Raw genomic sequence first — 138,351 nt, 5'->3', positions numbered from 1 at the left:
CTGCGGCCCGTGTAACAACACCCCACAAACTTAGTGGCTTAAAACAATACACATTTATTATCCTACACTCCGGGGGGTCAGGGGTCCACAGGGGTCTCCCGAGGCTGTGGTTGACGTGTCAGCAGTGCTGCGTCCTTCCAGAGGCTCCAGAGGGGGAGAACCCGCTGCCTGCCTTTCATGCCTTCTGGAGAGCTCCTGCATTCCTTGGCTCATGGCCCCTCCCTCCGTCCACAGCGAGCGATGGCCTCTGTCACGCTGAGTCACCGACACTGGCTCTCCTGTCCCCCCTCCACCGCGAGGCTTCCCTCTGACCACACTGGAGCCGCCCGGATAATCCAGGATCGCCTCCCATCTCAGCCACTGGGTCCACCGCCCACCGTAACTCCTATTGCCCTGCGACCCCAGCGTCTCAGGTTTGGGAGAGTAGGACGTGGGCCTCCAGCGTGGGGCTGCCCTGCCTGCCACGTGGAGCTGGGGCTTCTGTGGGGAAGCCTCCGCGAAAGGGTGAGAACGAGGTGGTGCTGGCAGCAGAAGCCAAAGCATCAGTTCCTCAGCAGCCGCGCCCACCCACGTGTCCTGGGGAGGACAGGGGCCACTGATCCAGGGTGGAGCTTGGGAGCCTTCCCCAAGGACCCCACTGTGACCCCACCGTGACCCCAAGTCCACTTCTATCGATTGTTTTCTGGAGCCAAGCCGGGGGGAAGGGCACTGCATCTCATCTGGGCGGCCGAGGGCCTGCCCTCTGCCCAGCCCTGTGCTGGAGGCAGGGCCCACTTAATCAGATGTGCTGGCCTGCCCTGGCCGAGACCTGCCAGGCAGAGAGACACGCCCACGTACTGGTTAAAACATCGTGAGATGAAACAGGGACAGGGTCACTCGAAAGAGAGAGTGTTCTCTCCCTCTTAGGAGGGGGAGAGGTCTGAGAAAAGAGTAGCTGGGTTTTGAAGTGTGAATAGGGGTTCACCAGGTAAATGGGAATGTGGAACTCCAGCCAGAGGGAGCAACTCACAAAGCATGAAAGAGGTGGAGACACATTGTGTGTGTTGGTGGAGGGTGGAGAATGTAAGAAATTTGCTATTGCTGAGAGGTGAGGCGTGGGGAGCAGAGGTGGGAGACGCGGCCCCGGAGAGGGGCAGGGATGGGATGAAGGAGTCTGGCCTTCTGCTGCGGGCGAGAGGGATTTTAGGCTGTGAAAGGACATGGGCAGGTGCCCATTTTAGAACAGCCGTGGACATGAGAAAAGCGGGATCTCTTGATGAAATGGGGTCCCCACCCTGGGGGGGTGCCCTGGAAGCGTGGCTGCGGGTACGGGTCCCCACCCTGAAAGGGGAGTGTCCACACCGGCACACGGGTCCCCGGGCAGGAGAGGGGCCAGGCGGGTCATCCCCACGCCCCAGCTGAGAGCCTCCTGGGGACAGGGGCGAGGCCACCCGCCCCAGGGCAGCCAGTCCCCCAAGCCCTGCTCTCTCATCTGTCTCCCAGACGGAAATTCCAGCATTTGAGGGTCACTCCTTTGACTAGCCACCTTGGCTCACTGGCCTGCTGTGGAAGGTAACTCGTGGAGAGGCCAGCTTGGCGGGGAGGGACACAGAGCTGGGCGCAGCAGAAGCAGCCTGGGGGCGGCCACTCCTGCCGCCCTCCGGCCGTTCGCCCGGGAAGAGGGCGCTCTCGGTTCCGCTTCAGCAAAGGGGGCGACGTGCGTCTAGTTTGGCTTCCGCCCACCTCACTGAGCGCTCCCGCGGCTCAGCCCCCTGAGCCTAACGTTGCTGCCTGGTGGGAGCCTCACCCCGGGGAGAGGGGCTCAGAGGCTGGGTGGCCTGTCAAGGCCCTCGCTGCCCCCTTCACCTCGGGCGACTCCAGAGCCCACAGGCCCCTCAGAGAGCTTTGCACGCGGCCCCCCGGGTGAGATTCTGCCCCGCTCACCCGCTGCGGGCTCAGCGTGAAGACCCCACCGCCCCCCTCCACCTCTGAGAGGAAGACGACTGTGTCCTTCTGTAGAGGGGGAGCTGGGTGTCCCGTGTGAGGACCGGTGACAGGACTCAGAGGAGCCAGGATGCACCGGGGCCCTCAGGCCGCTTTCCTCTCACCGACTCGGGACGGGGTCTCTCCTGGGCCTCCCCCTGCCCCTCGCTGGGGAGAGGGGGGCACGGCCTCCCTTCCTTCCTGAGCGCACAAGCGCATGTCCTGTGGGGGCTCAGTCGTGTCCGACTCTGTGACGCCCTGGACCATACCCGCCAGACTCCTCTGTCCGTGGGACTCTCCAGGCAGGAATACTGGAGAGGGTTGCTGTGCCCTCCCCCAGGGGATCATCCCGACCCAGGGATTGAACCCACGTCTCTTGAGTACCCTGCGTTGGCAGCATGTGAAAGAAAGTGAAGTCGCTCAGTCATATCCGACTCTTTGCGACCCCATGGACTGTAACCCAGCAGGCTCCCCTGTCCATGGGATTTTCCAGGCAAGAGCACTGGAGTGGGCTGCCATTTCCTTCTCCAGGGGATCTCCCTGACTCAGGGATCGAACCTGGGTCTCCTGCATTGCAGACGACGCTTTACCATCTGAGCCACCAGGGAAGCCGAATACATGTGCACACACAAATACACACATACACACCAGCCATATACAAATACCTATGTGCAAATAACCGCACATACACACCAAGACACATACAAATACAGGAGCACATGCCCACACACTCCACGGGCACCAGGCCCCAGGCCACTGCTGACTTCAGCTCCTGCAGTACCCCAAGGACGGAGATAAGAAGTACACTAACCAGTCACCAGACTAACCCGTCACTTATCTGGCCAAGACATCACGAAGTGCCGAGTCCGAGAAGCCTGGCCTGCCCCTGGAAGCTGAGCTGTAGTGGGGTGTAGCCGGGGGCACCCATGAGCACATCTGGGGTGCAGAGCGCGCAGTTGGGCCAGGCATGGGCGGGGCTTGGGGTGGAGGTGTGAAGGGGGGCGCCTCCAGATCCTCTGGGGGTCTGGGGGTCTCTGCACCCTCTCTGCCAGTCAGGAGGGAGCCGCAGGGCATGAGGAATCGTGGAACAGAGCCTGGAGGCAGCAGGGCTGGTCAGGGAAGCCCCTGGGGGAGAGGACGCCCTGGCTGGGGCTGAAACGCCAGGGGAGGAAGCTGGGCAGAAAAAAGCTCCAAGAGGCAGAAGGACTGAGGCAAGTGTCCCGGGGCTGCATGGAGCCAGCAGCCCTCTCTTGCCCTGCCTGTCGGCCTTGGGCCGACGAAACTGCTCTCTGCCTGACGGGCCGGTTTGGGGTGTCCTTGGGACAGCCCCACTCCCCAGCAAACCCCCACCACTGTGAGCCCCACATGGTGATGGGGGCCCTGTGCTCAGCACCCGCCTTCAGCGCAACGGGGTTTTGAGAGCTCAGGAATCAGGACCATGGGGTTACCCACCCCCGCCCGCCCCATCCCTGGAGAAAGCAGTGGGGACGGACTTTAGGGAGAAGAGGAGATGCTCAGGGCATCCTCAGTGCAGCCCCCCAGATCTCAGGAGCATCCATGAGTGTCAGCCTCACAGACTGAGCCCCCGAAGCGGGGCTGGGAGGGACCCCCGCAAGCCGCGGGGTCCACACAGGCTAGCAGCCCGTCATGATGGCAGGTCCCTGCTGGGCCCCGGCCTGGACGAGCTCTGCCCAGTTACCTGGGTCTCGGGGTGAGCTCTGGGTGCCCGTGGGTGCCAGGCTTGGCGCAGGTGTGATCCAGGCCAGGGCGGCCCTGCTCTCTGGGTCTGTCTGTATCGGAATCTGGAGGGAGAGGTGGCGTCTTGGAGGAAAGGAGGGAGCCGGAGATCGCAGGGGGCCTGGGGCAGGAGGGAGGCCATTCCAGAAAGTTCCGCTGGTTGGGATGGAGGTGGGAGGTGGGGAGAGCTGGGGCTCCCCCGGGCACAGGGGTGAGGCGGCAGACACCCCCGGCTCTGGGCAGCACTGGCCACACCCAGCTGGGCTGAGCTTTGGCTTTTCTGAACCCGAACCACTCTCCTATTTTTGTGTGAGCGTTGGAGGTGGCAACAGATTGGGGCTCTTCTAAGAACCAAGGGGGTGCTGGACACCACACTTTGGGGTCCAAAAAATCTCCTTCCTCCAACACCTCACTGCACAGAGAACGGGCAAATTCTGTCTGTGCTGCCCCCCTTCCAGGCATCCTCAGGAGCCCCCCACCACAGCACAAAGGGGGGGGTGGATGGGGGAGGGGCAGTGGGCAGAGGAGGGGCGGGGGATGGGGGAGGGGGCACCCGACGGGGGAGGGGCAGTCCCAGACCCTCAGCCCCTCCCCTCCCCCACTGGCTGCTCCCCGTGTTTCCGGGTGTTAAGGGGATGCCAAGGCTGGGTGACTGCCTCCCCACCCTCCAGTCCAACACCCTGGAGGACCCCATGCCCGGCTGTCCAGGCTCCCACCAGCATTGGCAGATGGAAGCTGGTTTTCTGCTGACCCCACCTGGCCCCTGTTTGCCCTTGACTTTTGGCCCCACGCCCTCCTTCTCCTGCGTGAGACCCACTCTCCCTGGCTTGAGCCGTCAGCCTGCCGCCGGCCAAGCACCTAGCCATCCCTGCCGGCCCATGGATTCAGGAGGAATAAGAAGTGGTTGTGTTTTAAGGCAACTGTACTCCAATAAAAATTAATTTAAAAACAAAAGGAGTGGTTGTGTTTTCAGCTCCCAAACTTGGGGGAGTTTTGTTTCACAGCAATAGCTTACTGATACAAGCACCATATGGACTGTCTCTGAATGTCACATAGAAATGGGAGCCAGGAGCAGATCTCAGAGAAACAGGGTCTCACTGCAACTCCAGTCAGCCCCGAATGTGGTCATGGCCCCAAAGGAGGAGAAGGGCCACAGCGGCTCAGACACGGCCCGAGTGTCTCACACACAGACCTGGGCTCAGACACGGTGTCCATCAGGTGGCAGCCAGTCTCCAAAGATGGGCTCCAACGAGCCACAGCCCCCGGCGCTGCCCTCCCGGTTTAGTCCCCACCCCACCCCCACAGGGTAACTCTGAACTGGCCTTTTGTTGTTCAGTCGCCCATACATGTCCAACTCTTTGCGACCGCGTGGACTGCAGCACGCCAGGCTTCCCTGTCCTTCACCATCTCCTGGAATTTGCTCAAACTCATGTCCATTGAGTCGGTGATGCCATCCAACCATCTCATCCTCTGTCTTCCCCCTCTCCTCCTCTCCTCAATCCTTCCCAGCATCAGGGGCTTTTCTAATGAGTCGGCTCTTTGCGTCAGGTGGCCAAAGTATTGGAGCTTCAGCTTCAGTGTTGCAGCTCCTTCTCTTCCTGATGGGTCTGAGTCAGTTTTCCTGAATTTTCCTGTTGCAATGCCTCCCCCCATCCGTGTCACGGAAGCACCAAGGCTGGAGGCCGCGTGGATAGCCCCAGCCCCCGCCCAGAGGAGGTGACAGCTGGGCCGGGCCCTGATGGCTGCGTCATCGTTAGCCGGGGGCAGAGGCGTGCGCCTGGGCAAGCTGGAGCAGGCGTTGGCCGTCTTCCCGGGAGTCAGTGCGGCTCGCTGCCTCCTGGGCACCATCTCTGCCCAGGCAGGGCCGGGGCCCCAGGTTGGCTCTCCGCAGCAATGTGATAGCTGGGGGCCTTGGCGAGGGCCGGAGGCCTGAAGACGGGGTAAGACTGCAGAAATGTTCCACGGGGGTGGGGCAGGCCAGGCCCCAGGGGTCTCGCCTCACGGCTCAGGTTGCTGTCCTGACCCCCAGCCTCAGGGTTCAGCTGTGGCACGTGAGAGGAACAGGGTCCGGAGACCACCAGCCCACACTGGCCCCCACCGGCCTCCAGCTTGGCCAGGATGGCGGACGCCCCCTGGGGACACTGCCACTCAGGCGCAACATGCAGGTTACCAGGGGGTTTTCGGGCTCACTCTCAGCTCTGCAACGAAGTCCTTTCAGATCCCTGGTCCCGGCAGACCTAGTGCGCCTCCATGCGCAGACTTTGGCAGGCTGATCAGCCAATCAGGGGGCTGCCTGTGTGTGGTGCCTGTCACTGCCAGACCATGCTTCCAGGCCTAGCTTAAATGCCACCTCCTCCAAGAAGCCTTCCTCTCCTACCCCAGGCAAAAAGCCTCCATCCTGCCTCTCATGTTCCTTCAAAGCCAGGACCCTCATTGATGGCCAATCCAGGCTTACATGCTGTATTTTCCTTTGATTCATCTCTGCCAACCCAAGGCCTGGTAAGTACACCTGATGGGTAAATGTTTGCTAAATGGATAATGAAAAGTTGGCTAAAACTTCGAAGGTCTGATCACCTTGCGCTCACCATGTGGCAGGCACTGTCTTAAATGCTTTATACATACAAACTCACTGACTCCTCAGAAGACCCCTTGTTCTGTTTGAGCCGTGTGATCCCCGGGTTTGGAACCGGTTTGGAAACTCAGGCACAGAGAGGCTCGGCCACTTGTCCAGAGTCACACAGCCTGTAGGCAGCAGAGCCAGGACCCAAGTCCAGGTGGTCCCTCTCCGGGGTCTGTGCTGTCAGCCCCAGGGCCACGACATGTCGTCACTGCAGGGGTGCAGTGGGGGCAGCAGGGACCAGGCGGCAAAGGCAGACGCCAGGGCCCCACAGCCAGCGGCCAGACAACCCTCCCGCCTCCTGGTCTGACCCTTCCTGCCTTAAAACAGGAGCCCGGGGCCTTGGGTCTCCAAGGTTGCTACCCTTTCACTACGCTTCCTTGGAGATGGCAAGCAAGCTCTCTCCACAGAGGCAGAGCTGGTCCAGGCCGCTCCTCCCTTCTCCTGGTATCAGCTTTTCCCATGGGCATCCTGTGGGCAGAGAGGCGGTGAGTTTGCGGGTTTGGTGTGCGTTCAGGGCACACTGGTGATAGGTTCAGCCTTTGGCTGCAGGGAGGGCTGCTGGATGGAGGCTGGTGAGCGCGGCCCCAGCCTCCAGACCAGGGGAGGAGGTGGGGAGGACTTGGGTTGCCCCCCGGCACTGGTATAGTTGAGAGAGACCTCCACCCCGAGGATGGAGTGTGGGGTGGACACTAACCCCATCACAAGGACCCCCCATGAGCTCATCTAACCCTAAGCATCTTCTAGAAGCCCGGTCTCCTAATGTCACCATGCTGGGACGAGGGATTCGGCACAAGAATTTGGGGAGGGAGGAAAACAGAGCTAGTCCGTGACATCTACTCAAAAAACAAGAAAAATGTTTAAATTTAAAAAGACATGCCACTTTACACCATTAGGATTGCTGTCACTATTTAAGAAAAGAAAACAAAGGAAAATAACGTTCCATTGGTGTGGATGTGAAGTCAGAACCCCCAGGATGCGCTGGTGGGAGTGCACAGAGGTGCGGCCTCTAAGGAACAGCCTGGCGACTCCTGAAAAGGTGAAACCAAAATTACCACGTGACCCAGCAAGTCCACGGCTCCCCTGGTGGCGCAGTGGAGCAGAACCCACCTGCCAGCACAGGCGACGGGGAAACATGTGTTTGATCCCTGGGTCGGGAAGATCCCCCTGAGAAGGGAATGGGAACCCACTGCAGTATTCTCACCTGGGAAATCCCATGGACAGAGGAGCCTGGCAGGCCACAGACCACGGGGTCGCAAAGAGCCGGACGCAGCTGAGCGACTGAGCGCACACGCACACATATATTCCCTAAATAATTGGAAGCGCCCTTGTTCATAGCAGCATGGTTCACAAACGACAGAAGATGGAAACAGCCCAAGTTCCGCTGACGGATGGACAGGTAAGCCACGTGTGGTTTCTGCATACAATGGAATGTCACTCAGCCTTAGAAGGAAGGAATTCTGACACCTGCCACCATGGGGATGGAGTTTGAGGACATAGTGCTCTGTGAAATCAGCCAACACGGAAAAGGTAAATACCGTATGATTTCACTCACAGAAGGTCAAACAGGAGTCAGATCCACAGAGAAAGAAAGTAGATGGTGGTGCTGGGCTGGGGGTGGAGGATGGGGAGGGGGTGTTCAGTGAAGAACAGAGTCAGTTTTGCAACATGGGAAAGGTTCTGGATGTGGGGGGTGGTGATGGCTGCACACCAACATTGCTGAATTGTACACCTAAGAATGCTTAAAGCGGTAAACTCTGTGTTATGAATATCTTACCACAATAAAAGTTATATACATGGGTGGGAAAATCTAAGTAAGTATTGGCTGTATAAAGTAATAAAACTAAGTTCTCATCATGCTTTAGGTAAAGAAAGATTTAAATAGATACATGTCACTGCCCTGACTTTTTCCCAAAGAGTACTGAATAGATGGGGCTTGGGGGGAAGTTCCTGCAGGGAAACCGGCCAGCCACACCTCAGCCAGGTGAGGAAGGTCGACAGCACAGTGGTCAGTCACACTGACTGCATGTGCCCCGAGGGGATGGGCTGAGGGCACTTCACCTCTGTATTCCTCCCCTCAAAACCCAGGACCCCGGTCTAATCCTGAGAAAAACACCTGACAAATCCCAGGCAAGCGGCCTCCTGCAAAATTCCTGCTCAACACTCCTCAGGACAGCCAAGGTCATCAAAAACAAACGCAGTGTGAGAAGCTGTCACAGCCTGGAGGAGCTAAGGGAACAGGGTGACTGATGTCATGAGGGATCCTGGGTGGTCCTGGAACAGAGAAAGTGTGCTAAGTAAAAAGTAAGGCTCTGGAGAGTGGCTTCTCAGCAAAGAACAGTGGTAAAGATAGTGGCTAAAAAAAAGATAAAGTAAGGATAGTCGCTCAGCGGCAAAGAATCTGCCTGCAATGCAAGAGACGCATGTTCGATCCCTGTATGGGAAAGATCCCCTGGAGAAGGAAATGGCAAACGACTCCAGTTTTCTTGCCTGGGAAATCCCATGGACAGAGGAGCCTGGAGGGCTACAGTCCATGGGGTCGCAGAGTTGGACATGACATACTGACAAAACGATAAGGCTCTGGATAGAGTCTGGACTGTAGTTATTAATGATGTATAGATATCGGTTCACTGGCAACAAAGGCACCAGACTAACGTCAGATGTTAACATAAGCTGAAGCTCCAATATTTTGGCCAGCAGATGCGAAGAGCTGACTCATTTGAAACGACCCTGATGCTGGGAAGAGTGAAGGCGGGAGAAGGGGACGACAGAGGATGAGATGGCTGGATGGCATCTGACTCAATGGACAATGAATTTGAGCAAGCTCCGGGAGTTGGTGATGGACAGGGAAGCCTGGCGTGCTGCAGTCCCTGGGGTCGCAAAGAGCTGGACGCAACTGGACAACAACATAAGACGTTAACTGGGGAAGCTGAGTGTGGGTATAAGGGAACTCTGAACTGTCTTTGCAATTTTTTCTAACCTAAAACTTTTCTAAAATAAAAAGTTTACTAAAAAAAGCCATTCTCCAGACAGGCCTTCCTCCTTCCTGGGAGAGGGTCCTGCCCCTTTCTGGACCCCTCGGGCCCTCAGCGCGGCATGGGGCTGTGCTGGCCAGTCTCCCTGGAGGATGACTCCAGTGACGGCTCCTGGAAGCAATCCCCCTGCGCAGAAGGGGCCTCTCCGCAGCCTCCACCACGGAAGGCCGTGTTGTCCGAATGTAATGTTCTGGGCTCACCTTCCCTCCCTTGTATATACAGCGATATAACCTTCTGGTGGAACGCAAGGCTGTCAACAGGCCAAGGCTGACCTGACACATTTCCTTCCTCAGAGACATGTATTTTTTTATTTGTTTGTTTTTTAACCTAAAAGTCTGAAGGATTTTATTTTCTTTTGCTTTCCAGTTTCATAGTTTCATTTCGCTTTGTCTCAGAGTTAGTCATCCCAGGTTAATTTTCCTAGTATACGATGTGTTCTTTCAATGTGTAATTCAAGGTTGTTCATTTGTTTTAAATTTCAGAAACTGCTTTCTGGTATTCTGGTTCTGATGCTTGCTCTGGACCATTGATCTGATTTTCTTCTCTGGGGACCCCTGTAACCAGTCATACATTAGGTCGTTTCTGCCTGGTGTCCACGCCTCTCAGTCTCTCTCAAACCCTTTATCTTCATCATTCCTTTTTGACTTAAAATACTTTCCTACTTTCGATCTTCTATTTATCTCCAGGCAGTATTCTTTCTGTTTACTCCTTCCTGGATCCCTTTTAATTTTGCCTTCTATTCCCAGAATTATTTTTTCATTTTATTGGGCTGGCTAAAAGACTCATTTGAGTTTTTCCGTAATGTAATATGGAAAATCCCAAAAGAACCTTGTGGCCAACCCAGTATTTCTAGTTATTCCCTGAGCTCTTCAACTCTCAAATTGTCTTTTTCTCTAGTCACTTATTTTCTGCTAAAAAAATAAAATTAAAAAAAGTTGCATGTGAATTAAAATTAACTCATGTGTAAAAAGAAAAAGAGAAAGAGACATGAGGTGAATTGTGTTGTTCTTTCCTGATTTCTATCACCTTTCTTAATTTGGGGGCCTCATTTTGAAATCCTAGGCTGGAGTTTAAATGTGTTCTGTAGGCACATCTATCCCTTTCTTTTTACATGTGAATTAATTTTAATTCATGTGCAACTTTTTAAAATTTCATTTTTTCGGCCTCATGGTGGGGGGGCTTGTGGGGATCTTAGTTCACAGACCAGAGACTGAACTTTGGCCCAGCAGTGAGAGTGCAGAGTCCTAACCCCGGACCTCCAGGGGCTTCCCGGCGGGCAAGCTCTGTGACGCCCATTCCTGTCTCTGCGCTGTGCTGTCTCATAGCGTTAGGCCCTAGACACGTTTGACTGTTCACACATTTGAACTAATTAAAATGAAATGCTGTTACACACTCAGCTTCTCATCCATACCAGCCACATCTTAAATGCTCATTAACCACATGTGCCTGCTGCATTAGGCTGCAGTGTTTCTAGAAAGTTCCACCAGACAGAGCTGGTCCGTAGGATCCCAACTCTCCGCCTCGATCCTTTTCTTACAGTAGCGCTGGGCCGTGTCGCGTGACTCTCCTCCAGCCTGCTCTGCTGCGGTTCTTAGGGCTCTCTGCCCCACCCGCTCAGCCCCAGGGGCCCAAGAACAGAGGGTCCGTGGCCCCTCCATGCCCTCCTCCCTGTCCCCGCTGCCAGGCCCTCCCTGATTCCTAGCTCGGCTCGAAAGCGCCCCCTCCGAAAAGCCTCCAGCCCCGCAGGGTGCGGTCGGGGGCCCCTGCTCCCCCAGCACCGCTGACCGCTCCGGCTGGCCGCTCAGGCACGGGGCTTCCGCAAGAATGACTATAAGGTTCAGGTCTGCAGGTCTGCAGAGAGCAGGGCGAGAAGAGGAATGAGGCCTGGCCACCGGCCTGCAAAGTAGAGAAACTGAGGCACAGGGTGGTCAATGAACCGGCCAGGGTCACACAGCACCTGAGACCCAGAGCCTGGATCCAGGCTTGCAGACCCAGTCTCCCCCACAAGGAGACAGAAGGCCAGGCTGCTAAGGGGGGAGGGCATGCCCGCGTGGCCCCAAGTGGTGCCCGCACCCCCCGGCTGGGGGCAGCAAGGACGGGAGCGGCAGAGGGGCTGGTCCAGGGGGCAGGGCGCCTGGCCCCTGCACTGCCGTTCCTTCCCACAAGGTGGCGCGCTCCAACAGGCTCCGAAGCTAGGAACCCCAGCTTGTGCAGCAAGCCCCCGACGCTGGCCGGCTGACTTGGGGGTCTCCACTTGGGGTCTGGGCTCTGCCGCCTCCCTGGGGCCTGGCTAAGCTCGGCCAAGAGCCAGGGATCCTATCCTGACCCCCCTTCTATAGGAAACACCCACTCCCTAAGGCCACAAGCAGAGACAAGCTGTCATCTTGCATTTATCCCCACACTCCCTTCACTCATTTGTTATCAGATGAGATGCTCATTTGTTATCATCTGAACATTTGTGAGAAGCTGACACAACCCACAACAGAGGACCGCTCTGATGTAGGGTGGGCAGTTCATTTTTTTCCCCTAAAAATCTGTTATTAAACTGATGGTACATCTTACCTTGGAGAAGGAAATGGCAAACCATTCCAGCATTCTTGCCTAGATAATCCTGTGGACGGAGAAGCCTGGTGGGCTGCTGTCACCCAGAGTCGGACACGACTGAAGCGACTTAGCAGCAGCGGTGGCATCTTACCTGGTAGCACTTTCAGTTCACTTCAGTTCAGTTGCTCAGTTGTGTCCGACTCTTTGCAACCCCATGGACTGCAGCAGGCCAGGCTTCCCTGTTCATCACCAACTCTCGGAGTTTATTCAAACTCATGTCTATCACATCAGTGATACCATCCGACCATCTCATCCTCTGTCATGCCCTAGCACTGTAGAGTCAAGGAAATACGTGAATTACGTTTCTGGGTGTCATTTGGCCAGCATTAGTACCACACTGAGCGTCCCTTGGACTGCAAGGAGATCAAACCAGCCAATCCTAAAGGAAATCAACCCTGAATGTTCATTGGAAGGATTGATGCTGAAGCTGAAGCTCCAATACTTTGGCCACCTGATGCAAACAGCTGACTCATTGGGAAAGACCCTAATGCTGGGAAAGATTGAAGGCAGGAGGAGAAGGGGTGACAGAGGGTGAGATGGTTGGATGGCATCACCGACTCGATGGACATGAGTCTGAGCAAACTCTGGGAGACAGTGGAGGACAGAGGAGCATCCATAGGGTCACCAAGTGTCAGACACCACTTATCGACTGAACAACAACAAGTACCACATGTACTAAGTGCCTGCCGTATGCAAAGCAGTCCCCAGGGCTGGCGTGTAAACATGTGGTGATTGACTCAGAATACACTGAACGATCAGACTTTCTGCCTCTGGACTGGCAGGCAGGCTCAGCTCTGAGCAGTGGGGCGAGGAGCCAGTGGTGGCCTTGCAGACGCTCAGCATGGTGGCCTTGAGGGCCAGGTGGCTGCTCTGAGCCTGTGTCCTTGTAAGCAGCCTGCAAGGTCTGGTGTAACAAACATCGCAGATGAGGCCGCTTAAATAACAGGGGTTTAATCAGATTGATTATATTCTTTGCAGCCAAAGATGGAGAAGCTCTATACAGTCAGCAAAAACAAGACCGGGAGCTGACTGTGGCTCAGATCATGAACTCCTTATTGCCAAATTCAGACTTAAACTGAAGAAAGTAGGGATAACCACTAGACCATTCAGGTATGACCTAAATCAAATCCCTTATAACTATACAGGGGAAGTGAAAAATAGATTTAAGGGACTAGATCTGATACCCAGAGAGCCTGATGAACTATGGATGGAGGTTTGTGACATTGTACAGGAGACAGGGATCAAGACCATCCCCATGGAAAAGAAATGCAAAAAGGCAAAATGGTTGTCTGAGGAGGCCTTACAAATCGCTGTGAAATGAAGAGAAGCGAAAAGCAAAGGAGAAAAGGAGAGATATTCCCATTTGAATGCAGAGTTCCAAAGAATAGCCAGGAGAGATAAGAAAGCCTTCCTCAGCGATCAATGCAAAGACATAGAGGAAAACAACAGAATGGGAAAGACTAGAGATCTCTTCAAGAAAATTAGAGATGCCAAGGGAACATTTCATGCAAAAATGGGCTCAATAAAGGACAGAAATGGTATGGACCTAACAGAAGCAGAAGATATTAAGAAGAGGTGGCAAGAATAAACAGAAGAACTGTACAAAAAAGATCTTCACGACCCAGATAATCACAATGGTGTGATCACTCACCTAGAGCCAGACATCCTGGAATGTGAAGTCAAGTGGGCCTTAGAAAGCATCACTACGAACAAAGCTAGTGGAGGTGATGGAATTCCAGTTGAGCTATTTCAAATCCTGAAAGATGATGCTGTGAAAGTGCTGCACTCAATATGCCAGCAAATTTGGAAAACTCAGCAGTGGCCAGAGGACTGGAAAAGGTCAGTTTTCATTCCAGTCCCAAAGAAAGGCAATGGCAAAGAATGCTCAAACTACTGCACAATTGCACTCATCTCACATGCTAGCAAAGTAATGCTCAAAATTCTCCAAGCCAGGCTTCAGCAATACATGAACCGAGAACTTCCAGATGTTCAAGCTGGTTTTAGAAAAGGCAGAGGAACCAGAGATCAAATTGCCAATATCCGCTGGATCATCGAAAAAGCAAGAGAATTCCAGAAAAATATCTATTTCTGCTTTATTGACTACACCAAAGCCTTTGACTGTGTGGATCACAATAAACTGTGGAAAATTCTGAAAGAGATGGGAATACCAGACCACCTGACCTGCCTCTTGAGAAACCTGTATGCAGGTCAGGAAGCAACAGTTAGAACTGGACATGGAACAACAGACTGGTTCCAAATAGGAAAAGGAGTATGCCAAGGCTGTATACTGTCACCCTGCTTATTTAACTTATATGCAGAGTACATCATGAGAAATGCTGGGTTGGAAGAAGCACAAGCTGGAATCAAGATTGACGGGAGAAATATCAATAACCTCAGATATGCAGATGACACCACCCTTATGGCAGAAAGTGAAGAGGAACTAAAAAGCCTCTTGATGAAAGTGAAAGAGGAGAGTGAAAAAGTTGGCTTAAAGCTCAACATTCAGAAAACTAAGATCATGGCATCTAGTCCCATCACCTCATGGGAAATAGATGGGGAGACAGTGGAAACAGTGTCAGACTTTATTTTTTGGGGCTCCAGAATCACTGCAGATGTTGACTGTAGCCATGAAATTAAAAGACGCTTACTCCTTGGAAGGAAAGTTATGACCAACCTAGATAGCATGTTAAAAAGCAGAGACCTTCCTTTGCCAACAAAGGTCCATCTGGTCAAGGCTATGGTTTTTCCAGTGGTCGTGTATGGATGTGAGAGTTGGACTGTGAAGAAAGCTGGGCGCTGAAAAATTGATGCTTTTGAACTGTGGTGTTGGAGAAGACTCTTGAGAGTCCCTTGGACAGCAAGGAGATCCAACCAGTCCATCCTAAAGGAGATCAGACCTGAATATTCATTGGAAGGACTGATGCTGAAGTTGAAACTCCAGTACTTTGGCCACCTCATGAGAAGAGTTGACTCATTGGAAAAGACCCTGATGCTGGGAGGGATTGGGGGCAGGAGGAGAAGGGGACGACAGAGGATGAGATGGCTGGATGGCATCACCGACTCGATGGGCATGAGTTTGAGTAAACTCCGGGAGTTTGTGATGGACAGGGAGGCCTGGCATGCTGCGATTCATGGGGCCACAAAGAGTCAGACACGACTGAGTGACTGAACTGAACTGAACTGTTTTCTCACAGTCCGCAGTTGTTGAGTCACTAAATCATGTCCGACTCTTTTGCGACCCCATGGACTGTAGCCCTCAAGGCTCCTCTGCCCATGGGATTCTCCAGGCAAGAAGACTGGAGTGGGTTGTCATTTCCTCTCTAGGGGATCTTCCCAACCCAGGGATCGCCCCCGCATCTCCTGCATGGGCAGGCGGATTCTTTAGCGCTGAGCCACCTGGGAAGCCCGCCGTGTGGAGGTTAAAGATCAGAGTGTCAGCAGGGCTGGTTCCTCCGGAGGCCGCGCTCCTTGGCGTGTCGACGGCCATCCTCTCCCTGCGGGTGTGTGTGTCCTGATCTCTGCTTTTCAAGGGCTCGGGCCTGTGGGATTAGGGCCCACCTTAAGGGACTTTTCTAACTCAGTCAGCTCTGTATCATCACTGTCGTTGTTTTCAGTGCTCGAGCATTTATTCTTGGCTGTGCTGGGTCTTCACTGCTCACGGGCTCTTCCCGAGTCGTGCAGAGCGGGGTCCACGAGCTGCGGTGCGCGGACTTCTCTCGTTGGGGAGCAGAGGCTCTCGGGCACAGGCTTCAGTAGTCGCGGCCGCGGGCCCAGGAGCTGTGGCTCCCGGGCTCTAGGGCACAGGCCGGGTGGTTGCGGCGCACGGCCTTAGTGGTCCTGGGACACGTGAGTTCCTCCTAGACCAGGGATCGAACCCATGTCTCCTGCATCGGAAGGCAGATTCTTATCCACTGATCTACCAGGGAAGCCCCGATCACCTCTTGAAAGGCCTTGTCTCCAAATACACCACATTCTGAGGAACCGGGGGTTAGGACCCCAACATGTGAAGTCTGGGGGACAGATTTCAGCGCATAACGGTCCTCCTCAGTAAAAGGGGTGATGGGGGGCTCCATGGAGCCGCCAAGCAGGGGGGTGGGGATCTTGTAACATCAAGCACCCTACTCCAGGGGAATCTGGTCCATGCTTGTCCCCTCGCAGGCCCAGGGCAGGCAGTATCAGGTACAGACTGGGTACCCAGAGAATTGCCTAGTGTGGGCTCAGAGTCAGGGACCTGGGGCAGCCCCCCCCCCCGCAACCTGCTTCAACTCCTCCCCTTCTCCTGGGCGCCTCCAGCTCCCATCTGGTCCCTGAATCCTGGTCTTTCATTCCTTGGGCTTCTGAGCCATGTCCCGCTAGGGTGAAGGGCCGTGGTTTGCAGCTGTGTGTGAATATTTCCACCACTGCACTTACCACCGTCATGAACTAACAGGTTCCCTTTGGGGCTTGTTTGAGATAGATTTCTGTCATCTGTGCACCAAAGGGCTCTGACAATTACAGAGGCTGGCCAGGGTCCTGAGGTGGGGGGCAGGGACACACACCTGAAAAATCTGGGTCTTTCTGCAGCTGGGCTGGTGGAGACAGTGAGAGGGAAAGACAAGAAGACAACTGTGAGTGCGCTCAGTCGCAGTGGCTCTCTGCGACCCCATGGACTGCAGCCCGCCAGGCTCCTCTGTGCACGGGATTTCCCAGGCAAGAATACTGGAGTGAGTTGCCGTTTCCTCCTCCAGGGGATCTTCCTGCTGCAAGGATCGAACCCGCACCTCCTGCATTGGCAAGTGGATTCTTTACCACTGAGTCACCAGACAATCTCCAAGAGCACAACCACCACCAACTACACAGTCAAAGGGACAGAGGCAGGGGGCCACGCAGGGAGCCCCGAGGGTCCTGGCTGCAAGGGAGGCTGGGACCGCCTCTGGCCAGGCCGGAGGAGCTGGGTCCTACAGGCTAGGTGGAGTCTGAATAAGGAAGCCGGTCCTGGAGGGAACAAGGCCTGGGGGCAGGAATAGTGAGCTTGCGTTTGGGAAGATCTCCTTTGCCTGGGAAGATCCCCTGGAGAAGGCCATGGCAACCCACTCCAGTATTCTGGCCTGGAGACTCCCCATGGACAGAGGAGCCTGGCGGGCCACAGTCCACGGGGTCTCAAAGAATTGGACACGACTGAGCGATTAGGCACAGCACATGGAAGTTGGCCTGGAAAGCAGAGAGATAGGGCTAGGGAGCTGTGGGGGCAGGGTGCATTCTGGGCCAGGAAGGAGGAGGATCCGGGGGTCTGGAAGCTGGGCCCAGCCTGGCAGGGGCGCTGGGCAGGAAGGCGACTCAGACCTCCCACCAGAGCTCTCAGTGCTGCCAACTGCTTGCATAGAACCCATGCCGCCCTGCAACAGACCCCACGTTTGTGCATTAGCTCCTTTATTCTGAGATCACTTGGTCTCCCAAGGAAATGGTAACCCACTTCGATATCTGTGCCTGGAATAATGCCACGGACAGAGGAACCTGGCGGGCTACAGTCCACAGGGTTACAAACAGTCGGACATGACTGAAGAGACTTAGCACACCCATTCTACAGACGGGAAACTGAGGCCTGCCAGGAGCCAACCTGAATGCTTGCCTCTGACCCAGGCCTATCTGGTCTACCTTCCCAGCATGGATGCTGGGGGAGGGTGCTGGGGGAGGGTGGGGAGGATGCTGGGGCCCCAAATCTCCTGTCATTTCAGTAAACACTGGATCCTGTGACCATTGGGCCCTCAGCCACTCTAGCTGCCCCCTCTCCCATGCTGTATCCTAAGGGGATTCAGACGGAGGAAATCCGGACACTGATCTGAGACAGTTAAGATGCATATCAAAGGAGTGATTTCAAGAAGACCAGACTCTTGCATCTTCCCATACGTAGAAAAGCACAAAAATCATTAGTCTGTTGTTGTTCAGTCGCTCAGTCGTGTCTGACTCTTTGCCAACCCATGAACTCCAGCACACCAGGCTCCCCTGGCCTTCACAATCTCCCAGAGTTTGCTCATTCATGTCTGTTGAGTCGGTGATGCTATCCAACCATCTCATCCTCTGTTGTCCCCTTCTCCTTCTGCCTTCAATCCTTCCCAGAATCAGGGTCTTTTCCAATGAATCAGCTTTCACATCACGTGGCCAAAGTATTGGAGCTTCAGCTTCATCCTTGCAATGGAGATTCAGTGTTGATTTCCTTTAGGATTAACCGGCTTGATCTCCTTGCTGTCTAAGGGACTCTCAAGAGTCTTTCTTAGCACCACAATTCGAAAGCATCAATTCTTCGGTGCTCGGCCTTTTTGTGGTCCAACGCTCACATCCATACATGACTACTGGAAAAACCATAGCTTTGACTATACAGACCTTTGCAGGAAGTGATGTCTCTGCTTTTTAAAGCACTGTCTAGGTTCATCATAGCTTTCCATGGAATTCTCCAGGCAAGAGTACTGGAGTGGATAGCCATTTCATTCTCCAGGGGACCTTCCTTACCCACGGATCAAACCTGGGTCTCCTGCACTGCAGGTGGTCTTTACCGTTCAAGCCACCAGTGCCCAGGCTCAGTGATTTTGGAGCCCAACAAAAGAAAATCTCACTGCTTCCACTTTTCCGCCATCTATTTGCCATGAAATGATGGGACCAGGTGCCATGATCTTAGTTTCTTAAATGTTGAGTTTTAAGCCAACTTTTTCACTCTCCTCTCACTTTCATCAAGAGGCTCCTCTTTGCTTTCTGCCATTAAAGTGATATCATCTTCATATCTGAGGTTGCTGATATTTCTCCCAGCAATCTTGATTCCAGCTTGTGCTTCTTCCAGCCCAGCGTTTCGCACGATGTTCTCTGTACAGAAGTTAAATAAGCAGGGTGACAATACACAGCCTTGAGGTACTCCTTTCCCAATATGGAACCAGTCCATTGTTCCCTGTCCGGTTCTAACTCTTGCTTCCTGACCTGCATACAGATTTCTCAGGAGGCAGGTGAGATGGTATTTCTACCTCTTGAAGAATTTTCCAAGTTTTCTGTGATCCACACGGTCAAAGGCTTTAGCACTGTCAATGAAGCAGAAGTAGATGTTTTTCTGAAATTCCTTTGCTTTTTCTAAATGATCCAACAAATCATCCAACAAATGTTGGCAATTTGATCTCTGGTTCCTCTGCTTTTTCTAAATCTAGCTTGGACATCTGGAAGTTCTCAGTTTACGTACAACTAAAGCCTAGCTTGAAGGATTTTGAACATTACCTTGCTGGTATGTAAAATGAGCACAACTATATGGTAGTTTGAGCTTTCTTTGGCATTGCCTTTCTTTGGGATTGGAATGAAAACTGGCCTTTTCCAGTCCTGTGGTCAAGGCTGTTTTCCAAATTTGCTGACATACTGAGTGCAGCACTTTAAGAGCATCAACTTTTAAGATTTGAAATAGCTCAGCTGGAACTTCATCACCTCCACTAGCTTGGATCATAGTGATGTTTCCTAAGGCACCTTGACTTCACACTCCGGGATGTCTGGCTTTAGGTGAGTGACCACAGCATAGTGGTTATCTGGGTCATTAAGATCTTTTTTGTATAATTCTTCTGTGTATTCTTGCCACCTCTTCTTCTTTTTTTTTTTTTTTTTTGTGGGTTTTGTCATACATTGATATGAATCAGCCATGGATTTACACATGCCACCTCTTCTTGATCTCCTCTGCTTCTGTTAGGTCCATATTGTTACTGTTCTTTATTGTGCCCATCCTTGCACGAAATGTTCCCTTGGTTTCTTGAGTTTTCTTGAGGAGATCTTTAGTCTTTCCCATTCTACTGCTTTCTTCTATTTCTGTCCATTGATCACTGAGGAAGGCTTTCTTATCTCTCCTTGCTCTTCTCTGGAACTCTGCATTCAGTTGGATGTATCTTTCCCTTTCACCCTTGCCTTTCGCTTCTCTTTTTTTCTCAGCTATTTGTAAGGCCTCCTCAGACTACCACTTTGCCTTTTTGCATTTCTTTCCCTTTGGAATGGTTTTGGTCAGCACCTCCTGTACAATGTCACGAAGCTCCATCCATAGTTATTCAGGCACTCTATCAGATCTAATCCCTTGAATCTATCTCTCACTTACACTATGTAATCATAGGATTTTGATTTACATCATACCTGAGCGGCCTAGTGGTTTTCCCCACTTTAAGTGGGGAAATTTAAGTCTTCAACTTAAGTCTGAAGGTTGCAATAAGGAGTTGATGATCCGAGCCACGGTCAGCTCCAGGTCGTATTTTTGCTGACCGTTAGAGAACTTCTCCATCTTTGGCTGCTAAGAATATAATCAATCTGATTTTGGTATTGACCATCTGGTGATGTCCATGTGTAGAGTCATCTCTTGTGTTGTTGGAAGAGGGTGTTTCTACAACCTGCGTGTTCTCTTGACAAAACTCTGTTAGCCTTTGCCCTGCTTCGTTTTATATTCTAAGGCCAAACTTGCCTCTTAATCCAGGTATCTCTTAATTTCCGACTTTTGCGTTCTAACCCTCTATGATAAAAAAGGCATCTTTATTTGGTATTAGTTCTAGAAGGTCTTGTAGGTCTTCATAGAACTGTTCAACTTCAGCTTCTTCAGCATTACTGGTTGGGGCATAGATCTGAATTACTGTGATGTTGAATGATCTGCCTTGGAAATGAACAGAAATCATTCTGTCGTTTTTGAGATTGCACCTGAGTACTGCATTTCAGACTACTGTTGACTATGAGGGCTACTCAATTTCTTCTAAGGGATTCTTGCTCACAGTAGTAGATAGAATGGTCATCTGAATTAAATTCACCCATTCTGGTCCATTTTAGTTCCCTGATTCCTAAGATGTCAGTGTCCTCTCTTGCCATCTCCGGCTTGACCACATGCAATCCACCTCGATTCGTGGACCTAACATTCCATGCTCCTAGGCAACATTGTTGTTTACAGCACTGGGGTTTCATCACGAGACGCACCCACAACCGGGCATCGTTTCTGCTTTGGCCTCTTCCCTAGTAACGGCCTCCATTCTTCCCTAGTAGCATATCGGACAGCTTCCGGCCTGGGGGGCTCATCTTCTGGGGTCACATCTTTTTACCTTTTCATACTGTTCATGGGGTCCTCAAGGCAAGAACACTGGAGTGGTTTACTCTTCCCTCCTCCAGGGAACCACGTTTAGTCAGAACTCTGCACTGTGACCTGTTTGTCTACACCGCCTGGCTCATAGAGCTTCATTGAGTAACACAAGCCCCTTTGCCCTGACAAGGCTGTGATCCATGAAAAAAAAGCACTAAAATCATTAGTTTGAAATGTCTGTTTTTGTGATTATTCAGTAATCTTTTGTTGTGCAACTACTTTTTCTCTTTCTATCCCCCAAGTAAAAACTGGTGTATATCCTGTCGTTGAGTCTCTGAGTCTGACTCTTTGCAACCCCATGGACTGTAGCCCTCCAGGCTCCTCTGTCTGTGGGATTTCTGAGGCAAGAAGACTGGAGTTGGTTGCCATTTGCTTCTCCAGCTAATCTTCCCGACTCAGGGGTGGAACCAGCACCTCCAGCATTGTGGGTGGATTCTTCCCTGCTGAGCCAGCAGGGAAACTCAAGGCTTCTCTCCTGACCTCTTTGGAACAAGTCCCTCAGAGGTACCCGAAAGGCTGCCATCCTAGGCTAAGTGAGTCTGCCAAATAAAACATAATTCTCAACTTTTAGGCTGTGCAAATTTTTTTCACTTGACACTTGCCTCAGGGAATGCTTCCGGAGCACTTGAGTTGGGAGCCTTGAGGACTGGATTGGAGGTGGGGAGGTGCGTCAGGGTATTGGTGTGGTTTGGGGGGTTAGCTGTGGATTCTCGGAGGTGCCTGGAGGACTCCTGTTGTCATCGGGTTTGGGGCAGAGCAGGGGAGCTGGGCTGAAGACACATAAAGCAGATGGGACCATCAAGGCAGAGCCCAGAGGACCCAGTGGAGGAGTGGTGGCTGAGAGGTCCGGTCGGATCTGAGGTCTGGGGTCTTTCAGATCCTCCCACTCCAAGCCCCAGCAGCATCCCCCAGGTCAGGCTTGGGTGAGGAGTTAATTGTCCCCCCACCCTCACCCCGCCTTGCGCAACCCAGGATGAGGACTTATGGTTTTGGAGGTGTGGTCCCCTCTATCTGTGAGCTAGCCAGCCTTAGATTCTGGAGGCTAGGGATGGGTAGGGTTGTCTTTGGTAGGGGGGCTTCCCTGGTGGCTCAGAGGGTCAAGAATCTGCCTAAAATGCAAAAGACCTGGGTTCAATCCCTGCACCGGGAAGATCTCCTGGAGAAGGAAATGGCAACCCACACCAGTATTCTTGCCTGGGGAATCCATGGACAGAAGAGCCTGTCGGGCTACAGTCCATGGGGTCGGGTCGCAAAGAGTCAGACAGGCCTAGCTGTCTCTCCACCCCCACCCCCACGGTCTCCCCGCAGGGGACATGCAGGAGAGTGGAGGGTTGGTGGAGGGTATTTCTTGAATGACAAAGGTGCGTCTTAGAGAAAGCAGTCTAGACCCTGAGGACAGGGAGTCCCCTCCCTTGGCGTGGGGCTCAGCCCTTGCCAGGTATGCCAGCCTGGAGCGGGTGCGTGCCCCGCACCGACCCCCCCGCCCCCTGCAGGCTCTAGGTTCCCTCCCCTCGTGGGCACCGTGGCGTCAGGATAAAGGCGGTTTCCTTTGGGATGTGGTCGCCACGGGAGGGTGGCCCTCTTGGACCCAGGTCGGAACCACAGGCGGTCCCACTGCGGCCGCCCCTGGGATGTGTGGCCGCCGGACGGCGGATGGAGGGACAGCGGCACGCGTGCCCGTGCGCGGCTGTGCCCGTGGCGTCCGCCCTATAGACTCGCGGGGCCGCGGGGCCCTGGGTGCAGGCGGCGGACGGCCGCACAGAGGGGCCGCCGCGCTTCCGCGTGGGTGCAGGTGGCCCGGGCGCACGTGCGCCACCCAAACAAAGGCGACGTCGCGTGACCGCGCTCGTTCTCGCGCGCGGACTCGCCAGGGCAGGCGCGCCCCCGCGGAACCGCCGCGCCGGGGCGGGAGGGGAGAGCCAAGGCCGTGCAAGGGGGAGCGGCTCCTTTAAGGCGCGGCGCGGGGCGGGGCTAGCCGGCTCGGGTCTTGGGGCGGGGCGACGCGGGGCGGGGCGACGTGGGGCGGGGCTTTGGGCGGGGCGGCGGCTGCGCAGGCCGGGCCGGGGGCGCGCAGACTCCGCGCAGCGGGACGCGAGCGCGCGACCTGGCGCCGCCGCCGCCGCCGCCGCCGCCGCCGCCGCCGCCGCCGCCGCCGCCTCCGCGCTCGTGGCCCGGACCAGCGGGCCGCCGCCTCCTCCGGGCTCCCCGGCGCCGCTCGGCTCCCGCGCGGGCGGCAGGTGCAGCGCGGCCGGGCGGCTGGCGAGGGGGGCGCCGAGGCGGCGGGTGGATGAGAGGTGGCCCCGATCTCCGCGCAGGGTAAGCGGCGCGCGCGCGCGGACGCCCACTCGCTGGACACGCAGACCCGCTCGGGGGCTGGCCGGCCCTTAGCCAGGCCGTGCTCTCCCCGCGCCCGCAGCAGCGGCCCTCCGAGCCAGGACCCGCGCGGGCGCGCCCCGCATACACGCCCCCGGGTCCCGCGCGGCCTGGGCGCGCGTCACGGCCACCCCCCGCCCGCGCGCGCGGGCCCCGGCGTCTCCGGGTCCGCGTCGTGCCCGGCCGGTCGGGGAGAGGAGAACGTCCCGTGGGCGCGAAGCCTGAGATGGGAGGGTGGTCGGTGGGGCGCAGGTCCCCGGGTCCAGGCTGGGGCGCGGGTGGGCGCGGTGAATGTCGTCTTAGGAACTCACTCCTGGGGGACGCAGGAGAGGTGGAGGGCGACCCCGGCCCCTCTGCCCCTGGAGATGACCCCGCCAAAAAGTTGCCCTCCCCGCACCCCTCGATTTGCCCCGTCTCCTTTCCTTTTGTTCCGGACTTTTAGCTGGTGGGGCTCTGCTGGGGCCCAGCCTCGCTGGGAGGTGAGGCATAGGGCAGCAGTCCCCAGCCTGGGCGCCCCCTGCCCCGGAGCAGGCCCTGCATCCCTGGGCAGGCCTACCACCAGGTGGGCTGGGGCACCTGTCCGTCCGGGGAGCAGCGCCCGGGCCTGGGCCCAGGGCCCTGGACCTGAGGCTTACCCGCTGGAAGCGGAGCCCGCTCTGGGGGTGTTGCCAGCCCTACATTTCCGGAGGCGGGGAGGATTTGGTTTGGGCAACACCTTTTGCAGCGACGGGTTCCTTTCTTGCCTTCCTAGTTCTGTGCATCCCCCCCATCCCCCACAAAAATGGAGGTGCCTGGGCCCCAGCCCCCATCGCAGCCCCGCCTTAGGGCTTGTCTCAGGCCTGGGCCTGGCAGGATGAGCAGGGCTGTGCAGCAGTGAGAGAGAAGTTTGGGGTCTTGTCTACATGGCGCCTGCTCAGTGACCTTGGGCAGGAAGGCCTTGAGCCGTCCCTTGCCTCAGTTTCCCCAGCGGTAAGCAGAGAGGGGGCTGACGAGAGCATTAGATGGCGTAGCCCCCACCCCACTCCCAGACTGGACACACCCAGGGCAGAGATCCCAACACCAGGAGAGGCCATGGTGGTGCCCTCCCCTCCGGGTGGCTGTTGTTGCCCTGACTCTGCCCGTGTGTCCCAGGCTCATTTGGGGACACAGAGTTCGGCTAGGTGAATGTGTTCCAGGTGTTTGCCCTTGTCCTCTGCTAGGATGAAACCACAGTCTCACAACAGTTAGCTGGGACCCCTGGGATCAGAGACCTGGGTAAACCTGCCACTCCTTTCTGCCGCCGCCCCTCTGAAGACTCCCTGCTGGTCCAGGTTGGGGGCCTGGCCTTCCTGACCTTCCCTCTGCCCTCGGCCTTGATGTTGCTGCTTCTGCAGCACTGTGCCCGTGGGCAGGGGTCTTGACCCATGGTCTGGACATTGCTGGACTCATGGGGGCGGGGTGTGCCAGCTTGGTCCTGGGGCCTGGGCAGGTGGGTTCTCCCCCCCCCACCCTGGGGCATCTACGTGGGTGCCTCCCCTCCTCTACCCTTCTCTCTGCTGGGCTACCGTGGCTGATGGGCTGCGGGGTGTGGCCGTCCCAGCGGTGTGGCCTGGGGATGGGCAGGGCCTGTCCCCATGCTGTCTGTCCGCCCACGCTCCGGAGAGGCATTTCCTGGAAGTGGCACAGGGAAGTCTCCGCATGTGTCCTGCGTGATCCTGGACCCCCTGAGCCTGCATCTCCCCCCAAGGCAGGCAGGGGCCTTTCGTGAGGGGAGAACCTGCTGGTCTCTCCAAGCCACTGGCCCGTGAGGCGCTCCTCTCACCTCTCCAGCCAGGGCGGGCGTCAAGAAGCCGATGGTCCCCAGCTCCGTGTGACCTCTGCTTCCCCTGCCTCTGGGGCCTCACCCTCGCCAGCCAGAAACAAGGAGCACTGGGCGGGTTTTTCCTGAATCACCGTTTCTTGCTGTCTGATGGAATAGAATAGCGGCTTGGGCATGATGAGCACAGTGTTATTAGGTTCTGGTGAGAGTGCTGTCGCCAGGGGAGGCTGCAAGCCCGAAGCGTGCTTCCTTTTTGTATCTGAGTATCTGAGTGATATTACGGGTGTCGGATCCCAGCGCCAGGCCCAGCTCGCATCTCGTAAGTCAGTGTCATCCGAGAAGTGCAGGGCTCTCCTCGATGTTTCCAGGGTCTGACCTGTGTAGGTGGCTCTGAGCACCCGCAGGTGGGTGGACGGGGACACCTCTCTGTCTCTGGTCATCTTGTGGGCGGCAGGGGGCCCCTTCCAGCTCCCCACACGTCTCGGTTTGGGAGTTCCCTCCTGAAGCTGACTGTGCCCGAGCTTTGCGCGGGGGTGGGGTTCCCGTTGTGAAGGGGTGTGCCTCCAGCCAGGCCCTCATTTCTGGGGGCCGCGCCCTCTTGGGGACCTGGGCTGATCACCCTTCTCGCGGGGCTTCTGGCGTTTGAGCCCTTGTGTGAGGCCGGATGGCGGGCTTCTGTGGAGTTGGCGTGCTGAGGCCTCGCTGAGTGCCTAGGGAGTTCTGGTCCGCAGAGGGCATGTGCCCGCTGGAAAGGAAGACCCCGTGGGGGCCGCGTGACCGGCCTGTCCCCTTTCCTGTGAGATGGGCGGGGGGCTCCTCACTTGCGGTCTGCAGGAAGGAGGCAATCTTAGAAGCCTAGTACAGGGTCGCTCCCCAGCGGGGCTGCGGACAACCTTGGGGTGTGTAGCAGAGCCTTCCTGTTCTTAAAGAATGTAAAAAGGAATCGGGCGGTAATGAGACGTGGGCTGTGAAGGTGATGACAAGGAGGATTACGGACGCTCTGGCCCGGGGGGAGCAGCTTCTGTTTATGAGCCCAGACCTGCGGTGTGGCCACTCAGGTGGTGCTTGGAAGGCCTTTGGTCGGGGACCTGGAAGCCGGCTTGGGGGCCTGGGGCACTGCAGAGGGTCGAGGTCTGAGTTCTTCTCGGCTTTTGGGTGGTATGGCAGTGGCGGCTCTCCTTGGGTCTTTATCCTGGGCAGAATCCAGAAAACGCCCTTGTATCGGGGGTGAGAGTTCAGGTGCTGGCCACTGGGCAAGGAGGAGGTCCGGGTCCCTGCCGGGGAGGCTCGCTTCATGACTAGGGTGGTGAAGGCCCAGCCAGCCCGGCGGAGGGGTGGCCTGGCCGTCGGCTCGGAGCTGGCCGCCGTCGGAGAAAGGCGATCGGTTCACTTGAGAACTTAAAGGCAGGCCGTCCGACTTCTCTTACAGACAGAGATGGAGCAAGAAAGGGAGGGTTTCCCTAATTAGAGAAAACCATGTTCTCCGGCCTCTGGCGTCCGCGCGTGGACTGAACCGAGGGGCCGGGCGGTGGCTCGGGGCTGTAATTCACCGCTAGTGACAGTCGCCGTCTCGGGGCTCTCGTTAAGACTGTTTGGCCTTTGAGTTATAATCAGGGTTGTGACTGTGTTTAAGCCCTGTGATTAAAGTCCCCAGCGGTTACACCGGCAGACAGGAAGTACTGGCCTGTCCAAAAAAAAAAGAACGGTAACAGAAATCACTCATTCCAGCGTCAGACAGCGTCGTGCGCAGTGTGTCTCGCCCACTGCCCGTGTGGTTCTCACGGCCTGGCTCTCACCCTTCCCGCAGATGCAGAGACAGGTCCGGAGAGGCGGGCAGCAGGCCTCAGCCCGCGGTGAGCTAGGTGGCTCAGCCAGGACGGGAACTCGGGTTGTGTGACTATCGTGGCTGCGCTCTTGATGATCAGTGGACTTTCTGGCAGTTTGTGAAGGAAACATAAGGAGTAAGTCTACGGTCACGATGAGAAGCCTCTCTGCCTTCACAGGTGCGCTAATAGCAAGCGCATCTCTTACCCCAGGCCTGATCGTGTTCCCTGCACTTTACATGATTGATTTCTATAACAGCTGGAGCTTGGGGCTGTTATTAGCTCCCCCTTACAGATGAGGCAGCCTGGGCACAGAGAGGTTAAGTAACTTCCCTGAGGCCACACGCTGGTGAGCGGCAGAGTTGGGTACTTGTTCCTAAGCTGAGTACCATATGCAAGGTGGGGTCAAGTGGGGAAAACGCCTGATCTGTCGCTGTGTGTTCTTGGGCAAGATGCTTAACCTCTCTGGGCCTCGGGAAACCAGGGTCTTGGTGTGGAATACAGAAACCGGAGGCCTGAAAACTGGCCCTGGCCCAAGGTGGCGGCATCTGCACTGCCTCCCCCAGGAAGGCCCTGGGTGCTTCCCCCAGGAGGAGGGTCGTGGTTATGGAGGGCAGCGCACCCCCTCCCCAGCACTGGCTGGTTTGGGTGGAGCACCCCTGGTTGTCCCCTGGGAGCTCAGACCACACCCCAGCAGCGACACCTGACGCCAGGCCTGGGCGGTTCCCTCTGTGAAGCGGGGAGGCCTGCAGAGAGCCTGGCTCTGTCCCTCGGCAATGGATTTTGGGGGGAAGGCATGCCTACCCAGAACCTCCCGGTGCTGCCAGACCCAGTTTGTGAGAACCAAGTGTGCCCGCACCATCAGGGCTGGGTGGTCTGGGGGCCCCCGGGGAGACACTCACCCCTCTGTGATCAGGTCCCCGCCTCGGTGGGAAGCACTGCTGCCTCCAGCCCTTCCCGTGGGCAGGGGGCAGGGTACGTGGCACACGGAGGCAGGAGGCCCCCTAGTTCCCCGGCGTGGAGTGCGGGGTGGGCACACCTGAGCCCAGCCCTGGGCCCCAGAGGCCCAGCCTCCCTCTCCAGCCACCCCCCCTCCGCCTCGGGCGATGGGCGCCGCCTGCAGGGCTGTTGGCACGGCAGACCCTTGCGTTGGGCACATCTCTGCTCCACCCCGCCTTGCTGGGGAGGCCTTCCCTGGACACCCTGACCACAGAGCCCCCCTCACTTGCTGCCCCCTCCCTGGCCAGCCGTTGTCCTTCTCTCAGGAGGCAGGGGCTGGCTCCCCCGTCTGTCCTGTTCTCAGCAGCCAGGGTAGGACTGGGTGAAGGCGCCCCTTGCAATGAGCCGAGGCCATGGCCTTGCTCTGCCCTCGGGGGGCCCCTCTGCAGCCTGGCCTCCAGGGGCCAGCAGCTTCGGGTCCTGGGGTACTGGCTGTGGGGAGCCCACCTGTGGCTGAGCTAAGCTGGGGCCTGGCGGTGGGGAGGGGCCGGGCTCCCCGAGGGCAGAGGGCAGGCCTGGACAGTGAGAGGGGTACACTTGACCCAGGTTTAGTTCGCATGCCGTGACATCCACCCATCGCAAGTGCAGTTCACCGACTTCCAGCGGATCCACAGAATTGTGCAAGCGTCGCCACAATCTAATTTTAGAACGTTTTCATCACCCCGCTTCAGCAATCACTCATTCCCTCTTTCTCTCCAGCCTCTGACAACCACTAATCTGCTTTCTGTCTCCACGGATTTGCCTGTCCGGGACCTTTCATATCTGTGGAATCATAACGCTCTGGGGCCGTTGGACTCTGCTTTCCGTCACTTAGCAGAGTGCATTTTCATCCATGTGGCAGCGTGCAGTGGCAGAACTGTGCTGGGCGCCTCTTCTGAAGGGCAGCCTCTCTTCCCAACCCCAGATGGCCCTGGACCACCTTTTCTCATGAGGCTGGGGCGGCTTTCCTTGCCTCACCAGGCACCTGGGGTCAGGCCAGAGTTCGTGGCTGTCTGAGAACTCTGTGCTGGCACCATGAGCCATTTCATGTGACTCATTTTCAGTGGCCTTCAACACATTTAGCACTCATGTGAGCTGCACGCAAGTCACCGCCTCCAGGAAGCCTTCCTGGCCTTCCCTTGCCCCCGCATTTAGGGCCCTTGTGCCTGTCATCCTGTGTGTGGTCCTCTGTTTACCCGCCTGCCTTCTGAGCTCCTGGAAGGCAGGGGTCCCCCTTTTCATCCCTTTCCTGGCTGGCCTCGTTGGAGACAGGGTCTGGGGGTGAAGGGCTGCAGATGGTGGGGAGGGGGCGTGTTTGTGAAGGCGTGGGTCCCACGGGGTGCTCTCTCTGGCTGCTCCGCTGTTTCTTTCCCTTGATTACCTTCTGTTCGTGTGTGATCACTTGACTTTGCAACTGTGTCCTGTGTGTCCTGCTCAAGGGCAGGCCCAGGTCTGGCTGTGGGTGTCCTGGGGGTGATGGCAGAAGTGCTGAGTGGGCCTGCCCCGCCCGCCCCGCCCCACACTGAGTACATGCTGGGTGTTTGGTTTTCTTTTTTTTCTTTAATAATCAACCGTGGTTTTTAGAAACACATTAGATTTATAGCAACATTACAAAGATAACAGGAGAGGGCCCCTGTGTCTGTCCCTTCCCACAGTCTCTCTTATTACATCTTATGCCTTAGTGTCGGACGGCGTTACCATTAACGAATGGACCAGTGTGGATACATCGTTAATTGAAGTCTGTTGTCTGTTCAGATTTCCTTAGTTTTCACTGGATGTCCTTTTTTCTTATCCCAGGACCCAGGCCGAGATACCATGTTACATTTAGTTATCAAATCTCTTTCCGATTCCCTGGACTGAGACAGTTTCTTGGACTTCTCCTGTGTTTGATGACTTGACAGTCTTGAGGCGTTTTTTAAAAATGTGTTTCTTCCTGGCTGCACTGGGTCTGGGTTGCCGTGCGTGGGCTTTCTCTAATTGCCCCGGGAGGGCCTGCTCTGGTGCTCTGGCTTCTCAGCACCACGGCTCTGGCTGCAGAGCGTGGGCCCTAGGTGCTTGGGCTTAGTTGCTCAGCAGCATGTGGGATCTTCCCAGACCAAGGATGGAACCGCGTCCCCCGCGTTGGCAGGCAGGGTCTGAACCGCTGGGCCACCAGGGAACTGCAGTCTCAGGGGATATTAGGTTCACTGCAGATCCATCTCCTCTGGAGTTTGGACAGCTGGAACCCGCCTGTTGGAATTGGATGTTTTCCTCCGGGTTAGACGGGGGTCGTGGGTTTTGGAAGGAAGAGCAGAGAGGTGAAGAGCCCCCTCCCCCATCAGGGCGCATGCTGTCAACGTGACTGACTGGTCCCTGTGAAGCTGGTCGCGGTCGCTGGGCTGATGTAAACGGAGCCTTTTCCCTCTGTCAGTGCCGTCCTTCTCGGAAGGAAGGGAGAGGTTTGAGGGCAGGGTGTCTGTAAGTGGTTTGGAGTCTTCTGAGTGGGGACTTGTCTCTCTCCCTCACTTATTCGTTTGTTCGGTCGTTTCTGATGTCAGTGTGGGTTCACGTGCGCTTATTTTATGCTTCGCATTCCAGCGCAGTGCCACTTTACTTCTTTTGTGGGTCCAGTTGTTCCGGCTCTGGCTGCCGGGGACTCCTCCAGGAGGCTCCTGGGTTCTGCTGACGCGCCCCCATCAATGCGGGGCGATGTGGGCCGCTCCTTCTTTCCTCCTGACCTGACGGGTGCTCCCAGCCCTGGAATTGGCCAGTTCTCCTCTCACTTGAGGACGGTTTCAGAAGCCCACATCCGGGCCGGGCGCGAGCTCGTGGCTGCCGGGGCATCGTCGTTCTGGGCCCGCTCCACTGGCGGAGCGATGTACACAGTGTGGGTGTGCACACACCTGCAGCCGCTCCTGTGTGTAACCCCCCGTGTCTGCGTTCAGCGAGACGTGAGCTCCTTCTAGTGATCCAGCCTGTAGTCTAGTCGTTACCACGTGGACCCTTCTCCGCTCGCCGATGAGTCAGTCTCGTTCCGGCAGTGGGAGACCCGGCCCCACCCCGTTCGCCATCCTGTGACGTGACCCCTCAGTCCCAGCGTATCTGCGGAGCGGGGTCAGCCTTGTCCCGGGCCCAGGGGAGTGGCTTCAAGGGCTGGAGTGCTGTGTGCACGCGGCTCCAGCTCCTCCAGGTCCTCGCTGTTCGGCCCGGAACACAGGCCACTACGTGTTCTCTGCACGATGCAGCGGCCCTGCAGAGGCTAGGGGGCCGCTGCCTCCCCCAGGAGGTCTGCAGGGAGAGAGAGAACCAGGGGGCTCCCAGCTGTACCCGGTCACCCCCCGGCCTGTGGGGACAGGCACAGTTGTGGCATCCCTTTGAAACGTGAATGTGGAGCCAGCTTTGAACACAGTCTGGAGGCCCGGCCTTGGCCGCCCGAGGAGAAGGGCTGCCGGCCGAACCCTTTGGAGCTTGACTCAGATGCTGGTGGGCCCGGGCACTCACAGCAGAGCAGGGCTGGGGCCCAGAGGCCGGGTCCCTTTCTGGGAAGGAGAGGACTGGGGGAGTTCCATTCTGGCTCCCTCGGGCCCCACGCCAGCTCCGGGCAGGGCTCCGTCCGCCCGTGTGTGGGCCTGGGGGTGGGGTGGGGTGCCGCTGGAGGCTGCTGAGCGGACCCTGGGCAGGTGGGGCAGTGAGCGGCAGCCGGGTGCCCACCTGTTTAGGGCCAAACTGGTGGGCAGGGGGCAGGCACCCTGGTCCTGGCCGAGGAGGCCAAGAGCAGACCCTGCCGGGGGTTTGCTTGCTTCGCACTTCATGGGCAGGCTCGGAAGATGCCTAGAGCCACGGCTGTCCCTCTTGATAACATGGCGGGGACCATCGACAGGACCCCGGCTGGGCCTCGGTGCGTGGTTCAGCGTCCCGGTTCCCTACACCACGTGTCGTGGGCCAGGCTGGGTGTGGATGCTGCCGTCTACACCTGTGGGTCACCACGTCACCCTCCCTGGGAGAAGCGGGGGCTGGCCTGGGTCAGTTTACCCAAGGTCAGCCCCTCTCCAAAGCTCCTGGAGACCCTGCTAGTGTGTGGTCAGCCCTTTGGCAGGACTGGGCTCTGGGCCACGCCGGGGGCGGCCACGGTGGGACATGTGGCTGACACGTGGCCGTCTGCCCCACCCCCACCCCCTCATCTGAGCATCCTGAGAGCGCTCGTCTCCCCGCTGTGGGGCTGGGCCCTCACCAGGGGAGCCACGTGTCCCCTGGTCCTGCCAGGGCGCATTGAGGAAGTGGGGGGAGCTGGCCAGGGACTCAGCAGGCGGGGGCTGCCCTGTGTGGGGGCGCTGCCTGGGAGTGAGTCCCTGCCTTGTTGGAGGCCGCCTGCTGCTGTCCTGCTGGCCAGCTGTCCCTGCTCGCTGCGCCCTCCACCCCCACTGGTTGCCCCCACCCCCTGCTGGGTGCCGCCCCCATCCCTTCTCCTTCCTGGTTCATGTTTGAGGGTCTGCTGGATCCCCCGTGATGGCCACGGGCAGCTGCCAGGGGATACTCAGCTGGACACATATTTCCCCGTCTCTGACTGCGGAGCTCCGGGCTGACTGCGGTCATCTGTGGGGTCACAGCTATCATCTGGGACGGGGTCTGTGTGGTGGGGGCGTGCCACACCCCTGGGCTGAGCCCGGTCTGAGCAGTGACGGCTGGGGGGGGGGCGCCATGCCCGGAGGGCTGCTGGGGTGGCAGAGACCGGGAGACGGGTGTCAGCGGTGGCCTCAGGCGGGAGCTTGGCATTTAGAACTCTGATGCAACTTGACTCGTTGAGAAAACACACTGACCTCCCGTATCACCGGAATCTCTCTCCGAGAAGAACCGGGTTAAGACGCCCACGGGGTCCCACGGAGCACTCACGCTGCTGATGGCTGTGCCTGGGGGGGTGTGAGTCACCTCGCAGGTGCGGGGTCCCACGGGTGGGGCCCTGGGGGGCACGGGCTGCGGGCGGGCCGGGTGGGGGCCGCCACCCCTGTCTCTGCAGGCTGAGCCTTGCGGTGTCCCCCTCCCCGTTCCCCTGGGCGTGCCCCTGGGGTCCCGTGCCGGCCTCCGCGTCCAGGTTAGGTGTTCAGGGGCTGGTGTCTGCAGCCCTTTCCGAGTTCATCTGGAGAGGAAGGTCGGAGGGAGACAGCCTGGATGGGAGTCCCCCCCGTCCCCGCCCCGAGGGCCTGTGCCCCATGTTGCCTGCTGTGGGGAGTGTTCCCCTGCAGCTTGCCCGGAGGCCCTCCCCACCCCCATCCTGTTAGGCGAGTACCTTCTGGATCAGGAGGAAAAGCGTCCTGTTTCACCACCACTGTTTGAGGCGGCCGGGAGATGTGTGGACACATCAGCATCTAAGAGTCGGGGAGGGCTGGAGGGCGGGGTGGTGGCAGGGACCCATGGGTGCTGGATCGGGAGGGGGGATTTCGAGGACTGAGGTTCATCCTGCTCTTCAGCAGATGAGTGGCTTCACTGCCGCCAAGCAGGTTTGGGGGAGAGGAAGTAAAACATGAGTCAACGGGCAGAGAGCCCTGGGCTCGAGGTCGGGTCACCGGCGGAGCTGCCGGCAGGATGGCCCGGGAGGGCGGGCCAGGCTGCAGGGACCACCCCTGTGCCTGCTGCTCCTGCCGTGGCAGCCTTCGTCCCGTGGGGACGGTGACCAGTGATGGTCTGGGGGGCGAGGTGCTGGGCTCGGCCTAAACATTGCCTCTGAAGCTGGACATCCAGGACCGTGACTCTGGGGCAGGCAGGGCCTGGCACGCATGTCTGCCCCAGTAACCCTCCTGGGCTGCCAGCCCCAAGCACCTGCCTGCAGGTGGGGAGGACAGAGCGCGCTGGGGAGCCCGCGTGACTGCCCCCATCCCTGCCTCCGCCTGGCAGGCGAGGAGCGGAGACCTCTGGGGAGGCCCCCTGGCAGCGCCCAGAAGGGGGTCAGGCCTCCTGGGTGCCAGGGTCCGTCCAGCGTTGGCGAGAGGCCTGCCCACTGGAGGCAGGAGGAGAGACACGGCCACTCGCCAGCCGTGAGAAGCCTCCACGTGATGGTCAGCATCAGGCAGCCGCCTCTACCGTGGAGGAACCGGCTGTCTTCAGAGGAGCCCGGGGGTGTCGGGGACCCCTCCTCACCAGCCCAGAGGGACAGTGGTGGGGCCCGGGCTGGCTGGGGGGCATCAGGCGGGCGAGGACCCCCCTCGGTGGGGCCAGGGGGTGTGTGTGGATGGCTGCCACCCCCACGGCCACCTGGATGGGGCCGCCTTGTGCCCGCTTGGCAGATGAGTGAGTGGGAGTCAGAGTCTCGGTAAGAGGCTGGCCGCTTGCTGCCCACAAGGCCCACGGCCTTGTGACGTGCTCACTTCTGTTTGGTTTGAGTATTTCTGAAGATCAAAGCTGTCCTCTCTGGTAAGCACATGGGGCCTCGTGTGGACCCGTAACCCTTTGCACCTGGTCCCCACCTCCGGGCTCTGGGTGACCCACCCCCACTTTCTGTGTGTGCCCGAGGGCCTTACTACCGCGCCCACCTCTGTCCCACAACAGCCGTTGTTCAGTTGCAGGTGCCAGGCGCCCCCAGCCTCCTTAGCCGGCTCCACCTGGCACACAAGCTGGGATCCCGGGGCATGGGATCTAGCCCCCCGACCGGGGACGGAAGCGCAGGGTCCTAACCACGAGACTTCCAGCTTAGAGAAGCTGCAGGGGCAGGCGGGGGTCCGGCCGGTGGCCGAGGTGGGTGAAGGTGGTCCTTCCTTATCTGGGCCCACACAGGTGGGAAAGCCTCTTCGTCTTGGTTATCTGATTCAGGACGGAACTGCTGCTGTATCTGATAGTGGACCATGTGGTTTGGGCCCATGTTGACAGATCTGAATGGGGACAGGCTGACGTCCCTGGTTAGACCCTCGAGAGGCCTACCTGCCGCGCCTGCCACGAAGGGAGGGGGCGGGCCAGGGCGTTGATGGGACACTAAGCGTGTGCCCAGCGCTTGGCCAAGGGCATCAGGGTGTGCTGGGGTGGGGGTGGGGGGCGGGCGCCAGCTGGCGCTTGTCACCCCAGACCCCCCACCTTGCTAACTTGACTTGACCATCCGTCTCCTTTTAAGTTACGCGAGTGTGTATCTTTGATAATTAGCCCCTTAACTTTCTGATTAGAAATACGAAGTAGGGCTTTCCCTGGTGGTTCAGCGGTTAAGACTTTGGCTTCCAGTGCGTGGGGTGTGGGTTCAATCCCTGGTCGGGGAGCTCGGATCCCACATTCCTCCTGGCCGAAAAACCAAAACATGAAAAACAGAGACAATATTGTAACAAATTGCGTAAAGACCTTAAACATGGTTCCTATCAGGAAAAAAAAAAAATCGAAAGAATCAGAAAAAAAAATCTAAAAAAGCACTATCACTGGAGTGAGTTGTTGGCACTGGGTCCTTGGAGCGAGGACGCCCAGCCCAGGCCTCACGCGGACCCGGTCACTCAGGGTGGGGCCCGGCCGGGTTGGGTTTCTCTCCTGCTCGTGTTCACTGTCGGGCGGGGAGCAGACAGGGAGGGCCGCCACCTTCTGCACCAGCGGGTTTCCGTCCTGACGGTCTCTGCATTCCTTGCACGCGTGCCCAGTCATCTCAGGCGTGTCTGACTCTGTGACCCCGTGGACCGCGGCCCGCCAGGCTCCTCTGTCCCTGGGACTCTCCAGGCGAGAATACTGGCGTGGGTTGCCGTGTGCTTCTCCCGGGATCTTCCCGACCCAAGGATTGAACCCTGCTTCTCTTACGTCTCCTGCGTTGGCAGGTGGGTTCTTCACCACTGGTGCCACCTGGAAGCCCTAGGCTTACATTTCTCAGACCAGCCCTCCCACTGGCTGTAACAGTCAGTCCGGTCCTCAGCCAGCCCAGGACGCGGCTGGCACCACGGGAGGGTTCTGCAGGCCCCTGCCTGTCACTGGTCTGCACACACAGGCTGACCCTGCTCTGCTGAGTTTAAAACTCCTGGCAACAGAAAGAGCCGGTGATGACCTATTTATAAAGTATTTCAGAGTCACTTGCATGAATATTTCGTCCTAAATTCTGTGTAATTAGAAGATACAAACCCTACTCTGGGATTATTTTTGTGCACCAGCATAACCTAAATTAGAATTCTCTCCGTGTGGGTTTTTTAAAAAGAAATCATTGCAATGAAAACATAAAGGAATCGATTTTATCTTCACTCTTTTCAGGTGGTTACAAATACTGTTCTTGCCTGAGTAACATGGAAACCTTGTTGCCTGGTTTGTCTTTACCCAGGGGTTTCCCTGGTGGCTCAGAAGGTGAAGAATCCGTCTGTGTTGCTGGGGACTTGGGTTCAATCCCTGGGTCGGGAAGATCCCCTGGAGAAGGAAATGGCCACCCTCTCCAGTATTCTTGCCTGGAGAATCCCATGGACTGAGGAGCCTGGCGGGCTACAGTCCACGGGGTCCCAAAGAGTTGGACACGACTGAGCGACTAACACACAGACTTCACCCCGAGCAGAAGTAAATCTCGTGGAGACGTTTAAAAAGTCCTCGTGAATTCTGACTTGAGGCTGAATTCTGACAAGCTGTGGCTGGATTCCCACCTGCCAACTCTTTTTTTTTCCCCCCTAAACACAGCTTCAGCCAGAAGTTTCCCTGCAGGTGAGCAGGGCTGTGAGTGTCCTTAACGTGAGGCCTTCAGGTGGACGCGGTAGAGGGATGTGAGGCTCTGGTCCCTCCAGCAGACGGTCCGGGGGCCCCTCAGCTGCTCGGCCGCCGGACGCGGGGGGCAGGTTGCAGGACGCGCAGCCTCCGAGACCGAGTTTCCGGAGCGGCGTGTGTGGGCTTCGAGGAGACTTTTCAGGGGAGACTTGTGGGCCGGATCTTCTTTTTTTCCCTATCTTTGGGCCGCGGGTGCATTGAATTGGAGACGTCATAGCCCTTGGGTCACGGTGTGCAGCCTTTTCCGGTCATGCAGGACTTCTGGTCTGTTTAGTTGGTAACTTTTAATGTAACAGGCACCCTAGAGTTCACCGCCAGAAGCTGGGGCCTTCCGGATTCCGCCCCCCGCCCCGCCGTCGCTGAGCCTGAGACCTTAGCTGTGTGCCCCCAGCTCCCTCGTTTCCGGGGGCTGACACCCCCCCCCCCGCCATGTGCACCCCCAGCCTGAGCCACGCAGGCGGTCACCAGGGGAGCAGCTCTCCTGGCTCACTGCACCCCGGGTCATCGAGGGCTCCCTGTGCTGCCGGGGGTGCTGAGATGCGAACGCAGAGAACCCCCGGCCTGCAGCACCACCCGGCACTGCCTGCCTGGCGGGGGTGACGGGCGACGGGCCCTTTGCCCATGGCCAGCGGCCGAGCCGGGCCTCCCGGGTCTCTGGTATGAGATGCTCCCATTGCCCTGTTCATGGGCTCGTCCGGGAAAGGGGCAGGCGGGCTGGGGCCTCGCGGTGGGGAAGGATGAGCCGGCCTCTTGGCTAGGGGCCCGGCCACCTCCTGCTCTTCGCGTTGAGTCCGGGTCCCCGGCAGCTGGACTGGCGGGCAGGGCTCTCTGTGGACATGGTCAGGGTCACGCGCAGCGCTCCGAGAGGGGCTTGGGGGCCGGGTGGCCGCAGTGTCCCTATGCCTCCCCGGACAGGCCGCGGGGTGCCCAGCCCAGCTCCCCGCAATGAGACCCAGCTTTAGGGTTTTCCCTATTCCATCGTGGGGATGGGCCAGAGCTGTCAGCCTGCCCAGGTGCGTGTGAGGGACTGACGGGGGTCCGGGAAGCCTCTCCTGAGGGGTCGCGGGTTGCTTGCCGCAGCAGCTGTGTGGTAACTGCGGCCGCCTCACCCCTCTCCTGGGGGCGGGGGGCGGTGCCAGGGTGCTTGGCAGGGCTTTGTGGGTCTTCCTGTCTTCTCCGCTGAGCCAGTTGGTGGGATTCTGTTCCCTTTCGGAGTGGAGAGGTGAGGCCCCGAAGGCGGCCTTGTCTTGTCATCACAGGGCCTTTCCCGCTGATGCCGAGGCCTCCTGATTGAGCTGCAGGGTGGCCCAGCCGCCTCCCCAGGTGGGACTGGAAACCCGTCCATCTGGTTAAGCCAGGCGTCTATGCCTGCTCTCCCCAAGTCCTGCCCTCCCTGGGGAATCCAGGACCAGACCTTCCGGGCCCTCAGTCTGGGAGGGTTCTGAAGTGGCTCCGACCGGCGAGCAGGTGCTCTGATGCTTTGATGCTGGTGGCCTGGCTGGGTGTGGGCGTGGGAGCCCCCTGGGCAGACCGGCCTGGCTGCCCAGGGCTGGTGGATCCCGGCAGGATCTGGAGCCCGGCGCCTGCAGGCTCCCCGGGATCTGTTTCCGTGGCGTTGTGGGGTTTTCCTCGAGAGGTGATGGGAGCCCCCGCGGCGCCTGGGTGAGGACATGCGGTGAGCTGGGCTCTGACACGGGTCTGGGCCCTGAGTGAGCGCCCTCGGGTTTCTGACGGGTTTAATTGGGACGAAAACAAGGGCAGGTGTATTTGCAGGCTCCTCTTCTGGGGGCAGGTTTATAGAGAGTGGAGATTTTTATCCATTTTATCTGCTTTCCTAACTCGTCTTTCGGATGCAGCAGGATGTGGCGTGTTCCGATGAGCATGATTCTTTAGTGCATTAAGCGTTTGTCAGTGGCCGTGTTTTTGCGGTCAGGCTTTGAAAATGCTAGAGAGCTGTTTGGTTCTCTGCCGCAGCAGGTGGAGTCCGGGAACGTGTTGTCGGGGGAGGAGGGGTGGGGGTGGTCTCGGTCTTGCTCATTCGTTTTCGTTCCCCTTGGATTCTAACTGACAAGGTGTGGGGCCCTGTCTGTGCACCGCCTGACACGAGACCCTTTACGTGCCCCTGCCCTGCTTATGACGAAGCGCCGAGACATGGGCCGTGCAGGGACGGCCGGCTGAGAGGTGGGGTCAGGGCAGGACGCCCCGAGACTGCCGGATCCCCCGCAGATTGGTGGAACCTGGGCACCAGTCCTGTGTGGTCAGTCCTGCCCTGGAGCTGCCCAGGGCACCGGTGGAGGAGCATGTGTGTGTGAGCGGTCGCATCGTTAGTTATGTGGGACGCAGACAGCTGTTAGCTTTTCAGACCTTGAGCCATCATTTTCAAGCTGTGCTGTGGGTTGTTAAGAGCTGATGTCTCCCAGTGCTGTGACCTGCACTTCGTGTCGTCACTCGGTTCTCCGGAAGACGGAGCTGAAAGTGTGTGCACAGTTGGGCCGCCTGGAGCCTCGTAGCCACGCAGGCCAGTGGTTTCCGCCACGTCTGTCCTCCTAAAGCAAGGACTCACTCTGCTTTAATCCCCCGTGCAGGAAAGCGACTGTCCGAAGGCGCTGCCCACGTGGGGCCCTCCGCTCGAGGCTGGGTCGGGAGAATCCCAGGTGCGTCTTGGCTACCAGCGATGCGCTCTCCCTGCGGAATTGCAGGTAAAGTGAAGAGTTGCAGTCTCAGCTCTGGCTCTGGGAACGGCTTGCTGTTTACAAGATGATTTGTCCCAGGGTCCTGTAGACGGAGGAGCCCTGTAGGCACCGAATCATTCTTTCCAGAGCACCTTTTTTGGAAGCGGGCTGTTGCCCGCCTCGATTTCTCCAGGTGGGCAGCGCCAGGGGTCTGGAGAACCCCGACTCCAGCTTGTAACTGTGCCCGCAGGTGTCGGCTGAGCCCGGCACCCACCTGCCGCGCTCCTGGTGGCAGGATGTTAGGTCCCTGTGAGGGTCTCTCCGCAGGGCAGGATGGCTCAGCGCCCCCCACCCCCACCGAGGAGGCCAGGCCGGGGTGTGGTGTGTGTGCGACCCCAGGCCGCTCTGCAGGGCACATCGGGGCCGGGGGTGGGCGTGGAGGCCAGGCCAGGCCGGCTGTCCAGCCTGCTTCGCACACGTGGCCGACTCCCTGCCTCTTCCCCCACCTCCCGACCCAGGGTCTTGGGTTATGTCTGTGGATACAGCCCTCTGCTGATGCCCAGCTACAGCGGCCCAAAGGCTAGGCCTGGGGTCATGGGCGCCTCGGGCTGGTGGGGGGGGCGCCCTTGGGGCACCGTGTCCAAGCTGTGCCTGCAGTCCTTCCCCGCGTCCCCGGGACAGGCCTAGAGGTCTCAGGCTCCAGTCTCGGAAACCCTCTGCCTGTGAGTTAGCAAGGTCACCAGAAAGCCTGCTTATGTGAGATGTATCTGTTGCTCTTTCCCATGTTAGAAATTAAGCTAGAAAATTTACAAATGCTGATTTATTAAAAACTGCCCACTGTAAACCCACTACATGTTAACATAAATAGTGTAATTTTATTTTTTTTAAAAGTCGGTAGTTTTCCCCAAATGGGGGAAATTAGTGAAGGGTTTTGCAGGTGGTGGTTTTTGCAGACCTTGACAGGGTCTGGTCAACTGAAGATGGCTGAGTTCTCTGGTCCCCACCCCACCCCGTCACCCATCAGCAGGACCAGTCTGGGAACCACATGGTGTCTCAGGATTGCCGCTCATTAGATCTGGCCTCCTGGGTGTCCTGAAGGCATCTTGGGGACCCCCAGGCTCCTGGACCACGCTCTGAGCAGCGGGAGAGAGTGAGGTCCCTGCCGTGCTGAGTGAGGGCTCCTTTTAGTTCTTTCTCTGTTTCGTTTGAATCCTTCCTGTTTCTTTCATTTTAAAACCTTAATTTTGAACCTCGTTGACATGGTCTGGTCCACACATGCAGGAAGTCTGTTCAGAAGGGGCTGAAGCCGCCACCGGGTCTCCCTCCCACATGCCCCCTCCCCCCACGTAGTCCCAGGACTCGGGTTGGGGGACACCCACGCGCAAGGACCCCGCTCCGGGCAGGTAGCTCGCGCACACTGCATGAAACGGCCTCGCCGCACGTCATTTTGCAAGTGTGAGAGGAGACACTCCTGGAAGCGGAAGTGTGATTTCCCTGGATTTTGCAGAATTGCCCTCCGCTCCACCCCCCACTGGGGGACCCCACCTCCACGTGGTCTCACCCACGCGCCGTGTTCTCCGCCAATCTGTTCAGGAAATGGCTTCCCCGTGTAATCTTAATTTCTGTTTTTCTCTTGGTGAGTGGAGGTTAATCGCCGTTCCATGTGCTGGAGGACTGTTTGTTTTCTTTTGCTGTGGACTCTCTCTATCTCCTGGCTGTTTTCCCCCAGGGCTGTTTTTCAAAGTCAGACAAATTAATCTTTCATAATATGTGTTGCAAATATTTTTCCCTGTGTTAGCATGTATATTTGACCACTGGTGGAGGTTTTTGCTGTGCAGAAGTGTGTTTCTAGGGTAATCTGTCTTCTCCTCTATCGTGTGTTGTGTGTCTTGCTTGGCAAGAGCCTGTCCAGCCCCAGGTTCTGAGTACCAGCCCCCAGCCCCAGCTCCTTTGCAGCCTTCCTTATTTTACACTCAAGTCTTTGGTCTATTTTGAGATTTTTGGGGAGGGTGTGAGATGAGGCTCCAGGGTTATCTTTCCCAAGAAGCTCAGGATGTCCCATCTTCATTTGCTGAAGGCTGTGTGTCTCCCTCCAGCTTAGGAGGCCCCTTTGACCCCAGTGCAGTCTGGGTCTGTTTCGGCAAGTTTGTTTCATGGCCTTGCCCAGTATTCATGTGCTGTCATCACACTTTAACTCTTGACTGTAGCTGTGTGGTGTCTTACTTATTTTTTTAATTATGTATCAGCCTGGGTTGGGTCTTAGTTGTGGCATGTGGGATCTAGTTCCCTGACCAGGGGTCGAGCCCGGGCCCCTGCACTGGGAGTGTGGAGTCTTAGGCACTGGACCACGAGGGAAGCCCCTCCATCGTGTCTGGTAACGAGCAGAGCATGCGGTTCAGCGCATTCACGATGTGCTTGCTATACAGTCAATGTACACCCATCTTTAGAACTTCGTCCTCCTCCCAAGCTGAAGCTCTGTCCCCAGTCAGCGCTCAGTCCCCCTCGCCTGCCCCGGCCCCGGCCCCCGCCGTCTGCTCTCCGTCCCGGGGGCCCTGACTTCTCAGCGCCTCGTGTAAGCGGATCGCACAGTATTTGTCCTTTTGTGACCTGCTGATCTCACCGAGCCTGCGGTCCTCAGGGTCCCTCCGTCTTGTGGCCTGTGTCAGCGCTCCCTTCCTGCTTGAGGCTGAATAATATTCCCTCGTGAGTAGGGACAGCGTTTTGTTTATCCGCCCCGGGCTGAGGACCCTCGGGTCGCTTCCTCATTCTGGCTGCCGTGAACTTGGGCGTACCAGTGTCTGTTTGAGTCTCTGCTTTCAGTTCTTTCGGATCTATACCTAGGCGCGGAATTGTTGGATCATACGGTGGTCCCGGTTTTAGTTTTTTGAGGAACTGCTGTGTGTTTCCCGTGGTCTCCATGGCTGTGGTTTATGTTTCTGGGCGTGCATGCCAAAAATCAGGGTGTTTGCTGAGAACATGGTGAGCCCCCAGCCCTGCAGCTGAGCAGGCCGGGCCTCTGGGAGCCTGGCTCCCTGGTCCCACGGGCAGGTCCTGATGGGCTGGTGGGGGCGGAGAGGGGGGACCCCGGGCTCCATCACCACTCTGGAAGCTGTGACCTCCCGCTCTGAACCTCGCTTTCCCCGTCACATTAAGAAGGGGAGACACAGTGATAGTAGCAGCTATACAGACGACACCACCCTCATGGCAGAAAGAGAAGAGGAACTGAAGCTCCTCCTGATGAAAGTGAAGGAGGAGAGGGGAAAAGTTGGCTTAAAGCTCAACATTCAGAAAACTGAGATCATGGCATCCGGTCCCATCACTTCATGGGAAATAGATGGGGAAACAGTGGAAACACAGACAGACTTTATTTTGGGGGCTCTAAAATCACTGCAGATGGTGATTGCAGCCATGAAATTAAAAGACGCATATTCCTTGGAAAAAAGTTGTGACCAACCTAGGTATCATATTAAAAAGCAGAGATATTACTTTGCCAACAATGGTCCACCTTGTCAAAGCTATGGCTATCCCAGTAGTCATGTATGGATGTGAGAGTTGGAATATAAAGAAAGCTGAACACCAAAGAATTGATGCTTTTGAACTGTGGTGCTGGAGAAGACTCTTGAGAGTCCCTTGGACTGCAAGGAGATCCAACCAGTCCATCCTAAAGGAAATCAGTCCTGGGTGTTCATTGGAAGGACTGATGTTGAAGCTGAAACTCCAATACTTTGGCCACCTAATGGGAAGAGCTGACTCATTTGAAAAGACCCTGATGCTGGGAAAGATTGAAGGCCTGGAGGAGAAGGGGAATGACAGAGGATGAGATGGTGGATGGCATCACCGACTCGATGGACATGAGTTTGAGCGAGCTCTGAGAGTTGGTGATGGACAGGGAGGCCTGGCGTTCTGCAGTCCATGGGGTTGCAAAGAGTCGGACATGACTGAGTAACTGAACTGAACTGAACTGGTTTGTTAAGCTCAGTCTGCGCCAGGCCCGGAGGCTGAGGGAGGGTTAAGTGAGGTGGGATGGGGAGCGTTGCTGTGCTTACTCTCCAGAAGGTGTCTGGTAGGAAAGCGCGGGTAGTGCTGGGTCATCCCCGCCCTCACCCTCCCGCAGGTGTGTCTGCCCCTGCACAGGTCCACGCCCGCCGGCCCTGCACCTGCCAGCCAGCTCAGCACTCTTTCCCCCGCCACCCCACACCGTGACCCTGAACGGACCCGAGCGCCTCGTCCACGCCCACCCATGACTGCCGAGTCCTTCTGGCTTGTGACCCCGGGATAACGGGGGCGCGCCATCTGGGCGGCCTTCCTCTGCAACCCTGGCCTCTCTATGGAGCTGACAGTCCGGGGTGTAGCCTGATCCCCGCAGAGCTGCCTGCTCTGCCGCCCTGTTCCAGCTGCGCGTGGTACACAGTAAGCGCTCATTACATGCTCCAGCAGATCGGTCCTTGTCACCCCTGACGGCCTCTGCTCCGACCTCTGTGAGCTTTTTACTGCCCGCTGATCATTCTCTGTTCCAAGTCTGCTCCGGGTGGGGGGCCATGCTGGGCAGTCCCCTGTGCCCGACACGCTCGGTGGGGGGCTGAGACCAGCTCATCCCGTCATTCTGCATGGCCCGCCGTGTGTCAGCCCAGCTGGGAGATCGTGTCTAAGACTGGATCGCCCACCACGCTGGGCGGTTACCTGGGCAGCAGGTGTGAAAAGAACTCAAAGGGTTTTTTCTGTGTCATTGGATGTGGGTTTTACAGCGATGGTGTGAGGTGAGGGCGGCCAGCCAGGCCCCTGTGCCGTCAGGCCCTGCCCAGGGCTGGGCTCCCTTCTCTCCCGGCCCAGCAGGAAATGTGGGTTCCACCTTCCCCGTGCTGGGCGGTGGTTCAGACGCGGAAAGCCGTTTGTGGTGATTTGCTCGGCGGCCCCGCCCTGGGCCTGTCAGTGTCCCGGGGCTCGGTCTACGGGTGAGTTCGGATGGGCCCTGGAAGGACCCGTGGCCTCAGCTGGGCCATGTTTCCAAAAAGGAAGAAGTAGCCGTAGGCCAGGGCTTTGGAGGCGCCAAGGGCCTGTTCCCCGGGGACCGTCAGAGGCCACGTGGGTTTACGTAAAGGGGCCGGGATGTCCTTTGAAGTGTACCGCTGTCACCCCCTGGTTCTCTGCCAGGCCGCAGGCTGGGCCTGCCCGCTGACGTGGGGCCCGCCTGGGACACTTGTCCTCGAGCAGAGCGGCTCTGAGGCTGGGCCCTTCTGGGGAGGGGCGGCGCACAGCACTGCGGGGTGCTGGGGGTTCCAGGCAGGGGGCGGGGGCAGGGCTGGTCCTGCTTTCATGGGGACTTTGTGACTGTGGTGCTGTCTTTGCAGAGCGAGGGGCCCTGCCTGGGCCCTGAATGTGGACGGGGGCCTCCAGTGACAGCTTATTCAGAGCTGCAGGCCGGCCCCTCTGCTCAGGTGGGATACGTGGCCCAGCGTCGGGGGAGAAGAACATGGCTCTCGACTTGGAGGGGGTGGTCTTCCCTCCCTGAGATCCTCCTGGCCCCGGGGACCCTGGAGCTAGTCCAGGCTGCCGGCCCCTCCAAGGACAGCACCTCTCCTCACCCCTTTCCTAAGGAGATTTGACGGTGGCGAGGTCCACGTCCGAGTGTGTGATTGGCGGGACCACTGGAAGGGGGACCCTGGTGCTGAGGGAGGGCCAGGTTCCCTGTTAGGGGCCGGTGGGTGACGAGACCCATTTGAGAGTCCTTGTTCTGCTGGGCTTTGATCACCTTGAGACCACGGGCAGCCAGCCGTGACCCCATCAAGGGTAGCCTGCCCACCACTGCCTGTTTCTGTTTATGGTGTCTTATTGGGGATGTCCCTTTGGTCCAGTGGTTAAGGCTCTGCTCTTTTGCTGCCGGGGGCCCTGGTTCAACCCCTGGTTGGGGAACTGAGATCCCACAAAGGCCACAGAGAAACATGGCCTTCTTGGCCCAGAGCCACAGCTGCTTTGCACTGCAACACAAAGGGAGGACTTGTGACAGGAGGCTCATGGCCGCCATGCCCGAGACGTGTACCGCCCACGTCCCCGGGCCTGCGCCTTCCGTCCGGGCAGCCTTGTGGGCCGCGGAGCCTCTGGAGGAGAGCTGGCTCGCGGACAGCTGCGGGCCGGAGCCCCTCTCTGCTCCCTGGGGCGGGGCCGGGGCGCTGGCAGGAAGTCAGGACGAAACTGGGAATCCAGACGGCGTTTCCTACCAGCTGGAAGGATCGCCCCTGTTCTGAATGCTGAGGGCGGTGGGGAGGCTTGGAGGCAGAGCGCTTCCACCAGAAACGAGTGCTTGAGCACCTTTCCTATTGCTCAGTGTGTTTACGCGTCACAGGTTTGTAGAAATCTAAGCCCTAGGTTCCCTCTTTGTTTGGTTTAAACAGCTGTGTGGCCAGCGTGCGGGGCTGCCCGCCCACTCAGTCTCCTGGGCAGAGGAGCCGGTGGGCTTGCATACGGAGTGTCATGCAGTGGCCCCGGGGACCCAAGGGGGGCTGGGAAGGTGATGAGCAGGGCGTGAGGACAGTGTGCCCACCCAACCTCGCTGTCACTGACCCTGGGGTCGGGGTCCCCCCCAGAGGCTTGGGTCTGGCGTGTTCTTTTGGGAACCTCACCCATATGAACGGAGTGGTCTGGGTCCTGCTTCCCAGGGTGGCCTTTCCCCATGGACTGTACAGTGCATGGAATTCTCCAGGCCAGAATACTGGAGTTGGGAGCCTTTCCTCCTCCACGGATATTCCCAACCCAGGGCTCAAACCCAGGTCTTCCACATTGCAGGCGGATTCTTCACCATCTGAGTCACCAGGGAAGCCCAAGAATACTGGAGTGGGGAGCCCATCCCTTCTCCAGCAGATCTTCCCGACTCAGGAATCGAACCAGGGTCTCCTGCATCGCAGGCGGACTCTTTATCAGCTGAGCCCCAAGGAAAGCCCCTTGGTCGTCTCAGGGACTCTCAGTTTGACCTCTGCCCCCGAACTGCGCCAGGGAATCAGGAGGGTGTGTGGGGGCACGGGGTTTCCTGAGCCCTGCTCCTCTGTAGCCATGACGGTTCGAGATGACGGAGGGTCAGGACAGTGGTGTGTTAGAGCCGCTCACGTGGGCCTGCAAAAGGCTGCCTGTGAAGGCGTCAGGAATTCTGTGAGCTGGCCACTAGTGAAATGAGAGTGTATGAACTCAGATAAATCACGTCGGAAGCAGAGGGGTTGAGTGCCCAAAGGTGCTCCCTCCTGGATTGTGTGACGGGTTGTGGTCCCAAGGCAGTTGGCGTCCCTGGGGTCTGGACGGTGGGAATCGTCTGGGTGGTCCCCCAGGCAGTGTGGCCCACCACGCGCTCACTGGTTCCCCGACGTCCCTTTGGTGGCTTGAAGGACGGCCACGAGGGACGCAGTCACAGCGCGAAAACGGGTACACGCGGCTCCGCAGGGCCTCGCCTCTGCGTTGACTCTCCGGTCCTGAGAAGGAGACGGGGAGACGCTGGTTCATGGGTGGAGGTTGAGGCGTGGCGTCCGCATCCACAGGGAGGTGAGGGGCCCCTCCTGTTGGAAAGCGACCGCCTGCTTCTGCGAGGATGTCTCTCCTGTCCTGGACCAGCGAGTAGGCTTCTGATGCGTAGCCTCCTTTCCCACCTTGGCTTGTCCTGTTAACGTAGACAAGCGCGTCCAGCAACCGACACTCATGCTGGAACCACGCTCGCTGGTGGGTTGCAGTCCTGGTTGACCGGGGTGGGGGAGGATTTCAGCAAGAACCTGTGAGCCCGTCCCCGGGCGTCACTTGGCTTTGCGGAGTTCCCAGTGAAGAGTGCTGAGCATTTTATTACTGCTTGTAAACTCGAAGCACACCTTAGTCACCGAGATAACGCCTGTGTCACGCCCAGAGGTCCGGGGGCGGGGTGTCGCCAGGGCCTGCATGGTCCCAGCTCACAGAGGAGGGGGTGGCGGCTCACCCCGACCCCCCAGCCCTCCTGCGCTTCCTGCCTGGCTCTCCCGGGCCCCCGTGGCCCCGGCGGGGTTCACAGAGCCAGCAGGACCCAGGCGGCTCTGCTGTTACAGCGCACAACACTCGGCTCCTGGTGCGGGGAGCTCTGGCCTGACTGTAGGAGGAAAAACCGCTGAAGAATTCCACCTCCTCCCGGAGAACCTCCCAGGCTGTTGAAACCTTGGACCTAAGCGCCGTAAGTGTTCCTGGATTTGGGGAGCGCGTGATTCCCCAGCCTCAAGGGCAGAGTCCACAGCCTTGCCGTGAGGCCCCTGTGGCTGGGCGGCTCCGAGTGGGCAGGCCTCACCCTCCTGGCACCAGGGCCCAGTGTGGGGGCCCCGCCTCGTGCACCGTCCCCTCCCTCACTGAACGGCCAGCCCGTGCCAGCCCTCCTGGGACAGAGCCGGCGCCTGCAGGACCTGCCCTCGGGGCTGGGGGACAAATCCTAAACCAGGGAGCTAGCCTGGATTCCAGACCAGACGGGCAGGCGGAATTTGGGGTGGGAGGATATACTTGGAGCAGAAGGAGCCACTAGGGGGATGCCCCAGACCGGGAAATGCTGGGCCCGGTGGTAACCAGTGTGGTGGCGAGAGGACCCCCAAGGGGTCAGCAGGGCTGGAGCCCAGTGTCGGGGAGCAGGCAGAACCCCAGGAGGGGTCTCAGCGGGTTGCTGCAGACTGTGTGAGGTGTGTGGCCCAGACCCGGCTCGGGAGGGGGTGGAGCACAGCTGTGGGGCCCGGCTTGGAGGGGTCCCCTGGCTTGGAGATGGGCTCCCAGCTTGGGGGGCCCTGGCTTGGAGTTGGGGGTCCCAGGCTTGGAGATGGGGGCCCCCGGCTTGGAAGTGGGGGGCCCTGGCTTGGAGATGGGCCCCCAGCTTGGGGGGCCCTGACTTGGAGGTAGGGGCCCCTGGCTTGGAGATGGGGGCCCCCGGCTTGGAGGTGGGGGGCCCCTGGCTTGGAGGTGGGGAGCCCTGGCTTAGAGATGGCCCCCCAGCTTGGATGGGGGCCCCCGGCTTGGAAGTGGGGGGCCCTGGCTTGGAGGTGGGGAGCCCTGGCTTAGAGATGGCCCCCCAGCCTGGAGGGGGGGTTCCTGGCTTAGAGGTGGGGAGCCCTGGCTTGGAGGTGGGGAGCCCTGGCTTAGAGATGGCCCCCCAGCCTGGAGGGGGGGTTCCTAGCTTAGAGGTGGGGAGCCCTGGCTTGGAGGTGGGGAGCCCTGGCTTAGAGATGGCCCCCCAGCTTGGATGGGGACCCCCGGCTTGGAAGTGGGGGGCCCTGGCTTGGAGGTGGGGAGCCCTGACTTGGGGGGCTGGGCTCGCTGTAGGTGGCCGTGGTCACGTGGTCGGGGGCTCCTTCTGGGTTTGACTTGAGTGGCTGGTGTTCAGGTGTTATGAGGGGAGGTCCACGGAGGCTCCCGCTACCGATGAATGTCCTCACACAGTAGGTCAGCAGCCGGAGTCCAGGCACGGGAGGCTGGTGGGCAGGGAGTCAGTTGAGCATCTGAGTGTTCAGGGTCCCGCTGACTGAGGCGTGCATCTGGGTGAGAGGGGTGGCTGCCCTACCAGCCTCGAGGTCGGGTGAACCCGCTGGCCCTCAGTGGGAGCCAGTGTCGAGCTCTGCATGGGCAGGGGGGGAGGGTGCGTGGTCACCGTGACTCCCGGATCATGGGCATCCAGACTGCTCCGCGGATCGCCCAGCATGGGGCCCTCCCGCTGGCTGGAGCTGCGTGCAGGTTGGGGTCCTGGGGGCTCATCTTGCAGGGCTGTGGGCCTCTGGGCGCCTTCCTGGAGGATGGAGGCCTGGCTGGCGCTGGCCTTGCTCGACCTCTGTGACTCCCCGGAATACAGTTTAGGACGAGGATTGCTTCATTTGGGGAAACAGACGTTGTTTATCCTGGGGTCAGCGGAAGAGCCACCAGATGACGGGAGGATGACGCCAGGCCCCGGGCCGAGCCGGCTGTCTGAGGGCGGCCGGGGTGGTGAGGAGCACGGCTGGGACCTGGGACGTGGCGCACGCCGGGCTGGGAACCACTTTTTTCTGAGTCTCAGGCTGGTGGGGGAACTAACGTCCTTTGTGGCTTCCAGGCCCAGTGTTCCCCAGACAGTGCGGCCTTTGTGTGTCCAGGAGCCATTCAGCGCGTTTCCAGAGCAGCGTGCTTTGTGTCCCGGGCCAGCGCTGGCCTCGCTCCGGCGTCCCGAGGGCCTGCAGTGCAGTGGGCGCCGCCCCGAGCGGGGGCGGTGGCCGGGCCCCTGTGCCAGGCACCCCCTGTCCTGTTGCCCCGTCCCGCCTCCACGGCTGCAGGGCCTGGCAGGTGTCACTCGGAGCGTCTGCTTCTGCATGGAGGTACAAGGGGGGCCCCTCCAGGAGCCTCGGGGGCCGGGGCGCCGCATCCCACTCTGAGGGCGGCTGCGCCTAGAAGGCCGGGCGTGCGGGGAGCTGTCCGGGGCCTGTGGGTGCACAGGACGGGCTGGTCTGTGGATGCAGGCTTCTTCCCCGTGGGCCCTGGGGAGTGCAGGGTGGATGTGCAGGGAGCGGGGGCTGGCGCATAAAGGGGAGGCTGGGCGGGGGCTGGGGCAGAGCGGGACACGTGGCAGCACCCAGATGGAAGGAGCGGGGTGGTTTGCGAGACGGCATCCGTGACACTGGCTTTGCGGGGAAGCTTTGCTCTGGGTCACACTTTGTGCCTGGCTGGCCCCGGTCCCCCTCTCGCTGGCCGTGGACCATGGCCGTGCCAGTCTCCCATCGTCATCTCAAAGCTGGGGAGGACTGGGTCAGCCAGTGTAGTTGAGACGGTCCTGGGGTGGGGTGGGCTGCTTCTCAGCCTTGGGGGTGTGGGTGATGGCAGAGCGCCCCTCCCAGCCCAGACCCGCCTGGCAGTGGGGAGGGGGGCAGTGGTCAGGTGTCCTGGCACCTGGTCTTGGTCCGGCAGCTGTGTGAGCCCAGGGGCCTGGGAGCAGGGCGGTGGGGACACCCCTGCCCTCCCCAAGGGCAGATGTTGAGATGAGCTGGCGCTGCAAGGAGGGGCCCTGCTGGGCGGGGTGGGGGGCGCGCGGGCTGGGCGCTTGTGAGCGGCATCGTGACGGTGGCGGCGCCGACCGTCGGTGCTCTGTCCCCTTCCCTGGTGGCCTCTTCATTTGCTTGCTGAGTCCGGAGGGAAGGCGGCCCTGGCCTGCGGGGCGGGGAGTCCCAGGACCACAGATGAATGGCGAGGAGGGAGGCTTGGCTGCGGTGACCCCCGGCCCCCCGCCGTCTGCCCCACTTCTGCCCAGTGCTGGGTGAGGAGGGGTCCCCAGGGTCTTTTTGAAAATGGAGGGAAGGAGGTTTTACCTGGAGGCGCTTCCCATCCCGTTTGCTTTTATTTTTCAAGTTAGAAAAGCAATCGGAAAGAGCATGTGGAGAGAAGTTTTGCAGCCTCTCAGGAGCTCCACCCAGGGGCCCGTGTCACCTGTGGGGGTGCAGACGCCCGTTGTCCATAGCGGTGACCTCGGGGCAGTGGCGTTGGTCACCACTCTGAGGTTCCCGGGGAAGTCCGTGCGCCCTGCGTGTGGCGCCTGAGGTCCTGGCTGGCCTCAGTGCAGCCCAGTCACGCTCCCTGTGCCGGATCTGCCCTGGGACGCATCTCCAGACGGGGACCCACTGGTTCCCAGGGCGTTGGTGTCCCTGCTGCCTGCGGCCTTGGTCACATCGCTGGCTTCTTTTCCTTCTTGGTAAAGTTAGAGGTTTCTGCACGAGGCCTGGGTGACCCCTGTTGCTGAGATTCCTCCTCTGCTCCGGGTGGTGGGGGGCTGGTTTGCACATCTGTGTACCAAGGTCCTCCAGTCTTTACCGATTCATGCAAGTTGTCTCACAACAGAGATACGAGTTCACACATGCCCGGTTTGCTCCATGTGTCTCCTGTTTCACTGCGTTTTTTTAAACAAAACGTCAGTTTACTTTTGTCTAGTTGAGTTTTTTTTTTAAACTTTGATTTTTTTTCTTCCTCTGTCTCTTAATGTAGACCATTACTCCCTCTCCTTAGGAACTTAAGTCTCTCTCTCTCTTTTTTTTAAGTTTACTTAACCTTTTAGTTCATCTGGAGTTCACAGCTCCTTCACGGGATAGCTTACCGGATGGCCGGCCTCCTGCCTCCATCCTGCCAGATCGGGCCACATCGGGCCAGCTCAGGGTTCCAGGCTGTCTGGAGCGCAGGGTTCCAGAGAGCCTGAGAAGCCCCTGTCCCAGGAGCACCTCCAGCCCCGCCCCCGACGGGCACGGCCTCAGCTGTCTGGAGACCAGAGCCGGCCCCAGCTCGTCCTGACCCGGGTCTCGTGGGCGCCCACTGCACGCAGGCTTTGTTGTTTTGAGTGATGATGCCAGGGGCGGCGGCCCTTGGAGGGCAGGGCAGGCATGCAGGGCTGCAGCCGGGCATCCTGGGCGGTGCTTTACCGAGGTCTAACGGCTCCAAGCCTGCACCGTCCAAAACAGGAAGCGCTTCTCCCTGCCGTCGTGGCTCTGCGTGGACTGTCCCCACTGGGGCGGCTTGGGGTGGATCCTGCCCTGCTCCCCTGCTTCCTCCCCACCCTATGTGAAGTTGCCGCTCTGTTTATTGGGTCTAGGCTGAGTGTTGGCGCCCGGGCATCGTCTCGAGTTCTTGGGATCCTCTTGCCGGATTGGTGCTCGTTCCCATTGGTGTTCATTCTGTTTCAGAGGTGGAAGCTGGGGCTCAGAACGGTGGGAAGTGGAGGGCTTGAGCCTGGGCATGTTCAGAGCCCCTGTCCCGTGGGGAACCAGGGCCTCTTGCAGACCTTGGTGGCCAGGGAGCTGTGTGACCGGGGCTGGGGCCGTGGACTTCAGCGTGAGGTTGACTGGACGCCCAGAAGGGCTGCCCACACCCCACCCCTAGGCTTTCCTGGGGTTGGGTCAGAGATGTGGGGAGTGCGTGACCCACTGCATATCCACCCCTGGTGTGCGTGCGTGCTTGGACATACACGTCTCCTCCATACCAGCACACATCACTCCCCACCCACCCCCCAGCATGACCCCACACCCGGCCTTTGCTGCCCTTGCTCCTGGCTGAGGGGATCCTATGCCTGCAGCCTGGGGGCTGTGCTGGGAAGACCTCTGGGACCCAGTGAGGCTGAGCTGGTCCTGAGAGCTGAGTCAGGCACCCGGGCAGGCAGGACGGAGTTTTGGGCCAATGGGGCAGCCTGGCCGTGTGCCTGGGAGCGGGGCCAGGCGGAGGGAGGGGACAGGGGTCCAGAGGGAATCTGACACCCAGAGCCCCTGCGTTCTAGCGGCTGTCCCGGGCGTGCACGTGGCTGTGCTTCCTGACGGGTTCTTGGAGCTCGGGAGGGTCAGCCCTCCGCCCTCCTCACCGCAGTGCCCCCTACCCCCACGGGGTCAGTGGCTCCCCTGCAGCTCCAGGCTGCCCACCTTGGTGCTGGGAGTCCCACTGAGAAACAGGGCTCCCTTCTCCCCTGAGGGGTGCAGAGGGCTAGCCTGACGACAGGGGCCCAAGCTCAGTAACCAGCCCAGCTGGGTGGGGGTGACTGAGGCTCTAGCCTCTCTGGCAGGGGGGAAGCCTGTGTGCCCCCGGGTCCCTGAGTAGTGGGACTGGCTGCTCCCAGAGGGCAGGGCCGGGTGGCGGCCCTGGGCTGGGGCCTGGAGCTGTCTGTAGGGGGCGGTGTGCCGGCAGGCGGCCGGCAGGTGACTGACCACGGGACCTTGCCCCCCTTGCTGTCCTGCAGGGACTCCGAGCGTCATGTTAAGGTGAAGCAGAGGGCCTCAGTGCTGAACATGCTAAGGAAGCTGGACAAAATCAGGTTCAGAGGTCACAAGAGAGATGACTTCCTCGATCTAGCCGAGTCTCCGAATGCCTCAGACACCGAATGCGGAGACGAGATTCCCCTGAAGATCCCTCGGACCTCGCCCCGGGACAGCGAGGAGCTCAGGGACCCTGTGAGTACCAGAGTGTACCCCCGCCCCGACCCCGGCCGCGTGGCCCAGGTCTCGGGGCCCCTCACTGTCCCCATCCGTGGGTGCCAAGCCCAGCGTGGCCTTGGGTGGACCGTGTCCTTCCTGGCCGGTGAGACAAGGAGGAGGCTGCTCCCCATCTCTCCCCCTCCAACCTTCCTGGCGGGGGCTCGTGCCCAGATTGAGGGTGGTTTGTCCGGCAGCAGGATTTCTTTCCCTTCCTTGGATTTTTGGGTGATCGGCAAACTTTTCATGCAGAAGTGATGCCGGGGCCCCAGCCTGACCCCTGGGAATTTGATGCAGGGGGTCGCCGGGCGATGTCTGGAAACCACTGGCCCAGCCCGAGGGCAGCACCTTCGGGCACCTGGCCGGGCTGCCTGGCCATTGCGGGGTGCGTGTCCCTGCCCCGGCAGCTGGCCGAACCCAGGCTGGGCCTCGGGAGCCCAGGTGGGGACAGTGGCCCCTGTGGGCTGGTTGTGGACGCCCTTCCCTTGGCCAGCAGATCTCTTCAGGGGCTCGGCGGCTCTGGTGTGAGCAGGCCCTGCTTTCTGGAAGCTTGTGTTTGGTCAGTGGGCGGGCAGCTGGTGGGGCAGGCTGCCCTGGTCCCCTCCCGGCCAGGGGTGACAGCTGGCTCCCTGCTCTGGGGACAGTTGCCTGCATCTCCCTGTCGTCAGCGAAGAAGCCCGGAGTCCCCCTGCCCTACCAGCTGTGGACAGCCGCGCCCACGTGGACCCCAGGGTTCGTGGCCTTGCGGTTCCTGCCTGAGCACCTGAGCTAGGCTTTCCTTGCAGGTGTGGCCATGAGCACCCGCCCGCCTGGCCCTGTGTATTATTAATGCTTCGTAATAGAACAGGGACTGGCTCGCTCGCTTCTGGCGGCAATGAATAATTTATCGGCACTGCCTCTTAAGAGCCGGCATCCGATCAGGCGGGCTGGAGCTGCGGAGGCCCGAGGGCAGTGCCCTGTCTGGGCACGGCCTCTGTCCCCCGCAGAGTGGGCGGCTGACCTCCCAACCCCGGGTCAGGGGTGGGCTGGGACCTCACTGCTGTGTCTCCTGGCAGGCCGGCAGCATCTGCTGGGTGGGACGCTGTGGGGGTCACAGGCCTGTCTCGGGAAGGGGGTGCCTCCTGTGGGGGTGGGACCAGCCGGCCGGTGAGGGCCCAGGGCGGGGCGAGCCCAGGGCTGTGAGTATGAATGACTCTCCAGCCCGCATCCCCAGTCCCGAGGGGCTCTCTCTCTCCTTGCGGGGGACAGGCCAGCATCCTACAGCGGGTCACGCTGTCCTTCTTGTCAACTCTGCCCCAGGACCTGGGGTCGCTCCCGTGAGCCTCATGTCCACGTGGCCTGCACCACCGCTGCCGTGAGGGCAGGTCGTGTGTCGTCCTGGTGGAAGTGACCAGCGCCTACCACGGACATGCCCCGTGACCTCTGCTGTCCCCTGAGGGGCCTCGGCTCCGAGCCGGCCACAGCCATGTGATCCCAGCCTCTCTCAGACCCGGGGCCACTGGAAGGGATCTGAAAGCTCCGGGACAAGTTCCAAATGGGCTTAGTTCCAGCTGCTTGGAGACCGACCTGCATTTCAGCCTTCCAAGGACGTGGGCTCACGGGTTGTCACTCATGGGGCCATGAGCCAGGGGCTGCCCTGCCCACCTGGGTGGGGACGTTGCTGATGAGATAGAGCCCAGCAACTTTGTTGGGCCACCTTCCCTGGCTGGCCTCTGCCCTCTGCCCTGGGGCCACCACCTTGTCGCCCGAGGCCGGGGCTGGGCAGGGGAGGAGGGGCACCGTCGTCTGCGAGGCGAGTGGGCGAGCAGGCCGGGGTGGGGGGGGACCCTGTCTTTTGCCTGTTGCCCAGCTCTCCTGTGCCCGCCCCTGCCAGGCCCACGGGGCAGGCAGATAAACCCGGCCTGTCCCTGCCATCTGGGAGCTCTTGCTGCGGTACCCAGAGCAGCTGACGGTCCAGGAGGTCCGGGGCCCGAACAGGGCAGCCCCGGGCCAGAGTCTTAGTGTCCGCTTCTCCCTCCAGGGCTGTGGCCCCGGACGAGGAGACGTGTGCGGGAGCCGGTCACGGACCCTGTCCAGGCTGAGTGTCCCCTTCCTTCCCTACCCCAATTTGGGAGGGACCCAGAGTCAGATGGCCCTGTTGCGTGGCGGGGTGCAGTTGTGGGGTCACCAGGGGAGTTTCCAGGACATGCCTGGCAGGCCTGGCCGTGCCGATACATGTGCTCCACGTCAGCGGGCAGTGGCAGCCTGTAGCCGGACCCTACCCTGAGCCAGGCGGGATAGTGGGGGGGGTGGCTTTAATTAGCCACCGTGGGCCCAGGACAGGGCCTTGTTTGGAATTCGCTCCCCTGGAACCTGGCACATGGACGCACCCTCCCCGGAGTCCTGTTGCTTTGGCTCCCTGGGCGCCAGCCCGGCTCCCCAGGCAGGACACCAGGCCCTGTGGCCAGGCCGCCCTCCTGGGAAGTCAGCACACAGGCTGGGGTAGGTCCTGTGGTCTGAGAGCTGCGCTGTGGCCCATCCAGAGGCTCAGCGTCACACTTGTGGTCTTAGTTTGTCATTTCTGGACGTTGGTCTCGCCGGGGCTCTGAGGATGTCCGCTTTGCCCGAGATGTCCCTTCCCCGGCAGATGAAACCGAGGTGAACTGATGCAGGTCCTAACGCCGGGCCAGTGCCTTCCTAGGCCAGGGGGGCTCTGGGAACCGGCCTTTCCAGACTGCGGGGTCCTCGGGGTACCCCGAGGTACCAGGTGATGAGAGAACCAGGTGACGTGGACCCAGGGTGCTCCCAGGCGCCTCTGAGCTCTCTCCTGGTGGTTTCCTTCTAGGCTGGTCCAGGGACCCTCATCATGGCTGCAGGAGTCCAAGACTTCAACCGGACAGAGTTTGATCGCTTAAATGAGATCAAAGGCCACCTGGAAATCGCCTTACTGGAAAAACACTTTTTACGTGAGTACCGGTGGAGGGGTGGGGGGTGCGGGGCAGAGAGGACAGTCTTGCAGGAGTGCAGCCGGGTCCCACAGGGGTCACGTGGGGGCTGCCAGGCTAGCGGTGGGGACAGGCGTGGCCCTCGCCTCCCGAGCCTGAGTCCCGTCTGCACGGCTGCAGTGTCTTTACTTTCTCAGACAGACACGAGGAAGGAGAAAAATGTCCCCGGAAATTCTCCTCCTTTCGGAGAGTCTGGTGCCCCACTGTGGTTAACTCAGAATCCATCAGAGGTTTTCTCGTCATTTCAGAGAGTCTGGCACGCTGTTGTGGTTAATCAAAATCCATCAGAGGTCTTGGAGGGGATCTGAAATTTCCTGTCCTGTGTAGTTTGCTCATTGAGGAGCAGGTGGGCCTGGTACCTGGGGGTTTTGGCCTCTGGGTAGTGATGACAGTAGAGATGGTTCCGGAAGGGCCTCCTTCCAGAGCTGATCCCCTGTGCTGTGTTGTCTCTGGTCCCCTCTCCACCCTTCTGTTCTCCTCGTTTACAGACGAGGAAACAGGCTCCAGAGCTGAGAAAAGTGACCCTCCTGGTGGCTTAAGTCCTCTGACTAGTAAGGAGGTTAATCCAGGCAGACTCACCATGAAGCCCATGCACTTGGCAGGCTGTTTTCTTGGCTGACACCAGCGTGGGGCTGATGCTTCCAGGGGGAGAACCACAGAGGGAGAGGGAATCAGCTTCGCCCCGTGTGCCTAGAGCCAGTCACGTCTGAGCCATGAGTGGAGACTCCTGGTCCCCGGAGGGAGGGTGCAGGGCAAGGCGCCTCCCTCTTCCCAGGGTCCCGCCGGGCGGGGATCCCCCGCTGACGGGTGGGACCCGGCAGACGGTGCCCTCACCCTCTGTCCTCACGCATGTTCTCTCCCTGTGTCTCCCTCGTGTGTGTGCTCAGCGTGGTCTGGGCTCCAGCCACGGGCGCCCATGCAGCGTGTGGGACCCCTGGCCGGCACACGCCCCGGTGGGAAGCCGGGGGGGCTGGGCCCTCCTTCTCCTCCCCGGAGGTGGGCCGCGTGGCCCTCACTGCCTCTTCGGGCACTGTCCCGCCGCCCAGGTGCCCCCGCCCCATCTTCCCCCAGGCCCCTCTTCCTGGTCTGTGCCTCCCTGGGCACGCGTGTGTGTGCACACATGTGTGTGTACAGGGCCTGGACTCCGTGTGTGTGCCCACCTGCACCCCGCCGGCCCGCGCTCGCCCGCCCGCAGGGTCTGAGCCCCGGGTCTGAGCACTCGGTCTCCCCGGGAGTCTGAGGGAGGGGCCGGGGAGACGGGGCCAGGCGGGGTCCGCAGGCACTGTGGACCGAGAGGGGCCCGCCTCCCGCGGTCTTGTCCCTGTGACCCTGTTCCCTGCTGAGCTCCCCCGGGGCGGCCACACAGACGGAGGGCAGCCAGGCCGTCTCTGCAGAGCGGAGCGGGCCTGCCGTGTGGTGGCCGTGCTGGGTGGCCCGGGGAGCACCCGTGGGCGGTGCTTCGTGCAGTTGCCTTTCGTGGGTCCAGCGGAGGAACCACCCGGGCCTGGTGCTCTCGGGCAGGGACGGGTCTGTGAGCGTCCGACAGGGAGCCCCAGCCCTGCTGGGGAGGGGCGGCGGGAGGCCTCCAGGAGAGGGGTTAGCAGGCAGGGTGGGTGGGGAGCGAGCGTCCATCGGAGAGGTGGGGGGGCAGGACGGCTGTGACCCCCAGGGAGGCCCGTGTGGGCTGAAGAGCGGAGAAGAGAAGAGGCCGCCTGGCCCCGGATCGGCGTTGCCCGGGCCTGTCCTTGCGCTCTGTCCTGAGTGTTTTATCAACAGAGTGGAACGCTGGGCAGCTCATGTCATAACAGTGCAGAGCTCCACTTTGACGGCCTGGGGTAATGATGATGGGCGTTTTTAAAAATAATTCTGTTTGGCTGCACTGGGTACTTGTTGCTATGTGTGGGCTTTCTCGACTTGTGGGGAGCGGGGGCCTCTCTAGCTGCGGTGCGTGGGGGTCTTGCTGCAGTGGCGTCTCTTGGTTTGGAGCACAGGCTCTGGAGCAAAGGGGATCAGCAGTTGCGGGGCATGGCGTGCCGGATCTCAGTTCCCATCCAGGGATCAAACCCGCGCCCCTTGCAGTGGATGTGCAGAGTCCTAACTGGACTGCTAGGGAAAACCCTGATTATGTTTTAAAAGCGAGTTAGAGCTTCCCTGGTGGTGCAGACACTAAAGAATCCGCCTGCAGTGCGGGGACCTGGGTTTGACCCCTGGGTCGGGAAGATCCCCTGGAGCAGGGCATGGCAACCCACTCCAGTATTCTTGCCTGGCGAATCCCCACGGACAGAGGAGCCTGGTGGGCTACAGTCCATGGGGTCGCAAAGAGCTGGACATGACTGAGTGACTAAGCACAGTCTAGTAAACTAAAAAATCAAGGTTTTCTTGAATAGCATCAGATACCAGCTGAGGCTCAAACTTCCCCAACTGTCTGGTCATTTTTAGGGCAAGTCTCTGAAATCACAAACAGGGTCTGTAAGTTGTGGTTGGTGGGTGGATCTTGCCCACCCTGGACCTTGCTCAGGGCATCCCCACAGTCCCATCATCTGAGCCGGCGTGTTCCCATCCCTTAGTGGTGGTGGGATGGGGGTAATCTTGCTGAAGGCCCCTCCTCGGTGGTGGTGGGTGGGGGTGATCTTCAGGAACACTCTCTCCTCAGTGGGGGTGGGAGTGGGGTGATCTTGGAGAAGGCCCCTCCTCGGTGGGGGTGGGATGAGGGGTGATCTTGGAGAAGGCCCCTCCTCGGTGGGGGTGGGGGTGGGGTGATCTTGGAGAAGGCCCCTCCTCGGTGGGGGTGGTGGATGGCGTGTGCTTCCCTGAGGCCATTTCTTTGCTGTATCATGACCCGGTTGTCATTATGGCTTCCGTGTATCATCTCATTAGAGGTTGCAGATGGTAATTTTCGACTTCCGACATTTCTTTCTTCATTTGTTAACCAACATGATGCTGGAAACTTAACTCTTCGGTTGCCTCGAATCATAGTTCGTATAGACAGGCAGGAGACGGGCTTGACATTCCAGCTTTCAAAGCAGCGAGTTGATTCTCTCCTGAGAGCATCTTGGGCTTTTGCGTGGGGTTTTGGTGTCCTCATGAGATCGGGGACTTATAAACAGAGTCACGAGTCTTGATTGCCGTGGTCCCGTCTCCTGGTGCTCAGATGGCCCCACCATGGGCTGGGTTTGTCTGGTGTTTCCTCAGGATGAGGCTGAGGTCAGAGTGTACTCAGCACATCTGACCAGGAGGTCTGGGATGTCATTCTGTCCCCACACGCACACTGCCGAGTTCATCCTAGAATTAGATCCAGTGTTGCAATTGTCTGAACTCTTTCCACATTTCCAGAGTCAGGGTGTAGTCAGAGACGTCAGCTGTCTCTCCCGGGGCCCCTCAGTCCCTCTGTTCCTGGGCAGATAACCAGTCATCTTCTAACTGTACAGTTCATCCTTCCATCGGATTTTTATAAAAGCAAACATGTCCGTATTTGTGCCCCTTAGATGGGCTTCCCAGGTGGCTCAGTGGTAAACAGTCTGCCTGCCAAGCAGCAGACACAGGTTCAGTCCCTGGGTCGCAAAGATCCCCTGCAGAAGGAAATGGTAACCCACTCCAGTATTCTTGCCTGGAGAATCCCGTGGACAAAGGAGCGTGACAGGCTGCAGTCCCTGGGGTCACAAAGAGCTGGACACGACTTAGTGACTAAACAACAACAGACCACCCCTTAGATAAATGTTGGCATGTTTTCACTTTCTCCACACTGAGGTCACATCCTGGAAGTCCCTCCGAATGGTTCTCAGCGCTCTTCCGTGTTCCATGCGGGTCGGCCCTGTGGCTGTGGTCGGGTAACCCGCCTGCTCCCTGCTCCTTGTGACGTGCTTACAGGTGGTAACTGCATCCCTCCAGCCTCTTATGTAGGTATAGGTGGTTCTTAGCAGGAAGTCTGGAGTGGGTGGGCTGCGCTTCTTCCTCTGCCCTGAGTGTCTAACGTGAGGCCCTCATCGGAGCTCAGTGCTCGGAGGGAGGTGTTGCAGGGAAACCCCGTCAGAGCTGGAGTCTGCGCAGAGCCTGTCCCTGCCTGCTGTCTCTTCCGTCCCGGTACCCAGGGGAGCACAGCGTGGAAGAAAGGATGTCGGCGCCCTGTGGACCCACAGAGGTGTTTCTTGGTGCCTCTGCGCCTGCACCTGTGTGCTGGGCGGGCCACCCTGGCGTGGGTCTGCAGGGGACGGTGGTGGCGGGGAGCTTTGCTCGGAGCTGGCCCCAGGCTTCTGGCTCCTGACTCAGCCCCGAGTGGTGGGTGGCTGTGGACGTTCCACCATGCAGAGCCTGGCCCCCTGCCATCCGTAAAGCGTCTGAGTGGTCTGTGTTAAGGTTCCATTCAATTATCTGTAGTACTCTCTCTCCAAAAGCAGACTGCTATTCTTCTCGGAGAGGAGGAAATGGCCCAGGTTTATGGTGGCTTTCTTCAGTTATTAAGTATTGAAGAGAACACGTGTTCCTGGGAGGAGATGGCGGAGGGATGAAGAATGGGAGACTGCAACGCGTCCTGGCTCAGGACCGGGGGCAGGAGGCTAAATTTGTTAAAGAAGCACATAAATAAATGAAAAGCCACCATCCATTTTCATTTCGGCCGAAATGCATTTCTGTTACTGCCGTTTGGGCACGGACACACGCACACTGCTGTGTGGTTTCTGAGCCAGAGCGTGCATTTATTGATCGCCTGCTGGGCACAGGCTCTGGGAAGGGAGGTGCTTCGCCATCGTCAGCTGCACGGGTAGGCACCTCCAAGAGTGACCTGCGTGGATTTTGGAGCTTGGAGGGAACTGCTTCTGGGGCCCCAGGGCTGCCCGGCTAAGCCCTCGGGTTCCTGAGCCGGCTGTGGGTCCACATTGCTGAGCTCTTCCTTCTTCCCGGATGGATGTGAGGCCTGTGGGGTCCTATCTAGATGCGCTGCAGGGTGAGCCCAGGGGTGTGCGGCTCAGCCCTCGGGGCACCACTGTGGTCGTTCCTGGGGAGGGAGGCTCCGGCATTGGGGGGCCCTTTGCCCCTGAGCCCTGATGCTCCCGGGAGCTCCCCTTCCTGCTCCGACAAGCAGTGGGTCTGTGTGGCCGACTCTGACCCTGTGGCGGGGGGCTTCCAGGAGAAGGTGGCTGGGGAGGCAGGCAGGAGGGTGGCCATCAGCCTCCTGCTGCCTGAAGAGCCTCCCTCTGGATGCCAAGGCTGGAAGGAAGGAAGTTTCTGGGCGCCAGTCTGGGTGATTCCAGCCGACGAAGCCCTTTCTCACCATTGAAAACCGCAGGGCCTGGAGCTGCCTGGTGTCTGCTGGTGGAGGCGTCTGGCGGGGCAGCCGCCCACAGCCGGCCGGGCTCGGGGTCCAGTGTGGCGTTGGTCGGATACCTCTGGACCCGCCCTGCAGATGTCTCTCTTGGGTTCTGAATCTAAACAAACAAAAAACCAAAAAAACCCAACCCCGCTCCTCCTGTTTATTCTGCAATGTTGAGCTGAGAGGATAAACTCTCCATTCCAGAGGCTGGGTCGGACAGTTCCGCTCGGCGGGGATGCGTTTATTGAGTGGTTTCTGCCCTTTTGGGAAGACAGCAGATGGGTGACCCAGACGGACAGGAAGGGAGTGAACAGATCAGGTAACCAGTGGATGAAGAAGAGATGAAACTGCCTGCGCGTGTCATAGGGGCCTGGGAAGAGATGAAATGGGCCCTGAAGTGCCTGTGTCTGACCCACAGGGCCGGCTCTGAGCTGAGAGCCCGCTTCTTGCTTACTCCCTGCGGATGTCCAGTCCTGCCTCCCCGCTGGATGGAGGCGAGCGGGCCCTGCCAGGCGGGCCTGGCCCCATGCCCGGCTGGGCGCCTCCCCCGCCCAGGCCCCGAGGGCTCGCTCGGCTGGCAGGAGGAGCAGGGTGGGGGCTGGGCGCACACACGTTCCCCGGTTCAGTGCTGGCTGGGCCTGAGCCCCGGAGCCCGGACCGGGGCCATCAGATCAGCCTGCCACCTCTTGCAGAAAGGCGGTCTCTGGTTCCTGAAAATCGGCTGTTCTGGGTGGAAGCGCTGCCTGGGATCTTATTTTATATGAGAAACATGTTCATGCTCTGCTGCTTCACCCCAAACCCCGGTCGGTTTCCTGAAATGTGCCTGAAAGGCAGTGGTGTGCGGCCTGTCTCGTGGGCGTGTCAGAGCCGAGAGCCACGCCGCCTACTGGTGCCCGGGCCGTCGGCATGGCAGGGCGATGCCAGTGCTTCCTAGACAGTACCTCTGCGTCCAGAGGCCAGTGAACGCTGGGGAGGAGGCAGATGCAAGTTCACCGTGAAAGCAGGGCCTTGCCTGTGATGAGCTGGCTTCCCTGAGGGGAGAGGGTGCAGGACGCCGCGAGGGGATTGCCACAAGCGCACTCCCAGCTCACGATCACCTGGCGCTTTGGGAAGGCGTGCCTTTGGGCTGGGGGAGCGGGGGGCCGGGCTGGGAGGCCAGAGGCCAGGAGAACTCGAGGGGCCTTGAGTGGGGAGGTGAAGGGCGGGGCCCTGGACCACCGGCTGGGCTTCCAGGTGGGCAGCCTGCTCCCTGACCGTGGCCCAGAAACAGCTCAGCGGGTGGTCCCTGCATCTGCACACCTGGCCGGTGGGAAGCGTTTTATTTAAGGATTATCACTTGATTTTTTATTTTTGGTGGTGGCTGGGCCTGTTGAATTGTGTGCCAGGAGGACTCTCGCTTGAGAGTTCTACTTTTACAGATTTAAAAATAGCCTCGGAGCCGTGTTCCTTTTTCGCTGTGTCTTCGCCGGGGGCTGGGGAGTGGGCTGGGCATGGGTGGGCATGGACGCAGGTGCCCCCCCCACCGTCTCCCCTGAGACGGGCTGTCCCTGCGTATCTCAGGGAGGTGGGGAGGCTGGACCGCGTGGGCCGGCCGCCCGGGTCCCGGTGGGCGGTGCGGCAGGAAAGGCCGGCCGCGGGAGCTGTGGTCCTGTGTTTGGGGAGCCACGCCTGGAGCTCGCTCTGCCTCGTCCCTTTGAAAGCGCTGGTTTGTCAGGTGCCCTGGTGGGGGCCCCGAAGGCTCCTATTGGAGCAGGGTCTGGCTTGTGTGGCCCCTGGGCTGCACCAAGGGGGCATTTTGGCTGCAGAAACCACGCTTTCGGAAGTCAGGACGGCACCTGTGCATCTGAGGGTCCCTCTGGGCTCACGCCGCCCCCGCCTCCTCCCTGTTACATTCTCTCTGCTCTCGTGGGAGGTGGGCGGGGGCGGGCCGTGTGCCCCTGGGAGCTGGTCCTGGCTCCCCTCCAGAGCCTTGCACCCGGAAGCTGGCTGTGCTCACCTGTCCTGCTGAGTGGGGGCGCAGTGAGGAAATTACAGCGCTGACCTCTGCCCGGGCATGCCCTGTGGTCTCAGAAGGTTCGGGGCTTCTGAGTCGTGTCCCGGGCAGGATCCTGGCTTCCCTGGCCTCCAGCAGACGTCCTTCCTGTCTCCCGGCCGGCCGTGGCCACCTGCCAGGTCAGCAGACGGCACCAGGCCTTGGAGAGGAGAAGTGTCAGGCTGGGAGCCGTGCCCCCTGACCCGGGCAAGCCCCGTGACGGCTGGTGCGGCGGCCTTCCCACCTGCCTGGCGTGGCTCCTCCTCCAGGGGACACCCCCCGCCTGTGACTGAGTCGCCGCGGGTGTGGAGGTCCCTGTCCTGGCCCACCTGCGTGGCTGCAGAGGTGCTGAGAGGCTCATGAGAGCCGCCCGCGGGCGCGCCTCCAGCGGGACATGCTTGTGCCAGCCCCGGGCTTGTGGCAGGCTGACTCTGGGATGCCCTCTGCGTGGGTGCTTCTCACTGGGAGAGTTTGGCCAAGTCCGTGGAAGCACCATCAGTGGGGTGTTCGGCAAATCCTGTTTCTGGGTGACGGGGACACACACACGGGAGGTGTGTGGAGGTGGGAGGAGGGGGCTGGCAGGGCGCCCGCACCCCCAGAGGCCATGACCTGCCAGAGGAGGGCTCTTCTTTGCGTTTTGGCCTCTGCAAGGCCTGGTGCCGTCTGCAGGGCACCCACCATGGGGAACGGGGCGGGGGCAACTTGAGGGGGCGGTGCTGTGGGAAGGCAGAGAGGGCCGAGGGGCTCTGTCAGGGGCCCAGGGTGATAGGTCACTGCCCGAGGCCCCCGGCCTCCAGGACTGGGGACGTGAGCGTGTGTGCGCACTTGCAGTCACACGCAGAGCACCCCGGGGCTCGGGACGGGAGCTGAGTGGCCACACGTGCTCCCGCGAGCTGCGCCCTGCCTGCTGTTGACCTCTCGCGGCTGAGGGGCGGGAAGGGAGTTTAGGCGAGTTGAGGAAAACAGGTTTCTTGCTGAAGGCGCCATGGGCAATGGAGGTCTCTGGAGCCTGACTACCGAGGTCCGTGGAGGCAGCTGGGGTGTGTGTGGGTACTGGGGGCCAGAGGAGCAGATGGGAAAGCACGCAACACCCGCCCGGGGCCCCAGGAGCAAGGGTGCGATGGTGTGGAGCGTCCACCCCCGATCTCCCCCCGTGGAGCTCCCTGGCCTGCCCTTGGAATGTGGTTGACCGGGCTGTGGGAGCCCCCCTGCCCAACCCAGCCAAGCCGGAGCCTGCTCCCCCAGGGGACACACTCGTCCCCGCAAGGGGCTGGCGGCCAGGAGCGGGGGGAGGCGGGCAGGTCCCTGAGGGGTTCCCGGGAAGCTTCACCCGCCCCTCCTCCGCTGAGCCTGCATGGAATACCTGCTGGGAGCCAGGCCCGTGCACCTTGGCCGGGGGAGGGGGTGCCTCAGAGGTGGGTCCCGTGGGAGGCTGAGTGGAGCTCGCAGGCGCTCAGGAGGGCAGACTGTCTCCAGGTGGCGCCAGAGCCACGGTTCTCCCACCGCCAGTGGGGACCAGTCCCCCCAGAAGAGGCCTGCCTGTGTCGGGACAGGACACCCGCCTCCCGTGGGTCCAGGGTCCCACAGGGAGTTGTTTCTGGGGGGCCTGGGGTTCAAGCTGGATTTAGAAAAGGCAGAGGAACCAGAGATCAAGTTGCCAACATTCGTTGGATCATAGAAAAAGCAAGAGAATTCCAGACAAGCATCTACTTCTGCTTCACTGACTACACTGAAGCCTTTGACTGTGTGGATCACAACAAACTGTGGAAAATTCTTGGAGATGGGGATACCAGACCACCTTACCTGCCTCCTGAGAAATCTGTATGCAGGTCAAGAAGCAACAGTTAGAACTGGACATGGAACAACAGACTGTCTGGTTCCAAATTGGGAAAGAGGTATGTCAAAGCTGTATATTGTCACCCTGCTTATTTAACTTATATGCAGAGTACATCATGTGAACTGCTGGACTGGGTAAAGCATAAGTTGGAATCAAGATTGCCGGGAGAAATATGAATAACCTCAGATGCAGATGACACCACCCTTATGGCAGAAAGCAAAGAGGAACTAAAGAGCCACTTGATGACGGTGAAAGAGGAAAGTGAAAAAGGTGGATTAAAAGTCAACTTTCAGAAAACGAAGATCATGGCATCTGATCTCATCACTTCATTGCAAATAGATGGGGAAACAATGGAAACAGTGACAGACTTTATTTTTATTCCAAAATCACTGCAGATGGTGACTGTGGCCATGAAATTAAAAGATGCTTGCTCCTTGGGAGAAAAACTGACAAACCTAAACAGTTATTAAAAAGCAGAGACATTACTTTGCTGACAAACGTCTGTCTAGTCAAAACTATGATTTTTCTAGTAGTCACGTATGGATGTGAGAGTTGGATCATAAAGAAGGCCGAGTGCCGAAAAATTGATGCTTTCAAATTGAGGTGCTGGAGAAGACTCTTGAGAGTCCCTTGGCCTGCAAGGATGTCAAACTAGTCAATCCTAAAGGAGATCAACCCTCAGTGTTCATTGGAAAGACTGATGCTGACTGAAGCTGAAACTCCAATACTCTGGGCACCTGATGAATTGAGCTGACTCTTGGAAAAGACCCTGATGCTGGGAAAGATTGAGGGCAGGAGAAGAAGGGACGACAGAGGATGAGATGGTTGGATGGCATCACTGACTCGATGGACATGAGTTTGAGCAAGCTCTGGGAGTTGGTGATGGACAGGGAGGCCTGGCGTGCTGTGGCCCATGGGGTCGCAGAGTTGGACACGACTGCGCGACTGAACTGAACTGGAGCCAGTTCGCACGTGCCCAGGGGCACCAGCGGATGCCCACTCCTGGCAGGGTGTGGGTGCTGTGTCACGGCAGCGTCCCCACTTTGACAGAGCCTCTGGGCGTGCGACACGGGCCCAGCTCCCTGTGCAGTGGGTGTGGAGTCCTCCTGGCCCCTCTTCTGGAGGCCCGGGGGTCCCTGTGTCCCAGGCAGTGCTCCTGTGGGGGTCCAGGGGGACCCTGTGTCCTCGCGTCCTCAGCTGCTCACGCTGCCCCTGCTCCCAGGCCCATGGCCCCCCCTCCTTCCTCTGACCCCTGACCCCCTGGCTCCTCCCGAGCTCGCTCCACCGTGACGACGTTGGTCCCACCCCGAGGCCCTGCCGCCCCGGCGTCCCCCAGGCTGCCCCCCACCCACCCGATGCTCCCCCCAGGATCCTGACCTTTTGTGCACCCGCCCACGTCCTGACTCAGGTGCATCTCCTTGGTGCGGCTTTTTATGAGCACCGGCTCGTCCTCTTGCCGTATTTCTCATCTGCCCACCGTCGGTTCTCAGGTGGTCAGCAGCCAGCGGCAGGCTCTGCCCCTCGCAGGGACTTTGCTCAGCGTCCAAGGCCTCCCAGAACAGCTCACACGGCACGTGTGTCTGTGGGGTGACCAGGCACCGCCAGCATCCCTTCCTCGGGGGTCCTGCCCCTGGAGAGGGTTTGGTGAAGGGCCTTTCTGCGCATCTGTCTTGAATGGGTTAAGTAAAGTAACGAGACCCTCAGCTTGCATTGACTGAGGCCTTGCCTGGATGGTGTAGGAGGAGCCCCGGTTGATACACTCCTGCAGATGTGGGGTGCCCGCGGGATGGAGCGGGGCAGCTGCCGCTGTCCATGTCTCAGCGCTCCTGGGGTACCTCAGCGTGGCGGTAGGACAGGCCACGTGACGCTCACCTGGCTCCTCTCCCTCACAGAGGAGGAGCTCCGGAAGCTGCGAGAGGAAACCAATGCAGAGATGCTGCGGCAGGAGCTGGACCGAGAGCGGCAGCGGAGAATGGAGCTGGAGCAGAAGGTCCAGGAAGTGCTGAAGGCCAGGTGAGGGTGGGGAGGGCCAGTGAGGACCACCCCAGGGCGGGAGGCGGGGAGGGCCAGTGAGGACCACCCCAGGGCGGGAGGCGGGGAGGGCCAGTGAGGACCACCCCAGGGCGGGAGGTGAGGAGGGCCAGTGAGGACCACCCCAGGGCGGGAGGCAGGGAGGGCCAGTGAGGACCAGGGCGGGAGGCGGGGAGGGCCAGTGAGGACCACCCCAGGGCGGGAGGTGGGGAGGGCCAGTGAGGACCACCCCAGGGCGGGAGGCGGGGAGGGCCAGTGAGGACCAGGGCGGGAGGCGGGGAGGGCCAGTGAGGACCACCCCAGGGCGGGAGGTGGGGAGGGCCAGTGAGGACCACCCCAGGGCGGGAGGCGGGGAGGGCCAGTGAGGACCACCCCAGGGCGGGAGGCGGGGAGGGCCAGTGAGGACCACCCCAGGGCGGGAGGCGGGGAGGGCCAGTGAGGACCACCCCAGGGCGGGAGGCGGGGAGGGCCAGTGAGGACCAGGGCGGGAGGCGGGGAGGGCCAGTGAGGACCACCCCAGGGCGGGAGGCGGGGAGGGCCAGTGAGGACCACCCCAGGGCGGGAGGTGGGGAGGGCCAGTGAGGACCACCCCAGGGCGGGAGGCGGGGAGGGCCAGTGAGGACCAGGGCGGGAGGCGGGGAGGGCCAGTGAGGACCACCCCAGGGCGGGAGGCGGGGAGGGTCAGTGAGGACCACCCCAGGGCGGGAGGTGGGGAGGGCCAGTGAGGACCAGGGCGGGAGGTGGGGAGGGTCAGTGAGGACCACCCCAGGGCGGGAGGCGGGGCCTTGAGGACCACCTCCAGTGAAGAGGTGGGGAAGGTAGGTGAGGATCATCCCCAGGGCAGCAGGTGGGGAGGGCCAGGTGTCTGTGTTGGGGGGACGGGCGGAGCCAGGTAGCGTTGCCCCTTGGTGGTCAGGGTCCCTGAGCCGAGACCCCGCTCAGATGCTGGTGGCCAGCCCCCGTGCGCTGTGGCCTCTGCTGTCCCTGTCTGCCCGCCTTCAGCTGCGGTCTCAGCCCTCCCAGGAGGCCTGCGGGCCCCCCACAGCCAGCCTCTGTTCTCACAGAGCACTCACGGCGAGTCGCCCTCCCTACTCCGGGGCTGTGTGCACCGGTGCCCCGGGCAGGGGTCCTCGGTGAGAGGGGTGCCCTCCGACACCTCCGAGGCCCTCCCGGCCCCCACACACCCAGGGCATCATGAGGGCCCAGGGCGGGTGGGGCGGGCGGGCCCGGCCCCGAAGTTCTGGGTTGTGTCCTGCCTGTGCCTGTGACGAGCTGTGGTCTTGGGAAGGTGGCTGCCTCCTGTGCCCTGGGGCGTTTGTTTGGAAAGGGGTGCAGGTGTTCCTTTTCCACACTGGGGCGGGGATGGGGAGGAGTCACAGCTGAGCCCTGGGGGCCCCGGAGGAGCAGGGCTGCAGAGCGGCTACAGAGCCCCGGGCTGCCGTGTGTCCCCCAGTTTGGGCTGCCTGTCGCTCCCAGGACCCTGGGACCCTGCCAGCCTGCCCTGGCGCTTTTCCACGTTTCCCCCCACCCACTGCCCCTGTTACCCCCTTGAACACCTCCCTATCCCGCACTCTCGGCATCACTGCCTGTGGCAGATGCCCCGCGCCCGCCGTGACCTCAGGGCCCGCCTGCCGTGGACCAGCTCCTCCTCCCGCAGGGTCCCCCCCATTGCGGGGCGGCCAGGTGTCCTTCCCCTGCTTCTGGAGGGGTGCCGTGGGTTCCCACGCGTCTGCCCCCGCGAGCTCGGCCCCCGCCTGTTGGTTTCAGCGGGTGACTTTGCTGGAGAGTTTGCCCCCCCAGTGTCTGTGCGGGGTCAGTATCGTCGGAGGAGACCGGCGGCCGCCTGTGGCTTGGCGCTGGGTGTCCTTGCGCCCACGCATGCCCAGCTCAATGCCTGGGCCCAGCTGTCCCCGGGAACCTGCTGTCAGCGCTTCCTGGGTGCACCCCCGTGTCTGGGACCCCTGGCCAGTTCAGGGACCGTCCTGGCAAAGGCCTGGACCCCTGCCCGGGAACAGAGGAAGCCGGGCCGGGAATGGATCCCCTGTGTGCCCCGGCCCCGCTCCGTTCCCAGTAAACCGCCATCTGTCTGGAGCCCTGGGCACGGAAGGTCCTCTGGGCAGCCTGGCTGCCGGGAGGGGTGGGCATGGAGGCCTCACCCCTCTTCCTTGACCGCGGCTCCCTTCTCTGGGACCACGTCTGTCTGCTGGCTCCCTGTCTGTCACTTCACAAGGCTGCATCCGCGGCCCCTGCGCGCCCTGCCCTCTGGTCCAGTTGGTCCGCTGTGCATCCCGCTCCGGCACTGCATGGCCACGACGGCTTGCAGTTACGGAGCTGCAGACCGGGTCGGTTCCCGGAGACATTGGACTGGGGTTGTTCCCGAGTCCGAGCTTGTCCTGCTCACCACCCGACAGGCTAGTAATCGAGAGACAGGTTGTTGTGGCAGAAGTAAAGACTTTATCCTGAAAGCCAACAGACTCCGAAGGCGGGGGCATATGCCCCCAAGGACCCACCTTGCCCGAGTTAGAATTCAGGCCCCTTTTATACTAAATGGGGAGGGACCTAAGTCAGACACTTGCCAGTTGCCCGCAGCTTCCGGAGGGGATGTGTGAATTTCTGCCTCCTGCAGTCATTCACAGGTGGGCCTGGTCCGGAGGGTTCCAGTGACCTAAACAAAAGTATTTTAGCCTAATGCTCATTCCCTGGGAGGCATGGTTCCCAGAGATGGGCCGCTATGTGTAATTAAAGCTTATAGGCAACATCCTTTAGTGATTAACTTGTGACCAAACTCACAAGGTTCTTCCCTGTTGTAAGATCACGTTGTGTGGGGTGCGGGGGGGAACACGCCTCCCTGGCGGTCCAAGCTAAGACTCCGTGCTCCTAGCACAGGGGGCCCAGGCTCCATCCCTGGTCAGGGAACGAGATCTCACATGCTGCAACTAAGAGTTTGCATATGTCACAGCTAAGACCCAGCGGAGCCAAATAAATAAAATAAATTTTAAAAACAGGTCAGTCGTGTGGACAGCAGGATGCAGAGGGTGTGTACCTACTGAGGGTCTCCGGGCCCCACTGTCTGTCCTGGGGGCCCCACCGTGCCCCCAGTCCCACCGAGGTCTGCCTGGGGCGCCACTTTCCCCACGTCCTGGGGTCTCCGCAGGGCTGGGAAACATAGCGGCAGAGTGGTTGTCAGAACCCCAGTGCAGGGCAAGGGGGGCAGGTGGGGGCCCGGCCGTCAAGGGGCAGCTGAAAGTCAGGTCAGTGGTCAGGAGCCCGCTGGTGGACAGGGGCCCCGGGGAGGCGTCAAGGCCGGGGACCGCTGTGGTCAGGTGCAGCAAGGTAGACTGTGAAGGCAGGGAGCCCGGCATGGACCAAGCGGGGACCTGGGCACAGCCTGCTGGCCGGGGGTCACCCAGCCTGTGGCCTTGGGTGGTGCGTGTGTTGAGAAGTACCTTTTCAATGGGCCCAGGAATCAGCGTGAAAGTGAAAGTCCCTGTCGTGTCCAACTCTTTGCAACCCCATGGACTAATTCTCCAGGCCAGAATCCTGGAGTAGGTAGCTGTTCCCTTCTCTAGGGGATCTTCCTGACCGCGAAAGGGATAGAACCCAGGTCTCCCTCATTGCAAGCGGGTTCTTTACCCGCACTGTGGGCTGAGTCATAAGAGAAGCCCAAGAATACTGGAGTGGGGAGCCTTTCCCTTCTCCAGTGGATCTTTCCGACCCAGGAATTGAACCAGGGTCTCCTGCATTGCAGGCGGATTCTTTACCAGCTGAGCCACCAGGGAAGCCCAAGAATACTGGAGTGGGTAGCCTATCCCTTCTCCACTGGATCTTCCCAACCTAGGAATCGAACCAGAGTCTCCTGCATTGCAGGTGGATTCTTTACCAACTGAGCTATCAGGGAAGCCCCAGTACTTGGTATAAGAGTTGCTTATTCTGAGCTTAATAAAGGATAAACAGATGAGTCAAAATTAATAGGGAAGAAAGAGTTCTGCATTTGCAGACTGTGTGCCCGTCAGGGATGCAGCTCTGCGCTCGCCCCGCTGCCCTCGGCCCGCATCTGAGTGGGGTGGTCAGGACCCCAGAGGGAGCCGGGCAGGTGGGACTGGGCACCAGCATGTTGGGCATGGCTTTGCTGAGCCCAGACTCAGGCCGTGTCGTGAATTAACAGAGATCTTGCTTTTCCTCCCCTGCCCCCCAAGAGCCGAGGAGGCGCCAGCTCAGCAGCCCCCAAAAGGACAGGCCCAGGTCAATAATGGAGCAGGTAGGCCTGGGGGTGGCCAGGGGAGCTGGCTCTGTGCCCGGGGGGACCCGCTCCCATCGGGATGTCCCCGATTACCCACTGGGGGGTCTTTGTAGCAGGTGCAAGTTGTTCCGTCAGAACTTGACTTTACTTTTGCACAAACACAAGGCGGTCGCTCTGCCCGCCCCTCCCCAGGGGTCGTGTGGTCACTCTGGTCGCGTGGCCCTGACCGGCCCCTTTCCCGGAGGCTGGCCGTCCTGACTGGGGTGCTGGGCGGCGGGGGCGGCTGTGGGCGGTGTGCTGCAGGCCCCCTGCCCCGGGTCAGGACACAGAACCTTCCCACCCGGGGCTCTCGTTCCTGGTCTCTGTCCATGCTTGGCCCTTTCTGGAGCTGTCATTACGAGGACAGTGGGGGAGGGAACCAGGCTTCCGTCTGGCTCTGGAAGGGCCTGGTCCGTGGCGGTCGCTGGCCCTCGCAGGCTGACTGTTGACGGGAAGCCGCCTGCCTGTGCCCAGGCTCAGAGAGCCACCCCGGAAGGACCCCTAGTTGAGCCCTGTGTGGGGTAAAGGTGCGGAGACCGCCGTCCGAGAGGGGAGGCCTCTCAGGTGACCTCCGGGTGGGGCTGAGCTCGGGGACCAGAGTGGCTCCCGGCCCCCGCTCCCTCCCCGTGTAGCCCCCCGCGCCTGCCTTTCCGAGAGGGCGCTGCCCCTCCCCCAGGGCCCCAGTGCTGGACGTGCCGCCGGGCTGGCTGGCTGGGTGTCCAGTGGGTCATCCTCTCCTTGGGTCCTCACAGTTCATGACCGGAGGCCCAGGTTCCAGGCCAGGAGCACAGGAGACTCCCTTCCCAAAAGACCCCCGCTGTGCGTGGCGATTGATGGGCCTCCCGCACACGTGTGCAGGGGCAGTCTTTCCACGCCCACCCCCAGGGGTCCCCCCGGCCCCCTGCCCCCACCTCGGCCCACCCTTAATCCGAGGTCCACCCTGATGGCCGTGGTCTGGTGGCCCGTGCACGGTCCTCGGGTCGGCCCCAGGCCTCGGTCCGTTTGAGCCGACACGTGGCCGCCTGCACGCCCTGCGTCCCCCTCTGACCGTGGGCTAATGGCGCCCCCTGCGGGTGACTCTCTGCCCCGCCCCCCTGAAGGGACAGACTCATCCCCCGGATTTGGGCTGGTTTTCTTGTCTGATGCTGTGGCTTTCCGAAGGCAGAGACCACTTCCCTCCCCGGGGCCCCCCTGCAGCAGAGCACTGCCCCTGACACCCGCCCCCACTGGCTGGTCCTCAGGCTTGGGGTGTCCGGGGGCATGCGCCCACCTGGCCCCTTCCCAGGCAAATCAGTGTGCCCAGGACAGGCGGGGGGGGGGGGGGGGTGTCAACACAGCCCCGTCTGGGCTGAGCGCCTGCCTGGACAGCGCCTGCCCTGGGGACAGCCTCCGGCAAGCTGGGGGTCGGCCTGAGGCCCGCGGGGCACCCCCGGCGTCCACGTGGCTGGCTGGTGCGCTCCGTGAGCTGAAGTGGTTCGGGCAGTCTTCAGGACGCGGAGCCCCTCCCGGTTCTGCCGTGGATGTGCCCCCAGCAGCCCACCGGGAGCACCAGCAGCCCCCCCGAGCCCCCGCCCCAGTTCCCTGTGAGCCCCTCACTGAGACCTGCCGCCCGTCCTGCAGAACGGCGGAGCCAGGGGCTGTGCCCCCGGGTCCAGAAGTGGTTCTACGAGAAGTTCGGGGAGTACGTGGAGGACTTCCGGTTCCAGCCCGAGGAGAGCACCGTGGAGACAGAGGAGCCCCTCAGCGCCCGGAGGTGGGGCCCTGGCAGGATCGGGGTGGCGGGGCATGGCTGGCCCGCCCGGGGGCCCCCGGGGTGCGGCTCACGGCCGTGCTGGAGGGGAGGACCTGCCTGCGCGGCTGGCAAAGCTGGGGCAGCCGCACAGCCGTGTCCCCCGCCGTGGCCGTAGTCGTGCGGTGACAGGCCCCATGTGGGGACGGTGGGCCCCGGGGACCGTGAGAGCGCCTGCAGGCCAGGCCCAGCTCAGGCTAGGGTGGGGGCGCCTGGCCTGCGGCTCCTGTGCCCCGGGGTCTCCCCCAGTGCCGCAGAGCGCTGCGGGCCGGGCCTGGGTGCTGGTGCTCAGCCCTCCCCTCCCTCCCGCTCAGGTTGACGGAGAACATGAGGAGACTCAGTAAGTACCCAGCGTGGACTTAGTAAGTACCCGCTCACCTCTGCTGCGTGCGCTGTCGGGCTGGGCTGCCTGGGGGGGCCCCCCCAGCACTGGGCAGGGCTTCCTGCCACAAGGATGGTTTTCAAGACTTCCCCGCCCTCTTCCTCAGGCCGTGGGAGGTATGTCCCAGGCCCACGCCGTCTGTCTGTCTGCCTGCCCCTGGCCCAGGGCCGGAAGCAGGGTTTCCCTCCAGGCCTGGGATCCCCCAGCGAAACGTGGTGCTTCCCCAAGATGTTTGTCAGGGCCCACGGTGTGGGAGCAAAACCCTGTCCACACACGGCTGGGGCAGAGGACAGGGACAACATGGAGCGGCCCGGGGTCAGGCCACCGGGGCCGTGATGGCTGCGGTTACCTGGCTCCTTTTGGTCCCCCATCCCCCCACCCCCATCCCCCCACCCTCATCCCCCAGCCCCCATCCCCCACCTCCAGCTGGTGCAGCAGCCAGACCACCGGGTGTGTCCGGGGGCTGGGTGAGCGCTGGCCTGACCGTGTGGTCTGATTTGTCCCCAGAGCGCGGCGCCAAGCCCGTCACCAGCTTTGTGAAGAACCTCTCTGCCTTATCCGACTGGTACTCCGTCTACACATCCGCCATCGCCTTCACTGTGAGTGCTCCCCATAGAGTGGGGGAGTGTGCTCCTCATGGGGTGGGGATTGTGCTCCCCGCAGGGTGGGGGGAGTGTGCTTCCTGATGATCAGGGTGCAGGCTGTGGTCCCCACAGGGTGGGATGTATGCTCTCTGAGGGGTGGGGGCTGTGCTCCCCGTGGAGTGGGGGGTGTGCTCCCCGCAGGGTGGGGGGGTTGTGCTCCTTGACAGGAGGGGGCTGTGCTCCCCGCAGGGTGTGGGGGGGTGTGCTCCCTGCAGGGTGGGGGGTGTGCTCCCATTGGGGTGGGGGCTGTGCTCCTTGACGGGTGGGAGCTGTGCTCCCAGCATGGTGGGGGGGTGTGCTCCCTGACGGGTGGGGGCTGTGCTCCCCGCAGGGTGGGAGCTATGCTCCCCGCAGGGTGGGGGGGTGCTCCCAGACAGGTGGGGGCTGTGCTCTCTGTGGGGTTGGGGGGCATGCATCCCACCCCAAGGTTTCCCAGGGGGACCCCCCCCTGCTGTGCCGGGCAGCTCTGTGGGGTCATCAGGACGAGAGAGGTGTCACTGGGAGCAGCCTGAGGCTGGCCCCTGGGGCTCCTTGTGTCTGGAAACGCCCCCACGGCAGTGTTCTTGGGGAGGGGTCTCGGGCTGAGCTGGTGGCCGGCTTCCTGGTGGGTTCGGGAGGGAGCCTGGCCGGTCACCTGCCTGCCCCCCGTTTGTCTCTCCCGCACCCACAGGTGTACATGAACGCCGTGTGGCACGGCTGGGCCATCCCCATGTTTTTGTTCCTCGCGATTTTGAGGTTGTCCCTCAATTACCTCATAGCCCGGTAGGTGTGCTGGCTGCTGTGTGCAGGCTGCCCCGTCTCCCTGCCTTTCATGCGTGGCCGGCTCTGTTGCATGCTGGCATCTCGGGAGCTTGTTCTAGCTTCCCTGGTGACTCAGATAGTAAAGAATCTACCTCCAACGCGGGAGACCGGGTTGGATCTCTGGGTCAGGAAGATCCCCTGGAGAAGGAAATGGCAACCCACTCCAGTGCTCTTGCCTGGAGAATCCCACGGTTGGAGGAGCCTGGCGGGCCACAGTCCGTGGGGTCGCAAAGAGTCGGACACAACTGGGTGACTCACACTCACACTCACTCTCTGCAGTCCCTGGGCTCCTGGAGGAGGGTTTGCTGGCAGAGTAGTAACCAGACCCCAGCAGCCCTTTGCTGTGGGTGGCCAGTGGGTTCCAGCTTTGGGGTGACTCTGGCCACTCCTCTGATTGCACCGCTTTTAGGCAGGAAAATCCCCCCCCACCCCCAGCAGTGACATCCCAGTGGGGGGCTGACAGAGCTGCAGAGGCTGTGTCCTTGGGGTCCCAGCTGATGCCTCAGAGGCGCCGGGACTCAGCAACCCCGGGGCCCAGGGCCTGCCTGCCCTCTGAGTGCCCCCTTCCTCTCGAGGCTGGGGTGGGGGCCATGTTGGAAGCCGGCCTGTCTGGGTCTGTGTGGCCCTGAAGTCGCCCTGCAGAGTGAATGAACCCCGGTTTCACGTCACGCCTGAGAGTAGGCCCTCCCTCCCGTGTTTTTACTCAGCCGTTCAGACGTTCACTTGCACACACCAGTGTTTCTAGGTGCTTGTGTATGCCTGCATAAGTTGCTTCACTGGAAAATGTTTCTTGGTGAAAAAGCAAATGTTTAATTGCTTCCGAAAGGGTTCTCCGTGCCCAGACTGGTGTGGTTCCTGAAGCCCTTGCCGCTGTTGCCCCCCTGACTATTCTGGGAGGCCCCTCCCCTCTGGGTGCTGCCATGTGCCCCCCGCCCAGGAGGGCTCCCAGGGCGGGGTTGGTGGGGGCGGCCGGGTCGTCTGCTCTTGACCCCAGGAGGGGCCTGGTGGGTCTCGGCAGACGGCCTGGTGTTTCGGAGGCTCCTGTCCCCACGGCCGGCGTTTCAGGGGCCGCCTCCTGGCTGGGAGCACAGGGCTGGCGACTCGACGTCCCCCCTGGGCGGCCCCCTGCCTGCAGACGATGCTCTGGTAAAGGTGTGTTGTCTGCTCTTCGCCAGGGGCTGGAGGATACAGTGGAGCATCGTGCCCGAAGTGTCCGAAGTGGTGGTAAGTCCCGGGATGGGCTCCGTCATGGGGTCAGGCTGTGTGGGAGGGCACGGGCCCCCCGAGGCCCCCAGGGCTGGCTGTGTGGGCACCAGCGGGGAGCCCTGCCCAGCGGGGAGCGCTCAGAGAGGAGACGGCTGGCTGCTCCCACCCAGAGCCCTCCCCGGCTGACGTCCCGAGTTGCCCCTACCTGGCCTGGGCTTGTCTGTGTGGGAAGCAGCTCGGCCTAGCCTGGCCTGGCCTGCCCTGCCTTAGCTGGGATGTGATATGGAGGGGAGGCAGCGAGGGGGCCCCCAGGAACCGCTCCCCCCCGTCCCGAGGAGGGAGGTGGACGATGAGTGGGCTGGAGCAGTGGACATGTAGAGCGGGGTCAGCAGAGCTCCCTGTGGCCCATCGCTTGCTCTTGTAAATGAAGTTTTACGGGTCTCTGCCACGCTCAGTCATTTATGCTGTGACTCTTCTGGGGCTGCAGCAGCCGTGACAGACGTCAGGCCTGCGGAGGCACACCCGCTTGCCCCCTGGCATTTTACAGACAGTTTGCCCACCTGCTCCGCAGGGGACCCTGGCCCGAGGGGCAGAAACGCTGGGCATGGGCGGAGGGGAAGCCGCGGTGCCTCCATGGGCCTCGCAGGGTGTTTGAGCAGCCCCTGGGGGTTGAGCATGGACCAGGGCAGGGTGCATGGCACGGTGGGTCTGCAGGGCCCCTTAGACGGGTCAGCTGGGGGGGGCGCGTCGGGGATGTGGGCCCGCGCCCTTTGGCCCTGGCACTGGAGGTCCTCGGGAGGTTCCTGCTGAGTGAACTGAGGCCGGTTGGATGAGGCCAGGCACTCCCACTGGGGCCTTGGTCCCCGCGCCTGGGAAGCGGGGCTGGGCCGGGGGCTCTGTGCTCACAGGTGCCTCTCTGTAGGCGGCCTGTTTGGGCAGCAGTCAGGTGGGGGGCTGCCTGCTGTCTCTCGGGCTCCACGGGGGCGTCAGCGGGAACGGCTGTCCGTGCCATGCCCTCGGGCTGGGCCCCCCAGGGACGCCTGTCGTCCCTCTGTCGGGGCGGTAGAGACCCCGGTCCCCGGGCTGGGAGGCCTCGTCCTGTTTAACGTCGGTAATTTCTCTGAACTGTTAAATTTCAGTGGAAATTCTCTTTCTCCTTTGACTGAAGGAGCCTCCGAAGGAAGACCTGACCGTGTCTGAGAAGTTCCAGCTCGTGCTGGACGTCGCCCAGAAAGCCCAGGTATGTGCTGCCGGACTCGGGGGTGGGGGCCCCCGGAACTCCAGCCAGGCCTGCCCGAGAGCCCCCTCGGTGTGGAGAGCCCCCCTGGCGTGGCCTTGTCTGCAGCCGGTCCCGGTGGGTGGAGCCCCTCCTGACCGACGGCCTGGGCGAGCTCCCGGGAGGGCGTGGAGCCTGGTCCCTCGTCTCCAGTGGGCGGGGTGTTCACCCTCGGTTGGGCTCAGCCCCGTCGCCGGCCCTGGGAGCGATCCAGGAGCACGGGCCCGCGGCGCCTCTGGCCGTGGTCTCTGGGCGTCTCCAGCGTCGCTGTGCGGCCCCGGGGGTCTCCGTCGTGACCACAGCTCCGTCTTCACACAGAACCTCTTTGGCAAGATGGCAGACATTCTGGAAAAGATCAAGAAGTAAGTGACATGCCCGGGGCCCGCCCACCGGGGGTCCGCCCGCCCGCTCTGAGCCTGCCCTCTCCCTCCAGCCTGTTCATGTGGGTCCAGCCCGAGACCACCCAGAAGCTGTACGTGGCGCTGTGGGCCGCCTTCCTCGCCTCCTGCTTCTTCCCCTTCCGCCTGGTGGGGCTGGCCCTGGGTAAGGAGCTGTGGGTGCCCGGCCCTCTGACCCACGCGGAAGCCGGGGGGCCCTGTGCCCCCAGGACGCGCCCCTAGCCCCAACCCCCACCTGCACCCCAGGACGCGCCCCCACCCCGACCCCCACCTGTGTCCCCACCCCCGACTCCCCCTCAGTCCCAGGACACGCCCCCACCCCCGGCCCCCACTTGTGCCCCCACCCCCGACCCCCACCTGTGCCCCAGGACGTGCCCCCACCCCCGACCCCCTCCTGCACCCCAGGACGCGCCCCCACCCCCGACCCCCTCCTGCGCCCCAGGACGCGCCCCCACCCCCGACCCCCTCCTGCGCCCCAGGACGCGCCCCCACCCCCGACCCCCTCCTGCGCCCCAGGACGCGCCCCCACCCCCGACCCCCTCCTGCGCCCCAGGACGCAACCCCACCCCGACCCCCCACAGCTCTCAGGTGGGCAGCTTGTGCCCTCGTCTCCCTGCGCCCCTCCCCCAGTGGCTCTTCAGAACCTTTGCACTCGGGAGACCATCCAACGTAGAGAGATGAGAGTTCGGTTTCTCGAATCCAGCCCACCCTCTGCTGGCCGGGCGGGCGGGGCTGGTGGACCCCAGGCCCGTTGGACTTGGGTGTCTGCCGTGGCTCTCTGTGAGCGCCCCTGGGCTCCCGGGGTTGGGGGGACAGGCCAGAGAGTACAGGGGTGTGATGGGGTGGGTGGGAGCTGGCGTCAGGGCGGGTCTGTGGACAGGCGGCCTCAGGCCCTGTGGCGGTGTAGGGACTTGAGCTGGGGCTGGAGGGGGCACGATTCTGACCTGTGTTTTGGGCGCATCAAGGACATCCCTGGGCTGGGGTGAAGTGAGTCTGGGGTGTGCTCAGGTCCAGGCAGGTTTGCAGAGCATCGCTGTCTGGGTTTGCGAGGGTGGGCTGGGCTGGGGCAGGGGTCAGTTTTGCCCTGAGTGGCCGGGCGGGCTGTTGGGTGCCTCCAGGGAGGCGGGAGGGGCAGTGGGGTGGGGGCGTTAGCGTTTAATCCGGGGTGGGGAGATGTGTAGGTCTAGCCTCCGCCCGCATTTCAAACCTCCTGGGTGTAGGTTGAGTTCCCAAGAGAACAAGGCTGGGCTTGGGGTCCAGGGTGGCGGGAAGATGGGAGATGGGGGAGGGGACCCGGGTGGTGGCCTGGTGGGGAAATGGGCTACTGCAGGCAAGAGGGGGCCACAGGGGTGCCCTGTGAGGCCCCTCAGAGGTTGGGAGGGGGCTTGGTGGGGAACGCGGAGGCCTATGGAGCCTGGCTCAATGGGCTGAGCTGGGCATGGAGCTGTGGGTTGGGGGTTGTGATGGTCGGGATCATCCCTGAAGTTCCCAGTGGGTGCGGATGCTCAGCCCCCGGTGTGAGGGTTGTAGCAGGACAGGGAGGGGGGCACAGGCGTGAAGAGACTGCCCCGGGGCTGAGGTCGGGGTCCTGAAGAGACCCAGCCCCTGGCTCAGCCCACTACCACTGTTTAGCTCAGCCCCCCAGGAAGTCACACTGCCTCTCCAGGCACGACCCCCAGGCCTGGCCATGGGCGGGGCTCTCCCAGCCTCGGCGTCCCCTGCCTGGAGCTGACTCTGGGCCCGTCCTCGGTGCGTGAACGGGGGTGGGCAGGCTGGGGAGGGGTCCCTGAAGTCCTGCTCACGTCCCCTCGGAAGATGGTGACCCGTGGTTCTGTTTGGTTGGCTCTTTTTAGGGACAGTTTATCATTTGGCCTGAGCCACCTCTGGGCTTTTGATAACGGTCCCCAGCAGAGGCCTCCCTCTCAGCTGGAGTCCCTTCCCTGCCCTGCATGTCCACTTCCCAGGACCACCGTCCGGCACCTGGGTCCCGGGAGGCCCTCCAGGGAGCACTGGGGACCCCAGGCGGGGCGGGGACTGCGTGCTGGCCACTTGGGCGGGGCCGCAGGGTCTTGCTGAGACGGGACCTCGTCTGCCCCCCAGGCCTCTACGCTGGAGTCAAGTTTTTCCTCATCGATTTTATCTTTAAACGCTGCCCGAGGCTGCGAGCCAAGTACGACACCCCCTACATCATCTGGAAGAGCCTCCCCACGGACCCCCAGCTCAAGGAGCGCTCCAGCACCACCGTGTCACGCAGGGTAGGCCGCGTCCCGGCTGGGGAGACCTGCCCGCCCGCCTGCTGTGCCTTGCGCCCGCTCCTGGGGAGGCTGGTGGCTCTGGTCTCGTGGGGCCCTGGAAATAAGACAGCTGTGGGGGCAAATTCCCAGTGACCGGCTCTGCTGTCCCAGAGGTCCGGGGTGACGATCCCAGGGCCGGGTGGCCCTGCGCGGGGGACGGCTGTTGGGGGAGGTCCCCACCCACCTGAAGACCTCTGCCCATCCAGACTGGCTGGCGAGCAGGCCCTGCCCAGCCAGGTGGGCTGCTAGGCCCCAGGCAGGAGGGTTCAGGGTGCTGGAAGCCGGAGTCCAGGGGGAGCCTGGTCCCCACTCTCTGGCTCAGCCTCTGGCGGCAGGGCTGAGACGGCACAGTCAGTGCTCACAGGCTGGCAGAAGGCTGTGTGGGCATCGGGCACCATGTCCAGAGCCAGGACGCTGAGGGCATGCTGGCCTTGCTGCTCTTCTTGGGGTCTCAGACTAGTGGGGAGGTTCTGGGCTCATTAGGACTCCCGTGGAGGTGTAGGAGGGCTTCCCGGAGGAGGTGACGTTGGGTTTCAGCCTTGTGTTTGGGCGTCCAGTGACGGCCTTGACGCCTCTGTCTGTGGGAGGGAAGCGCTGGGTCAAGCACAGGCCAGGCTTCCTGGGTTCGGGGACCGTGAGGCTCGTTGGGGGCCAGGACTCACAGGCCAGGTGCGCAGCCACGAGTGGGCTCCAGTCACAGACCCAGGTGGACCTGGGGCTGAGGCCCACAAGCAGGCTGCCTGAGTCTTAACCAGAGAGCGGGGCGGGGGCTGCCTGGGGCGGAGGGTGACCCCGCCGGGCGGCCCACTGGCACATGGCTCACTCAGCTTGTGGTCACAGCCTCCCGTTGCGCGGCCCCTGCCCCTTCTTCTGTCCTGGTCCCACGTGCGTTGTCCCTTCCGGCCAGCGGTCGGGACGCGACGAGGTGCGGTGTCCGTGTGGACGCCCCTTCCGCCCTGGGGCTGTGCGTGGCTCTGGTTGACTCTGATGACTGATGTTGCTCTTGGTGGCCGGGGCTTCAGCTGGCCCAGGGTGGGGGGCGACCGCGTGCCTCCCTCGCCGCCTCGGCGGGTGGTGCTCACAGGTGCCTGGGCCCCCACAGCTGCAGACGGCCTCCTCCCGGAGCTGCGTGTCCAGCGCGCCCGCCGGCCTGAACAGGGACGAGGACGCTGGCCGCCTGCACGGCGCCAAGAAGGGCAACTTCCATGAGATCTTCAACCTGACGGAGAACGAGCGTCCGCTGGCGGGTACGTGCGTGCCAAGCCCGTGGCCAGGCCTGGCAGCTCGCCCACCTCGGTGCTGGGGCCCGAAGGCGGGAATGGACCGTGGGGGCCGGGGGAGGGCCCCCAGGGGCAAAGGTCGGAGTGGCCAGGCACGTCTGCGGCGGGTGGTCTGGCAGCAGAAAGGTAAGCAGGTGTGGTCGGGGCGTCTTAGACATTGTGGCCTCTGTTGTGTGTGACCCCGGCCACGGAAGACCTTTGCAGAGCTTCAGCCTTGATCTTCTCCCGAGCCCTTTTCCTGCTGACCTGGACCATGAACTGGACTCTGCCTTCATGCCCCTGCCCGCTCACGTGGGAGGGGACGCCCGTTTCCCAGCGGCTTCAGCCCCCACTGCCCCCGACCCCATGGGTTTCTCTGATAGTGAAGTGCGTGCCTCGGACGTTCCCCAGAAGCCAGCGCTGACACTCCCAAGGCGAGTCCAGGGCGGGTGTCTCCGGGGGGAGCGTCACGGCCAAGTCCTGTCCGGCTTTGTCCCCGTTAGTGTGTGAGAACGGCTGGCGGTGCTGCTTGATAAACCGGGACCGGAAGATGCCGACTGACTACATCAGGAACGGGGTCCTGTACGTGACGGAGAAGTGAGTGAGCCATGAGCGGGGTGCAGGCAGGCGTGATCCCCGGGGGTGGCCGGAGTCCAAGCAGGCATCCCTCCGGTCCAGTGCCTGCCCAGAGCCGCCGGGCCCTGACCCTGGAGTCCGACACGCTGGACCCCGGGGTGCCCTGGTCTGCCGGCTCGTCATGTGGCAGGAACCCACCCCCCAGCCTGGACCCCCAGGGCTCTCAGGGCGGCCGGCAGCTTCCTTGTTCGTCTCCCTTTGGGATGAGGTGGCCCAGCTGCCCCGTGGGGGTGGGTGGTGGGGAGCAGGCCCAGAGAGGGCCCGGTCTCAGCCTGGGGGGTCCCCGAATACCTTGTCCCCCACCCTCCGCCAGGGACCATGCCTCCCCCCCGCCCCTTGCTGGAGGTTCTGGCCAGGCAGACCCCCCCGGGCCTCGGGTGCAAACATCTCCCGCTGGGCGCCCCGCGCGGCTTGTTGCGGGACCGTGAGTGGGGTTCAATGGGAGTGCTGGGCTCTAGACTCGAGAAGCCGTGAGACCCTGTAAAAGCGAAACTGTTTGTGGGAGGCCGGCGTGTCCTGGCCAGTGAGGGGGGCCCCATGTCTGGGCTGCGGGGCGGCTGCAGGTGTGGCCCCCTGGCTCACTGGCCGGGCTCCGTCCAACCCCCCGCCCGCCCTGTAGTTACCTGTGCTTCGAAAGCTCCAAGTCTGGCTCCTCTAAGAGGAACAAAGTCATCAAGCTGATGGACATCACGGACATCCAGAAGGTGGGTGCCCCCCCCCCCCCGCCTCAGGAGCAGGCGGCTGAGGGTTCGTGACGCAGGGAGCCACCCTGGGAGTGGGGGGCGGTTAGGGCAAAGTGCGGGGGGCCGTGTAGACCATCAGGCTGGGCCCCTGAGCCCCGTCGGTGCGGGGGGGTCCACACTGCAGGCTGGGCCCCTCCTAGCGTAGTGGGCCAGTGCCCGGTATCCTCGCATGGACGGAGCGGGGAGCAGTGAGCTGGGTGCCCGAGCCTGCACACAGCCCCTCTGGGCACCCTGGGGGGACCCAGGGCTCAGCTGGGCACTGCCTCCGTGCCGCTGTGTGTCAGGAGCGCCCCACGGCTATGATCGGTCCCCCCCGCCCCCCACTGCCCGGAGAGGCCTGTGGTCGCTGGGCTCAGGGGCGAGATGGGGCGTGGGGGCCTGTTCCCGCTCGAGTGCTCCTCAGTGCGACCCTCAGCCTCGCTCGGGAGTGTCTGCAGCTCTGGCGTCTCAGGCACTCGATCTGCCCGCGTTCTCTGGCTGGCCAGGCCCGGGCCCGTGGGAGTCTTGCCATCCGGGGCTCTGTGGAGGAGAAGGTCCTGGGGTGCGGGGAGGGCGGCCCTGACCCCAGGAGAGGCCCCAGGTGACACGCCCACTGTATGCTTTCAGTACAAGGTCCTCTCTGTCCTGCCGGGGTCGGGCATGGGGATTGCCGTGTCCACGCCGTCGACCCAGAAGGTAAGTGCTGGCTGGGGTCCCGGAGGTGGGGGGTGGGCTCGGGGTGTGACTCTGGCTGGGGGGTGTTGGCTTCTGGGTGGGGGCAGGCCTGCCGTCTTCTGGCTTGCATGGCCTGCTCCGGCATGGCCCTGGCCGGCACGGACTTCCGCCTGCACCCGCTTGCTCCCTCCGCCAGCCGCTGGTGTTCGGCGCCATGGTGCACAGGGACGAGGCGTTCGAGACCATCTTCAGCCAGTACATGAAGATCACGTCCGCGGCAGCTGCCGGCAGTGACAGCTAGTGCTGACTCACCTGGACACCGCTGGAAGTTTTTTTTTTTTTTTCTTTTTTCTTAACAATTTGGTAGTGGAAAAAAAAAATCGGACATCCTCATGATCTTTTGCAATAATCCCCCCCGGATGTGTGGTTTCCGTTGTGTTGACCCTGCGTTTTGTAGACCCCTTTGTGCAGGGGTCGGGGCTCTCGAGGGCTTGTCCCGTGGACGCGGGGGCCGTCGGGAAGGACGATGACACACGGGACCTGCCGCCAGGCATGGCCGGGCCCCCTCGGTCCCCGCGGGGCAGAGACCGCCCAGCCCGGATCCCGGGCACCCAGCAGCTCTTCTGTACCAAAGCCATAGGAGGAGCGCGCGGGGCCTCCCTGTGGAGAAGGACGTCCGCGACGGGTGACGGGGGCCCCGCCAGCCTCCGTGAACGGGCCGGCCCTTCAAGGAGGCCCTGCGCACGTGTTGGGAGCACGTTGCCGGCCGGCCGCTCGGGGGCCCGCGATGGGCCTCTGGGGGATGCGGGGAGGCCCAGAATGACAGCTGCTCGGGGTGGGGGGGCTCTGAGCTTCGGGGCTCATGCCGGCTTCCAGGCTGCAGGGCCGGCTGGGTGAGGGGCTCCTGGGCTGGAGCAGGAAGGATGGGGGCGCCCCAGGCCCGCGGTGGCCTTCCCCTGTGGGCTGTGACAGGCGCTAAGTCCGCCTGGTGTTGGCGGTGGCGCAGAGCAGAGCCCGGAGGCCGGCCCGCGCCGGGGTGCACCAAGGTGCAGGGGAGCTGGGTCCACGCACGCCTGGCGTCGGGACTGGCCCGAGACCTCGGGGATGGACATGCTGAGCCACTCGGCACACTTCCAACAGCGGGCCCCGCCAGCCCTCAGCTTGTCCTGAGTCCCCCGGGAGACACTGGGTTTGTTGTTTTTTGAAGAAACAGAAGATTATATTTTTTACAGAGAGCAAGCTGTTTTTCTTATTTTTGTATCATTTTTCAGATGTGATTTTTACCTTTCCTCCTAATTTGCTGGTCGGGTGAGCGACACGGTGGCCTCGCTCTGGTCACACCCCCGGAGGGGCCCCCCAACTCCCCACGGGGAGCCTCCCCCACCAGCTCCCAAAGCACACGCCCCTGTTTGGACCGCACGTGCAGGGCCAGCCCAGCTCCCGGTTCCCCCCAGCGCTGGGGTCTCGCGATTCTGCAGGTCGACCTTGAACAGACGTAGGCAGAGCCCCCCCTCCTCGACCTGGGCTTTGGCCCCTGGTCAGCGCAGGTGGACTGGGTCTCAGGGGCTGAGTGAGCATCCACAGCCAGTGGGGACCCCCTCCAGGCCCGAGGCAGGCTGGGTGGGCCCTGGACTTGGTCCAGGATGACTACGGGGGCGACACCCAGGGGTGCTGCCGGACCCCATCACTGGGGCCGCCGCGTGGTCAGCGTGCGTCCCCTGTAAGCACGCTGGCAGTCCCCGAGCCTGGGGCGGGGGCCCTGCAGGGGAGCGGACTTGCTGTCTTCAGAGCTGCGTGGCTTGGTTTGAGTCCCTTCCCAGGAGAAAGGGAGATGAAAACTGACCATGTGCTGGGGGTGGCCGGTAGGGGCCGTGGCGGGCCCTGCTTGGAAGCCCAGGGCCTCCGCCGGGAAGGGCACAGGCCTGAGCAGATGCCCTGTCGGCGAGAGCCGGTGGTGTTTTTACTGAATCGTGTAAATCTGGGCAGATGTTCGATTTCTGCGACTAATCCCGGAACTGAGTGAATGTTACCATTTTTTATGTCTGAAGCTTGAGTCTCTGTTCAGCCTGTAAATACTCGTTGCCGGCGTGACTTTTGTTCAACAAAAGGATTGTACTGTATGAAGAACTGATTGAAAAAAAATCTCCCTGTAACATTTTTTTTAAAAAAAAAAAACTTGTTTAAAGAAAAAAGTCTTGTATAAATTATAAATTTTTATTTAAATAAACCTGGAATGTGTTGTGGTCACAGTGGGGGAGGGCGCGGGGTGTCTCTCCTGGCAGGGCCCCAGGGCCGGCAGCGCTGGAGGGCATTGGGGTTTCGGCACCGAGTCCGAGGGGTGAGGTGGGTCCCCCGGGAGTGGGCCGTGGGGGCAGGGCAGCGGGCTGTGCACACGGGCAGGCTGGGAAGAGGGAGGCAGGAAGCCGGTGATGAGTGGTGGCCGGCGTGGAGGGGTGTCCAGGGGCTGGCACACACCGGGGAGGTGGGGGGAGCTCGGGCCTGGCCTCCCTGGGGGCCGTGGGCATCTCGGGGGCCGGGTGCTGCTTGCGGCGCCCCCCTGAGGCTGAGAGGTGGGAGGCGGCGGGGCCCTGGGCAGAGGGGTCCTCAGTAGCACATGTGGTTCCGCGGATCCACTCGCCGATCCCGGACACGGATGCAGGGACCTGCCTGGCTTCTGCAACCACGGGGGCCGTGCCCTGACCTGTGCTGGGGGCCCGGCGGTGCGGGGCGGGGGGGTCTGGGGGGCAGAAAGGGGAGACACGAGCACAGAGGGAGTGAAATGAACATTCTTGTTCTTGAACTGGGGCTGTCTCCACCGGTGCCGTGTCTCCACACGGCATTTGGGGAGTGGGTCTTACCACTGACGGACAGGTAAATGCACACACTGGCCACAGGGGGCACTCATGGTGAACCAGGAACTGGGTCTAGTCCAGTTGGCCCCACAGTAACCAACGGGCGAAGCCGATTCCAGAGTTATTTCCTGTGAGGGACCCTGAAGACTGCAGGGTGTTGGGGACCGGCAGCCGCGGTCTGTGACCCGAGGGAGACCCCAGTGTCTGGCTCGCTGAGACCTGCCCCCAAAACACTGGGACAGGAAGCCCAGCCCCTTCCTCTTGTGGACCCAGCGTCCTCCACGGTCAAGGGCTGGCATCCCACCAACAAGGTCGTAAAGGAAGACACTCCAGTACCTGTGATTACAGACAGTCCCCAGGCCTGCAGGTAAATGAGGCCAGCTTTCTGGATATAATCTCGTTCATAAAAAATAACTGCATTTCTACTTGAAGGAGAGTGGCCTCACAATAATGATGTTTTTAAGAACAAATCTAAATAAAATTGAGAGATATGGAAAAATTATAAAGCTGCAGTAAAGACATCAATGAGGACTGATGTAAATGAAAATATATGCAATGTTAATAGACTGGAAAATTGCGTTTCATGATGAAAACATCTTAATACCCGCTAAACGAAACAAGCTACAGAAAAATGACACAATATGATGCCTTTATGTAAAGAGAAAGACCTGCAAAACTAAATACACTGTCTGAGAATATAAACACAGAGGAAGGGAAAAAACCTTCCTCCTACCCTCCTATGTTCAGTTACTAGGGTCGGCAAGTTAAATCAACAAAAGGCAAATTAGAAAAGGCATGGAGTTTTTATTTAATGCTAATATTTAAGTATTTTTATGTTCCTGGAGGTCTTTGTAGAAAAGCAAAGAGTCTGACCCAAAGAGGTGGTCAGACTCAGGGTTTTATATGCCATTTTAATAAAGGGCAACAAATTTGTCAAGAAGTGACAAGATAAAAGGGAGCTTGGCTTCTTGGTTAAAGTGAAGGTATTGAGGAATGTTATTTGGGGGGAAATTAACGGAACAGAGTGAAAGTCACTCAGTCATGTCTGGTTCTTTGCGACCCCATGGGTTATACACTCCATGGAATTCTCCAGGCCAGAATACTGGAGTGGGGAGCCTTTCCCTTCTCAGGGCATCTTCCCAATCCAGGGATCGAACCCAGGTCTCCCGCACTGCAGGCAGATTCTTTACCAGCTGAGCCACAAGGGGCTGGCTAACGGAACAGAAGGGCTGTTGCATTATTCAGTTTGGCTTGTCAGCTCAGTGCTGACTCTGTCTCCGGGACATGGGTGGCCCCAGAGAAAAGGGGGGCTCACCTGCACACACGGGAAGGCGTCGCCCTTCAGGCTGACGTGGGGAGGGGCAGGCAGCTCTGTCTGCATTGGTGGCTGCTTCACTGTCTTCTGCTCAGAACACCTTCACGCCCAAGTTGTCCACGTGGGGCGCTGTGTTCCGATCCCCTGACGTGGAGAAGCAAGGGATTCGCTCCAGTTTTAAAACCATAGTTCCCTCCTCCGTGGGGGCAGGGGAGGCTCCCTCCACAAGGGCACACGGGGAGGAGCCTGGGGGCGAAGATCAATTCCTTGGCATGGGTGGTAGGTTCACCATTGCTCAATTTCTTTAAATTGTACCTGTTTTCACACACAAAAAAAATACTCTGCTTTGAAAGACAACAGGAATTTGTAAGAGAGGGAAAAAAGGCCACATTCTGCCCAAAGTAACAACTTTATTTGTCTTCTCAAACATATCAGAGCAAATTCGCCATTTTCTAACCTTGAAGCCAGCAAGATTAGAAAGGAAGTTAAGCCACTTTCCGTTCCCACCGCCAGTTCCACGGGGCCACAGTGAGGGCAGCGTCAGCCGGCGCCAGCCGCCCTGGCCTCCGCATAACCGGGAGCAAGGGAACCGCGGCCCCACCGAGCATGGGGGAGGTCACGACCGGACCAGCGCTTCCAGCGACCCGGCGTTCTCTCTGTCCAGCCATCAGTTCTGATTTTTCCTTAAAATCCTGGAGTTTAGGCGCTGTGGTTGCTTCACCAGAGTCCTGGCTCGTGGGAAGGTCAGAAAGGTACTCTGGTCCCGGGGTGGGGTCGTCCGCAGTTTCTGGGGTCAGGGTGGGGGCTCAGACAGTCACATGACCCCCAGGGACAGTTCCAGAATCTGCGGTTTTGTAGGTCAGCAAGCAGTTGGTGGATATGGCCAAGGCCACTGGGGAACCACGTGGCATTACGGGGGTGGGGGTGAGGGGTTCCTTCTTGAACAGAACATGCTTACTCTCAGCCTAGACTGGTTTTCTAGAAACGGCAGTGGGTTTCGGGGCAGACCAGTGATTGACATTTCCCAGGGACAATCGAGACTATGGAGACCCTCTCGGGGCCCCGGTAGGAACACGGTCTCCTGAAAAACCTGTCGAAGCTGCCCTGGGTGGGAATGAGCGATGAGACAGGACATTTCACATGTACGAGTTCTGAGAATGAACGACATCTGTTAGATGCGAGGGTGCCCGCCAGACCGTGTATGGTGGCTGGCGGCCCTCAAACCACCTCTTTTAACAGTTGAGCTCCCTTTTCACAAGTCCAAGTGGGGGCAGCATCCTCTTAGGTCTCAGATGAAGCTGTTGCAGACGCGTCGTCCACACACAGAAGCACAAACCCAAACAAAACTGGGCTGAGCGAGGCGACCCCCAACCCCGGTCCAGGGTGGGCCCCACACTTGCACAGCAAACAAAGGAAAAGACGGCCAGCGAGGCCACTGTGTATGCTCTTCTGGTTTACAGGACGAACCTTGCAATAAATACATGGAAGGAAGTGTGAAGACAACAAAGGCATGGACCTGGGTCATGTGTACGGACTCGGGGCTGAGGGAAGGGCACCCTGGGATGTGGGACCCTCTCCCCAGGGCGGTGGGGCGCTCGGTCTGAAGTTCACGGCTGCTTTCCGTCTGCCCACCGAGCTCAACCACGGCAGCCCCCGCCATGGGGACAGCGCTGGGGGCGTCTAAGTGTTAAGACACTCGCCAGGGCATCACGAGTGGTCGGTTTCTGGGGCGCCTGACCTGTCCTCCCACCGGATTGTCTAGAAGCACTGCTGTGATGGGAGAGGGGACTGAGCTCTTCACAGCTACGGGAGAGCAACCCGGGGAGTCCCTCCCGCTCGCTGGACCAGGCTGCCCCGGAGGCGCACTAGGACATTGCCTTGTAGATGCGCGAGACGGGAAGGGTCCAGATGGGCCGCTCTAATCACGAGGGAAGAGGCAAGTGCTACAAAGAGAACCACGACTCAGCAGGCGCTGACCACCGCGCTCCAGAGCAGGTCCTGCCGAGCAGCCCAGGGACCCGAGGATGCGCGCGACAGAATCCCCTGAGCTGCTCGTTAGAGCCCGGGCGGGCCGTCAGCGCGGCTGCAGTCTAAGGGGCCGGCGCGCCCCAGCCAGCATGGGCCACCTGCTGGGGCTGAGACCCGTGAGATGCAGCCCACAGACGCACACAGAACCGAAAATGCCAAATGCATCCACAAAAATTGCTGACAAAAACGTTATGTTTTCTAAAATCAATATTCAACTATCAAAAATAAATTTCTAAATTTGAATGTATCGCAACATAATTGGTCTGTCGTCATTGTCTGAGACACGGTCCCCATGGTCGGCGCTCAGCCGCGGGACTCCTGCTTGGGGCTCTCTTCGATTCCTCGTGCGAAGAGCCGAACCAGCTGGCAGTGGACCCTGCGGAGACAGACGGCCACACTGAGACCCTGACCCCTGGCCCCGGGGAGAGGCGGGCCTCGGGCTCGGAGAAATGTCCGGGCACCCCTGAGAGACCGAGTTTGCAAAGGGCAGTGACGGCCAAGCGGAAATCCAGGACTGCGCAGATCCACCCATGAGCAGAGGAACAGCCCCACAGGCCAGCTCCCCGCCTCTCCTGGGTCCGCTCATCAGAACCGAGCCGACGGGGCTGCAGGGCGGATCCCACGAGGGCCACTCGGAGCGTCAGGAGACACAGTCCCGGAGGCAAGGGCCCCCACCTTCCACCTCAAGCACAGCATGTGAGCCTGGGGCTGGGAGGTCTGCAGGGGCTCCTGGGCTCCCTCCTCTGGCCCGGCAGGGCCTCCTCCCCAGGTTACGAATGATGTCACAGGCGCCTCAGAGATGCTGCGTCATAAAAACCCTCAAAGTGACGTGCCGTTCCAGGCACCATAATCTTTATCAAGATGCATAGGATCTATTTCGTGAGAGAACGCCTTTTCTAACTGTCAGCTGTTCCTAAGCTGGCATCAAACATACTTCCATTTCCTGAACTTGTGCAATGAGTCTACGAAGGCGGAGCCCCACACACAGGCCCCCGGGATGGGTTTTCCTGGGACCTTGGAGCCCCCCTGCCCTGAGATGCAAGGTGGGCAGTCACGGCCACACTGGCTGCGCCCCGGCTGCGAGAGCATCGGCGAGCAGGCCGGGCCTCGGGGAGACCGGAGAGCCTGCTTCTGCCCGTGGCTTTGCTTGGATGCTAAGGGCAGAGAGACCCGGCTGGGTCAGTGGCTGGTTGCCTGAGAAGCCATCTAAAGTGGGGTTGTAAGCGAGGACACACGTGGCATGCCGAAATGTGGAAGGTGTGCCCACCTGTCCTTCCACGCTGCAGGGGTGGGGCTACGTGCTTGCTTGTGATCACCTTCCTCGTGTAACCCACTCACTATGGTCAACGAGGGTCCAGTTTGGTTTCCTTAACGTAGGCTTCCCTGGTGGTCCAGACAGTAAAGAATCTGCCTGCAATGCAGGAGACCTGAGTTCTTTCAGGAAGATCCCCTGGGGGAGGAAATGGCAACCCACTCCAGTATTCTTGCCTGGGAAATTCCATGGACAGGAGCCTGGCGGGCTACAGTCCAAGGTGTTGCAAAGAGTCAGATATGACTAAGCGACTAACACTTTGGCTTTCACTTTTCTCTCAAGATCCTAAAGGCATTTGTAATAGGATAGAAAGAATCCTTTTAGAATTAAACAGTTCCCCCTCAATCTCTTGGGGTATTCCCAGGGGGCGCTAGTGGTAAAGAACCTGCCTGCCAATGCAAAAGATGTAAGAGATACAGGTTTGGTCCCTGGGTGGGAAGGATCCCCTGGAGGAGGAAATGGCAACCCACTCCAATATTCTTGGCTGGAGACTCCCCATGGACAAAGAAGCCTGGCGGGCCACAGTCCACAGGGTCACCAAAAGTCGGACACGACTAAAGTGACTTAGCACACTTACACCCACACCTCCATCAGCAGCGCTTTTTAAAAAAAAAAAAAAACAACACGTTTGACTGTGTCCTTCCATGGGGAAAAAACCTTTCTTGGCACATATGTTAAAAACAACAACAACAACAACCACCTTTCCTGGCACTTATGTTTCACCTGGTTATGTAATACATATAACCAGACTGCAGATTCCCAAGTCCAAATACAATAGGCCTAATGGATTTGGAGCTGGAGGGTCAGACCTGGCACCTGGACCTTAGCTCGGTCGTGGGTTCCTCGGGCCGGAGCACCTCCTGGTGGAGTTAGTGGACCCAGGGCTCCGAAAGTGCCCACAAAGGGAGTTTGTTAGTTTAACTCGTTAGGAGACGAGAGGGAACAACAGTGCAGGACGCGGCAGAGAAAGTGAAACGGGGGGGCTTCCACCCCCAGCATCTTCCCAGCACTGAGACAAGGGCGTCTCCCGGGGACTGTCCCTGGGCACGCCTGTGTGTTCACGGCGGGCTCTCACGCTCCAGGCGGTAGGGTGGAGGCTCCCGGGGCCCCTCCGCTCACCTGACCTCGATGGCCGGGCTGCTGAGCACCTCCCCGTCGCAGTTCCAGGTGCTGCTGGAGGCGCGGCAGCAGCAGGCGCTGGGGTGCTCGCTGCACAGCTGTCCCAGCCGCTTCTTCCCGCGGCCCAGCACGCTGCTGTCCTCGTCCTCCGCCGGCTTCGACACAAACTGGAACTTCTTGACGCGATAGACTTCCACGAAGGTGAAGTCAAACTAGCGAGAGACAGCCAGACGGGAACGCGCTCTCAGCGGCGCTGCGCTGGGGGCATGGCCACCGTCAGGGGCCTCCCAGCGAGCCCCCCCACAACGTGGGGACACGAGAAACGGTCACCACCGCTCTTAAACCCGGTCTCAGCCGCACTGTGTGACACTTACTACAGAGTTCCGTGGTTCCCAAGCAGTGAGCTGTACCACTCTTTACCTTTTCAACAAGCGGTGCTTTAAAAGCCACATTAAAAACACTGTTGGATCAGATCTTAGAAAAAATGTAACAGCTGTAAACTTTACTACAACCTGAGACTGATCAAGAGTTGCAACTGTCTGGATAGCGTTAGACTCGGGATCCCCCCCGCCACGTCACTACACGCATGACAGTGACTAAGGGTGGGTCTGCTGGGAGGGTCTCAGCAGAACCCCCTCCCGGGAGCCTGAAGACTGTGCTGTAAGTGGCCCGCGAGGGCAACTGAAAACCGCACTGCATCAGCCTGTCCTGTCTGTAAACGGGAAGAGAAACAACAGGGGAGTGTATGGAAACATTCACACCTCCTAGGGGCTGTAATCAAAGACTTTATAAATAGACTTTATAAGGAGGAAGTATGACCAAGAGCTCACAGTGGGTGAAAGGCAGGCAGAGGCATCTCTCCTGCTGCCCCCGCCCAGGGCCGCCCAGGCGGAGGACGCGGCTGACACCGGCGGCGCCCTTACCTGGTCGCCCTGGTTGGTATGCCTGACCAGAAAGCGCAGGAAGTTGAACCGGGAACACTTCCGGATGAGGATGAGGTCAGAGGAGCCGTCCCCCAGGTGGGCGGCCGGGGAGAGGCCCTGGGGGCTCCGGGGACAAGCGCAGGACATGTTGGTGGCGTTGATGGCCAGGAACTGCCCGCAGAGGACCTTCCACTCCTCCACCTCCTCTGGAGCGGGAGAAAGCATCACTGTTCAGTTCAGTTGCTCAGTCCTGTCTGACTCTCTGCGACCCCATGGACCGCCCCATGCCAGGCCTCCCTGTCCATCGCCAACTCCGAGTTTGCTCAAACTCATGTCCATCCAACAGTCTCACACCATGTTAAATTGGGGCCCAGCAGGTGGGGGTAGGCTCCTGCCCCTTGGCATCAACACACAGACAGCCCGGCCGCAGTCACCTCCCGAGAGGAAGTCCTCCCCAGGGTGGGGGGCTCTGGGACCACCATCTAGGGCAGGGGTTGCCAGATCTGGCCTGGCAGCTGAGTGTGTGTGGCCTGTGAGTTAAGACTGAGTTTTACATTTTTAAATGGTTGGGGTGGGGGAGAATCAAACGAGGGAAGTATTGTGTGATGGATGAAAAAGACATGAAACAAATAGCCCGCGGCTTTCATGTACGCCCTCAGTGAGGCCACTTGCTGACCCCCGTTCTAGAGCGTACTGGAGACAGGCGCAGAGTAACTCAGAGGGGCGCTGCGACAGGGGCCCTTCCACAAAATCTGCCCTTCCCCAAGGTCCGGCAGAGGCCACGGGCGCTCGGCCTGGAGGGACGGAGGAGCAGGTGCTCTGCAGAGAGCGAGGGGGCCCGCCACGGCCCGGACACCTACCCGTGCCGTCCAGGCCGTACAGCGAGCGCTTCTGCTCCTCCTCCAGCTGCTGCCTGCTCTGCCTGCACACGGAGCACCTGCGGCAGCGACAGCGCCGGGTCGGTGACGCGCGCACAGCGGGCCGCCAGCCCCTCCCGCGCGGCGGAGCGCGCACAGCGGGCCGCCAGCCCCTCCCGCGCGGCGGAGCGCGCACAGCGGGCCGCCAGCCCCTCCCGCGCGGCGGAGCGCGCACAGCGGGTCCGTCAGCCCCTCCCGCGCGGCGGGAGGGCGCACAGCGGTTCGTCAGCCCCTCCCGCGCGGCGGAGCGCGCACAGCGGGCCGCCAGCCCCTCCCGCGCGGCGGAGCGCGCACAGCGGGCCGCCAGCCCCTCCCGCGCGGCGGGAGCGCGCACAGCGGGCCGCCAGCCCCTCCCGCGCGGCGGGAGGGCGCACAGCGGGTCCGTCAGCCCCTCCCGCGCGGCGGAGCGCGCACAGCGGGCCGCCAGCCCCTCCCGCGCGGCGGAGCGCGCACAGCGGGCCGCCAGCCCCTCCCGCGCGGCGGGAGCGCGCACAGCGGGCCGCCAGCCCCTCCCGCGCGGCGGGAGGGCGCACAGCGGGTCCGTCAGCCCCTCCCGCGCGGCGGAGCGCGCACAGCGGGCCGCCAGCCCCTCCCGCGCGGCGGAGCGCGCACAGCGGGTCCGTCAGCCCCTCCCGCGCGGCGGGAGGGCGCACAGCGGTTCGTCAGCCCCTCCCGCGCGGCGGAGCGCGCACAGCGGGCCGCCAGCCCCTCCCGCGCGGCGGAGCGCGCACAGCGGGCCGCCAGCCCCTCCCGCGCGGCGGGAGCGCGCACAGCGGGCCGCCAGCCCCTCCCGCGCGGCGGGAGGGCGCACAGCGGGTCCGTCAGCCCCTCCCGCGCGGCGGAGCGCGCACAGCGGGCCGCCAGCCCCTCCCGCGCGGCGGAGCGCGCACAGCGGGCCGCCAGCCCCTCCCGCGCGGCGGGAGGGCGCACAGCGGGTCCGTCAGCCCCTCCCGCGCGGCGGGAGGGCGCACAGCGGGTCCGTCAGCCCCTCCCGCGCGGCGGAGCGCGCACAGCGGGCCGCCAGCCCCTCCCGCGCGGCGGAGCGCGCACAGCGGGCCGCCAGCCCCTCCCGCGCGGGGGAGCGCGCACAGCGGGCCGCCAGCCCCTCCCGCGCGGCGGGAGCGCGGCCTCGGACGCTTCACTTACAAATATTTCGCTTGCGCGTTAATTTGAGCTCTCAAAATCAGATCCGCCCCTAGAAATTACACAGGCAACGACATATCCTTCTCGGAAACTTATGGACGTTCCAAAAAGCCAGGCGCATCCCTTGGGGACCCGGTGTCGGCTCCGGGGAGGGGTGAGCTCGGCCGGCAGTTGCGGGGTGGGGCACCGGCGGGAGCAGAAACCAGCTGCAGCTCCAGCCGTGGACCCGCCTGAGCCCTTGTTCCCTTCGCCCGACAGGTAACACGGCGGCCGTTTGGTCCAGCGGGTGACAAGCGAGTCAGCGGCTCAGAGCAGCGCTCGCGGGACCTGGTCGCGGGCCGAGAAGGTGTCTGGGGTCCTCGGGCACCGCGGGGCTACGGCCGCCCAATGGGCCCGGGGCTTTCGCTGGTGGAATCAGCTCATCGGAAACCGAGCCAGCGAGGCTACATCCCCAAGCTGGTGGATCCTACGGCCTCAGATTCTTCACTCAGAGGAGGAAAGGACCGGGGCGGGGTGAATGGCTTACTTGCGAATGACTTAAAAAGGAAGGAGGGCCGTGAGCCCATCGAAACCCTGCAGCCTCCCGTGTCCTCAGACGGCGGAGCAGGGACAAGACGGGGGCCGGCGGGCCGCGGGCACAGGGTGACCCCCTGACCCGGCTCCGGGTTAACCCGGGCACGTGCAGTTCACGGCAGGGGCGCGCCGGGTGAGAAGTCAGTGCAGCTGGCAGAGGGGCCCCACTGCAGACCCCGCCTCTCCTGACCACAGGGCGGCCCCGTCCAGCCGGCTCCATGGGCGCCTGGAGGGCGCACACAGAGCTGTCTATAAGGGCTTCTCTTCATCATTTCTCAGACCCCCAGCAGGGGGACAGCAGACCACCCCCCACCGGAGCACACAGCGTGGTGTGAGCCCTCCGCCGGGTGGACGATGGCCCAGGAGCCAGCATGAGGGGTCACAGTGGAAACCCTCAGGGTGTGGGGGACACCTTCAGGGTTGGGGGGACCCTGGCCGCTGGACGTAATGAAACAGCACCCCCCACCTGACACTGCAAGGACCGCCCACTCACAGCCCCCGCGGGTCCTGCTTCCCTCTCCTCATCTGAACAGAAACACGTGGGATGTGCTTACCCCGCCCGGCAGGGTTTCCGGTCCCTTGGGGAGCCCACGGTGTGCTGAGCTGGCAGGAAGGACACTGTGCCTTCGTAGCAGTGATGGGAAAAGAAAGTCTTCAACCCTGAGGACGGAGCAGAAGGGAGAGGAGACGGCGCCGTCAGCCTTGCAGAGGGGCTGGCGGGTCGCCGGGGACGCCGGGGACAGCGTCCGCAGAAGGACAGGGCCCCTCTGGCCTTGGGCTGAGCAGCCGCCACTGTCTCGGGGCGCTGCAGGCTCCCGGCCACCAGGGCCGCCTTCCATGCTGGCAGAGGGGGCGTCTCGGCCACCAGGGACCCCTCATGGCCTCGGGGTCTGCCTGTGAAGCCCCGGGCGCACCCCCAGGCTTGGCCCTGTCGTCCTCGACTCTGGGGTCTCTGGGGTCTGCCTCTCATGATAGAATGCTAACTGAGGAGGAGCTGCTTCTCGTGGATGAGGAAAGAGAGGCGGCTTCTTGGACAGAATCTAGTCCTGGGAAGATGCCGCGGAGACGGCTGAAGGGACGAAGAGGATGTAGATAGAATACAACACAAACGTGGCTGACAAGCAGACGCGGGTCTGAGAGGGCTGACGCTGGCTCTGAAAGAAGGTCTACTGTGGGTTAAGCACTATCAAATTTCACTGCAGGCTACAGAGACATTGCTCCTGGAAGAAGAGTCGATCGATGTGGCAAATGTCACTGTTGTCTTATTTTAAGAAATTGTGACACCCCGTGTTCAGCACCCCCACTCCGATCCGTCAGCAGCATCAACTCGGAGGCAAGACCCTCTACCCAACAAGTGTGACGACTTACAAGGCCCAGATGGCAGTCAGCGGTTTCTAACCACAAAGAACTTTCAGACTAAGGTGTGCACCCTTCTCAGATATAATGCTACAGCATGCAGTACACTACACTATGAGTGAGTGAGTGAAGTCGCTCTGTCGTGTCCGACTCTTTGCGACCCCATGGACTGTAGCCCACCAGGCTCCTCCATCCATGGGATTCTCCAGGCAAGAGTACTGGAGTGGGTTGCCATTTCCTTCTCCAGGAGATCTTCCTGACCCAGGGATTGAACCCAGGTCTCCTGCATTGCAGGCAGACGCTTTACCGTCTGAGGCACCAGGGAAGTCCACTATACTACACTATAGTGTATACACAGCTTTTATAGGCACAGGGGAAGCAAAAAATTCATGTGACCTGCTTTATGTTGACATTTGCTTTCTCCAGGTGGTCTGGAACTGAGCCCTACATGTCTCCAAGGCATGCCTGTAAATGTACCCAAAGGTGAACCATAAGGGGAGTGACCAGGGAAATGGCACATTAAATACAGCAAAAGAGGAGGGAATTCCCTGGCGGTCCGGTGGCTAGAACACTGCGTATCCATTGCCCGGGGCCTGAGGAGTCGGGGAACTAAGATCCCGAAAGCCCCCTGGTGCAGCCAAAAAATAAAAATAAATAACTTAGTAAATATGGCCAGGGCGTTCGCCTCGGCCACAAGAGCGTCAAACTCTGACCTCTTTATCCTTTCAAGCTCCCTTCTGCACTGGGGCTTCCCTGATAGCTCAGCTGGTAAAGAATCCGCCTGCAATGCGGGAGACCTGGGTTCCATCCCTGGGCTGGGAAGATCCCCTGGAGAAGGGAAAGGCCACCCACTCCAGTATTCTGGCCTGGAGGATTCCATGGACTACAGTTCATGGGGTCACAAAGAGTCGGACAGGACTGAGCGCCTTTCATTTCGCTCTGCATTTAAACGCCGAAAGCTGGTGCTGCACACGCCCTGAAACTGCCGACCCTCACTGGTTCATCCGGCCTGGAGTCAGTCGACCTCCCCTTGGCCCTGTACCTGGGGACCCGCGGACCCATGCCCCAGGGAGAGCGAGGAGACAGGGGCTGGGGGCGCACGGGAGGGCGGGAGCTGGGCTACCTGAGAAGTCGTATCTGATGAGGCCCATCCACCGCTTCTTCTCGCTGTCCTTGATGATGTCCCCGTAGAAGCCGTAGCCCAGCAGGGACACGGAGTACCGCAGTAGCGTGCTGTTGTGGTGCACGGCCGACACGTCCATGGACAGCGAGTCCCCTGCAGAGAGAGGCGTGTGGGAGCCGCCCCCGGCCTGGCCCCGGAACGGCTCCCGGGGCCGGGGGCCTGCCTCAGATTCCCGAAAGGGGCTTGGAAAGCTTTTCTGTGGGGAGGGAACAACCGGGCCAGGAGGCTCGCTGTCTAGTGGAGTGGGGGGGGGGGGGTCTGTCCCCCCAGGATGATAAGGGGCCGAGTCCCGAGCAGGAAAGAGGGCTGAGAGCAGGGCTCCAGACAGGCGGGGCGGGGGTGGGGGAGGCGCTTGGCCAGTGCAGGGGCTGCGGGGAGAGCCGGCCGGGGCACGGGTGCTAGGCGCCCCAAGGTTGGGTGAGGGCCCTGGAGGGTCTGAGCAGTGCTTGTGTTTCTCAAGGTCACCCAGCTGGACGAGCCGGATGGTGGCCGGGAGGGCGGCAGACAGGGCCCCGCGGGCGGACGGGCCAGGGCGCCCGCATGGCGAGACAGACGGACACCCGCATGCGCCTGCAGCCCTGGGGTCCTGCACGCTGGGCGTGGCGCTGACGGGGCGCCTACCCACGATGATGTGCAGAGCCGAGGTCTCCGCGTCGTTTGTGCCAACTGTCGAGTAACACACGCAGTCCGTCGACCCTGAGACGGGGGAGAGGTCCTTAACGTCACTGCAAGAACTTAAGATCCTAACGTGTCTCCAAGTAGGGGAGTAATAGCGCTTCCTTCTCTTCCAAAGACTGGGAGTAAGTACGGCGTAAATACAATTTACCTACAGAATTAGTTACTGAGGTTGTTACTGTTTGGTGTTCAGTCGCTCAGGTGTGTCCAACTCTTTAAAACCCCGTGGACTGCAGCATGCCAGGCCTCCCTGTCCATCACCAACTCCTGGAGTTTACTCAAACTCATGTCCATTGAGTTGTTGATGCCGTCCAACCATCTCATGCTCTGTCGTGCCCTTCTCTCCCTGCCCTCAATCTTTCCCAGCATCAGGGTCTTTTCCAGTGAGTCGGCTCTTTGCATCAGGAGACCATAGTACTGAGGTTGAGTCATCAAGAATGCCGAGACTGACCTTGACTACTATCAATGAGCTCCTCACAGAGCTTTTAGAGACCTCTTCTGGGCCCTGTGTGGGGTGTGGTGGGGTGGGATCTTGGGGGGACGGGCAGGACTTGCAGCAGTGCCTGGCTACTATGAAGATCAGCAGCAGCCCTGGGGCTCCAGACCACCAGACCCAAGGGGCTCACGGGGAAGTGCACACAGGACAGCTTGTGAGGGTCACAGAAGCAGCCCAGGGACCCGTGAGTCGTGAGAGACCCGGAGCCCCAGCCCAGCCCAGTCCTGGGTCGTCTGTGAAGGGCAGGTGACCTCAGAGCACCCAGCTAGCGCCTGGATCAGTGATGCTACGGGTCCTCCCTAGGTCTGTCCTGGTTCTAATTGGGTCACCACCTGAGTGGGCAGATAATCTCCCAGGTGCTTATTTATAGCAGACTCCTGCGCCCTGCCCCACCCCCAAGATCCTGACTCAGTAGGCTGGGGACGGGGCTGAATCCGAAATTTAACAAGTCTGTGGAACAGCTGAAAAACCTAGTCTAGACTTCCCCAAAGTAAACTGACGGTGCCCAGAATTGCACAATAAATTTTGCACAACACGCGACCAGCCGAGGCCCATCAGTCACCGCGCTAACAGGCACGCAAGCTCTGGCCGCAGGCAGGGTCCAGACGCCGTGTCCACAGGCCCCAGAACATTCTACACATCCCTCAGCCTAAGGCACGTGGGATGGAGCTGCAGGTCCATGGTTCTGAACAGACGCACTGGATCGCAGGCGGCCTTGGTCATCTCTCAGAGCAACGGAATCTGAGATCAGGGTGAAGGCTCTTTAGGTGTTAACAGTTAATCTAGGCAAACTGATGGCTTATGGCTGGTAACAAACTCATAACATACATACGTATCCTCTGACTGACTGTGCAACCTCCCCAGCATCTTCAGCTAGAAGACGGGGCGACGGCACCATTCACATCTGAGCCTGACCCACCAGGGTCCCTGCCGCTGCGGCCCAGACAAGGGCAGGGAGGGCGTCCCCTCCCGGTTAGATGTACGCAAAGCCCCGGCCTCACCCCTACCCCCTTACTATAGTGGGTTCTTCGAGAGAACGAGGTGCTTTCTCCAGTCATGAAACACGCTGAGGCAGCCAACTTGGGACAAGCCAGCCACCTTACACCCCGAGGCCCCCGCCCTGACACCCAGCCCCCGGCTCCAGGCACCAGGCGCTTCTTCCAGGCTGCTGCCTGCTCCCCGGGCTCCCCTTCTCCTCCACTGTGCTCGGAGCCCCCACTGCCCACCCCCCACCAACGGCCAGCTCTCTGAGAGCACAGACCACAGCCACCACGTGGCGGGGAGGAGACAGCACCCCTTCCCGCGCAGCCGTGGCCCCGCGTCAGGTGCGTGGGGAGAAGGGCATGCCTGAAATGGAGTGAGCCTGAAGGCAAACACGGGCGACCCGCCCGGCCTGCACCCAGGACACACCCCGACGACCGGCCTGCGTGCCCAGGGGCGAGACCCAACACCCGCCCCGCCCAGTGGACAGACCTGGACGCCTGGCCCCTACCGAGTGAACAGACCCCATCCACCCCACTGCCAGTGGACAGACCCTGCCTCGCCCACCATGGACAGACCCCACCCCCTCTCCGTGGACAGACCCCATCCACCCCACCCCCAGTGGACAGACCCCGCCCACCCCACCACCAGTGGACAGACCCCAACGTCCGGCCCCGCCCAGTGGACAGACCCCGCCCCCAGTGGACAGAGCCCGACGTCGGGAGGCTTACCCGCAGGGATGATGCCGATGCGGAGTGGGCTGGGTACCAGCGTGGCCCGAGGCTGGTTCTGGTCCACACCGGCGTCCCTCTGCGTCCTACCCACCAGGCCGTGCAGGACCTCGCTGAACATGCCGTCTCCACCCACACACACGATGCTGCCAGCGGAACAGGGGGCGGACTCAAAACCCGACGCGGGCTCCCAGCTCCCCCAGGGTCCAGCCAGGGCCCTCCCACCTGCCTGTGCTGCTGGGCCGGCCGGCCCCCATCCACCCACTTTGCTCCTGCTCCCACGCCAGATGGCGTTAGACCCCCTGTGTCTACGGAGGGGAGCCTTCAGACCCGCTGGAGCCACAGGCTGGGCTCTGAGAGGCCGGGAAGGGCCGGGCCTGGGGGACCAAGTGAAGGTGGGGCTGGAACCAGGCCTCTGAGGACGCCCCTGCCCTCCAGCCCCGCAGCTAAAAGGCAAGCGGGCAAGACCCACACAGGCCCCTCTTCCCCTGCCAGCCCCTGACCAAGGCCCCCAGGAGCTCGGACCCTCTGGCAGGTGACACACGGCTCCCTCCCAGGCCCTCCCCCACCACGGCCCACTCCCGCCGTGTGACCCTGGACCTGCTGACCCTCAAGCTGCCTGACGTCCCCAGGGCCACAGTCGCCCACTGGGGACCCGAGAGCCTTCTTGGGGCCCTGGGACCCGGAGCAGTGACACTCAGGACGCCAAGCACCAGCAGAGACGGTGCCGGCGGCCCTGGTCACACAGCTGGAGAGACAGGGACCAGGGTCGGACAGACGCTGGCCACCCGGGGCCCTGAGCCTTCCTGTGACCGGACTGGCCGGGCCCTCAGCTCAACTGACTCGCACCACCCCCTACGCCCCCCCACCGCCCGGTTGGCTGCATGGACTTCGAAACCTGCGTCAGCCCATCTCACTGCTGGGTGACGCTTGGTGAGGATCTGGTCATGGGGACTAGCTGATTCTCCCCCAGACGTCCTGGAGAGCATCCCCCTGTCCCGTGCCCTCTGCCAGCGTCCAGCCGCTCCTGCCCGGGACCTACAAGCCCTGGCGGCGTCCCGGGTCCAGTACCACCTCCTTGCTACTCGCCACGTGGGTCTCAACCAACACTCCCGCCCCCATAGGGGTGCAGCGTGTGAGCTTCCCATCTCCTCACCACCTTTCCCCGCTCTCTGCTCATCCACCAGGCCCTGGCCACGTGCCAGCCCTGTGCTGGGCATGGGGACAGCTGTGCCCGAGGCAGAGGAGGCCGGTCTGCAGGAGCTGACCAGTGGACAGGGACAGCAGAGACGCAGACTCCGGCCGGGGCCGGCCCCTCCTGCTGTGGGACACAGGGACCAGCCCTGCACCCCTGCGCCATCGCAGCCAGAAACGCACACCCGGGTCCCGACCGAGGAAGCCTCGGGCCCCAAACCAAGGGATGGGCGGCAGTTACTGGCCGGTTCTCCACAGTCGGCCCCACCAGGAAGGCCGAGGACCTGCGCGGGGTTATAGGAGGCCAGAGAGACACAGCCCTGCGTCTGAAGGCCACGCCTGCCACAGGGCTTTTCTGCTTTAGGGAACTAACGGGGCGCGGGCAGGACCGGGTCAGGACAGCACACGGGTTACGGTGTGTGCTGACACAGTCTGTGTCAGGGCCCATCTCCTGGGCAGTGATGCCCGCATCATAGCTCTGAAGGACATCCTCGATTTTAGGGCATACACACACAGATTTAAGGACAGGAGGGGATCACCTTCAAATGAAAAGATTTCTGTATGAGGCAGTGAGACAGAAGGGAAACCAAACTTCCACGGCGGTCCTCTGAGGAACAGAGGAAGGCAGGGTCCTCTGCACATTCCGGCTTTGCCCAGGTTGCAGGGGAAGCAAGTTTTCTTCCAGAGGGAGGGAGGGAACAGGGAGGGTGGAAGAGGGAGGGGGGGAACGGGCCGGTGAGGACGGACTGAGAGCAGCGGTGTGGACGCTCACTCACCCGTCGTACTTGTCTATGCTGAGCTCATACAGGCTCTCCCTGGCGTGGTTGGCACGTTCAGTTACTGTGGGAGAAACAACATGGGGTTGTAGCGTTTACACGCAAGTCTGAGAATCCGTTTAAAGTGAAGGCGGGTTAAACCACCTTAAAATGAGGTCCTGTAAAATCCTCAGGTGGGTTGGCTGTAAGGAATCCTCCTTAGTCTTCCCCAAATCCCCTTCACAGAGAGGGATGGAGCCGGCCTCGGGGAGCACGACCTCCCAGAATACACTCCGCAGGTAAGACATCCCGTTATTGGCACTTAATTACCAACCAATAACGATTGTGGGGGGAAGAGGTTACATTTTTTATTTCATAGTTTCCCCTTAGCAGCCACAAGACTTTGTAAATTTTAGAATGCCAAATGTAGAAAATGTCAATCCGCAGTCTGTTTACTCAATATAATTTTTAAAACTCTCTTGTGCACACGATTTTGTGTCCTTTCTCCCCCAGCATCTTATCACAACCCCCTTTTTATCATTAACGTTTCCTTGTAAAGACCATTTTAAAGAACTACAAACTATTCCTCCAGATTCACCACAATGTTATCCATGTTTCTTGTTTGGGTCATCAGCGGTTTCCAGTGTTTCGCTTTTATAAAAGTGAGGCAACAGACGTTTGCATACCTCTCTCTCTGCACAGCTGATGGTTTCCCCTGGAAAGTTTAAAAAACCCGAAGACTCTTGACCCGCACTACCGAGGGGCCCTTTAATAAGTTTACACAAAACCTCTGAGGCTCTGAACAAGAGGCACTGTCTCCCAACAGCCTCCCGGCATCGAGAACTTGCTCTGAAACTCAGCGCCACAAGTGTGGCATCGCACGTGTTTCTTAAAATGCCACTCACCAGAGAAACGATTTCTAACTGCTTGCATCTCCTGCAAGAACTTTCTGTCTGTGGTCTTTGTCCTTTTCCCTCGTAGTGTTTTTCTTGAGGGATTTATTTGCTAACCGTTTGCTGGAACAGTCTACGCTCTTTACTTTGCATTCTTCTCATTCTGGCATGCCAAAACCCCGACATTCTATTTTGTTGAAAGACTCTTAGACAGGGAATTCCCTGGTGGTCCAGTGGTTAAGACTCTGCACTTCCACAGCCAAGGGTCAAGATTCAAGCTCAGGGAACCGAGATCCCACGAGCGGCATGGTATGGCCACACACACACACAAAGTCTCATCCAGCGAAAACCTTCCCTGGATTGTTCCCAGTCTCACTTCTGCACACCGCGCAGAGACCTCATGCCTTACCGATGATGTCAGTGGTGATGGAGGCTAGTGTGAACAGCGGGGCCACCTTCTTCTCGTAGATCCGCTTGCCCTGTCCTTTCCCTCCGAGCGGGTTGATGAACACCAGTAAGTGCTTCGGTCTCGATGCTGTAGAACAACAGCAGCGTGTAAGTCACAGTGAGGGGACGCGTTCGGACTCATCCAGAGGTCCAGCTGGACGAGCAGCGGACCGAGCGCCCGCGGTCTGAGACTCGGGAGCAGGTCAGGACACACTGGTCAGATGGCGGGTAGTAGACACCCGTCCCATCCAGCAGAATTAGAGGGTGAAATGCACAGACCAAGTCCCACCGCCCAGATGTGAAGCCAAAGACGTGCTTTTTCCAAGCCAGGAAGCCGCTCTGAAGGTGCTACGTGGGAAATGCTATCTTCTAATACATTAAAATTCACTTTTTAGATCTAGATGCCAAACTAATTTTAAATGATAGAAAATCAACCTAAACACATGCTTTCTTTTCGGTGGTTGAAGTTTGTACTGAGTTTTTGAGACTGTGTATTAAGACTATACCCACAACAGATTAGCAAAATAGCATATAAAGGGTGATAAACAGTAAGCTCCTACTGCATGGCCCAGGGGAACCATATTCAGTATTGTGTTATAAACCATAATGGAAAAGAATCTGAAGGAAAATATACGTACACACACACACACATAACTAAGTCACTGAGCTGTATAACAGAAATTAACACAACATTGTAAATCAACTTTGTAAATCAAATGCTTTTGAACTGTGGTGTTGGAGAAGACTCTTGAGAGTCCCTGGGACTGCAAGGAGATCCAACCAGTCCATCCTAAAGGAGATCAGTCCTGGGTGTTCATTGGAAGGACTGATGTTGAAGCTGAAACTCTAATACTTTGGCCACCTGATGGGAAGAGCTGACTCACTGGAAAAGACCCTGATTGCAGGCAGGGGGAGAAGAGGACGACAGAGGATGAGCTGGTTGGATGGCATCACCGACTTAATGGACATGGGTTTGGGTGGACTCTGGGAGTTGGTGATGGACACGGAGGCCTGGCGTGCTGTGGTTCATGGGGTCGCAGAGTCGGACACGACTGAGTGACTGAACTGAACTAAACTGTAAATCAACTATTCTTCAATTCAAAAAATATATATACCCAAACAACATGGGTGTTCCAGGTACAAAACGAGCTGACACCTACTGTTTTTTGAGTGGGACAGACGGACCCTCATTACCCAGCAGTAATTCACAGCTCAGACACCCCCACGTGGACACAGCTGCGCCCCCCGGGCACCCGGTTTAGTCCTCTGTCCACCTTGAGCTCAGGTCTCACCACCCCACTTCCCAGGAGAAGAAACCCAGGCCCACACCAAGGGGCCTGCCCCAGCCTGGCGTCCGTAAGTGAAGGCGCTGGCGCCCGGGGGCCAGGCTGCGGGCACCCCACTGCGTGGTCCTCTAACCAGCAAAGTGTTCAGCAGTCACAGCGTCTCGCCACGCCCGCCTCTGCGCTGAGTGCAAGCAGGCACGTACTCAGCGCCTCCAGCAGCTCCCGCAGGGTCTGCAGCCACAGGTGGTACAGCCGCTCCTCCGGGCACCAGAACGTCACCTGCGCCCACCTCCAGCGGCGCCGCCGGGCCCTCCGCACGCGGTGCACTGCGCGGAGAACACACGTGTGAGCGCGGCCCCGCACGCGACCCCCGGGCCACACCCAGCTCCCCCACGCGCCCCTGTCCTGACTGGTTCATCCCTCCAGCGTATGTGAGGGAAGAGATCCTACCCCTCAGTTCTTTTAACCCTTGTGAAAAAAAAATAATAAAGAAATAAAAAAGATGAACAAGACATTAAAAATAGAGCTTGAATGTGCACAACTGGTCCACTCTGCTCTACAGCAGAGATGAACACAGGCTGTAAACCAACTGTACCTCAATAAAAAATAAAAAAAACCGGAGCTTGGAAAAATGACATAAGGACCTTTCTATAAAGATAAACCAAGGGACACAGTGAGTCCGGGAAGCGAATGACAAGGAAGTTCTCTTTCATGTGAGCTGCCTGGAGCTGCGAGGACTTTCGGGCACGTCACCTGTGAACGCGTACGGCTTTTCCATTTTCTGCCATTTTCCGCTGGTGTACTGCTTCCCGTTAACGTCCGTCTCCTCAACGGTGATGATCTCGGAAACAGGCACAGAGCAGGCATCTGCAAAGACACCAGGTCCTCACTCAGTGGGCTGCAGGGCTCACCTGGACGGCAGGAGAGCGGCTCCACGGCGCTGGGGCGCCCTGCATTCAATTCAGCAGGCGCCCCAAAGGCAGAGGACAAGCTCCGTGTCATCTTAAGCCTCAGCGCTAAATAAGGCTGGGACCCCAGTCCATGTCATCTGAAGACAGGGTGTTTCGTCCACAGGGACCGAAGTGGGCTGCGACTTCTGAGGCCGGCTCCCGTGCCGAACCCGGGGAAGGGTGCTCATGCCCCAGCACCTGTGGTTCAGTCTGCTCAGAAATGAAGTGGGAAGGAGGCCCGGGACAGACCAGGACCGCAGTGTGCAGTGGGTCAGGGCCACACCAAGCTGGGGACAGCAGGGGGCTCGGGGTCCAACCACCCACTCGGGTGCAGGAGGAGGAAGGGGGCACCTGGGTGGGCGGGGGAGGACAGCACGGAACACCCCTCGACTGGAGACCCAGGCGTCACCACGGGCCTCAGGTAAGGACGCAAACAGAGCCGTGGGAAGTGCGAGGTGACAGCCTGTAACCCAACGCGGGGCCCAGAAAGACCTCGCCAAGGACAGGACCTGGAAGCAAGGCGGCTGGAGGTCAAGCCCCCAGCAAGAACAGGCTACGTCCCCCAAGCCCGCCGGCGAAGCAGGTCTCCGTCCACCTGCACGCAGAGGCACACGGCGACTCCTCACGGCCCTGGGCTGGCTCAGAGACCCGCAAGAGCTAAATGAAACGACGGCACTGGGACACTTGGGATGACCTTGCATCACCTGTGGCCTAGTGGCCTAAGGAAATCAAGTTACAAGAACCAGCTCAGACGCCTCGAAGTTCTGAGAGCGGGGTGTCCCCAGGGTCAGAGGTGCTGGGGTGGGGCAGGAAACGGACACTCTTGTAGAAGAGCTGGAAGCTAGCTGGGCAGACCCGACCCAGTAGAGCCTCCACCCAGGGCCTCCCTCCCAGGCTCTAACTCTCCAAAGCTGTGACCCCTCTCGTACCCCCTGCTCCCGAGGGTTATCTGTCCCCGGCCTGCCAGCGGTCAGACCAGAGGAGGCTGGGAGGGGGCTGCCTGGGAGAGAAGGTGGGGCAGGGGCATTCGGGGGTGGAGCCTCGCAGAGGGCCTGAGACTGAGGTGCTTTCACTGGGGTGGGGTGGGGGGCTCTAACACCCCAACAGGGAAAAATTCCAGGCTGACTCTCGCCATCTTCTGCTACACTCAGCTCACCCACAGCTTTATCTGCTGCCTGGGTGAGAAGAAAAACAACACCACGTCAGCAGGATACAATCTTTTACACGTGCACCGCTGATACATGTTAACAGACGCAGTGACAAACAGAACTATTTTCTCTAAAAAGGGATAGAGATCATGGGGATCTGAAAAAAAAAAAAAAAAACCCACTATCTACATCTTGCTTGATCGAGGAAGGACAAGCCCAGAATCCAGGATCCGGATAGAGGCCGTCCTGGGTGAGCCTGTGCTGGGGGCTGTTGTTATTGTTAAGGCGCTAGGTTATGTCCAGCTCTTTGTGACCCCAACGACTGGATCCCACCAGATGCCTCTGTCCGTGGGATTTCCCAAGCAGGAATACTGCAGTGGGCTGCCGTTTCCTTCTCCAGGGGATCTTCCCGACCCAGGGATGGAACCCACATCTGCTGCTGTGGCAGGCGAATTCTTTATCACTGAGCCACCTGGGAAGCGTGGCTGGCAGGGCGGCAATCAAAAAGCAGGACTTGGTGAGTGACGGGCTTGGAACAGAGGCCAGTTCCACCCGGCTCCCTCGGCCCCTCCGTCTGCTGGGCCGAGAGTTCGGCCCGAACCTCCCGATGACACGTGGGCCGGCAGCTGAAACCGGCAGGGGCTGTGGAAGCCACCTGGTCGGGGCGAGGAGGGAGGGGTCCGGCACAGACGGCAGGTCCCTTCCTGCCTCGCTCGCCTGCTGCCCCGGGGCCTCAGAGCCTGCTGCGTGTCGCTTCATGTTTGCAGGTCCGTGTCACACCCTCGTCTTCAAAACCGTCCTCTCTACAGAGGGGGCCTCGAGAGCCTGGGAGAGGTCGGTCCTAAGTCATGCATGGCTGGCGGGATGACCCGCTCAGAGCCTGTCACTTGTCTCCGGTGCTGCTGGCTGCGTGTGGCTCCAAGAATCAGTCACGGGCACGGGCAGGGAAAGTGGCACGTGGTCCCCGGGTCATCCTGCCTGCACTGGCGCAGAGGCGCCTCCGGCCTCAGCAGTGCCCGTCGTGTGGACACACACGTGGGAATGGCCGCTCACGCCTAGAGACAGACCCGGGCGGCACACCCACAGAGAGCTGATGGTGGGAACTGGGGCCACTTTCCTTTTCTGCACTTACTAGCATTTCTCTCCCTTGGCTTGCATTCCGCATAATCCTGCACTGCATACAAGATTAGATAAAAAGTCCAAAGTCTTCCGTGAAAGGGTAAGTGACGCAAGGCGCTGGAGTTGCTTTCAGACCAGACGGAACCAAATCGAGGCCGGCACCAGACTCGCCGGGCGGACAAAGGGCCCGGCGCCCACGCTGGCCGCTGTGCCTTCCCCAAGCAGCGCCCCCCACCCGACCGGGGCGGCATCCACGCCCAGACGGTGCTCCCCGAGCTGCTCCTACCACAGCGGGAGGCGCCTTCGTGGTCACTGGCCGGCTGTGCCCTGTCGCAGGATCAGTGGCCGAGGCTCCTGGGTGCCCCCTCTCCTTTTATAAAGTCACGACCCAATGTCCCCTTTCAAACAAACTTCTGAGTAGAAGGTTCTGGAATGGACGCTTGATTCCCTGGGCGCCTCCCTGGCCCAGGGCTCCCCCGCCCCACCCCAGCACCTCTTCGTGGTGGGGCCGTCCGTCACTGGAGGGTTTCAGCAGCACCCCTGGGGTCCGGCCACTCACGCCGCCCCCTGCCCACCACCCCGGTTCTGCCAGAGGTCGGCCAGTGTCTCCCACTGCCTCCAGGGCTGGTGGGCTTAGCGACCCTTCTCCAAACATGAAGCAGGGAGCAAGCTGAGGCTCCAAGCCCAGTGCCAACACCTGCTTTGATCAAACAAGGATTTTTTTAACTCTGGATAATCGCCTCCCGCTCCCCCCCACCCAACACACACACCTACAGCAGAAGTCAAAGATTTTCAACCACAGTTCAGCCAAGTCAAGCAGCCTTGTTGGGACGGCAGTCTTACTGGCAGCCTTTCTAAAACCTCTGCTCTACTAAATCACTAAAGCAAAGTGACTTTCTCAGGGTGATTTTTTTAATTTCCTGAGATGAAGAAAAGGACTCCGCCTGTGGCAACGGCCACCCCGGGGACAAACAGTGCAGGGGGCGCCCGCGACTGGGTCAGGCAGACGGAGACTGCCCCCTCCCATGAGCCAGTCCTCTGTCCTCCCGGGGACCGAGCCGGGGAGGAGGGCCAGGGCTCCCTCCACCTCCTTTCACGCTTGGATAAGACCACTCAAGAGGCAGAAGACCCCCAAGGCTACCCAACCCAGGCAGGAGCCCCCTGCTCAGCTCTAGGCTCCGGGAGCTCGGATTCAGTGACCTCCCAGGCTGGCAGGAGAGGCAGGAGATGTGAGTTTGATCCCTGGGTCAGGAAGATCCCCTGGAGGAGGAAATGGCAACCCATTCCAGTACGCTTGCCCGGGAAATTCCGTGGACAGAGGGGCCTGGCGGGCTATAGTCCACAGGGTCGCAAAGAGGTGGACATGACAGAAGCGACTCAGCAAGCGTGTCCACACTGGGTCACAGCCCTGCCACTGTGAGACCCCGGGGCTCGAGGGACAGAGGACCTCACCAGGCTGTCCTGCTGGGCGCGCAGTGAGCCAAGCTCGGCAGCAGAGAGAGGCTTTCCTCCCGAGGCAGCCACGCACCGGGACAGCATGAAGAGCAAGCCTCAGGCATGCCTCCCCGAAGGCCAGGGGCTGGGGTCCCTGGGGGACGGAGCCACAGGGCCTCCAGGGCGTGGGGAGCGTGGGGGAAGGTCCATCACCGTGCACTGGGTAACGGGGCGCTGGCCTCCACTCGGTCAGAAACAGAGGTGCTCAGCTCCCCCCGAGGGCAGAGTGTTTGGCCCTGTGATGTTAATAGGCCACTGAGCGTACAGCAACTGTGGGAGACAGTATGGAGCTTCCTTAAAAATTAGGAATAAAACCACCATATGACCCAGCAATCCCACTCCTAGGCATATACCCTGAGGAAACCAAAATTGAAAAAGACACATGTATCCCACTGTTCATTGCAGCACTATTTACAATCGCTACAACGTGGAAGCAACCTAGATGTCCATCGACAGATGAATGGATAAAGAAGTTGTGGTACATACACACAATGGAATATTACTCAGCCACAAAAAAAGAACGCATTTGAGTCAGTTTCTGATGAGGTGGCTGAACCTAGAACCTATTATAGAGAGTGAAGTGAGTCAGAAAGAGAAAGATAAATATCGTATTCTAATGCATATATACGGAATCCAGAAAAATGGTACTGAAGAATTTACTTACAGGGCAACAGTGTAGAAACAGACATAGAGAATAGACTTATGGACGTGGGGAGAGGGGAGGAGAGGGTGAGATGTAAGCAGAGAGTAACACGGGCACTTGCATCACCGTGAGTCAAACAGACAGCCGACGGGAGCTGGCTGTCTGGCTCAGGAAACTCAGACAGGGCTCTGTGTCGCCTGGAGGGGCGGGGCGGGGGGCTCCACAAGGGGGGGGGGTGTGTGCCTGAGGCTGGTTCACGTGGAGGTGTGAGGGAAGACAGCTAAAGTCTGCAGAGCAACCATCCCTCAATAAAATAAAAGTCTCTGAGCGGACCCTCACGCAGGCCCAGCTGAACAGTCAGCGGTCCTGTCTCATCTCAGCTGAGGCGCTGGGACCAGACACGGCTGACGCCAAGCCTCCGGGAGACACCCGGGCACACGTTGTGTTGTTTACGCTCTGCGCTGCCCGGAGGATGTGCGGTCGTGAAACCACCTTAATCATGGAGGCAGGTGCAGCGGATCCGACTCAAAGCCCCCGTGTCACCCCGACACCCCCGCCTGTCCGATGGCACAGACGTCCCTCCCGCTCGGCCCCCGGCCCCATGGGAGCTCCCTCCCGAATCTGAGCGTGTCTGCGCGTGCGTGCATCTGTGTGATGTGTGCCCGTGTGCCGTGCAGCTGAGGAGTCACGGACCGACGAACACCCTCTGCCACGGCTCGCTCCAGGCAGAGCTGTCCCCCGGGCCCTACAGGACACACGGGCCTTCAGCTGCACCCCCAGCTCTGACCCGCCCTGCCAAACTCATGCCCGGGCCCCCAGCCTGGGCTCCCCGCACACCCTCGTGAGCCAGCCGTGGCGGAGCCAGCCACAGAACCACCGCGGAAACCAACGCACAGCAAGAGGCCTTGGACGCAACCGCCGCGAAAATATTCTCCTGTCGTCTCAAACCCATGGCTTCCCAAGAACTCCCTGCCACAGCTCTGAACTCACAAGTCTCCAGAGTTTAAAACCACAGGCAGCAAGGTTCCTGGGCTTCCCCGGTGCCTCAGAGAGTAAAGCGTCTGCCTGCAGTGCAGGAGACCTGGGTTCGATGCCGGGGTTGGTAAGATCCCCTGGAGGAGGACATGGCAGCCCACTCCAGTGTTCTTGCCTGGAGAATCCCGTGGACAGAGCAGCCTGGGGGGCTGCAGTCCGTGGGGTGGCACAGAGTCGGACACGGCTGAGTGACTAACACGCTAGCAAGGTCCCCACTGGACAGGTCCTTTACCAGCGCACTTGGGGGAGACACTTTGACCCAATGCCACAAGGCAGCCCCTGACACTGGTACTTGGAAAGGATGCTCACGATCTGAGGGACAGTCCGCAAGGCTGTGAGAACTTGTGTTCCGTCACAGCCTTAAGGGCCTTGAACATTTGAGAGAGAAAGTCTCATTGGGCGAGCTAACAGAACGCGCTCTGTGCCATCTCCCAGATGCCCAGCAGGCAGCGCCGGACGTGCTCAGACACGCCTTCACCTGGTCTTCCCGCGTGGGCAGTGGGCTCTGCTGGTGCACACCACGGGGACGCTGAAGACATCCACCCTGAGTGTCCTCTGTCCTCATCCCAGTGCGGCTTCACTTCTCCCGGTCTTAAGAAGACTCAATGTGGAATCCAACAGAAGAAAACTGTTTAACTACTCTCTACAGACATTACAGATTTTGAGAAACAGCTCTTTAGGCAACTCGGTCATAAAACAAAGAACTATAGAGCTACTGTTTATTAAGGATAAGACCATCTTTCCATGGAACAGCATGTACTACCTCCGTGATAAAAGTGTTTAGAGAGAAAACAGCTGGACGTGTAGAAAGAACCATTTGTGTCCCAAGAGCAAACGTGAGTGACGCGGTCACGACTCATCACCCGCTGGAGGACGCAGGGCAGGAGCGGACGACAAGCCCGGCAGACAGAACCACCACTGGCTCACCAGGGGTGCTTCTCCCCGCCGCCCTCCTGCCCTGGGGGTTAAACTGCACGTGGCACAGTGCTCAAGTTTAGGATGTGTGACTGAAGTGCAGTTTAGGATCGCATTTTTTAAGTTTAAAATGGAAATCTTCAGTGGTATCAACTTTTGCAATGCTGTAAAAACTAAGCAAATTCAAAATAAAAGAAGACAAAGAAGAGGCAGCTTTTTCATAAAATTGGGAAAAAACTCTTGTTTGAATACGTCTTTGATTTTTTTCCCTACATTATTAAACCTCTTGAAAACCCAGTGTCCAGCTACGACCCTCATTTTGGTCATTTTTGTTCGTTGACGATGAATTCTACAACTTATCTAACACACTACAAATCACAAGAGAAGTAAAGAATGAATTTATAAGGCTTTACTGGAATGTACAATCACAAAGAACTTGCCTGGATGTTAAGTAAGTGTGCTCTGGCCACACACTCACAGGGGACCTATGCTGTCCCTCAGCCAAGCCACTGGTCCCCACCCTTGCTACCCGCCCCCCACACACACCGGATACACACACATCACACCTGGACACACAGACACACACCCAGATGCACACACACCACATACACACTGAAGTGAGGCGTCCCCTCACCCACAGCCATGCCCCCCGACTGCAGCATGCGGGACCGGCAACCAAGTGTGGACGTGAACATCCACAGAGCCACTCAGAAGTCGGTGAAGAAAAAGACCTTAAAAAAATAACAATAATCAAGCAGCCACGTACAGCAAACGGTTGGGATATCTTTAATATTAAGTTGAAAGACGTAAGCTTTCATTTACAAGACCATCCTTATCAGTAGTATATCGGGGTAGGTAATTTTGTTAGGTTTTGCACCTTGCATAAAATCATGCGTGTGTGCTAAGTCCCTCAGTCGTGTCTGACTCTTTGCGACCCCACAGACTGCAGCCCGCCAGGCTCCTCTGTCCATGGGATTCTCCAGGCAAGAAGACTGGAGTGGGTTGCCATGCCCTCCTCCAGGGGATCTTCCCGACTCAGGGATTGAACCCAGGTCGCCTGCGTTGGCAGGCTGACTCTTTCCCACTGGGCCCCCTGGGAAGCCTGCATAAAGTCACGCTGTGAGTGATTTTCATTTCTCCAGGAACACGGCTCAGTGACCGACGCCTGGCGACTCAGAAACTGAGATCCGCCCCCAGTTCTTCACTTTCAGGTCCTTCGGCCAAACTTGAAGGTGCCTCTCTCTGCGCCTTTCAGTCCAGCATTAATTTTTCTTCTAATAACAAAGCAATCTATTTCTTAGGGCCATTAGTACAAGCCATTAGCAAATATTATCATTGTTAACAACTCTAAACACTCTTCTCCTGTAACACAGTCCTTTCCAGAAATGGACCGAAATTTTGTAACCAAACCTGGGCTGGAAGCCTCAAGGCTTCTGCCGACAAGAGACTCGGTTCTCTGGCCTCCCTTCCCCGTCCCCAGAGAGTGTGACCTCGCTGGTGTGACAGGCGGTCACCCTCCTTCGTGGGTGGGGGCTGAGGGGCCGCGCGTTCCAGAAGCACCACGGATGAGGCCGGGGGAGAGGCTGCCCAGGAGAGGCTCCCGGGGCGGCTGCGACGCCAGTCTTGGCTCCGTCCTGCCCTTCCCAGCGCCGGCCGTGACCCGCGGACACTGGGGGCTTCAGAGCTGTGACCTGGAGCAGAAACGTCCCCACCATCTGAGGGTCACTTCTCTTACAAGGTCCCGGCTGGCCGGGCGCACAGCCGCCCACCCCACAGCGCACACCCACCCGGACGGCGGTGGGCGGGGGCCAGGTTGCCCCCGGGCCCAGCGTCGGGCTTAGGTGGCCCAGCCACCCCCCAGGGCTTTTCTGCATCAGCGCCCGCGACAGGACGGGACCGGGCCTTTCAGGAAACGCTGCTGCCGCACCTGCTCGGGACAGGCTTCTCTGTGGGTCCCCGGGCCGTGGGTTCCAGGGACAGGCTGCAACGACCCTTGCCCGGCAGACCTTACCCCTGCGGAGCTGCATTTGCACACACAGGACGCGGCCGGTCCCCAACTCCCGCCTGCATAGCCCTGTGCTCCTCCGAGCACAGGCTACCCCGGGGAAGCGCCCCAGCCTAGTGGTCGGGGACTGAGAGCTGGGGGCCTGAGCAGCACCCCCTGGCCGCTGAGGCGCAACCCCTGACTCCTGCGCCAAGATCCCTGCTCTCCCCACCCCCGCCAGGGGAGGCAGTGGGGGCCGCTGAGAGGAACCCCAGAACCTGCGTCCTTGCAGAGGGCACACCCCAGCATCTCGGGGTCCGGGCTCTAGAAGAGCCCCCACCTGGCCCCGACTGTCATCTCGGAAATGGGGCAACTCGAGGACAGCTCCCTTACTGCGGCCAAGATCGCCCGCGTGAGGCGGCAAACAGCACGGCAGGTTTGAGAGCGCCAGCATCAGTGGGACTAGCCCAAGACTCCAGGGCCGCCTGCAGCCACCCTCTCCCCGCTGACTGGGACCAAGAGGTCTGGGCAAGACAGGAGGCAGACAGTTAACTGAGGGGCCCAAAGCAGACAGCAGCAGGCCGGCTGGCCGGAGCGGTGACCCTGCAGAAGGAGCGGCCCTCACAGGCCCTTCCCTTTGCCTCCATCCCTTTGTCTCCATCTCTATCTCAAACCTCTGGGGTTTCCCTGGTGGCTCAGCTGGTAAAGAATCCGCCTGCAATGCGGGAGACCTGGGTTCGATCCCTGGGTTGGGAAGATCCCCTGGAGAAGGGAACGGCTCCCCACGCCAGTATTCTGGCCTGGAGAGTTCCATGGACTGTACAGTCCTTGGGGTCATGACTGAGCGACTTTCACTTTCACTTCCACCTCTGCTCCAAGGGCAGCCTGAAGTCTGGAACTGCACGCTGGATGCGTGTGTGCTAAGTCGCTTCAGCGTGTCCCACTCTGTGACCCCCTGGACTGTAGCCCGCCAGGCTCCTCTGTCCATGGGCTTCTCCAGGCAGGAATACTGGAGCGGGTTGCCATGCCCTCCTCCAGGGGGTCCTCTCACGTCTCCTGCACCTGCAGGCGGGTTCTTTACCACGAGCGCCACCTGGGCAACCCAAGCCCGCTGGATGCAGAGAAAGAAAGCCCGCCCCTCTGTCCAGAGGAGCCAGAGCGCTGCCGGCAGGGCTGGGAGGGCGTCCTGGCTCTGCCGGTGGACGGACACGTGCCGGCTCCCTCTCGGCCTTCTCGAGCTGAACATGTGGGCCGTGCAGAGGGGCCTTGGGAGCTGAACTGCCGAGTCTGTCAGTTCCCGGTGCCAGCCTCACCCGAGTGACCAACACCAGGGAGGCCTTAAGAGCTGGACTGATGTGGAAGCCCCCTCCCACCCCCTGCCATCTGTGTACAACCAGGCTGAGCACCCGCCTAAGAAAAGAAAATCCTCCAGGGGACTCACAACGTAATATCAAAAATACCCAGCCTGCAAAATTAACCAGCACTCCAAGAACCGGGCGACCCTGAGAGGCCTGGGAGAAAGCCAGGCGGCAGACGCCCCACCCCGGGACGCCCCAGGCATCTGAGCATCAGACACAAACTTCAGTGCGGTCGTTAGAGCCAGGCCCCGTGAGGCGCTGCTCTGAACGCTCCTAAAGTGAACGGAAGGGCAGAAGTTCCTGGGACAAAAAGAGGCGACCAGAAGGAACCAAATGGAAAACTTAGAACTGAAAGGACAACATGTGAAATAAAACAGCCACCAGCTGGGATCAGGAGTGGAGCGGCTGTGACAGAGGAAAGTCAGCAAAGCCCCACAGCTCAGCAGGAATAACCTGCTCTGAGTAACAGGGAGGAAAAAATGTTTTAAAGACAGCGCAGGGGACTTCTGCTCTGAGATGAAGGGCGAGACTGCTCCTCCCTGGAGTCCCATGTGACAGCAATGCCAGGAGACTCTGGAGGGTGGGCGGAAGGAGGAAGCTGACTGGGGCCCTCAGGGGCAGGAAAGACGGCGGAGAGTTCTCTGGGTTTCTTCCTGCCTCACGTTACCTCAGATTTGAAGACTTCAGCAACTGGAAATGCCAACGGGTACAAACAAAAACCTCCAACCAAGGTCGCTCTCTCTGGCCAAAGGACCAGGAGCGGGAGAGCCCAGTGAGACGAGAAACTTCTGGACAAGAGCTGCCCTCCTCCAGCAAACACCCAGAAAACCTGGCCCCCCCACCCCCACCTGCAAAGTCTGCCTGGGAGTCTAGACCTCTACCCCCCGGGTGGGAGGAGGCACCTGACACTCCCCCCAGGGTGGCGTGAGGGAAACCAGCACTTTCATCCCAGCCAGCGGCTGGCGAGCCTCACACCCCACAGGGCTCAGAGGACTTTGGCCTCCTCCCAGCATGAGTGGGGGGCCCCTCACCTTCCTCGCTGGGCTGGTGTCAGGGGACCAAGGGGAGTCAGAACTTGCACCACCACCAACCTCCAGCCACCCTCCATGGAGCAGTCACGGGGCATCCCTACCCTGCCAGCCAGGAGGTCTCAGTGGAGGCCGAGTGGGGGTTCACCCTGCAGCAATGGGGAGCACCCCCCTTGGCTGCTGATGAGGCCAAGGGAAACCTGGAATTCTTCCCCGATCTGGCAGTAACTAGTACCCCTCCTCCCTGACGGCACAGTGTCAGAGAAAGTCAGCTAAAAGAGGAAAGTTAAATAAGATCCAAATTTTCATAACGTAAGACAGAAATGTCCAGGTTTCAATCGAAAATCAATCACCATGCCAGGAACCAGGAAGATCTCAAAATGAGAGGGAAAAAAGACAATCGCTTGATGCCACAACTGAGATGACAAAGATGTTGGGATTATCTGACAAGGATTTTAAAGCTGCCATGATGAAAATGCTTCACGAACAACTACACACTTAAATGAAGACATATAAAGACTCAGCGAAGAAAAAAGTCTAAGCAAAGAAATAGACGATTACAAAGAAGAACCAAATGAAAATTTTAGAACTGAAAAAATACAATAACCAAAACAGAAAACAAATGGGAGGACTCAACAATAGCATGGAGACAGAGGAAAATCAGTGAACTAACTGGAAGATGCGACAAGAGAAATTACTCAAATTGAGCAACAGAGGAAAATAATTTAAAAAAACAAAACAAAACACTGAACAGAGCCTCAGGGCCTGTGGAATCACAGCAGAGGATCTAACATGTGTCGCTGGAGCCCAGAAGTAGAGAAGGAGAGGGGATGAAAAAGTGCTCAAAAAATAATGGCTGAAAACTTCCCCAAAGTTTTGACAAAACTTCAAATATCACTAATTCAAAGAAATCCAGTCCAAGACACATTAAAGTCTGGATTCCAAAAATCAAGCACAATGAAAAAAATATTAAAATTAACAGTCAAAGAGAAACACCACCTTACCTACAGGGGAAAGAATTTTGAATGACAGTGGATTTCTCCTCAGAAATCATGGAAGGCAGAAGCAAGCAGCACAATGTTTTTCCAGGGCTGAAAAGAAAAGAATCTTATACCCAGCAAAAATATCCTTCGGGGATTAAAGGAGAAATCAAGACATTCTCAGATGAAGAAAAACTAACAGTCTTATTGCCAGCAGACCTGTCCTAAAAGAACAGATACAAGAAGTAGAAATGATAAAACAAGATTCCCTGAAAGAGAAATGAAAACAGAAGAAAGAATACAGTAAGTAAAGATACGTGAAATCACAACAGTATTTTCTTCTCTTCCTGACTTTCCTAAATTATGTTTGAGGGTTGAAGATACAGCTATAACACTAATGTGGTTCCAAATGCATGTGGAGGAAATAATTAAAACAATTTTACTATAAAACGGGAGAGTAAAGTGATGCCGAGAGAGGGGAGGTTTCTGCACTTCCTCAAACCGGTAAAATGACAAAATCCCTGCTAGACTGGGATGAGACTCGTACACACAAACCAACACCGCGGGCCATACACAGAGCTGCACTCAAAAACAGCAAGGACCTTTTACCACCACAAACAGCTAATTTAAAAACAGGTGAAGACGTACAGACAAATCAATACGGAAGCCTATAAACAGATTTTTAAGCAAGTCACAGGAAGGCAGGAAAAAGCAGAGAAATGAAAACTAAAAACCAAAAAATTAAATGGCAGATTTAGGCCTAATATGTTTACATTTAAAAGACACAGACTGGCCTAGGTGATTAAAAAACACGAGCCAACCCTACGGAGTCTAAAGAAACTCACTTCAAATCTAAGGGTGTGAGCAGGTTGGAAGTAAAAGGACAGAAAAGACGCGTGGAGTAGGCGTGGCCCTGTCACCCCATAAAGTGGACTCTGGAACAAACAGAACAGTCAGACGGAGACGGGCACTACACAACGGAAAGAGCCGATCCAGAACGAAGGCTTGGCCATCCTGAATGTGTACACGCCAAACGAGGGAGCAGGAAAACGCGGTGATGAATAATGGTTTACAGCAGGGTCGGCAAACTGCAGGCCAAATGCAGCATGCTGCCCCCTTCTGTAAATAAAGGTTGATTGGCACGAAGCCCCGTGCATTCACTCACATGCTGCCTGCAGCAGCTTTTGCACTAACGCAGCAGAACTGAGTGGCTGAGACCCACAAAGCCTGAAGTATTTGCAATCTGGCTTTTTTTTTTTTTTTTTTTTAATTATTTATCCACCGATCTGATCTCTGGCTGTGCTGGGTCCTTGCTGACGTAGGGGCTTTCCTCCAGCTGCGGGGTGTGGGTCCCTCACTGTGGAGGCCCCTCCCGCTGCGGAGCACGGGCTCAGCGGCGGTGCACATGCGCAGTTGCTCTGTGTTTGTACGATCTTCCTGGACCAGGGATCGAACCTGAGTCTCCTGCACCGGCAGGCAGATTCTTTATCACTGAGCCACTTGGGAAGCTCTGCCATCTGACTTCTTAAGGAAACATCTGCTGACCTACTTTGGAGTAACAAATAAAAGTTAGCCTGGGAATTATCTCAGCGTAATTACGCTATTTATGACCACATTCAGCTGCTCTGAAGCCACCTAATCTGACCATAGCTGAGGCAGGTGCCTAGAGAGACGGAGGGCAGGCAGGACGGCTGTTTTTCTGACAGCTGCTTTTCAAAACCACAAAAGCCTGTATGTCTCTTCCGATAAGTGAGTCATATGCAAATCTGGAAGGAGATTTTTTTTTTTTCTGAAATAGGTAAACAAGATAGCCATTTATTTCCTATTCAAATATCCTGAGATTCCTATCTAACTCTGCAGGTTGCTGGCTTAACATAATCTGATATCATCTGAAGTACTTCTGACCTCATCACTGGGCGTAAGAAGTACCAGGAGACACTGAAGCACAGGGCTATAGGACGTGTGCTGTGAACGGTTTAGGGGATTCTGTAGGACTTGTGGGTTCTACCCAAACCATTCAGCTTCCCAGCCCCTCCCAATGGTTTTAAACTCACTCCTCCAGAGAAAAGTAAAGACGCTTGGACAGCAAGCAGCCACTTCGCCCCCACGCTCTCCACCAGTGGCACAGTCATCCCCCCGCGGCCGGGGCACAGTCCCCAGCTGGCCGCCACTCTCCACGCAGCCAGGGGCAGGCCAGACCCTGCCTCCCACAGCCAGCCGCTCACACGGCGCTCGGTCAGCACCTGCTGTGCACACAGACACACAAGGCCCTCCGGGAAAACAGGGAGGAGAAACAAGGAAGGGAGTCCTTCCCACGCTGAATTCTGCCCCGAGAGAGCACAGCGGAGATAAGGCAGATAGTCCTACAAAAGAAAACAGGGAAAACCCGTAACACAAAGCAGAAGGAAACAGCTGGCATAGAGGGACAGACAGCTGGACAAACAAACATATCCAAAGAAAGATGAGGGAAGGGCCAGGTGCCAGCAGAGTGGGCCTTGAGCAGAGGTGAGATCTGAACACAGGGGTGGGGGGAGGGCCGGGGGGAGAGGAGGGCTGTCGTGTGGGGACTCCGGTCTGGCTCAGTGGGGGCCTCAGGAGTCAAGGAGGCTGGAGCCGAGGAGCCCTGAAAGTGAGGCAGGCACAGGCAGCTTGCAAGCTAGTTGGCAAGCTGCCCAGCACGTGAAAGAATCTTCTAGAAGGGCAAGCATCCCAGGAGGGGGTCGGGGGGGAGAGTGCCTAGCCAGGGGCTTTGGGGCTATATTAGACGAGCTTCACGGTGCTTTCCAAACTTCCATCCACTAACCTTGGGGTCACCCATCAGAAAGTGCTCAAGGGAGGGGATACAGTGAGCAAGGATGGACAAGGCAAGCCCGGAGGCAGGGCTGCAGGAGGCACCTGAGCCGGCCTGGGGCTTAACGAGAACCACACGGGAGAGGAGAGCGCGGAGCCCCGACACGGCCGGGGCTCACAGACCCGGGAGCCGGCTGGCTGTCTCCTGTGGGCCGTGCCAGAAACTCGGAACCAGGGCTCAGGAGAAACTGGGACGAAGGTGAGTCGGGAGGAGAACGCACAGGGCGCTGCGCTCAGGAGGGCGAGATAAGATCCCGAAAGTGAAGCCAGCTCGTGTGCCCAGTCGCTCAGCCGTGCCCGACTCTCTGAGACCCCGTGGACTGTAGCCCGCCAGGCTCCTCGGTCCATGGGGACTCTCCAGGCAACAATACCAGAGTGGGTTGCCATGCCCTTCTCCAGGGGATCTTCCTGACCCAGGGGTCTTCTTCATTGCAGGCAGATTCTTTACCATCTGAGCCACCAAGGACGCCCAAGGCCACCTTACCCCGGACCCACCCACATGTTCACAAAACCGCACGGGAAAGGCAGAGAGCAACTAGGTTCTCTAGAAACGTCTGCTGTGCAAAACTCTAGACCAGTCGAGAGGATAAATAAACTAGGTCGGGGACAGAAAGCAAAAAAACCTGCCATCAGTACCTTAACAAACACACAGAAAATAAATCTCCTAAAGTATAAAACAGTTTCTTAAATACTAGTCTTTTTTCCTTAGGCTAGATGTTCAAAAATGGCAAATTCACCAAATTACATCCTTAAAACGCATGAGTTTCATTGTATGCAAATTACACCTCAATAAAGCTAATGTGAAAAAAAATCATGTTTTAAGAGAGTAAACAGTATACGCACACTTACATAGAGACCAACACCAAATATTATTTAACTCTTGGAGGTTAAGGCTGCGGGTGATTCTTTTCCTGTGTGCTTTTCTGTGTTTTCTGGATTTTATTAAACCAACATGAATTACCTTCATAAGCAGAAAAAAAAAAATAGTTTTAAGTATCCGTGGCTTGCCTATGTTTTCATGAGCATGGCGCAGGGGTGTTGGACTGTAAATACAACGGTAACCTGTCCAAGGAGCTTCCCAGCAACCCGGGGCATCCTCGGTGAGAGAGGGAAGCTGCTGGAGGAGGGTAGGCATAGCCCCACCTCCACTCCATGCTGCCAACACACACACACACACACACACACACACACACACACACACACGTCCCAGCCCCAACTCCAAAGGAATGCTTCCAGAGTCTCTCTGAGCGTGTTTTGCGTGGCCCTGGGGTACACTCGGGTACAGTTTCAGCCTGTTTCAGGCTCAGCTAGCCCGAGCCACCGTGAGAAGGCTGGTCCGTGTTTCCTGTTTTCAGTCGGCCCCACTTCCGACTGGGCTGGTGCTGGGGAGCCTCACAGCTTCCTTAAGAGAGCAGCCCTCGCAGGGTCCAGAAGGCGCTGCCTCCCGGTTCTTGGTCCTACCTTTGCTCGGAGCCCCCCACCGAGGAGGAAGCCTGGACCTGGATTAAACCCTGGCTCCCTTGTGTACATGACATACTGTCCATCACAACCCACTCACAACTCCCGTGTTTCCCCTTCTGGAAACAGGAGCGACGCTGGAGAAGCTGCTCAGGTCAGACGAGGCGGCCGCGCCCGCTGCCCACGGTGGCCCCAGCCCCGGGCCCCCCTCGGTCCTTCTTCTGAGGTGGTCTCAGTCCACTCGGCTTCTGCACAGCCCTCCCCCCTTCCCACCCGCGCCAGGCCACCGTCTACCCTGCACACAGGCACACTTGGGACTGTGGCAGGGCTGGGCGCCGCCACTCTGAAACATCCCCTGGACTGGCTACCGTCTGCCCTCAGCCATGGGGTCACCTGTCTCGGGCCTGGCTCCTCTCGGGGAGCGGTTATGAGGAGCCCCCCGAGCTGCAGCAGCTGACCCAGGGCCTCCAGGGTGGTGGGTGGCACGGGGTGGGGGGAGCAGGGCTCCGATAGCGCCAGCCTCTCCAGGGAGGGGGTACCCATCCCTCACACACCACTCAGGAAAGCTCTGGGTGAACCCATACACGAGGGCCCTCAGGGTTTACGAGAGGGAAGCAACCACCATTTTAGGAAAGAGGCGGGCCGCTGTGCAAGTGAGGAGCTCGGGAAAGCAAGCTGACCCAAAGTGCACAAAACCCAGAATCTGGGGGCCGGAAACCATAATGACAGCTGGCCGAGGATGCCAACACTGAAGGCCTGGCAACGCGAGTCCCCCACCCAGACGCCCCAGACGGGCGGGGTGCATTCGGTGTCTACGTGGCTGCTGCGGCCTGAAGGAGGCCATGGCACCCGGGCACAGCGGCTGAAATCGGACCCACCATTCTTCACACGCCGGTTCAGCCACTAGCTGGGCCAGTCTCTCACACTCCTGAGGCTCGGCCTCTTCATCCGTAAAATCCAGGAGAAGCTGCCCGGCAGGAATGTGCTGTGTGTGAATGTGACATAGGACAGAGCACGCGGCCGCACCAGGAGCCCCGTGGAGTGGCAGCGCTCCATCCCAAGGCAGAGAGATTCACAGGGAAGTTCAAACGCCCTCCGGGACAGGCCAGGGGAGACCTAGACCTGCTTCGTGGTGCCAGGAGGCTGGGGCTGATGTTCTAGGACGACTTCCTCCCCAGGGGACAACAGAAAGCTGGAGGAAGGGTGAAGTCTCAGACCACTGGCCACAGAGGAGCGCTCTGTAGACCATGCTTCCGGTGACCCCCAGGCTGCAAAGCAAGAGTCCGAGACCACCTTGACTTTGGCCCCAGCAAACTGGCCGGGTCTGCCCACCCCGCCCCCACCAGAGCCATACCACCTCAGGGACGAGAAAGCCCCCACAGATCCAGTGCAGCAGCCCAACTTCCCCCAAGGCATCTAAAGGGCATCCCAAACTCACCATGTCCACTAGAGAATCCAGACCTACCCCGCACCCCCCCCAGTTAAAAACTAAACCCCCGCTCATCCTGCAACTCCAGTAAGCACCAACCTGGGCCCCCGTTCCGCTGGCCCTTCCCCTCTAAGCGGACAGACCCAGCCCTGCTCAGCGCCCCTCTGCTGGACAAGGCCAGCAGCCTCCCGCCTGCGGGTCCCTGTCCCGCCTCTGTCTGCTCCCCGCCAGGCCCACAGGGTGCCTTTCATCAGGTGAAGATGGATAAAGCCCTCCGGGGTCCCCATTTCAGCCCCTGCCACCCAAAGAGCCCCGTCCCCCTCCCCACCTCCCGCGGCTCCCCTGCCCTGCGCGGGCCTGCGGGCCAGCCTCTGGCCATGGCCCCTGTGGTCCTGCTGCCTGGACCGTCTCGCCGGGGGGTGCATGGGCCTCTGCAGGGCTCTGGTTCAGTGCCGCCCTGCAGGTGAGGAGTCCCGGGACCCCCTGCCCCACCCCCTTCTCTCACATCCATGGCCTTGTGTCCCCCCCAGAACTCCCCGTCTCTCCGATGGAAACTGCCCACTGCGATGGGGTGCTGAGCCCGGGCGAGCGCGCTGCCCTGCCCGCCACGACAGGCCCTCCATAAAAACTTGCTGAAGACGAGTCAATGAGATAGAAATACACCCACGCGCTCCAGCCACTGGAAACACACCCACGCTTGCCAGCTGCCCCCTCTCCACGGTCCGCCCCGGCTGCCTCTGCCAGGGAGGCCTCCCAGCTCTCCTTGTCCCACCAGGCCCATCAGGTAACCCGCCTCCTGCCCAGGGTCAACTAACATCTCCTCCATAAGCCGCTGCCCATCCTCCTGCCGCGGGGCAGCTCGGCAGGGGACCCACTAGCCCCTTCTCCTTGGGGACAGACAGCGCCCTGTTTAGTTAAACCACCGCTTTCCAAAATCAGAGGGCCTCCGCAGGTCGTGTGTCCAGCCTGTTGCAGCAAAATGAACACCCCCCTCCCCCCTCTCCCTCCCCACCAGGGAGCACATCCCAGACTGAAGGTCGCTAGCCCTTGCTTCACTGCGGGGACAGGAACTCCGGACCCCGCTCTGGATCGGGTTAAACTGACATCGGGCGCGGAGCGCCGGCACCCCCTTGGGGTCCCTCCCGTCGCCAACCTCACAATGGATCCGAATGGTGCCCTTCAGACGCCGGCAGGCGGGTCCCAGAGAGGCGGCCCGGTCCGGGCGACACCTCCCAGGCCGCAGACCTCCCCGGGCCTTCACGACCCCGCGCCTGTCGCCCTCGGGGGTCTCATCCCCGCCGCCCCCCCCTCCCCCCAGCTCTCCCCAGCGCCGGCTCTTTGTCATCGGGTCCTGGCCCTCCCCCGCCCGCCGGCCTCCCCGGGGCCCCTACCCGCCTCCCCAGCCCGGCCGAGCCCGTGGGCCGGCAGCGACACTCACCCGCGCCCGGGTCCCCGGCTCCGGGCCCGGGACTCCGCCACCAGCGCAGCAGCGCCCGCGCGGGGTCCAGGCTCACGGCGCAGCGCTGCTGCTTCACCCAGAGCACGGAGCGCAGCGGCTCCGCCGCCCCCATCGCGCCCGGCGCCCGGGGCGCCGCCTGCTCCGCCGGGCTGGGGGCGCGCGCGGCGCCGAGGGGCGCGGGACCGTTAGCGGCCCCCTGGAGCCGGCCGGGGCGCGGCGGCGGCGGCGGCGGCGCGGAGCGGGCGGGGCGCGGGCGGGCGGGCGGCGCTGCGTCACCCCGTACGCGGAGCGGCCGCGGGCACCGAGGAGGGGCCGCGGGCAGCGCGCGGAGGACGGCGAGGGCGGCCGGACGGAGCGGAGGGCCGGGCTGGCGGCCGGACGCGGAGAGATGGGGGGGCGGCCGAGGGAGGCGGGGCACACCCCGGGGACGAGGAGGGGTCCGGGATCCAGTGGGGGACCCGGCGGCGGGGAGAGGAGGAGGGAGAGGAGGAGGGAGAGGAGGAGGGAGAGGAGGAGGGAGGCGGACGGGGGCGCGGGGTTCCGAGCAGAGGAGCCGAGGAGGGGCCTGCGCGGAGGAGGAGGAAGGCGAAGGTGGCGGGCGGGGTGCGGGTAGAGGAGGGGGCGGAGAACAGGGGAGGGGGCGGGCGATCGAGGACGCCGCTGGGCTGGGGTCGAGGCGCCAGGGGGCCGGCTGAGCTCTGGGGTTCAGCTCTGACCGGGAGGAGGCGGCTTCCCCTGGCCGCCGACCGTAGGGTCCCCGGGCCAGAGTGACCTGGGGGCGTGGAGCTCAGTAGCGCCTCCCTGGCCGGTCGTGGGGACAGGCAGCGTCCTCCAGGGGCGCGGACAAGGCTCCCCGGGCGGTCCTGAGGGTGCGGCGGGAGGGGCCTTGTTTTCGGGTGGGTGTGGACTGACCTGCCCCTCCTCACGCGGCCACCCTGGGCAGCTTGGCCGCCGGCGTCGGGCCGTATCTTGGATCCCCGTCTTCTCCTCTTGGAAATAAACCTGAAGACCTGGCAGGCACCCTCGGGAGGTGTGGACGCTGTTGACCCCAGCCTGGCAGTGGACACCACCTCCTCTGCTTCTGGGGCCATCATCATGACCACCGGGGGTGCTCCAGGACCCCACCATTCCTAAGGGGGGCAGTTTCAGGCACTGAGGGCTGAGCAGGAAGAGATGGAGCCAGCGTGTGAAGCAGGCAGTCTGAGTCAAAGGGCCCTGCCGGGCCTGCACACCCAGACGGGACAGAGGGCCCCTGAAAAGGCCTGTCCTGGTCACAGATGGCAGAGGCGCGGCTCAGAGGCCCGCCAGGGTCCAGCCACCCCTTCCTGCCCACTGGGGTATGTGTCTGGGCTGGGGGCTGCCAAGAGCAGCTCAGGGTCCCATAGCCCAGGTTCTCAAGGTCAGCCATCCTGCACAGGCTGGGGTGCTGGGGAAACCAGTGGAGGGGAGGGACCTGCAGGCCGGCAGGGAGGAGGGCTTCCTGGAGGAGGTCTCCCGCTCAGGGACCTGGGAGGAAGCTGGAGGGGGCCGCTGAGCCCTCCCCTCCCTCCTGAGCAGGCCCAAGGAGAGGGGGGTTCCTGTTCTGAGCTGGAAGGCACCACCCTGGCACCCCCAGACCCTCTTTCTCACCTTCCTGCTCAGCTTCACCGTCCCCTGTCCACATGGGGCCTTCGCTGACCACCCCCTCAGCCCAGCGGGGCTCCAGCCCCGCTCTCAGAGCACATCCCACCCCCTGCCCTGCCCTCAGCTCCATGAGGACATGGACTTGCCTGGCCCCATGGCGCCAGCCCTGAACACACTGGGGCACGTAATAGGGGTGCCCACGTTTGTCCCGTGAGGGCACCTGTCCCAGACTCATCGCTGAAGAAGCTGCTGCTCAGAGCAGCAGCCTCCCAAGTGACAGGTCTGGCTCCAGAGGCCTGAACCACCTGTGCCTGCTCCCTCCCCGCCTGCTCCCAGCTCTCCTTGGCTGCTCTTGCACACGTCTTCCCTCAGATGGCGGAAGGGCGGGCACTCCGCCTTGTTGCCCATGCCTGGCACCAGGGAGCCACACGTACTGGTCTTATCCTGCCAGCTCCCTGTGACTCACTCCTGCTGGAGCCCAGCCCCCGTTCAGCCTGGGGCAGGGAGTCAGGAGCCAGGACAGGGCAGAGGGTAGGGGCGGGTTCTAGCCCCTCCCTTGGGCACCTGATCTCCCAGCCCTGACCTCCCAGCCCGGTAGGGCCCTTGGCAGCAAGGCCTGTCCTGCCCCCTCCCTCCCACGGCTCTGAAAACGTGGATATGAAACTTCTCTGGAAATCTTGCGCCAGCACCGGGGGTGGTGGTATCGCAGCGCTGCCCTGAAGTGTAATCAGGAGATCAACCCTGAATATTCATTGGAAGGACTGATGCTGAAGCTGAAGCTTCAGTACTTCGGACACGTGAGGCGAAGAGCCATTGGAAAAGACCCTGGTGCTGGGAAAGATTGAGGGGAGGAGGAGAAGGGGACGACAGAGGATGAGATGGTTAGGTGGCATCACCAACTCAATGGATATGAATTTGAGCAAGCTCTGGGAGACAGTGGAGGACAGGGAAGCCTGGTGTGCTACAGTCCATGGGGTCGCAGGGGTTGGACATGACTTAATGACTGAACAACAACAAGAACTGTGAAGAGCTATGGCAGGAACCAGCCGGTGGGCAGGGACTCAGAAATGCCAGCCCCGCCATGGGACCTCTGCCTGGGCCTCCCTGGGCTGGGCCCCTTCTGCCCTCTCCAGTCACTCATGTAGGATCCTTGAATGCCATGGGTCAGCTCGTACAGTCCTGCAGCCAAGGGGGCGCCCAGAGAAGACTCAGGTCCCCCTGCCCCCCACCCTCATCTCCTCCGTGGGGGAGGCCCCAGCATCAAGTACAGAACACTGGGGGGGCCCCAAGGGACCGCCTCCCCCTCCCTGGGTAGACCATAGGCCAGGCCAGGGCCTCCTAGTGGCTGCTGTGGGCGGTGTTGTGACTCCTAAAATCCACACGCTGTGGTACTAGCCCCGCAGGACCTCAGAAGGTGTGTGTGGAGGTGATTAAGGTGTAATGTGGCCTGTGGACCCCCATCCAGCGTGACTGGTGGCTTTAGCAGGGGGGAGATCTGGACCCTGCCACTGGGTGTGCTGGTGACCAGAGGGTCAAACACAAGAGGCCCCACTTGCAAGTCAACGAGAGAGGCCTCGGAGGAACCAAGCCTGTTGGCTCCTTGACCTCGGACTTGTAGGTTCTCTGAACCGGAACTGGGGAAATAAACTTTTATTGTTTAAGCCACCCAGTCTGTGGCATCTTGCAGCCCTGGCAAAGCTCTCCTGGGGCCCTCCACGCCAGGGAGCTGTCCTCCTCAGTTTGGAGAGGGGCCTGGCCAATGCAGGACCCCCATGCTTAAATGGGGGAGAAAGTATAAGTATAAGGTTTCCAGAAGACAGGCTTCCTGGGGTTGAGCTGCATGGGGAGAGGGCTGGGCTGGGGGTCAGGCTCCCCCTAAGGGCTGTGGGCCTGTGACTCGGCACAGTGCTGGGGGCCCGGGAAGAAGGAGGCGGCTTCACCTCCAGAGCCACTGGCAGCCCGCCCCCACCCCTGCTGTGCCCCAGGTCCTGATGTGCCCCTCAGAGCTAGCTGCAAAGAGGAATCAGAGGAGCAGACAGCTAGGACCTTCGCACGGCCGGGGCGGCGTGGCCCTCTGCTCAGGAAGTGCCCTCAGCTCCCTGGCTGGCCTACCGGCCGCCTCGCCGCTCACCTGTCCCGTGCGGGGCCCTGGGCGGATGCCCTTCCCACCCGTCTGCCTGGGAAGTCCTGCTGGCGGTCTCCTCCAAGGCGGCTGAATCAGTGAGGAGCTCCGTGGGGGCCTCCTCTGGGCTGCCCGTGCCTGGCCCCTCTCCGCGGCAGCTCTGCCGGGCACACTGTCGCTGGACCGCTGGGTGCGCAGTTGGCCGGTCCTCGGCGGGGCTTCCACAAGCCCTGGCAGCCCGCTGGGCCAGAGGGCAAGGGCTCAGCCCGGCAGCCTGAAGCCCTGGCCCTCCAGGCCCCGCCACCTGCCCTGTCCCGTGTCCCCGCTGCCAGCTTGGGCGGCTGCCTGGTGGCCCATCTGCCCTGCAGCCCGCAGCGGCCAGCTTGTCTGGGCTGGACGCCTCGGCCAGCACTGGCCAGTGCCCCCTGGACTGCGCTGTGCCTGCCCAGGTGACCTCACTCGTGGGATGCTTGGTCTCTGAGGCACTGTCTGGGCCCACGAGCGTCCTGGCCGCTGGCTCATTCCCGCCCGAGGCCCACTGAGCCCTGGCCACCTGCGGGGACCTGGCATCATCAGCATCTTCCAGCACCATCCGCTCCATGACCTCTGACCGACTTCCTTGCTGTCCTGGGAGCCCCTGGCTGTGTGGACCGCGACAGCTGCCAGCTTGTCTTCCCAGGCTTCCTCCCCACGAAGTCGGCACCTGACTTGACATCAGAACCCTGCGGGGTGTGGAGGGAACTCCTTCCCCAGCCGCACCTGCTGCCAGCAAGGCCACCTGCCGCCCTCCACCCTCCACCCTGCGCCCTTCGTCCTGGAGGAAGAGCTTCCAACTGCTGTGGGTCAAGGTCGACTGCCTGGAATAAGTGTCCAGAGGAGAGTAAGCTGATAAGTTACAAACATGCATGTCCCTACATTGCTCCTGTGGGGGCTTCCCAGGTGTCACCGGTGGTAAAGAACCCACCAGCCAATGCAGGAGCTGTATGAGACACAGGTTCAATCTCTGGGTGGAGAAGGTTCCCCTGGAGGAGGGCATGGCAACCCCACTCCAGTATTCTTGCCTGGAGAATCCCGTGGACAGAGGAGCCTGGCGGGCTGCAGTCCATGAGGTTGCACAGAGTTGAACATGACTGAACGACTTAGCGTGCATGCACGCACGTTGCTCTTGTGACACAGTAACAACCTCTGCAAGTGGGAGTCATTAGCCCCATTTTACACACGGGAAGACTGAGGCCGCAAACTAACCTGGCCTGCTCACATTCTATGGAAAGGTAACCAGCCGGCTGGGAGCCCCAGGGCCACGCCGGCATAGGAGACTCTGGAATGTGAGGACAAGGGAACTCCAGGTCAGCCTGTGCCCCCGTGGGTCCCACCCTGGGCACTCCAGCAGGGCCACCCCTGGGGGCACACAGGACCGTCCTGCCTGACCTGCTCTTGTGGGTCCTCATCCAGACTCCCAGAGGGCAGACTGCAGAGGCTGTCTGCCCACCCAGGAAAGCCTGAGTTTGGGCTGGCGTGGAGGGTGGCCTTTGGGGGTGGTGACCTCAGGGGTGGTGGCCCTCGGGGGTGGTGGTCGAGGGCCGACCTGAGCTGGAAGGGCCGGCTGGGGGTGGGGCTAGCCGAGGATAACTCCACAATGGCCAAGGATCAAGGCCACTCGCACCCCTGGGCACCGTGGGGAGAAGCGTGCCAGGGGAGGGCTCGAAGGCCAGGATGGGGTTCAGTCTGGGCCCCATGGGCCCCCAGGCCGGCTCGGGTGAGCCAGCTGGGTCAGGCGCTGACAGGGTGCCTGGCCATGTGTTAGCAGTAGCTCACCTCGTCTCCAGGGTGAGCCTGCGCTGCAGGGAGGGGACGGCCTCTGAGGGGTAAGGGCCGGGGTTACCCAGCAGTGAGGGGAGGAACACGGAGTGACATGTGGGGCGGTGGAAGCCCAAAAGGTGCCCTCAGACAACCCGGCCGTCCTGTCAGCAACATCTGGGTTTCTCGGCCTGTGGGGACCAGGCCCAGAGGCCCTGAGAGTGGGGCCTTGTCAGAGGTGGGGGTGTGCTGTTTGTGCTGCATAGGCTGTCTTAGAGAAAAGGCCAGATGCCCCAGGGGGAGAGTCTTGGACTCTGGGGAGATTCCCCCTCCCCATCTCTGCAGCGGGGGGAAAGCCTGCCGGCTGGCTGGGCTCCTCAGAGGCAGTGTGAGCTCAGTGAGGGCGGTGGGAGGCCTCCCCCAGGTCTGCCGAGAGTCCACTTCTGATTCCCACAGTGTGATCTTGACTCCTGTGTGTGTGCTGGGGCGGGGGGGGCTGCTACAGTGTCCAGCCTTGGGGGGTCGGGGGAGGAGGACCCTGGGAGGTTCCCGGCCGGGTGACATCTATGGCCCAGCATGCAGCCGGGCCGGCAGAGTGGCCTTGATCGGGTGGAGTGGACTGGGGTAGGGAACACCTGCTGTGGCGCCCAGGGCTGCTGGGGATGTGGCGGAGGTGGTGACAGCACAGGGCAGCCGTCCACCGTGATCTTCAGCCTGATCAGGAGAGGCTGGAGAGCGCACCTGGATAGACACTGTATTTGTCTTTTTTTTATCCAAGCTCCGTAAAAAGTTAGAGGAAATTGCAAAGACATGGGGGAAAGATGATCTGAGTGAGCCACGCAGTAGGGGAGGGCAACGGTGATGTCCATGAACCAGGAGGAGTAGGTGGGTGGGTCTGGGGACAGAAGACAGGGGATGGGGCTGTGTTTGGAGCCTGTGAACCCGTGGGGGAGCGGGGAGGAGAAAACCTGCTTCAGATAAACCCAGGAAAACGCAAGTAATGCCTTCTGGAGGAAAGACGATCTTAAAGATGAAGAATAAACAAACATAATCTGAGTTCAGTCCAGGAGTTCTGCAGCACAAAGAATCTACTGTTGAGCCCAAAACAAAACAAACAAGAAAACAAACAAAAAAAAGTTGGGGAGAGAAGAAGAATCAGAAACAACATTGAATTGCCAGGGCACCTTAGAGAATGACAGGAGTCAGTGGAACCAAGACAAGCCCGGCCAGACATCGCTGAGCAGTGGCAGCTGGCCAGAGGACAGCGTGCGTGGGAGGACACCAAATCAAAGGCGAGCTGGAGAGCTGCACGCTCGCATGCACGGCTTGTGTGCAGCAGAGGCTGGAAAACCAGGGAGGAGGGGGGCATGAATGGTGAGCTCAGGGCGCAAGGCTCAGATCAGGGACCGTGGACCACTGTGCTCCGCCTCCTTGACGGATGGAGTCACTGAGGCCAGAGACGGGCAGCAACCTCTGAGAAGTCCGGGCAAGCGGCCATCCCACTGACGCAGGCTCACTGGGCCTTACTGTGAGCCAGGCCCCGGCAGGTGCAGGGACCCAACCCAGGAGCAGAGTCCGGCAGGGCCTCCTGCACGAGCCTCCCTGTGGGCCCCAGAGAAGGATCAGGGACGAAGGTCCGAACAGAGTAATGCATTTCACAACTTGCAGAACAGGCAGGAAATGCGCCTGCAATGCAGGAGATGCAGAGGATGAGGGTTGAATCTTTGGGAGGAGGAAATGGCCACTCGCTCCAGTAATCTTGCCTAGGAAATCCCATGGACAGAGGAGGCCGGCAGGCTCCAGTCCACAGGGTCGCAAAGAGCTGGACACGACTGGGACTAATAACAAGAAACGGAGGGAAGTCACAAAGTCCAGCAGCGGCGGCGATGCCCACCTTTATTCATAGCCTGCTCTGTGTCAGTCTGGACCCGGTTCATGGCCTTCCCTGGAGATGAAGGTAATTGTGCCCATTTTACAGATGAGGGGCCTGAGGCTCAGTGGGATGTGAGCACTGCTTTGTCTGAGCCAAGACATAGGCATGGTCTGTTTCTATAGACAGACTCCCGCATCAGCCGCCAGAGTGCTGTAACATCCGTTTGTGTTAGGGGAACATCCGAAAAATATCCTCAAGCAACCAAACAAAAAGATACACAAGAACCCTTTAAACTCTTTCTCAGATGCTACGAAATCTCAGAGCTTTGTTTGTGTGGCTGGGGTGAGAGGCAGCTGTCCCCACGAGGGTCATTTTCTTGCCAAGCTGCCATTCAGAGTGAAGGTGATGAGGGACGTGGGCAGACAGTCCAGGTTTAGGGAGATGTCCAAGTCTTGTACAAGTCTTATCCACAGGACTCCTTGCAGGAAACCACTGTGGTTTTAGGAGCTGAGATCCACAATTTCGTCCAGACCCGTCAGAAGGGTCAACACACCTGGGGAGGAGAGGCATCCAACGAGCCTTCTGGACACGTTGTTCTTCCAGCTCCCGCTCAGCCGCCAAAGGGACGCTTTTCAAATGGAAATCCAGTTTTCTTCTGAATTCTGTCTGTCTCCCCTCAGGGCCCAGCTGCTTCTCTGCTCTTGACTCGGCTCCTGGTCAGGGGAAGTTACTGGACCTGCGTCGTAAAGGGCGGGCCTGTGAGGAGGCATGAGGGCGGATGGGCAGAGGCTGGGGGTGAACCAGGCGAGGGCCTCGTCTTCGTGTTTGTCTCCCTGGTGCCCACACAGCACCTGGCAAACTCTGTGCGTCAACCGCTCAGTCGTGTCCGACTCTCTGCCACCCCATGGAGCCCACCAGGCCCCTCCGTCCATGGAATTCTCCAGGCAAGAATACTGGAGCGGGTTGCCATTTCCTCCTCCAGGGGTCCTCTCGACCCGGGGGTAGAACTCGGGTCTCTTGTATCTCCTGCATTGGCAGGTGGATTCTTTGCGGCTGAGCCACCTGGGAAGCCCTCGGCAAACTCTCTACTTTTCAAATAAGTATTTGTTGAGTGAATGAAAATGCAAGCACGGGAAAGTCAATGGAGCAATTTCAACTTGAGGCAAATTTGAGTTTAAATCAGGGGTTGTATATAGAAACAGTGGCTGGGGCAAATGTTAGGGTGTGGTGGGGACTGAGGCACCAGACTCACCTTCCTGTTGGAAGATGACAGGGACCTTCAGCTCCTGTGAAACAGGGACTCTTGCTGTCAGATTGCTGGTGTTTTTGAGAGAAGCCAGAAACACACGTGTGTGTGTGTGTGTTTAACCTTATGATTTTTAAATATTGACTACTAACTTCAATTCAAAATATAAAACCTTTGGCAGGACAAGAAAGCCTGGAGGCTTTCAGAGACCAGCCCATTTGTGACGTCTCACTGAAAACCACAGAAGTGAAACTAGATTTTAAAAGTCATTATTCAACGATAGAGATTGATGAGTACACAGCTGCAGGCAGTAGGTATATATGCCCCCAGTAGCAGAGAGAAAACTGTAAAGGAAAGGTTTCTAGAGAGGCAAGGACAAAATAACATTCAGGAATGTACTACATGCAAACGGATCCAGCCTGGACGAGAGCCAGAGCCCAGGGGAGCCTTGGTGGTCATGCCAGCGGCCCTGGCTCAAAGTCCAGGGCGCCGGGCTCACAGGTGTGGGCAGACACCACGTGGGAGCCAGGGCCCAGGTGGGAGGGAGAGTCTGGGTTAAGCAGAGCGTGGAGGTAACATGCTGCCTGCCCTGTATGTAAGCGAAGGATTGCTGTGACCATCTAGCCCCCGGCCGCTGCAGCCCTGCCCCCAACACTGAGCGCCCAGAAAGGATTCAGGATGGAGAAAAGGTCGCTAAGATGCAGATCAGTGGTGTGACTTCCATGAGCCCAGACTCTTACATCTTTCCAATCTTAGTAAAGTGCTCAATTCAAAACCTAAGGTGTCTGGTTTTCTTTAATCAGCATTAATCTTTCGATGTTTGACTACTTGGGTTTTTTGTTTTTCTTTTTGTGCAAAACCTCCTATATATCCTGGCTCCTTCCTACCTTCTTTGGGACAGTCACTCAGAACTGTCTGAGAGCCTGCCTTCTAGACTCAAGTCCTCAGTGTCTGTGTGTGTGTGCTCAGTTGTTAAGTCAACTCTGTGCGACCCCACAGACTGTAGCCCACCAGGCTCCTCTGTCCGTGGGGTTTCTCAGGCAAGAACACTGGAGTGGGCTGCCATTTCCTCCTCCAGGGGCTCTTCCACACCCAGGGATTGACCCCACATCTCCTGCATTCTCCTGCATTGGCAGGCAGATTCTTCATCACTGAGTCCACCAGGGAAGCCCCAAATCAGACATCTTAAGAAATTTAGCTCTTCTCTATGTATGGGAAGATGAGGGAGTCTGGGCTCATGGAAATCAGTCCTTAGATACGCATCTTCACTCTGTGGCCAGTGTCCTGGCCAGGATAGTCTTTCTCGTCCTGAATCCCCGCAGGGTGTTCTGTGGGGGAGGGCAGCAGCCCCAGCGGCTGTTGGGTGGATGGCCGCGCATTCTTTATTTACTGAAACGCCTCCTACCCCGCAGGAGTACCCCCACTTCCTCCCCTTTCCTGCCCACACCCTTAGGCAAATACTAGTCTGCTTTCTGTCTCTATGAATTTGCCTATTCTGGATACTCCATATAAATGAAATCACATAATGTATGTGGCCTTGTGTGACTGGCTTCTCTTACCTTTCGTAATGTTTTCAAGATTCATCATGTGGTAGCCTGTGTCATTCTATTTTATTTTATAAAATAAATTCCACTCTAATTTATAAGCAAATAATACTCCATGGTATGACTAGCCCACATTTTGTTTATTCATCGGTTGATGGACATTTGAGATGTTTCCACTCTTTCACTGGCGGTGAATTGTGGTGCCGTGAGCATTCATGGACAAGTTTTTACGTGAACATGTTGTCACTTCTTTTGGGTACACACCTAGGCGTGGAATTACCAGTCACACACGATAGCTCTGTGCCCGACTGCTGAGGAGCCCGCCAGACTCTTCCACCGCAGCTGCACCATTTTATCCTCACCAGCAGGGCACAAGGCTTCCACACCCTGCACGTCCTTGTCAACACTTGCTGCCGCCGGCTTTTTTGATTATAGTCATCTGAGAAATGGACTATTTCTTGCCACATCAGTAAACAAAGGACGTCCCAGTCACCAGCAATTGCAGCGCTTCAACACGAGCTGATGGCCCTGAGCAAACTCAGGAAGGAAAGACTACCTGCCATCATGCAAGCCAGTCCCAAAGCAGAGCCCCGAGGAAAGTCAGGGAAAGCCCGGGATACTAGCCCCAGAGAGGCGAGGAATGATGTTAGGGGGCCCAGGCTCTTGCATCTTCCCATATACAGAAAAGCGCTCAGTTCCCTGACTTGGGATACCTGGCTTTCCTTAATTAACCATCATCTTTTGATGTTCAGGCTACCTGCCCTCTGTTGTAAAGCTTTTATTTAACCTGGGTCCTCCTCTCGTCTCCTCAGAGCTGTTCTCTCAGGGTCACTTGAGATGCTGCCTCCTGAACCTGAAGTTCTAAAGATTCCCACCAAATAGAGCATAACTCTCAATTTTAGGGCTGTGAACATTATTACAGTCAACACATTCCAGTGGGTACGAAGGACTATCTCCTTGGGGGTCAGGCTGGCTTTATCAGTAATAAAGCTGACAGTTTCATCTGTTTGACTTCTGCGTCTTGTCTCTCATGTGGTTCAGAATGTGAGAAGGATGTTATCAACCAGCTCCTAAATCCCATCACGGCCTCCGTGCCCCCTTGGGTTCAAGAGAGACCCCCTCCTTGGGGGCTGCTGTCCCCAGTGTAGACTCCTGCCTCGGCACCCGAAAATGGGGCGTCCACTCATGCCTTTTTCTTCTCCTCTTGGATGAACTCCTCCCAGGCAGGAATGCAGTCCAATTGCCCAATTGCTTGGGCAATAAAATCCCTGGGCTTTCCAGTGTCATGATTGATTGGTGACATCTGCCATTGTCTACAGCAGGGGAAGAGTGCCATGATTGACTGGTGATGTCTGCCATTGTCCACGGCAGGGGACAGGGAGCAGCACACACGTGGGAGGTGCGGTGAGTCAGAGTCCCAGGAAGCTCAGCTCCAGAGTCTGACGCTGGGATCTGTAGAAAGGCTTTCACAAAACCAGACTGAGACTGGTCTTGTCTGAGGCAGATGTTTTAACCTCTGAGCCTGCTAGGAAGCTATAATTAAAAAATGGAAAATACCAAGTGTTGGTTGGGCTATGGAGAAATTGGAACTCCATACACTGTTGCTGGGGATATAAATTGGGGTGGCCACTGTTGAAAACAGGTTGACTGTTCCTCAACAAGTTAAACGTAGAGGAACACATGATTTCCACTTGATTCAGCAATTATTTGAAAGCAGAAACTAGGGACTTTCCTGGTGGTCCAGCAGTTAAGACTCCATGCTCCCAATGCAGAGGGCCTGGGTTTGATTTCTGGTCAGGGAACTGGTCAAACCAGTCAATCTTAAGTAAATCAACCCTGCATATTCACTGGAAGGACTGATGCTGAAGCTGAAGCTCCAGTACTTTGGACACGGGATGCGAAGAACTGACTCATTGGCAAAGACCCTGCCTGATGCTGGGAAAGATTGAGGGCAGGAGGAGAAGGGGACGACAGAGGATGAAATGGTTGGATAGTATCACCGACTCAGTGGACATGAATTTGAGCAAACTCCGGGAGATACTGGAGGACGGAGGATCCTGGCGTGCTGCAGGCCATGGGATTGCAAAGAGTTGGACACGACTCAGCAACTGAACAACAGCAATAAGAAGGAACTAGATCCCACATGCCGTGACTAAGAGCCAGCGTGCTACAACTAAAAGATTCTGTGTGCTGCAGTTAAGGAGCTGGCCCAGCCAAATGAATAAATACTTTAAAAAAGGGAAGTAGGGACTCAGACAGATACT

General features: G+C 59.8%; 2 protein-coding genes across 6 annotated transcripts; one reads left to right on the top strand and one right to left on the bottom strand.

Annotated features, from left to right (window-relative positions):
• The first annotated feature begins 23,270 nt into the window (after positions 1-23,270).
• On the top strand, positions 23,271-86,080 carry GRAMD4 (GRAM domain containing 4). 5 transcript variants are annotated; one of them, XM_061124325.1, is made up of 20 exons: positions 47,053-47,070; positions 47,424-47,545; positions 53,072-53,282; positions 56,128-56,248; positions 67,354-67,474; positions 71,689-71,750; positions 73,392-73,524; positions 73,875-73,900; positions 74,450-74,541; positions 75,257-75,348; positions 76,563-76,611; positions 77,762-77,833; positions 78,188-78,231; positions 78,303-78,412; positions 80,368-80,522; positions 81,664-81,808; positions 82,324-82,417; positions 83,076-83,160; positions 83,806-83,874; positions 84,050-86,080. In XM_061124325.1, exons 3-20 carry the CDS (start codon positions 53,121-53,123, stop codon positions 84,152-84,154), a joined length of 1,737 nt encoding a protein of 578 aa, XP_060980308.1. In that variant the 5' UTR covers positions 47,053-47,070; positions 47,424-47,545; positions 53,072-53,120; the 3' UTR covers positions 84,155-86,080. The 5 variants fall into 5 exon arrangements, with proteins under 5 accessions (XP_060980306.1, XP_060980305.1, XP_060980308.1 ...); XM_061124323.1 differs by lacking the exons at positions 47,053-47,070; positions 47,424-47,545 and adding an exon at positions 23,271-23,374; XM_061124322.1 differs by lacking the exons at positions 47,053-47,070; positions 47,424-47,545 and adding an exon at positions 44,201-44,324.
• A 4,142-nt stretch (positions 86,081-90,222) lies between these two features.
• On the bottom strand, positions 90,223-126,979 carry CERK (ceramide kinase). Its single transcript, XM_061125629.1, has 15 exons — positions 126,452-126,979; positions 126,166-126,249; positions 125,862-126,078; positions 106,786-106,899; positions 106,236-106,358; positions 104,709-104,834; positions 103,428-103,491; positions 101,458-101,603; positions 99,196-99,270; positions 98,515-98,667; positions 96,590-96,695; positions 94,263-94,339; positions 93,403-93,608; positions 92,480-92,691; positions 90,223-90,424 (listed from the first exon to the last, which is right to left on the bottom strand). The coding sequence occupies exons 1-15, from the start codon at positions 126,977-126,979 to the stop codon at positions 90,352-90,354; spliced, it is 2,304 nt and encodes a 767-aa protein (XP_060981612.1). The 3' UTR covers positions 90,223-90,351.
• Positions 126,980-138,351: the final 11,372 nt, after the last annotated feature.

Source organism: Dama dama, chromosome 22, assembly GCF_033118175.1.
Source record: "Dama dama isolate Ldn47 chromosome 22, ASM3311817v1, whole genome shotgun sequence".
In the NCBI taxonomy this organism is placed as follows: Eukaryota; Metazoa; Chordata; class Mammalia; order Artiodactyla; family Cervidae; genus Dama; species Dama dama.
The sequence above is the reverse complement of the archived record's forward strand: the minus strand, read 5'-3'. Positions and strand labels throughout refer to the sequence as shown.

What these genes read in the sequence shown, in the direction of transcription:
- GRAMD4 (XM_061124322.1), top strand. Translation starts at nt 44,209, where the DNA reads ATGTGGGTTCCACCTTCCCCGTGCTGGGCGGTGGTTCAGACGCGGAAA. An exon ending in CATCCGCCATCGCCTTCACT is followed by an intron (nt 74,542 to 75,256) that starts GTGAGTGCTCCC and finishes CCGCACCCACAG; the next exon opens with GTGTACATGAACGCCGTGTG. An exon ending in CCTGGTGGGGCTGGCCCTGG is followed by an intron (nt 78,413 to 80,367) that starts GTAAGGAGCTGT and finishes TCTGCCCCCCAG; the next exon opens with GCCTCTACGCTGGAGTCAAG.
- CERK (XM_061125629.1), bottom strand. Translation starts at nt 126,979, where the DNA reads ATGATGATGGCCCCAGAAGCAGAGGAGGTGGTGTCCACTGCCAGGCTG. An exon ending in AGCCGGGGACCCGGGCGCGG is followed by an intron (nt 106,900 to 125,861) that starts GTGAGTGTCGCT and finishes GTGTCTTTGCAG; the next exon opens with ATGCCTGCTCTGTGCCTGTT. An exon ending in AGCCCGGCCATCGAGGTCAG is followed by an intron (nt 90,425 to 92,479) that starts GTGAGCGGAGGG and finishes CTGTCTCCGCAG; the next exon opens with GGTCCACTGCCAGCTGGTTC.